Genomic DNA, 107,446 nt, shown 5'->3' with positions numbered 1-107,446 from the left:
TCATATACAAAAATTCAAATTCATTCAATAATATTTTTTATGTATAGAACTAAGACTAATTGGATAGCAGCTTGGGTAGCAGCTTCGACAGCCCCAAGCTCCTCAACCAAGTCAAAGTGAACATTCTCTTGTGCCATCTCCTAATGCATAAAGGTATATGTAAATAAAATCAATTAATCATCATAGCAACTTGTCCAATGCCTCATGTATTTGTAAATAAAAGCAATTAATCATCACAACAACTTGTCCAATGCCTCAGGTATATGTAAATAAAAGCAATTATTCATCACAGCAACTTATCCAATGCATGCATAGTCAAAGCAGGATACAAAGTTTAGAGCTGAATACAAAGTTCATTATCTAGAATACAAAGGGAAATAGCCTAGTACATGATTCTAGATGTAAGCATGACTTCTATTGGCCCACATGTGATTAGCCCATTCATCCCTCATTGTAGCCCATGTTGAGTTGTCATCCATGGGAACCCATGGCCATGAGAGCCATTATTGTTGGGCTCCCAAGATGACTCAGGAGGAATAACCTCATCTGTTCCATGCCCAAGTATCCAGTTGTGTAAAATGCAACATGCAAGTACCAATTTGACTTGTGTCTTGAATGGATGAAATGATTTGTTGTCAATAATGCGAAAATCAATTTTTCAAAGCCCCAAATGCCCTCTCAACTGTTACACGCAGACTTGAATGCCTCAAATTGAACAACTCTCTTGAATTGGTTGGATAGTTTCTACCACCAAACTCATTAAGATGGTATCTAGTGCCTCTGTAAGGAGGAAGGAATCCAGGACGACATGCATATCCAGCATCTACTAGGTAGAATTTCCCTAGAAAAAGTGTATACAAGTGCATTAGTCCTAAAGTTTTGTAGGTTGTAACTTTTTTTACCTGTGCTAAGTTAATTACCTTGTGGGATCCTCTATGATTTATTCATTACCTTAAAATATGGATACTATCTGTGGCAGTTTGTGATCTTAAGTGGTGTCTCATTAGATGGAGGCTTAATCATCTCATGCCTAAGTTCCCCAATAGCGTAGAGCACCTCCTTGAAATATCTAAGCACGGTTTCCATAGACCTCCTCCAATTTTAGTGTATAACTCTAAAACGTTGGTTGTGGCCAACAACATGAAAAAATATTGCAACTTGCTCTTCAACGCTGCTATGCATGCTATCTCTAAGCAAGTTTCTATCCCTAAGCAAATTGCATAAAGAAAGGGGCTCTTCTCATGCGAAGCATATTTACACACTCAACATCATTGCAGTTATAAATTTTATCCAAGTTTTTTTGCCTTTCTCATCCATAGCACTCATTGGGGCATAGGTAATCCGAGGTCGTGAAAGTTGACCCATTCTAATCCTACTCACGAAGAATGCATACATATCATTGACTAGAGAAGCTACCTAAATAATTAGCATGCGCCTCTTGTCTTCCCAAGCCATCTATATAAATGAAAACAAGTAGCATAGCCTAATTGTATGCACAAAAAATAATCTACTACTATGATTAACATGAAGCACCATCACATGCATGGACAAGTGCTCATTTCAACATAAAAAATATCATTGACATGGCCAAGTATGCTCAGATTAATAGGAGATGCATCATTGACATGGATAAGTATGCTCAAATTAAATAGTTAAGTCATCATTGATATGGACAAGTATGCTCAGAATTATAGGAAAGGCATCACTGACATGGACAAATGCTCAGATTAACAGAACAAACAAGGCATCACTGAATAAGCTTTTCCCATCAAGCATGAATATAGCAAATCCAACAGAGCACCGCACAATAATATAAGCGTGACCACAAAACTTGTGAGAGGAGATAGGAGGATGGGTTAATGCTTTATGTACCACAACAACAGCAGGGAGCCGGTCAACCAACAGATCAGATGGGAAGTGAGGGAGGAATAGCAGATCTGAAGCCCTGCACAAAAAAATAGACTCGATTTTAACCATGGTGCATATCAGAAACTATTATGGATCTATAGAAATCAAAATCCAAGGCCACAGAATTTAGATCTTTACCTTGAAACAACCAAAGAATGCAAATCCAGCGAGGATCTACACATTTGAGATGGTACAATTAGCGAATCGATGGTATTTTCACAGGATCTAGGGTTAGGTAAACAAGAACTCAAGAGAGGAGGGGGGAGGGGGGAATTACTTGCCTTGCAGCACAGATTTGCAAGAAATCTCCATTGCAAATCAAAGAATAGGAGGAGGAATGGTTAGCCGTGCTCGGGGATGAAGAGGAAAACAGAGCAAACATATCTGAGAGGAGAGGAAGAAGCTCACCTGCTTGGTGACAATGAAAATGGCGAGTGAGCGTGAGGGAGGGGGAGAGGTGAGGATATATAGCCGGCGAATGGTGTGAAATCGGGGCGGTAACCCAATCCTTTCCGCGCTCCTTCCCGCCTGCACGCGCGTGACCATTTTCGCCACCCGCGTGCCCACTGCCGTACCAAGCGAGCCTGGCTCTGGGGAAACGAGGATTTTTGCTACATCCCGGGAGCCAGGCTTAGGGTCCCCTTTTGCACGCCACGGGCTAGGCCCACTGCCAAGACCAGGCAACCAATCACCCCAAGGTTGTATGCCGGGAGCCTGGATAGGTGGTGATGCGCCCAACCAATCACGCCCTATATTGGGGCACCGATCGGGACGAACGCCACGAGGGCTCGACCTCGTCTCCATCTAGTCTCGATGGCCTTGGTCCGCTGAGCTTCTATGGCGCGGCATGGGACACGGTCAGACCTACAGTCTCACGAACGCCTTCTTCCATGCCAGTGAAGTTCAGCTTGAGAGAATCAACCACTCATATAGCGCGATCATCCCCAAGCGAGCGATAAGACGCAATCACATTCACATCAGAAACAAACCCCCCAATTTGCCTTCAAAACACTGCAGCCGTGACTTGATAAATTTTGATAGTGATTAGCATATACTCCCTCCATTCCAAATTATACATCATCTTTTGTTTTCTAAGTTCATATCTTTTACTGTACAGCATATATATAAGTAAAATTATGAATCTAGAAATATTGAAATGATTTATAATTTGAGAGGGATTGGTTAGGAGTATGTGTGGTGTGTGACACTTAGTGTGGTGCGTTCGTCTTCTTCGTGCTCTTTGGAAAGGAAAATTAGTTCTACAAGAGAAGAGGACATTTGACATCAAAATTGTGAGTGTTTATAATTTCTTTTTTTAGGATCCGCGTATTTTGCTAGGCGGGCGACGGGCCTAAATAAATTGGGCTTTCGAGAAACGAAGGCCTCTATTACCTTCGAGCCCACCAGAACCTCATGGGCGGGCATTCGCTAACGACACAGGTGCCAGCCACGTGTCGTGCCGTTCCCTTTGCCTGATGGACGTGGACTTGATGATCCTCCTCGGCAAGCCGCCGCCCGCCGCCTCGGACTCGTTTCCCCATCGGAGAGGGAAACCGACCTTCTTCCCCCGGCCAAACCTACATACATCTCCCATCAAATCCCGCGACCTCAGGCTTGGCACCCATCGAATCGAGAGGTGCTCTCGCACAAAGGGGAAAACAGGTGGGGGCTCAAGTGAACAGAAGATGGCACAGAAAAGCTATAGAAAGGAGAGGACTGGGCCTTCTCAGCAGTTGCGTCATCCATCGGGCACCCAAAGAGCTGGCTCCATCACAGAACTACCAACTGCAAGACAGGACCACCCTACGTGCTAATGAGAAGCTCAGAAGAACAAGCTCCAATGATGCTCGTGCTGGTCTTTCTTTGGGTGGCAACTCTGCTGCCCATCATAGCGAAGAACTTACTGATGACGAAAAAAAGACATCTTACAGAGGAAATGATGATAAAGGTTTCAAGAAGCGGACCTTTTAATCCAGCAACTGAATGAATTGGGTGTGGGAGAGGACATCGACCAAGAGGAGTTACAACGTTACTATGAACAGCTGCCCTGCGAACCTCCTCGTGTTGACACTTCTCTTCAACTGGACGATGAGCAGATAAAAAAGCTTCAAGTTCACCATGTTTTGTGCCGTATCAAATATTACAAGGTTCCATCCATATTCCTATCTACCATTACATGTTACGACTTGTTCTACATATCCACATTCATGTTGCTCGTCTGAATATCGCTTCACTTGTTCTATTAGACATACATGTTGGTTTGATTAACCCCTGCTTCCTATTTGATTTACCTCATTGCTCATCAGTGATCCCATCGTGTACAGGTGACACAACAAGGGCGAAAGGATGACCCGCATGATGCTGAATTGGAAGATGATTATCATCTATGCCGTCTCAAGGAAAAGCATAAGTGCTTTGTGGAAGATGAAACTAAACTGGATGGGGATCACATTCTGGACTATCTTGACAATGAGGGTTTACTTGTCTACATTGAAAAAGATTACACATTTGATTGGTCCTTCAAGTACCTCACAGTTGCTGCCTTGGATAACTACCAACGCTTGGTCCCTCAGAATTGCGTATGTATTATTATATTAACTCCTGAGTAACCCTGCAATTATTGATTCTGATCTGTTGTGTTAATATGGCTCGGAGCTGATTACAATGACTTAGGCCTCCAAAATTAGGATTTGATGACGATTCTAGCTACTAGCCTAGAACTTTATGACATGAACTAAACGGGAATCTCAGTGTGTGCTCTGGTTTTACAAAAAATTAAACTGTATGTAGGCTGAGCATTAATTAAAATGTGAAACACTTAAAGCACAATTCATGACGCGATACGCAAACAAGTGACTTTATGGCATTGCATGACATGTTCACCTTGTTGCTCTTCTAGCTGGTCATTACCTTCTTTCATGAAATTGGTTGTTCAGAATGGCAGACACCTATTATTGACCATAGGTGAATTAGTTTAAAGAGAAAGGAAATTGTTTTTGATGAATACTGGTACATTTTTTTTGTGTTGCTATTGAGCCGCATTTTATAATAAGATAATCGGCATACTTTTTATAGCTTTAAGGTCATAATTAAAATTACTTATTGCTTGTCCTTAAAAGAAGTTCTAAACTATATGTTCTTCATCCATTTTTATGTAGGGTGGCTGAGAGTATGTCCATTGGGATGATTACTGCAATTATTTTCATAAATATGAGATTGAACTAGAATATCTCGATTTCTGGGAAGAGTTATCGAAGCAGCTTAAGGTATGTGTTATAGAAAATGTTGAGCAAAGCTCAAAATTTTGTACAGTTCTCCTTTTGTTCTGGTCTAACAACCCTTTTACATTGTGCCAATGGATGGAAGACTATATACATACTGGGTGGCCAACTCTTAGTAAGTGTGACCATACAAAAACCATAGATTGACGTTGTTTCTCTATGTTTTGTATTTGTATTGCCATAATTACTCTTATCTTGTATAGTGGAGGAGGATATGCAGCAGAGGAGAATCCCAAGCAATCAACACCGCTACTGGCTTTTCCAATATAACCGTCAGATTAGCTCATGCCGCCTATTATGTAGGATCTCTGGCACAGCCTTCAGTTTGATTTTGCCAGTTTGTATCTAACAATTGCATCGACTACTTCTGTTTCAAAATTGATAGCATGAATGTGGAGTTCTGTTGGTATAAGGAGTTAGATGGTGTTTACTTTGAGATTTGGAAGCGGGTCACCAAGCTAAGGTTTGCAGTTTTTGCAGTGTTTTGCACAACTAAGCACCTATGGAATACTGGTTTATTATGCTAATAATCCATGCCTTCTCTTTTGCAACATGTTCAGAAGAGTTTTAGAGAGGCTTTGGATGATGTCTATAAATTGGACAAGTTTCCACTACGCCACCATCTAATGAAATATGCACTGGAGAGTAATTGCTTTGAGATGGAAATGGAGGTTGTTTTTTTTCCTGCACAGCTAATTTACAAATTAATGCAGTCTTCTCATTAATATTTCTGTTTGATGCTTATCCATTTCACATCTTTCCTTTTCAGTTCCGCAATTGCACGGAAGGCATTACTGAAGTAAGTATTTGTCTTTGTTTGACATTCAAAATGAGATCCACTGTTACGATATATTTCAGTATTTGAAACCTTTGTTCCTGCCTTTAGGTTACAGAGGAGAAAGCTCAGGAGTTGATTGCAGATGCCATTACAAAGCTGGTACTGTACTTTCTAAAATTTCATCTGCATGCTTCATAGTTTGCTGTTGTGAAAATCATTTCCCTGTTTTTTTTTTCAGAGGACCAGGCCAAAGTTCTATGCACAGTATATCAGGAAGAAGATGGAGATTGCCAGAGCTATTGGAATTATCCCCCCAGTGTCACATTGATTATTTTATAGATATGATCACATCCTTTTCATTTGTTGACAACCAAAACAGATGCGGCATAACAGGATGCGCTTTTCTTGTTGTACTCTTCATAAATCTATAATTATATCATGAAATTTGAGCTATCGACGGGCTGTTTTCTTCTTTTTGTTGTCCACTATTTGGACAAGTTATTTTTCCCATGCTTTTTAAGAGCTTGCTATACGATGCCGATATGCAGTACAATTGTACAAATGGAAAGGTTATCTGTCTGTTTGTACTACATAGTCAGCATTGTACTATACGAACCTTTTTCTTTTTCTTTTTAGCATAACAAACGCATGAATAGGACGCCCTGATAGTGCTGGCGCTGGTGGTCTAGTTTGTCGATCCAGTTTACTGTAATTCACACTAACTATATACCCCCGTGCTGCCGTGACACACCTAGAAAATTCACAGGTGCAACACAAGTGTGATCACACGGTAGGTAGGAACTGAGTTAAAAACACAGTGCATAAAATCTTGTACCAGCAACCCCTATGTATACCCCCGTTGCGCCATGCCACACCTGGAAAATTCATAGGTGCAGCACAAGTGTGATCATACAGTAGGCAGGTAGGAACCGAGTTAAAAACACAGTGCATAAATCTTGTACCAGCAAGCGCTAGTGCGGTTATCTTGAGTTAAACATCATTCAAGTTAAATCATACAGAAAATACATAAATAGGTATGTCAAACGCTTGCTAGACAACCTCCTGTCATCTCTTGTATCACAGCCAATCTTGATTGTCATATTGTAGAAGATTTCTCAGGAGTAAACATATACAAGGATGAATATTGCATTGGTTACTATTTCATCAACTTTCTTGCCACTTGTAAGAAGTGGAGGCTCATGCTCATGAGCGTACAGACCACAGATAAAGAGCACGAAATCACATCTACTAAAAACTATTGTAAGCATACTCCTTAATCTTTGCCCTGAACTAGTTCATGATCTGAAGAAGCCCGTTGTGACCATTAGCATACCATGGCAAGCTACACAGAGTTTAACAATTCTGGACTTTGGTCCTGAAGTTTTGGTATTTCATTTTTATTTTCACTGCCACACGGTAAATGAAGAACCTATTCTTTTCATGAACCTTCCAAAAGAAAGAGGGTTTCTTTATCACCTCATAAAATTTATCCAGATTTATTCTATGTTCCTAATACCCACTAATCTAAGGAACTAGACCTAGGACACCAACTCACTTTGGACTCGGTTAGCCTTTTTAATTTCTAGTTACTTAAGTGCGACGAGTCCTTTCAACGGTAGATCTGTCTTCTCACTTCTAGTGGCAGATCCGCCTCAGATGAGGCTTATTTCCGGGTGGCAGAGCCAACCTACGATGAAGTCTAGATGCTTGTGATCCCAAGTGACAGAGCTAACCTTCAATGGATCACAACTTATGCACTAAGTACTTAGAAACTATATAGCCCAACCGGGAGACTAACACTTGTAAGAAATAGAACTTTATTACAACACAACAATATTACACAAGAATGTACAATACCCTCTCTTTAGGGGATAGCCTAGCACTCACCCTTTAATTCTACCATACTTCGTTCATCTACCATGCTCATGGTTGAATGGCATGGCAAGGAAGGGGGCCTTTATTTATAGGCCAAAGGAGTTCATAGGATGATGACATGTGTCCCCTTCTAGAGTTTTCATTGGATAAATATCTATGTTCTACACTATTCTAATTTCTTCATGGCAACAACCTCTAGTGTCTTCATGAAAAATATCATGGATCATGAGTGTGGGGAAGACTCTAGAAGTTTGTATTGGTTCCCTTCAATATTCTACAAAAAGGTCAGAGATATGATATGTGCTTTCCTTCAATATTCTACTAGGTTGGTTTATCTTGAGCACTAAGTTCCCCACTTCCTGCATAATGCACTGTAAACATCGCATTTATCAGCTATCGTGTTTCCGTACTCTATAACATGGTATTGTGGTACAGTCATATGGGTTGGTCATTTTGGGGGATGCCACTCATACTCACCTGGCATCTTGGCAGAGCATGTTAATTCGGTTCTATGGAAAATGTGCGCCTATAAAAGCCATACTAAGTTATCAACTCGACAACTCTTGAGTCACAAGGGTTACCTGCCTTCTCATGTCATCACTCTCGGTTCTCACTTTAGGCTACTCAAAAGCTGTAGGAGAGATATACATAGGCTTGTGGGGCATCAGGAGACGATGTTGTTGAGCAACGCTTCGCACAGGCTCTGTTGCTGCACCACCTGGCTGGTGTGGATTCGGCTTGGCTAACGGAACGGGGCACGGACAATATGTGTCAAGGACGAACAGCACGAATCTGAGCAAACAAGCGATGAGCGGATAAACGGCAGGTGTTTTCCTCGGAAGCGATGATTCAGATAAGCGCCGCCATGGAGGTAGGTCGAGCTATTAACTTTACTCTAGGGTTTACGACTGTTTCTAATTCAACCACCCTTACAGAGGGTGACCAGGGCCGTCGGATGACAGCTGGACGACGATGACGACTCTGCTTCTACCTCGCTTACTGACGAAACTGAAGAATGGACACCGCAGGACTGATTGCATATTCAGAGATCCTCAGTCCGATTTTTCGATAAAAGAAACTTGAGGGGAACTGCAATAACTATTACTGTCAATCTGTCATCTCTGCTACACTTATCTTGATCTCAATTGTGAACTGATTTTTTTCATCTGACCTTCCACCTGGACTGGATGGCGGAGGAAGCACCGATGGAGCCGAGATCTTGGGCTCCATGCCACCCGACGAGGAGCATGGTGAAGATCTTGCTACCCCACCTAGGTGCAGCTCCGAGGCCGTGGCGGAGGGGAGCAACGGCAGGGCCGGGAGGGCCTTGGGCTCGACGGAGGAGTCCAGGGCGGCGCCATCACGTTTGGGTGGAGCCAAGGAGGAGCGGCGGCGCATTCGGGAGGAGCAGCGGTAGTCGTGGCGTGGAAAATAGAAGGGCAAAAGGGTAAAATCACTTTTTTCTTAATTTCGTCAAACTAATCGGGAACGACATCTAAATCGATACAGAGGGAGTATAATGCTATGTGCTTCTTTTAGATTGCATGTTTTCTTGAGCACGAGGTTCTTGCATAATGCACTATATAATAAGTGTCCGCGCGCGCGTAGTACAATAGGGGTAGTATATATGATGGCCCAGAACCATTATTTAAAAACCGAATCAAAACAAAATATGGGGATTGAATGAGCTGCAACGCCCAATCGATATACTACTCCAATGAATTGTGTGCGCTGGATGCATCATGCACTTGATGACTTGCAGCCTTGTGGATGGTGTTGGTGATTTTGGGGGATGCCACTCATGCTCCTCTGGCCTCCTGGCAGAGCATGTTTAATTCATCACTCTCATGGAAATTGTGGGCCTATATGTAGAAGTCATACCGAGTTTGCAACTCTTTGGGTCACGAGGGTTACCTTCTCATACCATGAACAATCGGTCCTCACTTTAGGCTACTCATCAAAAGCTGTATAGACATATACTGACTAGGTAGTATGTATTCTCCACGTGCACACGTTTACATACTTTAGAAATCTATAGATTTCATCATCAGTTCTCCACGGGAGATACACATAGGCCTGTGGGGCATCAGGGAGACGATGCTGTTCATAGATGTGCTACACACTTGTTATGTTACTGCATGGACCACCTGGCTTGTGTGGATTCAGCATGGCCAACGGAACGGGGCAGGAACATCTGTGTCCAGATCTACGCGCCGAGAGGTTGTGCTTGAGTTGAGCTTCTCCTAGTAGATGCTCTGCGGCAGCAAGCACATTGTCTCATGTTGATCTGGTTGATGCAGTTGAAGGACACGACCATGTGCCTACTGAAAAACAACATAAGAATGTACTTCTTGGCAGAGCATGTTAATATATAGGAGCATCTCCCATGGAAAATGCGCGCCTATAAAAGTCATACTTAAGCTTACTACTATTGAGTCATAAGGGCTACCTTCTCATGTCATCACACTCGGTTCTAGCTTTAGGCTTCCACTCAGAAGACGTACTCCATAGGAGAGATACACATAGGCCTGTGAGGCATCGGGAGACGATGCTGTTGAGAAATGTTGGACTCTGGTTTTGTTACAGCAATCATTTGTCCAAGGTGGATTCAGCATGGCCAACGGAACGAGGCACCAACTATATGTGTTCAGATTATACACACCGAGAGCTTCCAGTGTGGCTCTACCCCGATGTGCTGTGGTCGCCGCGGAAGACCTCTGGACAGCAGAGTCTCCTGCAATGCAACGCTGGACAGTTTGGTCGTCTGCCAATCCTTCCTTAGCCTCTGCAGGTTGACAATTAGTGTCTGACTAATAACTGATACAGTGTTTAACAAGGGTGACAATTAGCCTCTGCAGGGTGACTGTCGATAATTTATGTGCACTGGAGTTGTCCAATTATCTATTCCTGAACTTTTGCTGCTCAATGCTCATGACAAGAACGCGTCACAGAAATGACAAGAATTTTCTTACTCAACAAAACTCATACTAGATCTATTGTGCAAAAACATACAATTCAAGATCAAATTTAAGAGAGGAAATGGATTAAGGACATCACGGAGAACTACAGCTTCATTGCTAGTTAACAATCAGTAGGTAGTGGAAAGATACAACAAATATGAACTGTGAAAAAACATGCATAAACATAAAGTCAATTGAGTTATCTCCACTTCAAGTACAAGCTGAGAAACATAACAAACTTCACAGATCAATACAGCAGTTAAATATTTTTATTATAAAAAACTGAAACAATAACAAACTTGCGTTCGGAGGTCAATACAACATAAGATCTCACAGCAGACAGCACTCACAAGCATTCTCAAATACACTAGAACAAACACACCCAACCTTAAGACATTTCTGAGAAGTACACATAACCGAGGGTGCCTCTTCGTTATGATCTTGTCAACTTTGTTGGTTTCATTCTTAAGCAAATGCTCATGTACGTATAGTCCAATGATAACTTTACAAAAGATCATCTACTAAACTCATTGTACACCTTTTTGTTGATATTCCTACCATGCTTGTTCAGCTTGTTCATCTTTGACAAAAAGCCACCATAATCATCCTTAGCGTAACCCTTGTGACTTAAGGACTCATAAGCGTAACCCTGGCACCATCACAGAACTACCAACTGCCAGAGAGAAGCAGCAGCCAAAAGGCTATCCATCTTCTCCAACTCCAAGGGAGTCCACCCTGCGAGCTAGTCAGAATCTCAGAAGAACAGGCTCCAACAATGCCCGTGCTGGTCGTCGTTCCTTGAGCGGCAACTCTGCTGGCGAAGAACTCACCGCGGACGAGAAAAGACGTCTTACATAGGAGATGATGAAGAAGGTGCAAGAAGCGGACCTTCTAATCCAGCAGCTGAGTGAATTGGGTGTGGGAGAGGACATCAGCCATGAGGAGCTGCAACCTCGATTTCATTCTTGATAACATTTGATGCAAATCTATTTTCTTGTTCGATGGGGAATTTGATTTCTTTGATCTTAGAACATTTAGAGAGCAGAAGGAGATCTTGCCGGCGACAACCGCGGTCGCAAGGAGCGATGGTGATCGTCGCAAGCAGTTGGGTACACCAAATTTACATATGTTTTGCTCATTTTTAAAACACCATCCTACAATATATTATTAATTGTGCTCCAAAAGTCTTGCATAAGAAATATCTAGTTATATAATTAAATGCGATCCAGTTCTATTACGCATGTTTTAGTTCTTCATTACATTTTTCAGTAGTACATGACCAAAGGGAATACGCTTTTTAAAATTGGCAAATTTATCTTATAGATGGTTACCATAGTTCCAAATTATTCACATAACACTATGAAACCGTCACTTTTGTCTAAAGGATGATGGGGGAAGGTTGCAGAGCTATACAAAACTTCCGAGAATTTCGACAAAAAAAACCCCATATGAATGGAGAATGGAGCATTGCATCCTTCTACAAAACAGTCGGGATACACTTAAACATATATCATCTACGTCGTCTCAAGGAAAAGCTAAAGCGCTTTGTGGAACATGAAACCGAACTGGAAGGGGATCAAATTCTGGACTATCTTGACAAGGAGGGTTTGCTGGTGTACATTGAAAAAGACGACACATTTGATTGGTCCTTCCAGTACCGCACAGTTACCGCCTTGGATGACTACCAACGCTTGGTCCCTCAAAATGGCGTACGTATTTTTTATATTAATCCATGAGTAACCCTGCAATAATTTTATCCTGATCCAAGGTGATTAATAGTGTTTTGAGTTGTTTTACCTCCTCGATGTATGGGTTTCAGACCCGGTTTTCCCCTTAAAACTGGGTTGTTTCTTCTAACAAATCACGCGGCAAAGCTTTTGCTGCCCTTTCAGAAAAGAGAGAGAGAGAGAGAGAGTGCGGCTAGGTGCTGATTACAATGACTTAGGGTGTTTGGCACACAGGGCTAAAGCCCCTATCACATCGAATGTTTGACACTAATTAAGAGTATTAAACATTAGTTAATTACAAAACTAATTGTACAACCCCTAGGCTAAATCGCTAGACGAATCTATTAAGCCTAATTAGTCCATGATTTGACAATATGGTGCTACAGTAACTATTCACTAATGATGGATTAATTAGGCTTAATAGATTCGTCTTGCAATTTAGCCTAGGGGTTCTGCTATTAGTTTTGTAATTAGCTCATATTTAGTCATCCTAATTAGTATCCGAACATCCGATGTCACAGGGCTAAAGTTTAGCTCCTGTCTCCCAAACACCCCCTTAGGCCTCCAAAACTAAGATTTATGCCTAGAACTTTATGATACAAACTAAATGGAAATCTCAGTGTGTGCTCCAATTTCATGAAAAGTAAAAAGTTACTAAAGTGTGTGTATATGAGTTCATGTTATGTAGGCTAAGCATTAATTAAATTTTAAAACACTTCAAACGCAATGCATGCTGTGATATGCCAACAAGTGTGTTTATGGCACTGCAGGACATTTTCTTTCACCTAGTTGCCCTTCTAGCTGGTCATTATCTTCTTCATGAAATTGTTCAAGGCTTTTTTTCCCGCTGTTGAGAATGGCAGACACTTATGATCGGCCATAGATGAATCAGTTTAAACGGAGAAAGGATTTTCTATTGAAATACTGGTACATTTTTTCTGTATTGCTAATATAGAGCGGTTTTTATAATAAAATAATTGAGATATTTATTTTGTAGCTTTAAGGTCATAATTGAAGTTACCTATTGCTTGTCATAAAGAAGTTTGTAATTAAATTACATATTCTCCGTCCATTTTTATGTAGGGTGGCTGTGAGTATGTCCATTGGGATGATTACCGCGAGTATTTTCATAAATATGAGATTGAACTAGAATATCTCAATTTCTGGGAAGAGTTATCAAAGAAGCTTAAGGTAATGCATCGTAGAGTATGTTGAGCAAAGCTCAAAATTTTGTACATTGCTTCTTTTTGTTCTGTCTAACAACCCTTTCAATTTGAGCCAGTGGATGGAAGATTATATACATATTGGATGGCCAACTCTTAAGGTAAGTGTGACCATACAAAAACCATAGACTGGCATTCTTTATCTATGTTTTGTATTACCATAATTACTCTTATCTTGTTCAGTGGAGAAGGATAAACAGCAGAGGAGAATCCCAAGCAATCAAGATCGCTACTGGCTTTTCCAATATAACCATCACTTTAGCTCATGCTGCCTAATATGTAGGATCTCTGGCACAACCTTCAGTTTGGTTTTGGCGGTTTGTTCTAACAATTGCATCGACTTCTTTCGGTTCAGGAATGCACTGATAGCATGAACGTGGAATTTTGTTGGTATAAGGAGTTAGATGGTGTCTACTTTGAGATTTGGAAGCGGGTCTCCAAGCTCAAGGTTAGCAGTTTGCACTATTTTTCAGTCTTTTGCGCAACTAAGTAACTATGGAGTGTTGGTTTCTTGTGTTGATAAATGCTAGTAATCCGTGCATTTTCTTTTGAAACATGTTCAGAAGAGTTTTAGAGAGGCTCTGGATGAAGTCTATAAATTGGACGTTTCCACTTCGCCAACATGTAATGAAATATGCACTGGAGAGTGGTGGCTTTGAGTTGGAAAGGGAGGTTGGTTTTTTCCCCTGCGCACATAATTTGCTAACTAGTGCAATCTTCTCGTTAATCTTTCTGTTTGATGCTTATCCGTTTTACCTCTTTCCTTCTCAGTTCCGCAATTGCACAGAAGACGTTACTGAAGAAGTAAGTACTTGTCTTCCTCTGACATGCAAAATTGGATCAACTGTTATGTCATATTTGAGATCTTTGTTCCTGCCTTTAGGTTACAGAGGAGAAAGCTCAGGCCTTGATTGCAGATGGTATCACAAAGCTGGTGCGCTACTTTCTGAAATCTCCTCTGCATGCTTATCATAGTTGATGTGGTGAACATCATTTCCCTGTGTTTGTTTTTTCAGAGGACCAGGCCGAAGTTCTGTGCGCAGTATATCAAAAAGAAGATAGAGATTGCCAGAGTCACCTTAAGTACATTTATTAATATATGTCCATATCTTCCATTTGTGGACGATCAAAATAGTTGCAGCCTCAACATCCTTGTAAGATATGTTTAACCCATTGGATGTGCTTCTTCATATAAATCTTTTACTAGATCATGAATCTGAGCTATCAAAAGCATGTTTTCTACCTTGCTTGTCCAAATGTGGTTCTATTTGGACAAGTTATTTGTCTGTTGCTTTTAAGGAGCTAATTACACCATGCAGTACAAATAGGAAAGCTATCCGTCTCTTTGTACGACATTGTCGTCATGTGGCAAGCGTTTAAACTATGCTTCCGTTGGGAAGGGAGCAAGCTTGCCCTAAGCTCATGTATGATGCTAGTTCCAAGATAGCGTCCGTGTTAATGTGCTCTGCTGTATTGTAGTTTATGCTAATGAGCCTGTCCGTTTGGAAACCATTTCAAACGTGACAATGATTTGGACAGCCGTGGCCTTTAAGCACCGCTCGATGTTGCCAAAACTAATGCATGAATAGGACGCCCTGATAATGCCGGGGCTGCTGGTCCATTTGGTCAGTCCACTTTGAAGTAATTCACACAAATTATGTTCGAGAAAAGCATATCCGAAAGACAAACGTCTCCATTTTGGAATGAAGTTGATTAAAATTAGAATAATTTAGCTTATGATAAAACTAAAACGACTTGCATGTCAGAATTAAAATAGATGCAGCACAGTTTTACCTTAATGCTTTTCTTTTGGCTAATTAACCTTACAGCTACATTTTTTTCCCTTCGGTGGATAACTAAATAGAAACGCAGCTTAAGAATATACCATTGTAGGATGGTAGAATTTTCTGTCTTATACTATAGTATCGAAACCACTATATGAAAATTCTTAAAAAAATATTCTGTTAGATCAGGAATTCAATCCGTAATTACATATTTTCTGCCTGTGATATAGCAGCAGCATCTACGCAGGAATGTTAGGCATTATTCCGAGCTAGGAGCATTTTGCAACACGAAAATGACCACATACACCATCTGAAAAAACTGACGATGCAAATAATAATAATCTTCTGTTGCTCTTATTCCCAATCATGAGAATATACAAGGCGGATGTCTATTGTGTTCACTGTAGCTTCCTCTGTAAGAGGAAAAGAAGAGAACTTCACAAGCGTGATTTCGTTACCACAGCAGGTTTGAAGCTCGCGATCCCAGTAATCTCTCTGCCCGTCACCAGGCTGTTAATGTCATAGGTGCCCTCGTAAGAAAATATTGGCTCCAAATCACAGAATGCCTGCACAGATAAGGACCGTTACAGACACTTTCTTTCTTCATGAAAGATTGAAATTTGAATCACACTGTTTACACAGTGCAATGAGCCTATCACAAACAAGCAAGTAGTAGAAAAGCTTTGAGGTGATCTTAAATTTTCTAACAATTTCAACATGTCTGGAGAAGATCAAAAGATGAAATCTCAGTAAATGTTGGGTCCCTCTTACCTTGGCAACCAGAAAATCAGCCAAAATGCCATTGCCGCCCAATAGCTCTCGGCCAAGAGAAACTACCTCCCTGGCCTTCCTAGACGTCCACGCCTGCATCCAATTGGTCTCAGTAGATTGTACAAGATACAAATAATGATGCAAATTTCGTGGGACCCAAGAGGAGAAAACGATTGCTAGCTATATTGCAGTTTACCTACCTTTCCTAAACTAGCATGGCCTGGCGTCATTTTGCCTGACTCGTACAGCTTGCATAGTCGCCAGCCAATGAGAAGCATGGCCTGAATGTTGCCAAGCATTCGGACAAGCTTCTCTTGGTTGAGCTGAAAGGCCGCCAGCGGGGCTCCAAATTGTTTCCTTTCTTTCAAATACCTGTTCAGTAAAAGAATGTGATAAAGTGGAAATCTTAAACATATCAGGCTGAATAAACTGAATATAGATGTCGTAAGGTGATTCCCACCGATGGCAGATGTCAAAAACTCCCATTGATATGCCTATCGGTTGCCACGCCACCATAATGCGAGACATAGCGAGAACCTGTTTCAGAAGTTAAAACTTTAACCAAATCAAGTTCTGATTATCCGACAAAGCACAGAGTGTGAGAGGTTGTAAAAGATGTATCAAATACCTTGTTTATATCCTGAAATGAATTGATACCTGTTAATCTGTCTTCCTCAGGGACAAATACTTTATTTAGAATTATGTCTCCATTTTGAACCATTCTGAGTCCAATTTTGTTTTCAATTTTTGTGGCTTTTAGACCGGGAGCTCCTTTCTTCACAATAAATCTAAAATAGTGTATCACATTCATTGTCAGCAAGCAAGGTATTCCTTTCACTGATCAGCAATAGACATAGCTTCATACTGAGATGAACAAGAATAATATTAACAGTACCAGCAACACAAGGCTAGGGAGAGGGGGGGGGGTGCGGAAGATGATTACCCGTTTAGTTGGTTTGTATCTGCATTCCTAGCTAAAATGATGAGCACATCTGCAAAAGTGCTGTTACCTATCCAGCGCTTTTGGCCATCTAAATGCCAACCACCAGGAACCTTCCAAAATAAAAACCAACATGATAAGTTAGTGTGAAAAGGCCACACTGTTATCATCAATAGAAATATCCAAATTTATATTCAGAAAAAAAATCATGCTTCCAAATAAAATACACCTTGGTTGCTGCAGTCCTTAAGGAGCTTGCATCACTTCCATAATCTGGTTCTGTCAATGCCTGCAGGAAGCAGACAGTTGTCAGAGGAAGGTGAAATATCAAACAGCATGCTCAATACTGAGATGCCGAGTGGTGGGTGCTGACATTACAAAACAAATGGTTAAAAAGTAAATTGGACAGTGTAACTCACCCAACAACCAACAGTTTTGAACTGCGCAAGAGATGGTAAGTATTTCTGCTTTTGAGCCTCAGATCCACAAAGAGCTACACTTTCAAAGAAATGAAACACTGAGCTTTAGTGCACAAAGTTGTTTTCTTAGCCAAGATCAAATGGAACATAATGTATAAAATGTTCTGAAGCAATGCTAGATTTACCAATCGTGGACATAGCCAAAGAGGAGTGTACTAAAATAAATGTGGAGCAACTCGCATCAACCCGTGCAACTTCTGCTATCGAAATAGCGCTAGCTGTAAGCGACAATCCTGGGCAACCATACCCCTGTACATTTGAAGGGGAAATCAATGAAATGTTGTGTACGTAGGCCTGACATTCGAAAATAAAGCACAAATTGTTTGGTCTGTACCTTTATTGTACCTCCAGCTAAGCCAAGAGATGCAAGGTTGGGAATGGCATGAAATGGGAATTCTGCCTTCTCCCAATACTGCAGAGTGAAATGAAACCATGTAAATTTATGTCAAGATGAGGCAGTATCGCAGACTTGCAGTGCATCAGCAAGTCAAAATGTCATGGTAGAGAAGAAGCATGGCACCTACTACACCACCACAAGATTTCAGCACACAAGACATGTCTTACAAAGAAGCTACTCCATATTAAAAAATTTGTGAGAAAATCAGAACTATTGCATATGCTGCATATGTTGTTTATGAAGTCTTGCTAAGGGAAACTCTAGACAGATAATTATATTCTTAACAAGTCTGAGTCAAGCAGTTCTTCTCTAGCAGCATAAGACCTTTTTATTGATCTTATCTGGCTACTTCAGTAACCCAGTATGTACATGTGAACTATTTTTATCTTCTTCAGCTCGATGAAGAATATATCTCCTACCATTACTCGTTAAAAAAAAAGGTAAATGTATTTAGCAAGAACGTACTTCAGTCATAATGGGTGCGATTTCCTTTTCCATAATACCTCGGACCTTCTTCCTGAGTGCCTTCTCTTCATCAGTAAGCAAATCATCAAACTGATAGTAGTCCGACACTGCAACCAAAAACAGGTGAGCTCAAAAATAGATAAAAATGCCAAGTCATAATTCACCTGCTGCAAATTATGATACAGTAATCCAAGCTTGTAACACTATGCCATGCTAATGAACCTAACTGCCACCGGCATTTAGTTACAAAGTAAGCCTAGAGGAGATGGAGATTGAAAAAAAAAAATCTAGTTCTTTCTGACAATGACAGAACATAACAAAATAGGTCCACATCACTTGTGGTTTAATGCAAATTGTACGAGTGAGCCGCCCAATTATTATCGAATCAGAAGCACTCTTGTCACAAAGAAAAGAACAAGGAAAGTCAATTGTTATTGTCGAAAGCTACCCATCAGATCAGATGGACCATTAGTTGACGCTACTGTTTTTAATGCACACCAAAGACTTCTTTTAGTTCCTACATAACCACGCCACAAGAAATCCATATCCTTCTAAGAAGCATTTAGCCTTTGTAATTTAACTCTGAATCCAACCAAACTCCACTGAGCATAACCATGGATAAGAGGGAAAAATCATAAACACAATCCAACAATTTTTTGGTAAATGGAAATTCCAAAACATGGTTGCAGCCTCCGGATGCCCAACTAATACATCATATTCTCTGCCTATAGCATCTCTAAGAACCTAGGAAACACAGGAGCGCTGCCAATCTGCACCCAATCAAGCAACACAAGACTAGAGAGATTACTTAAAAAGGATGAACAGGAAAGTCAATCCTCCACTCTAAAAGCAATGAGAAAGACATTGCTCTCAATCCCTTTCTCCACGCAGAAGCAAGGAGAATTTGCAGCTTACGCAACTTTAATTGATTGAACCGAAACTACTCCGACCTCTCCAATCAGAACCAAAAACAACCAAACAACGGGCACGACAGAAACAGCGGGAGCGGAGGCAGCGAGGGGACATCTCACCGGCGGGCGGGAAGAGCGACGCCGGCGTTGCCTGAGGGAACGCGAGCGCCACGTCCAGCGCCGGCAGCCCGACCTTGCTGCCGGCCCCGGCGCCACCGCTACCTGCAGCAGCAGCAGCAGTGAAAGGAACTGGTCAGCCACGGCGAGATCAAAAAAAACAACCCACCACCCGATTCCCCCAACCGGATCCTGCCGTCGGGGAGCTCGGTCCGCCACCCACCTCCCAAGCTTCCCATCGCCGCCCCGCGCCGCGCTCGAGGGCCCCGCGAACTTCCCCTCGTGGATCCGGCGAGCTCCCGATCAAGACGGAGCAGTAGGTGGAAAGAGGAGGAAGAGGAAGAGGAAGAGCGGCACGACACGATACGAAACGATTTGGAGGGTCGGAGAGACTGGGCTGGAGAGCCTTTAACGTGCTGGAACGTCCGGGGGGCCACCTGTCATAGGAAGTGAGCTGCGCAGGCGGTGACATCGCCTGTGGATATGGATGGGATGGGCATGGGCTCCCACGTCCAATCATCAGCCGCTGATGATGACGGCAACAGGCTCGCAGGCCCACATGGCGGTGGAAGGGCCGGGCTGGGCTGGCGCCTTGCCTGGAGTTGACGGGTCGCGTTTGCGTTGCAGCCGTTGCGTGGCGTGTCCGTCGGCTTGGCAGCAATTGGCATGCGTTGCGTGCCCGTTGACACGTCACGGATAGTACGGATTATCTTTGGGTCCAAGGCCTTTTTTTCCCTTCCCCTAACAAGGTGTCAAAGGTTTCACGTCGATTTCCTGTTAAGGACTTGATCAGCACGAGATCGAGATGCCGATGAATGCCAATGGTCTAATACTCTAACGGAGCAGCACAACTTTGCGTAGGTGCTAATAGAAGGTAAAGGCTATATCTCACTCAAGTGAAATATGGTCTTCCCTCACTCGAATTTTTCTCACCGGAATTTAAGCTCTGGCAAGATGAGGAGGTTCGGGGGTTAGTGTTTTGGGGTTGCTGAGGTTGGGAACTCACCGGCAACCTTAGAGGGAGGACCAGCGGCGATAGGCCGGACCAGCGGAGGTGGCGGGCATGGGGCGGTGAGGCGCGGCGACGGGGGCGCCACCGGCCGGGCGGCGGTGGATGGCGGTTGGGCGGTGCCAGGGCGGGAGCAGCGTAGCCTACGGCGGTGGCGGTCGAGATGGCGGTGGTGTCTTTGGCGGCGCCAGCCGGCGGAGACGGAGAGGGTGGCGGCGGACAGCGAGGCGGAGGAGGGAGGAGGGAGCGGCGGCGGTGGGAGGGCGGACCTCGCCGGCGCCGATGAGGTATCAAGGAGGAGGAAGGAGGTGGGGGCGGATGAGGGAGGGACGGCGTTGGGGTTGGTGGGGGGGGGGAGTGGGGAGGGGGAGGGGGAGATAAAGGTAGAGAGAGGGAGTTGATCCGAGCCGTCAATTTTAAATCTAATATCTGAGAAATTCGAGTAAAAAAATCTTTCATTTCACTTGAGTGAGGGATAGACAATCCCACATGAAAATATAACGTGCGGTAACAAGCCGTACTTCCTGTCCTTTGGCCTGCACTCCTGCTGAGGGAGAGACATGAAAGACCAAGCTGGCTGAGTCGAACATGTTTGAAGTTGTAGGCAATTTTTTTTCAAATAGTAAAACTCACCCGAGCAACCGTTTCTCACTTAGTCTGATGACAACGTTCAAACTCTCATTAAGAATTCTTTTGGTGATAAACCCCCCCCCCCCCCCCAAAAAAAAAAAAAAAGTTGAGAATGTACTCGCAACATTTTGCAAGGTAAAAATGACTACTCCAATGAACGTTAGCTGAGAAACTGACACTTAAATATCAACATCACTCTTTTGCTTCTCGTATTCCTACACTTTGGGGCTACAAATCACAAATTGGGCATCGCAACGGACACAAATGACACAAACCGTTTACAGCACCAATTGGGCATTCAGCCAAAGTTTGCAGGCATTCAAGCACACAAACCATCCTATTGCAGTTCCAGCCACTACTTAACACATCAACTCAAGGGAAACGGGAAAATAACTTCAGAGGCGTGATTTCGCTAACATGGCAGGCTTGAAGCTCGCCACCCCAGTGATCTCTCTGCCGGTCACCAGGCTGTTTATGTCATAGGTGCCCTCGTACGAGAAAATCGGCTCAAGATCACAGAACGCCTGCAAAGACAAGGATTGTTACGGACATATCCATCAGGGAAGGACGATTTGACTCAGTTTTCAAGGTGCAATGAGCCCATGACAAACAAGCAGCTAGGAGAGAATCTTAAAGAAAATATTGGACTTTGCAATTATTTTCCCATGTTAGGTGAATATCAAAAGAAGTAGTCTCAGTAAGACAGTAATGTTGGCTTTTTGGGTCCCTTCTTACCTTTGCGACTAGAAAATCAGCCAAAATGCCGTTGCCACCCAATAGCTCTCGTCCAAGAGAAACTACCTCCCTGGCCTTCCTGGATGTCCATGCCTGCATTCAGTTGCTGTCAGTAGATTGCACATGAAAACAGTAATGATGAAATCATTAAGATGAGGGAACCGTTCAACCAATGCTGGCTATTGTGTATTGCAACTTACGAACCTTGCCTAAACTACTATGACCTGATGTCATTTTGCCTGACTCGTAGAGCTTGCACAGTCTCCAGCCAACGAGAACCATGGCCTGAATGTTGCCGAGCATTCGAACAAGCTTTTCTTGGTTGAGCTGAAAAGCAGCCAGCGGAGCTCCAAATTGCTTCCTTTCTTTCAAATACCTAGTTAGTGACAGATTGTGAGATAGTGGAAGTTTAATGCTATCAGATCGAATAAACTAAAGCCAGATGTGCTGATGTGATACACACCTATGGCACATGTCAAAAACTCCCATTGATATGCCTATTGGCTGCCATGCCACCATAACGCGAGACATGGCAAACACCTGCTTAGGAAGTTTAAAACTTAATAAAAATCTTCATCCAAAAAATGGGGCAGAGGAGGTGGTAAAAGATGTATCCAGCACCTTGTTTATATCCTTAAATGAATTGATGCCAGGTAATCTGTCTTCCTCAGGGACAAATACTTTATTTAGAACTATGTCTCCATTTTGTACCATTCTCAGTCCAATTTTGTTTTCAATTTTTGTGGCTTTCAGACCGGGAGCTCCTTTCTTTACAATAAATCTAGAGCAAGTGTCTCATATTCAGTATCAGCGAGCAGGATAATATTTTCATTGACAAACAAAAGATATAGCTTCATACTGACATTTAGGGGCAATAGAAACAGTGCCGGCAACATAAAGACAGGAAAAAAAAAGGAAAAGACGATTACCCATTTAGTTGGTTTGTATCTGCATTCCTCGCTAAAATGATGAGCATATCTGCAAAAGTGCTGTTACCTATCCACCGCTTTTGACCATCTAAATGCCAACCACCAGGTACCTTCCAAAATAAAAACCAACATTATAAGGTAGTGCGGAAAGGTCATGTTGTCATCTCACCTAATATTTGCAAATTGATCTTTCAGAAAAATGTTACGCTTCCAAACTAATTTAACCTTGGTTGCTGCAGTCCTTAAGGAGCTTGCATCACTTCCATAATCTGGTTCTGTCAATGCCTGCAGAAAGCAGACAATCCTCTCAGAGAGGTGAAGTGTCAAATAGCATGCTCAATACTGAAGTGCTGACAGTATAAGCACAAAGCGCTAAAATATAAATTGGACAATGGAACTCACCCAACAACCGAGAGTTTTAAACTCAGCAAGAGATGGTAAGTACTTCTGCTTTTGAACCTCTGACCCACAAAGATCTACGCTTGACCAAAAATAAGAATTGAAACACTTAGCTTGGGTGTACAAAGTTATTGTTCTTGGTATCCCATGGAACATAAAGTATAAATGGTAACGAAACAAAGCTAGATTACCAATCGTGGGCATTACAAGAGAGGCATGCACTAGAATAAACGTGGAGCAGCTTGCATCGACCCGTGCAACTTCTGCTGTTGAAATAGCACTAGCTGTAAGTGATAGTCCTGGGCACCCATATCCCTGAAATTCCCAAGCACAAATAACAACAATAAAATTTCAGTCACATGTTGAGCATATGGGTGAGAGCTGACAATCGAAGATGGAGCACAGATAGAACTAGTTTGGTTTGTACCTTTGTTGTACCTCCAGCTAGGCCAAGAGTTGCAAGTTTAGGAATGGCATGAAATGGGAATTCCGCCTTCTCCCAGTACTGCAGAAGTAAAATGACACCGTGACAAGATACGGCTTGCAGCACATCAGCAAGTCAGAACTATGGAGTAAACAACCGTATCTCACAGCAAAAAAACCAGAAGCGTAGTGCACTACTACAAGGTTTGCACAAATGATATGTTTCACAAAAAAGCTACTCCATGTCATGCATATTGTGACATGTGAGAAATCAGAAAGGCTTGTAACTGTCTTTAGCAAGAACTTACTTCAGGCATAATGGGTGCGATTTCCTTTTCCATAATACCTCGGACCTTCTTCCTGAGTGCCTTGTCTTCATCAGTCAGCAAATCATCAAACTGGTAGTAGTCCGACACTGCAACCAACAACAGGTCAGATCGAGGCTCGAGGGTAAGTAAATGGCAACTCATAATTGAAATGCTGCAAATTTGCAGTAATCCAAGTTTGTAGTTTGTAAGCAACACTGTGGAATGCTGAAGAACCTAACTGCCAAAGCAACCCATCTGATGGTATATCTGTTCAAGTGTTCAATTACAGATTGCAAAAAACAATCGAGTTCTTTTCTGAAAAACAACAGAACTACAGAACATAAGAAAACAGATCCACATCAATAGTGGTTTAATGTAAGTTGCCCAAGTGAACCGCCCAACTATTATCCAATCAGAAGACTCTATTGTCGCAAGGCAAACTATTTTTTTTTTGAGCGATTCGAGGGGGAGAGCATCCCCACCTACTTTGTATTACTTCAGAGCTTATCGCAAGCTCAACAAAACAATGAGTTTCAGCATTTTACAATTGATGGGGGAGGGGGATGCGTGTCGCATTTTACATATTGAAACTAAATGGTGCACACCAGGCTTCAGCTACCAATCGATCGGCCCTCGGTAGTCGGCAAGACCATAAGCGAGCTTCCTCTTTGCAGGAGAGCAGGAGGCGTGGCAGAGAGGGCTCCAATCCTCTGAACACAACATCATGCCTGTGCTTCCACAGCTGCCAAGAGCACAGGAGGAGGTACGTAGAGTAGAAAGCGTCTGGGACGGTGGGCGGCCGTTGAAGCTCCCACAGTGTTGATACAGAGGCTGTACCACTGATTTCCACCCCAATTGCTGCCCAGAACTGAGTGGCGAAGGAGCAGTGCAGGATCAAGTGGTCTGTGGATTCACTTCCAGAGTTGCAAACCTCACAAAGACATTGTCGACGATGTTCTTGTGCAGTAGGTTTGTTTTGCACTGTATCCTGTGCTGGACCAGCAGCCATGCGAAGAAACGTACCCGAGGCGGCGCATGGTTTAGCCACACAAACTTGTAGAAGGTGCAGTTCTCGTCAGGGCGGACCTGCATTGCCGTGGAGTACACAGGGCCAGCACGCAGCACGCCGTCCGTTGCTGCGAGAGAGCAGCGTCGTTGGTCAGGTGCATCAGAGAGGGCAACATCATCCAGGAGTCCGTCCAGAGCTGCAAGTTCGGCGGCCGCCGCTCTGGTCAGGCGTGACACAAAGTGCGTGCGGAGCGGCTGGGACAATGCTTCAGCAACAGAAGCAGTCTCCTTGGTTGCATGGCTGTGGAGGGCCGGGAAAGCCTCGACGAGTTGGCCTGTGGGCAGCCAGTTGTCAAACCAAAAGGAGGTTGATAAGCCGTCGCCAATAACAGAGACCGCGATGGCCCTGTAAACCGGCAGGAGTTCACGCAGGTCGTCCCAGTGCGAGCCCCTCACTTCCCCTTGCAGCGAGGCAAGAGTGATCTGATCTTGGATCCATTTTGCCCAGGACTAGTCACCAGGATGATGTAGGCGATGCAGGAGCTTCAGCACGAGGCACTGATTGAACGTCCGTAGGTCCTTGACGCCAAGTCCTCCTTGTTCCTTGGGAACACAGACACGCTCCCAAGCAATCAGGCATTGGGCACCGAGAAGTAGAGGATTCACCTGACCATAAGAAGGCACGTCTCCGTTTGTCAAGCTCATCGATGGTCCCTTGAGGAAGAAGCATTGCAGAGAGGATGTAAAACAGGGCGCTGTCGAGCACAGCATTTACCAACACAGTTGTACCCATTGCATTAAGCAGCGACGCTTGCCAACCTACCAGATACCTGTCTGCTCGGGCAATCAAGGGGGCAAAAGCATTCAGGTTAAGTTTCACATTGGATAATGGCATCCCCAGGTACTTCTGTGGGAACTGTTCTTGCCAGCAGCCAAGGATGGAAATAAGATGCGGCAGTTCCTCAGCATCCACGTTCCTGGGAACCACCGTGCTCTTATGAAAGTTGATCTGTAACCCAGTGGCCTCTGCAAACTGGTCCAGCAGTTGTTTCAGTCGGAGGACGTCAGTTGTAGCCGCTTTGAGGACGATCAACGTGCCGTCCGCGTACTGAAGAACCGGGCATGCAATGCTGTCTGCAGCCGGGTGGTGGACGCCGCCGTCGGACTTGATTAACATCTGCAGAACATCAGCAACCAGTAGGAAGAGGTAGGGCGAAAGGGGATCGCCTTGCCTTAGTCCACGTTTACAGGTGAACCATTTTCCAGGGCACCCATTCAGGAGAATTGCAGACTTGGAGGTGCTTAAGATATGTTGGATCCAGGAACACCAGGTTGAAGGGAAGCCTCTGTGGTCGAGGATGCGTAGTAAGCTGTCCGGAGTCAAAAGCTTTTGCGAAGCCCAGCTTAAGAACGAGAGCCGGCAGCTTACGTTTATGGCAACATTGGACAAGTTCCATGGCATAGATGAAGTTTTCCGATATTGAGCGTCCCTTGATGAAGCCCGTCTTGTCCAAATCAATGAGCTTGGCAATCTCTTGCTGGAGCCGGGTGGTAAGCATTTTTGCTAGGATTTTCATTGGGCAGTTCTGCAGACAAATCGGGCGGAAATCTCCTGGCTTGACTGCACCAGTCTTTTTAGGCAACAAGACAATGTATGCTCTGTTGATTCTGTCCAAGTCGACCTCCCCAGTGGCAAAGGCCTGCACGAGGTTCATGACCTTATCTTTGACAGTGTCCCAAGCCGCAGCATAGAAGCCTGGCCCAAATCCGTCAGGCCCCGGAGCACTGTGTCGATTCATTTGCTGGATTGCCAGTTTGGCTTCAAGACAGGTGAAGGGCGCCTATTTGTAATTATTGAAAGCAACCCATCTGATGGTCTATCAGTTCAAGTGTTCAACTACTGTTCAAGACTTGAAGGTACAGTTCCTAAACAAGAAGGCATCCAAGTCACAAGAAATCTGTATCTTTCTAATCGCTTATTAACCGTGGATAAAAGGAAGAAAAAATAATAGCAGTAAACTCAAATTTCAGAGCACGTTTGCAGCCTCCGTATGCCCAACAGATCCCTCGTATATATTCTCCTTCTGACAGATCTAGGGGACTAGGACACACCAGAGAGTTGCTGATTTGCGCCGAATCGAGGCAACGCGAGACGAGACATCACTGCAAGTCTGCAAAAGGATGGATAGGACGGCACATTCTCCATTCAAAACTCTAAAGGCGATGAGCATGGCATTGCTACAAATTCCTTTTCCAGATGGAAAGCAAGGAGCATTTGCAGTTTAAACCACCGTAATTGTTACCTTTCCAACTTGAACGGGGAGGGAGCTACACTAGCACGAGTGAAACAGCGGAGAGCGAGCCAGCCATGGCAGGGGCTCACCAGCGGGCGGGAAGAGGGACGCCGGCGTGGCCTGGGGGAACGCGAGCGTCACGTCTAGCGCCGGCAGCCCGACCTTGGCGCCAGCCCCGCCGCCGCCGCCACCGCCACCGCCTCCGCCTGCAAGCACGATGTGCGAAGCAGCAAATCAGCCACCTCGAAAATCGAAACCCAACCGGGAGGTTCGGTTTCCACGCCGGATCCCGGCCGCCGTTCCAGAGACCAGAGGTGCGTTCGCCACCCACCTCCCAAGCTGCCCATCGCCGTGCCGCACTCGAGAGCCCGCGTGGTCGTGGAGCCGCTGAGCTCCCGACCAAAGGAGTACGAGGAGAGGAGGAAGACGCGAACTCGAGACGAGGAAACGAAACGCTTCGGACGAACGAAGCCTTCACGTGTGCGGGAACAGGGGTCGTTGGGTCGTTCAGGGCCCACTTGTCATCGAGTGATGTCGCAGGAGCGGCGCGGCGCGGGTGATTACCTGGCAGAGGACAGAGGTGGATGGATCGGTGCGCACCAACTGCACGGTGGTCCCGCGGGCCGCGGCACATTATTCAACAGATCGGACCGGAGTGAACCACCAGACCCGCGGTACTCTATGTTTAAGGTTTAGCGGTCCAACAACACCAGTCTTAATGGAAGATTTCATGAAAGTTTCATATGCATTAAATTCTATATCACATCAGAAAATTTGTTAACAGCAAAGTCATTACGAGGAGAGAGAAGGAAGAGTTTCATCAAATGTCAGAGGAGTTTTATCCCCATGACACTCATCAGTCACCAAATTCTCAGTCTTGGTAAATGTGCAATAAGGGTCCCTTTGGTAGGGCTATTTCAACAGCTCCACCACCGGCTTCAGGAGGAGCTATACCAAACGCCTAAATCTAAAACGGCTTTGGGGGCGGAGCACTGAAGGAGCCGTTCGCACAAATGAACTAAGGCAACGGAGCCGAAAATAGCAGCTCTGCCCGACTCCTCCTCATCTCCACAAGCACGAGTACCCCTCAAGTTTCGTAGCTATTACAACAGAAATGGCACCGTGTCTCTCCATCCCTCGTCCCCCTCTCTTACCGGCAGCGTGGCGACATGCAGCCGGCCAAAGGACCACCAATGACTGGTCTAAGTGCTTCACGCCTCGTTCCTGCCCTAGCTGGCGCTAGCACGATTGTGCCGCCCGGCGGGGCCCGGGCACCTGGCTCTGCGGTCTAGCCTCGCCTGACAGCAACGGATGCCTTATGCAGCTCGGGCCAGCAGCTGCGGAGTGCCGGAGTAGCAGCACAAGCGCCCGAGCAGCACCAGATACGATGCGACAGCAACACGCCAGCACACATGGGGATGGACGGAGGAGCGACGCGATGTGTCGCAGAGCAAAAGAGGATGGAGCTAGAGTGCGCCACCGTGGAGAAAGGATAAGGAAGAGTCAAAGGACAAGGAGCAATAAAGAAAGGAGAAAAGGATAAAAAACGAAGGGAGAAAAATGGAGGAAAAAAGAGGGAAAGAGAAACTATTAGTTTAATCTATAATTATATATGTTAATCCTTTTCTATTTCATATGAAATTACAAATATAAATTGAAGAAAAGTACAAATTCATTTGTACAACAAGTGAAATAGCTAGGGGCACATTGGACATTTGACATCTTTCATTCATTTATGAAAAATAGGAGAAGTCGTTTTGCCAAACGGTTTACTAAAACGGTTTCAACTCCACCGTAGAAGCCACTTCACCAACGGAGCTAGAGCCGGAGCCGTTTGCGGAGGAGCTGAAGCCCTTCCAAAGGGACCCTCAAACTGTGCGTTGAGATTGGCCTTAGACCGTCGAACCATCAGCTCTATTGTTACTTCATAGCCGTTGACGTGTAATATGATTCTGTTAGGATTTCGTGACTTTAGGAGATACAAATCGCCAGCTCAATAGGACCGTACCTTGGTCCAATTGCGCGGATGAATTTATAATCAAACAAGATTGGATGTCCATATTTTCAATTTAGTTTGTTCTAATCTGGTTTTAACAACCACTGCTACAGCCCACGGCCGCTGAGGGGTAGGGGGTGCTTTTCAAGTGGAACAAGTCGGTTTCATATGTCAGAGATGCATTATGTTTTTGGGTGGTTGGTTGCCCGCTAGCGGAGAGAGTCGCCACGCATCCAGCTTCAGCTGTGTAGGAGAAGAGGGTTAGAGCGCAAGGATGCCTGGACGGTCATGTCATGTTTGCTTAACATACCGGGAAGCATAATTTTTTAGAAACTAGTTGTAAATTTTGCCAATTAGAGTTCACTCAGTTGTTGGAAGAAAAAAAGGGCTCTTTCAACATCTAGGAACCAAGCCCTAGGGACGGAGCTAGTTTTGTTGAGGCCAACATGGGCAATGGTACAGTACACTCAGGTTTTGTGAACTTCGTTAGATGTGTACACTATCAAAGATTTTGGATGAAGAGATTCGTCTCGGAATCAAAGACAATAATCGCACACATAACCTCCAATTTTCTGGTTCATCCCGTGACCCACCGTAAAGCCCAAACCTCCCAAGATTATTTAGGTCCTGTTTGGATACAAACTCCTAAAATTTAGTAGTGTACTAAAGTTTAGGACCCTCAAATTGCTAGTCCTAAAATTTAGAATAGAGCTATTTGGATGGACTACTAAAGAGACCTTAGAGGGAAAATATTATTTTTACCCCCCAATTACTCCTCTAAACTACCCCTGTACTGTTCACGACATTAATGCATGCGAGGGCAATAGGGGTAGAGGGGACTTGGGGACCACTTTTAGGAGAAATAGGATCCATTAGTATCCCCTGATCCTCCTAATGAAAATGACCCTTCTAAAGTTTAGGAGTGCACTTTTAGGATCCATGTTTAGATGCACAAATACTAAAAAAGTATCCTAAAAATGGACTCTTAATTTTTAGGAGGGTGTATCCAAACAAAACCTTAAGACTTTTTCAGTCGAAAAGGTAAGATTATTGAACATTAATTTCCGACACACAAGCAGCACTGTTCTCCCTTTGTTTTTGGGCGGCTGGTCTACACGAAGTCCCGATGCATGGACCGGGAAGAAAGAGTGCCAGTCCAAGGGCTGGCTCCGTCGTCCAGATCAAAGATGTCAGTGATAATAACTTAACACGTGTCGCTCCCTCGTTGGCCGGTCAAAGGAAACCCTCTCGTGCGCCGCATCCGCTGAGACGATATCTTCTCTGGATCCCAAGAGGATTTCCCTCCCCCTGCTTTTCTTCAACCCGATGCCTTTGTTTATTGTTTTTGCCAACCCCCCGCCACCCCCCCCCCCCCCCCCCCCCCCCAACAATATGCCGCAGGCTAAGCACGTGCGCGAACAAAAGCTTGCCGTACCTGTGGCGGCGGCGGACGGGTCCAAGACAAGAGGCGCCCTGTGTGAAGCCGCAAAGCGTGGCGTGATGTGAAAGCGGAGGGCGGCGGCACGCAGCTACGCGACACGCCCAAGCCGTCCTCCCGGCCGCACTCGCCGTTGGACGCACGCACCGTGTCCCACTCCCACCCGGCCACCCGAGCATGCTACGTCATATCGTTTGTGTTCTCACTTCTCAGCAAAACATAATCACTCCCACCGATAATAATGATCGTTCATGTTAAAATTTCTGGCGGCACGTACCCTACAAATGATGATCCGATAATAATTGAGCGAGTTGGGATATGTGATAGAGTATTCTTTTTCGAAACCAAATCTTTCATCAAATATGGCTCACTCCTACCTTTTGACCAATTGAGCCTACTGCCCATCCATCGTCTCACCCAAAAAAGAGGAGAATAATGAATAAAAAGAGGTGTGGTTCTAGTGCCCATGTCAGTCCCAAGATCACAAGCATCCATGCTGATCCAAAAGGACGGAGCGTTCCCTAGTAGGGAACAAATGTGGGAAAAAAAAGAGATTTTTGGGGTAGTTGGTCAACAGTGGCTCACATGCACAAAATCAAGTACTATATCATGATCGAGGTGACAATCCGGTTCGCAAGCACATCCATCTACCCTAGAAACGCTGTTGCTGTTCTTGTTGCATACTCCCCCCTGCTAGGTTTAAGTGGACCATAGCAGCTGGCCAGCTGCATACTGCAGTGGTTTAAGTAGCCTTTGGCCTCTTCACTTGCTTCACTCACACTCGCACTGACACACCAAGCTTCTCGAAGATATAGGTAAGGAGAATGTAATCCTTCTTCAATCTGACAGCATTTATGCATTCATCTGTCTCATCTTTTGATCTTCATGTTCCTGCTGTTTCGTGAGATTTTCGCTGTTTGTGGCATCATGATGAGATCTTCTGGCTTTTCTTTTCTTGCAGCTTTTGAGGTTTCACTAGTGAGAGAGGACTCGGTTGTTCAGAAGTCAGAACAGATGGCTACTGCATCTGCATGCCAACCGTTTCAAGAAGGGAAGCAGCGACGGCAGCATCCGCCACTGCACCATGGCGGTTCTGTTCTTCCTCCAGTGTACAAAGGCACGGCTCTGCCTCTGCGACAGGCCAGCTCGGTGCCGCATCCGGCCGCGCAGGAGCTGCCGCCGTCGTTGTCGGGGAGGAGCGCGACGGAGGCGCAGGCCATGAAGGTACACAGCGAGGCCGAGAGGCGGCGGCGGGAGAGGATCAACGCCCATCTCGCTGCCTTGAGGAGGATGATCCCTGATGCTCGGCAGGTCTGCATGAACTCTGCACTTCTTGCCATTTCAGAGTTTTGCCAAAAAATGATTAACAGAAATGTTACTGTCTGCTCATGAACAGATGGACAAGGCCACCTTGCTAGCCAGGGTGGTTTGCCAGCTGAAGGACCTGAAGAGGAAAGCGGCCGAAACCACACATCCACTGCCCATCCCTGCAGAGGCCAACGGCATCACCGTCAACTGCCACACGGGCGGCGGCGCCGCCGGCTACGGGAGGCCGGCAGCGTACATCAGGGCCTCCGTCAGCTGCGACGACCGGCCGGGCCTCCTCGCCGACCTCGCCGGAGCGCTCCGTGGTCTGAGGCTGAGGCCGCTGAGAGCAGACATGGCCTCCCTCGGAGGCAGGGCGCGGTGTGAGTTCGTGCTGTGCGGGGAGGAGGGCGGTGCGGCGATTGCCGGCCGCGTGAAGGCTCTGGAGGAGGGTGTCAGGCGGGCGCTGGTCAGTGCCGCGTTCCCGGAGACGGCGTATGGATGCAACTATAGGAGCAGGAGGCAGAGGGTTTTGGAATCTCATTGTGTGCTTGGACATGAGCTCGATCTCGGTGATCAGGGGTGGTGATTTTGGAGATCAAGGGATGAATGTAGTGACTTTTTATTTTTAATACATATCCGCCAAAGGGTTTGTCGTGTACTCCCTCCATTCCGCTATGTGTTCTTCCTTGTATTGGAAGAAAACGGTTCATAATATCTGTCCATTAAAAATATCAAAAGTGGAGTTATTGCAATATTTCCACTAGTTTGGGGGAAAAAAGAAATATCAAATACTTTGGGGGGAAAAAAGAAATTATGGTACATATACTCCTATCATATTACTCTACTTAATAGGGGTATGGATGGTCATTTTACATTGACTTTTTACTTGAGAATTGGAGGCTTTGATTGCAAAGTGTTAGTTTGGAAGGGAAAAAGACCGGTGCATGTAGAGCGCTCATCGGAAATGCACAACCACATTCCACTGTCACGTCACGGACGGTGAGGCCGCGAGTGTCGCGGCCTGGGACGACGTCCTGGTCGTGCACCCCGACCGCGCCGCCGCGATGCGGACGACGCGCACGCGGCACGCCGGACTTCCTGGGGCAGAGGGCGGCGCCGGGCGTGGGCGGGCACGGCCACGGCGCGTGCCGCGTGGGACGGGCCCGGGCGCATGGGCGAAGGCACGGGTATGGGCAGTCATCGATTCGACGTTGACTTGAGGCACGTCTCGTTCCGCGGAGACGGCTTGCCGGTCCCGCCGCCCTGGTGGCGCGGCAAGTGCGAGGAGCCGGCGGGCGGAGGTGACGCGCGCGTGCAACAGGAACGTTGTCCGCGTGGGGTACGACTCCACCGCGCTGCTGCCGAGGCCCGGCGAGGTCAGGGAGATCGGCCACGGGACGCACGCGGCGACCACGGCCGCCGGGAGCTCGGTGCGCGGCGCCAGCGTGCTTGGCGCCGACGACCAAGTGGAGTCCGTCATGCACAAGAGGAACACGTGCCGGAGCACGAGCAAGATCACCGGCGCCGAGCTGAACTACCCGTCCTTAGTGGCGCCGGCGGCGGCCGGCCCGATCACGGCCAACCGGACGCTGACGAACGCCGACGACACACGTCAGGTGCGCGGCGGGCGTCGGCTTGCCTGCCGGGGTCAGGGCCCAGGTCTTGCCGCCGGCGTTAGAGTTTGGCGGGCGGAACGACAAGAGGAGCTTCACGGTGAAGCTGAGTTGGGACGCTGGCGGCCTGGCAAGACAACGCATGCCGAAGGGAGCTTGAAATGGGTGTCAACGATAAGAAATAATTGCAACGTTTCAAGGGTGGAAAAACCTCTCATATTTCCATTGTGTTTACAGGCACAAGCAGATTCAGTAAACAAATCCTGATTCCCAGCTGGACAAAGCTGAAGATCCGACGTCCTACTTAAAATTCGTTGAGATCCTCACAAAACATATATTAAGAACCAGAAACGCATCCATCAAGTGATCCAGGACAGAAACAGCATCGATATGATGAAGCTTGTAGTCTTGTTGCAAATGGCGTTGTTCTGCAATCCTCTGCCGAACAGCAGAAGTGGGCACTTTGAGAACATTTGATTCAACCAGATCGATGATACATCATAAGGAAGAGGCAAATAGTACATTTACAAATCAAAATCCATGTAAAGAGAACTTACAGATAGTTGAGGTTCTTGAGATGTCCAAATGAACTTAGGATGGTCCCAGTGAGCCTGTTGTTTGACATGTCAAGGGTATCTAGCATCACAAGCCTTCCTACGCTATGAGGAATATGGCCGGAAATGACGTTGTTCTGCAATGCTCTACCAAACAGCAAAGCAGATCACTTTAGAACCTATGGTTCAATCGGATTGATTCTGCAGAATACAATAAAGAGTGCAGCTGCATATCAAAATTCAAGTAAAGGGAACTTACAGATTGTTGAGGTTTTTGAGATTTCCGAGCGAACTTGGGATAGTCCCATTGAGTTTGTTGCTTGACATGTCAAGGATTTCTAGCATCCTAAGCCTCCCTATGCTGTCAGGAATAGGCCCGGAAATGGTATTGGCCTGCAATACCCTGCCGAATAGCACGTTGATGATACATCTCAAAGAAGCCTAAACTTTGAAGTGGCATGCGCCGTCAGTAAACAGAGGGAGTGAATCGGAGCTTACAAGGTCTGCAGGCTGGTGAGGTCCCGATCCTGGGCGACAATGTCCCAGACAAGCGTTTGTTCCATAGCTCCCTGCAGATAGAGTTATGCATTGCGCGTAAGAAATAAGAAGATGATACATCGATCCGAACTTTCGAATCAGGCACGGTTGGAGCTAGTGCTGAACGGAAGCGGCATCAGCAAAGAAAGGTACATGGCGTACAGATGGGAGACGTGGGCGTCCTCGGTGCACACGACGCCCTTCCAGTGGCAGGGGCATGGGTTGTCGGCGTGGATGAACCAGTTATGGAGGACGTTGTCGGGGTCTTTGAGCTCCGCCTTGATGGCCAACAGCGCCGCCACTGCGGTACAACCACAAAAGATAGGCCCGCAGGCAGCTAATCAGCTTCAATTTACAGGAGCTTATTACAGCAACTTAGAATTGGGAACTCGTGCCCAAAAAAATTACCGTCTGGTGGAGCTGATCTTTCAGAGCAGCAGCAAGATTTTGAAAAAGAAGGAAGAGTGCGTGTTTCGTACTTTCATCTTCGACCCAAGACGGGTACGGCTCGGAGGCGTAGGTCCAGAGGTCGGGGAGATCGCCGCGGGACGACGACGGCTCGATCAGGCCGAGCAGGCCGGCAATTAACGCCACCCGCCACCACCGCGTGCACATCGCCCCATCCATATCCATAGACACTGCAGATTACAGACATGGAGTGAGAGAAAGTAGAGGAGACTACGAGGTTTCAGCATCACACGGCTAAACCCGATCGTCGTTAAGAGCAGAATGCTGGTCGGCTTCGCACGAAAACCCCAAACACACCACCCGTCAAAAACCCCAAAACGCCATAGACGCGTGGAGCGGCGCAAAGCTTTCGCCTTGGATCGCGATTTCTCGAGACTTGGAATTTGGAACCACTCCAGGTCAGGCATTAACGCGAGCAACCGAATCGTGACTGGGAACGAAGCTCCAACCTTTTTGCGCTGCGGAAGCAGGTTGGCGGAGGGAGCGAGGTGGCGGGCGAGCACGTACGGGCGGCCGCCGCAGGAGTGCGCGTGGAGAGGGCGAGCTGGCACGGCTGGAGTGGATCCGAAAGGTGCGGGCGCAGAGCAGCCTAGCTTGGATGGCGCAGGGAGAGCACGCCGGCGAGCAGAGGAATTGGCTCAGGGGAGGGCGAAAATGTTGGGGTTTTTTGGGCTCCGCTCGATCTTGGTCGGCCGTAGAGATGAGCAGCTGAGGATGGGTAAATCAGGGAATCTTTTTAGTAGACGTATTGTTGTTCTTTTTCTTAAATGAAGTAAAGTGTAGAGAATTTTGAATTTTCTCCCGTATGCGTGTATTGAAACTCCCTCCTGTCATAATTCAAAAATACAAAAGAATTAACAGGGCATGGATTATTTGTAAAATAATTTAGTGTTGAGATTACACAAAAAGACAACTATTATATTTTCAAGTCTAACTTAAATCACCATCATCTAGGACAAACCACCACAAGTGCGGACGGATAAAAAAAATACGTACAATAGACCTACCAAAATATAAGAAAAATAAATTTTCAAAATAAAATAAAATAAAAAGGCGAATTGAGCATAGCTCAGTTGATAAGATTACGTACAGTGGAACCTACCCACTTGGATTCGAGTTCTCAACTCGGCACGCGGCACGGTTACTCGCATTTTTCTTAACTTATTTTAGGATTTAACCGGCGCTATTCTCGAGGATTTGCCTCAATCTTTTGGAGATGCTTATAGAGGTAGGCCGGTTGCATACTTATGTTTATAGAAGTGAATGTACATACGTATATGTGAGTGTCTATATCTATACTGTGTAATTCGAAAAAGATAAAATAAAAAAGTTCAAAACCTTGGAACGCCGTGCCCATAACTCCATAGAGATGCATGCAGGGTGAGCGTAACTTCAACACTAACCTACTCCGACACCAGCAATGTGTTTGTGGAGAAGCATCGACTACCAATTTTGTTTAACTGAAAATGAGTAGGCTGTTGAAAAAAACTAGCGTTGACAATTAAAATATCGACAAACTAGACAAAAGAACACACAAAATCAAGAGAGTAGAAGTCCAAAAAACTACTCCCCCCGTTCCAAATTATAGGTCGTTTTGACTTTTATAGATACATAGATATTATTATGTATCTAGACATAAGGTATATCTAAGTTCATAATAAAGTTTATGAATCTAATAAAGTCAAAACGACCTATAATTTGGGACGGAGGGAGTAGTTCACAACAATGATGAAAAGCAAACCTTCCAGTGGAGAACTTGCACAAACCACCTTTTCTAGTAAATACATTCAAGGAACAAAACTCTTCGTGCACCCTCGTTGCTATGGAAAAGCAAAACCCTAATCATAGAAGAGATCTAAACAGCTAGAAAAGTTTCTTCGAGGATCAGACTGTCATAATACTTAGTGATTAGTGATTAGATATCTCATTCCTACTGTTTGTGGAAATGTCTTGTAGAGAACATGTTTGAAGAAAACTTTGAAAATTTTTGTTATGAATAAGTTTTCAAAGATTCATTTGAATAGTTTTTCAAAGAATTTTTAATAAATTTTATGCAAAACTTATTTGAATGAATATTTCATAAAAAAGTTATCTAAAAAATGGTTTCAAAAGTTATCTAGAAAGTTTTTCATTAAAGTTGAAATTTTTTTTGTGTGATCCGGATGGTAAAGTTTTTTCTTTAACTTCCCAATAATGTAAAGTCGTGATTCGTCATTTCTGATTGGATGCAATGCAATGCATACATCCTTACTGCTAAAGAAAAGTGAAGCCTCTAAGGCCTATGCACACTGTTGGCTAGTGACCGTTAGTTGCTAGGAATCACCGTGAAAACATTGACTACAGTAGGGTCTCATGTGTTTTGAAATTGGAACTGGAGCACCTCACTAACTGTGGGTCCCACGAGAATAGTCCATCTACCACAGAATATATTAATCAACATACTGAAAGTATTTCAATAAATTATTTTGCAAACTAATATTTTTGTACATGCTCCATAATTTTTCTCTTTCATTTAATCCGGATTGTTTCGTCGTGCGTATGTTACAAAAATTAGTTACTTTTAGACTTTTTCTTTTTGCTAATTTTCTTAATCTGAAAGCACATTTGATGTTTTTTCACCCACATTTTTTCAACGTTGCAGCGTTAGGTGCTATTCCTTTTCAAGTGGCTTAAACAATTACATGTCTCCTATAAACCACTTTAGTTATCTTCTTCCGTTTGTCCCACTTATATTTATTATAGAATAAATAATATATTTGATTAGCTATCATCATCAAATCTTATAGAATATCAGAATCTATTGATATGCCACATATATTCATTCCATAGCTAACATTTGTTTTCAAAATGTCTTTCTTAACAAAGGTTTTTTGAAATGTTTCTTCATTTTACAAAAGAGAAATCACATTTCTGTTCTTCCTTATAATTAAGAAGGATTACCACAGTAACAAACGATCATTTTGGGATAATGGAAAAAGTAGGCTATTTTAGGTTGAATATAACAAGTTGTTATATCTCGACGTGACCCTAGGTGTTTTCCTGTATCATCTGTCCTTTGTAGCAAATGCAAAGATATTCAAGTTGGTTAATCTTGTTAGGTTTTATTCAAATACATTTACAAGTAAATATCATTTTTTTCGAGAAAAATAAATATCATTCTAAACTACATGATTGGTGTTTAAAACACTGTATGGTACACGTATTGTGACATGGTATAGAGATTATGTTGGTAAAAGAAAAATCTTAGATGAAGGCCATTGTGAAGGAAAATGACCATAACAGATAACAAAATGAAAGGAGAAAGTGATCAAATAAATCCTAACACAACGCTGAGAAAAATTACAATACTACGCCTTTCTAAGATAATATATATTTGAAAAAGGAAAAGATAAATAAAGTATTTTACAAGACACACATCTTTCTTAGAAGAGCAACGTCAAAGCTCCACTGTCACTTTCTTAAGAAAAAAAATTCAAATTACTCCCCTCAAGTATAACCAAAGTCTGGACAATATTTCTATATCATATGGTTCAATTTACTCGTTAACACAATTTATCTTTTTTCTTTCTCCATGCACAAGTGGAGTCTTAAATTCAAATTTTACAAGATGATAGCAGACATCACAAGACATAAGACATGTTAGAAAATATATCATGTTTTTATCATTATTTTGATAAGGTAGGATATTTAATAATAAAATTTATCCTTGAGATACAAAATTATATAAAAAACAATGATGAAAAATTAATAAAATCTTTTTTAGTATAGATTATGATGCCTACTACAACCATGTAAAGTTTCAAATTAAAATTCAACTTGTGGAGAAATAAAAAGGATAAATTACATTATGGATTAGTTGAAAACAAAAACATAGTTCAGAAAGTTACGTAGACTTTCGCTATATTTGAAGGGAGTAATCAGAACTTTTTCCTTTTCTTTATAACGATAGTGATTTAAAACAGGAATTTTAAACCGGAGCATTAAAAAAACAGAGGAGTTAGGGCATTAGGCAAGCACGGGCATGCTTGGTTCGTGACCATGACGCGCCACGCCAAACGGCGACGCGTCAGACTAGATTCTCTCTGCTTTGGTTGCTTGCCACGCTACATAAAGCTACTAGGTAATTCACAAGTGTTTTTCCCACCGTAACTTAGTAAGGTGTTTGGATCCGGGATTAAATTTTAATGAATGTTTAGATACTAATTAGAAATATTAAATATAGACTATTTACAAAATCCATTGCATAGATGGAGGTTAAACGATGAGACGAATCTATTAAGCCTAATTAGTTCATGATTTGACACTGTACTGCTACAGTAACCATTTGTTAATGATGGATTAATCAGACTTAATAGATTCGTCTCGCCGTTTAGTTTCTATCTGTGTAATTAATTTTATAATTAATTCATATTTAATCCTCCTAATTAAACTTCAAATATTTGCAACTTCGAATATTCGATGTGATGCCTCGGATCAAACACCCCTTTAGACGTCGAATTCCTGCACCACATGTTGGTGGCGGCCGCACGCTTGGCGTGGGCGCCAGGCCACGAACCAAGCAGCCCGGGCCCCGCGCAGACGCGGCGGAGCCGCCGCCGCAGCAACGCGGAGGACGACGCTGCCACGCTGGCAGGCGGCCCCCCTTGCTTATCCCCTCCGGCGGGCCCCGCCCTCTCCGCTCCTTGCGGGTTCCAAGGCCTCCGGCTCCACAGCATCACTCCCATCGCTCTCCCGATTGCATTCGCCCCAATCCAAACGGCCTCCCTCCATTAAAACCCCCTCCGCCACCACCACGTCCACCACCACCGCCCCAATTCCACGCCCGCGCGCTTGTGCCGCTCCACTTGTGCTAGTAGCCATGGGGACGTCGGGGTCCAAGGGCATCGACGGCGTGGGTGGCCTCGGCTCTCAGGCGGCGGGGGTCGGGGCGGCGGGCGGCGACGGGGAGGCGGGCGAGGGCGGTGGCGCCGCGGAGGCGTGGCACGGCGGGGCGCAGCTCTACGTGTCGCTCAAGATGGAAAACGCGCGGATCAGCGGCGACCTCGTCCCGCACGTCTACGGCTCCGAGCCCATCATCGGCTCCTGGGACCCCGCCCGCGCAGTACGCACGCATGGCAGCCGAATTCTTCTGCTCTGTTTGCTCCCGCTTCTAGTTTTCCTGCCGCGGGGAATGATTCGCGTTGCTGCTGTTTGGTTTTATGCAGCTCGCCATGGAGAGGGAGCTCGCGTCCATGTGGGAGCTCAGCTTCGTCGTCCCGCCGGACCATGGTGCGTTGCCTCTCGTGGCTGTCCTGTTCCACTAAGTTAACATCATGGATTTCAATTGGGCGTTAAGTTTCCTGTTCCTGTTCCCTAATTGTTTCATTACACTTTTTTGTAGTTTTGTTTGACCTTTTGAGTTCTCCATGGGCTCCTAGTAGATTTTAAACAATGGGTTCTGCTAACGTTTTTCCTTTGTCTTTTGTACCATTCTGATTCCCATTTGTTCGTTCATTGGGACAGACTTGTTTGATTCGACTAGAAACTGAAATGTCGAGCTATGATGCATATTGCTGCATGCATTGCTCTGAATATTTGAACCTGTGGATGTTACCGTAGAAACACTGGACTTCAATCGAGCAGAGTTGTTTGGTTCAATTAGAATCAGAAATGTCAATCTCTGATGCAAATTTCTCCATGCACTGTTCTGAATATTTCAACCTGTGGGTGTTGCTGTAGAAACGGTGGAGTTCAAATTCTTGCTGAAGCCCAAAGACACAGCAACCCCGTGCATCATTGAGGAAGGGCCAACGCGGCTCCTTACTGGAGGCATGCTTGAGGGCGATGTGAGGGTTGCACTTTTCAAGCTTAATGGAGATGATGAGGTGCTCGAGTTCAGGGTGTTCAACAAGGCGGACATCGTGTCACCGCTCGAACTCGCTGCGAGCTGGAGGGTGTACAAGGAGAACTTTCAACCCTCCAGAGTCCGGGGAATCCCTGATATCAGTATCAATGTCGCACCCACTCATGCAACTGAGGTGAGAGCATTTAATCTTGATGCTTAATGCTTCCCTGTGATGCTCTGTAAGTTGCATTTGGTTGCATAGTTCCATGTGATCCTTGTAAAACATTCTTAAACTGCTTTATCAATATTCTAGATTCTCTACAGCCATACAGGTAGAAGGGGTTATCTGCTTTTCCAAATGGCATCTTATTTGATAGTAAGAATGCTAGCAGGTTTATTACTTGGTTTTTCCTCCCATGCCTTTTGCCAAACCCTCTTGGTATTGTCTGTAACCTGAGACCTACAAAAACAATATCTCCTTATCATTTCCTCATCCTTTTCTAGTAATTATCCACACGCTCATTGCTGTAATTGCACACAGATGCCAAGCTAATCTGTAATGTGGTTTCTCACAGGTTGCTGTTTCCTGTCTTTCTACAGGAAGGATCAGCGGCTACTTTGGAACTTGACTTGGAGCATTATGTTGTTCCAGCCCCAACTGCACCACCAAATGAATACGCTGCAAACCTTACTGCGACTCCTGCATCCTTGATTCAAACTGGAGCATCGTGGACAAATGATATGCTTCTTAGTGATGGGATTCAGAGTCCAAGTACTGTTTCTGCGGATTTTGAAGGCTGTAATAACCTCAAAAAGGTTGGCTGTTAGCTGGAGAAGTTGGTGTAAAATATTTGTCTGTTAATGCATTCTATTGATATATTTTCTTTAGAACGGAAGTCCATATATTTAAGTCTCGTACATCAATTACAGAGGACCATACATTTTTCTTGAATTTCTTCGTTTTCCTTTCTCTTATTGGGAAATTTTAAGTTCTATACCTGAAATTTATCCTCCTACCACCATGGAACCAGTCTGGTCTTGGTTATCGTTTCATACAACATTTGTTCATATGTTTGATTCCTTTATGGTTGTATCACACGTTTCTTTTTTTTAACATAATTATATTCTGCTTTTCTGTAAATCAAAACAGAATTGAAAATTGACATATTTCTTTTGTAGAATATTGAGGCCTGGGCAACAGATTCTTCTAAAAAATTACAAGGTTCTGGACTCATTGAGTCAAAATCAGTTGGTACCTTTACACCACTGCAAAAGCCAGATGGTCAAAAGGGGCTGTTCATTGACAGGGGCGTTGGCTCTCCTAAGCTTCCAAAATCAGCCAGTGCATACTCCCTGGCATCTGGGCTTAGTTCAAAGGTCAGTATTCCCTCCATCCCAGAATATAGCTGTGTTTAGACTTTTTCAGACAGATTATGGAGGGTGATGAAAAGACTAAATTGTCCCTGTTTACTTGGTGGCTATCTTGCGTGTTAATCGTGACTTTGCGGCTGATTTAAGCAGTGCTGCATGCTTGAATGTGCCAGATTTCCTGCCGCATTTTCCTTGTGTCATCCTAATCAACACTAGCTGTGCACTTCCTACCGATGAGGGCGTAAATGTAGGAAGGACATTTTGGTCAGTTGACATTTAAAAAATAGAGTTGGAAGTCCAGATGTAGCTATATTTTGGGACAAAATTTGAATGCTAAACGTAGCTATATTCTGGGATGGAGAGAGTATTATTTATCCTTTACTAACAGTATATGTAGAAGGGATAGATAGTAGGCATGAATCTGCATATGCATAATGATATTGTAGTATTGGACTAATAGAGATAATATTTAGATGTCAATACCCATAGTTGTCCAGTTGAATTGATTAAACGGTTCTAGATGTGGTGTGAGAAATGTTTAAGAATGAGGTTTGTATTTTTCATCTTGACTATTGTTGACAATCTACAGACCATGCCAGAAGCAGCAGGAGCTGTTGCAGCTGCAGCTGTAGCTGATCGCTTACATGGGTCAAAGGAGGACCGGAAGCTGGCCATTGTTTTGGTAAATAGTTGAAATTGTGTGATAATTTAAACATTTTCATCTTGTATATAATCCCAGTGTTTAGTGTTTATTTGTGATCCTTTCGTCAACAAGACAAGTAAACTTTGCCTGTTGCATTTTTGCTACCTACCTGTCCTTTTTAGTGTTTGGATGGATTTAAACCGATGGGTTCCTATGGAAAACTAAATTGAATCCTGAGTAGTATTGTTAGTAGTATTGCACTGGTGGGTGGTTGTCAATAAGACGATCAACATGCTTTTAATTTTATGCTTTTTGCTGTTGGGTACAGGACTGAAGCATTGCCCTTTTAAGCATATATAAGTGCTTTTAATTCAGAGAACTAACAATCTAAATCTCCTTCAGTTGCAATCCCGAAACAGAACTTGCCAGCCCCCTTGACAAAGTATATTTGTCTTCCTGCTGAGCATAATGTCACCTTTGTGTTCAAAAACCCTTATCTGCCTGAACACATCCCAATATGTATTGAATGCTTGTTCCAGAAGATGGATCTCCTTCTGAATATATTTACTCCTAAATCAGGTTGGCTTGCCAGCTCGTGGTAAAACCTTCACTGCAGTTAAGCTTACAAGGTACCTTCGTTGGTTGGGTCATGAAACTAGACATTTCAATGTTGGGAAGGTAATGTTATTCTTACTCTGATAGACTAGCTTGCATAGTTAATATGTATACTTTTGTTGCTTGCAAAATTAACTGACCTTCCTTTTGTCGAAAATGTATGTGCAGTATCGCCGTCTGAAGCATGGAGCAAACCAGGTAACAACTATGATTTGCTGCAAGTTCCATTAGTGGAGCATATGTGATCTATGCTTTGCTAAATGTTATCATGGCAAAGAAAATGCGAGTCAAGTTTTTTCGCTATATTACTATACTTAAGTGTATTAAAGCCAATCATATTGTGGCTATTTATTCTTAGGTTCACTTTATTTCATGATTTACATTATGCTTGGAACACATTTTAATGGAATAACTTTAGCATGGGTGCAGCATGGATCTGGGATGGTTATAGGGTGGAAGTCACCATGTTGATATTTACCGTTACCATGATTAATGATGTTCTCATATTGGTTGACCCAGTTAATGTGTAGACTTTTAATTTTATGGACTTTTTAGGGCATAGCCACTCCCCTAATCTGAGTTTCAGGACATGCCGCTTCTATCTCTTATGGATGTGTGGTTCCAAGACCCTCATGTCATTGGCACATGAATGGCCTATCTTTATTTCTTTATACTTGCTTAGGGGAGTGGCAAATCCTCAAAACTACCTTATTTTAGTTATAGTACTTTCTACAATTGTTACTGTATGTTCTTTACATCTTTGGCTCTGATTATTGTCCCTTCTTGTGATTTCTGATAAGGCTACTATGCTTGCGCATATTCTACTTGTACATCTTGCTGGATTTTTCAATGCCGTTATTTGAGCCTATGTCAATAAACCTAATATCCTGTTCTAGAGTGATCTAACAGGTTTGTATTTTTGTTGATTCAGGCTGCAGATTTTTTCCGTGATGATAATCCTGAAGGTATTGAGGCACGTAATGAGGTTAGCACGCTTATTGACTACTATGCATTTTCCTAATTAGTAGTTCAAAATACTATTACATCCATTCAAAATAGGTGTCATCATAGACCATCTTCTGATTCACCAGTATATGCTCTTCTATGTTTTCAAGAAAGATGTCTTGCAATCTTTTCACTGGCCCCCTTTGAACAGCACTTTGGTAATCATAACTGGAACACAGTAGTTTTTCAGATTCCTGCTGGAATTGAACTGTATTCTCTGAAGGTGACGTGAAATTTCTCAAAACCTTCTTTGTTCTAAACTGGATATTAGGTAGGATTACCCTGGTAATTTTGAGCCACAAATCAATGGGTTAGGAATAGAAGTAGAATTTTATTAATGGCTTCTATAAAAACTTCTTGTAGGGTTTGAGTGCTTCAAGTCTGTATTTTATATCCAGTACAATGTGTCCCCTGCCTCTTTTTCAATTTAGTCACACTTTGCCATTAACTATAGTTTTATGACTTAGGGTTAGCTCCTAGATTCTTCTCATGAAGGTTCTACCATGGTCAGAATATCAAATTAGCATCCTACATTTTTAGAAGTCTAATGTGATTTTATGACAACCACCTTTAGAAGGAGAATATTAAAGCATAACTGTGTCTTTGTTTCAGTATATTACTTGCAACTTGCTACATTATTCTTCTGGCGTAAATTTTGCCAGGTGGCTGCTTTAGCAATGGAGGACATGATAGATTGGATGCATGGTGGAGGTCAGGTAAGTTAGCTTTGCATACTTGCATAGCCTGCTTGAAATAATAAAATGTTATACTCGATCTGACTAGATCAAGTTGTCTATAGGTCGGTATATTTGATGCAACAAACAGCACAAGAAAACGAAGACATATGCTAATGAAAATGGCTGAAGGTAACTGTAAGGTAATTGATAGATTAGCACTTGTATTCACATCAGTTATAAATCTTTTATATTTTCTTACTTAAATCTTGAGCTAAAATTATCTCATATATATGAAAGTCACTAGAATATAATGCTGCAATGTGTAAGTTTATCAAATAATTTAATGTGCATTGGTGCATTTGGTACATTGCCACCTTGCATTTGTAATCTTGATCTTCTCTCTTCCTGATTGAAGTCATTTTCTGCAGATTATATTTTTGGAGACAATATGTAATGATCCCAGAATAATTGAAACAAATATACGGCTGAAGATACAACAAAGTCCTGACTATGCTGACCAGTGAGTTTCCCAAAATTTACCCTTTCCTAGATAGAAGTTAAAAAAAAACTTGTGTCATATCATTAAAGAAGAGGAAAGAAACACATTTACAACCATACACCCAGACTCACACAAACTCAACCCTAACACCCCCACAATTTAGGATGAATTTCAGCCTGAATACTGTTAAAATTTTTGCAGGCCAGATTATGAAGCTGGACTGCAGGACTTCAAGGAACGCTTGACGAATTATGAGAAGGTTTCAACCATTTATGCTCTGTTGAAATGCTGCCTAAGTAGAATTCTTGAGTTTTGTGAACTATTTGGTCTTAAATGAAGTAGCATTCCTTTGTAGGTCTATGAGCCAGTGGGGGAAGGTTCTTACATCAAAATGATTGACATGGTAAAGGGGCAGGGTGGTCAGTTACAGGTAAGCTCTTCCATACCTTTGCATATTGTACAACACATGACTCAACATTAGGAATTTTGCATCCCTAGGTGGCAGAAGGATCAATGGTATGGGTACAAGTTTTATGTAATTGAATATCTCTGGAAACACTTGAACATGCATGTTATGTAAAATGAGGACTTATTTAGATAAGTTATTTACACAAAACAAGTCAATTTTTTTCATTGTATGTTTTCATTTTTTGAAACTTGAGATGCTATGTTTTGTTCAGTGATACTTCATTTGAAAATTCTTCTTTTATGATCTTTTACCCAGGTAAATAATATCAGTGGTTATCTCCCTGGGCGGATTGTCTTTTTCTTGGTATGTACCTTTAAGCTCATATACAATATATGATTGCTTGCTCTTTCTGAGTAGGCGTAATATCTGCATGTTCTAACAATGCACATATTTACTTTCTGTTTCAAGTTTATTTCCATTGGTGTATTCAAAATTAATTGATGGCACATCTTCTCGCACTATGCAACTGCAGGTGAACTCTCATCTTACACCACGGCCTATTTTGCTTACCAGGCATGGTGAGAGTTTACATAATGTAAGAGGACGAGTTGGTGGTGATTCAGTCCTAAGGTATGCTTTCCCTAAATTTCAACCTGATTCCTTCATATGATACTTTCCACACTTAGTATGCCATTTTGAGTTTGGCAAGTAAAATATTAAAATCCATGGTAATTTTTCAATTAGAAGTTTAGTTATTGCACCATAAAAAAAGCAGCATGTAAATGTATTGATCTTACAGGAATTATCTTGCTGTATTGAACTAATAATTCCTCTTTTAAATGGCTGACAATGGCGCTCAGTGAAGCTGGAGAGCTGTATGCAAATAAACTAGCCAACTTTATAGAAAAGCGGCTCAAATCTGAGAAAACAGCAACTGTAAGTAATTTCCCATGATTGAATGGTGGATTTAATCATCAGAACGTGGGCTGACAGAGGGAAATGTTTTAAATTTGTACTATCCAATTATTTAGATATGGACTAGCACCCTTCAGAGAACAATTTTGACAGCAAGTCCAATTATTGGATTCCCAAAGGTATTTGGTTAGATATTCCAGGAATCGTCTTTCAGAACTCTTGCAAGCTAGGCACATTGACATTGCTTGACTTTGTTGTTCATAGATACAATGGCGTGCTCTTGATGAGATCAATTCTGGAGTTTGTGATGGGATGACATATGAAGAGATAAAGAAAATTATGCCCGAGGAGTATGAGTACGTACGATAATTCTTTTCATTGGCACCGTGTAAATCCCTCAGTAGTTGTTTGTTCATCTGAGGTGTCAGACCTATCTGTTAATTTTTATTCGTGTCTTGTGCAAATTAAGCTAAGCTAAAATAAAATAAACAGTATATTTTTTACACTTTTGAGTTGCAAAACTTGCACTGTGGTACAGTACCTAATATCTGGATCTGAAGTCACCACTATGAACCCTTGTTGCAACCAGGTCACGCAGGAAGGACAAGCTTAGATATCGCTACCCTCGTGGAGAGTCTTACCTCGACGTGATACAGAGGTTAAAATTATAATGCATAATCATTCAGCCAAACTATCTATATGTTTCCCTGACTTTTCTGTACATCAAACTACGAAATTTTCAGTATTTTTGTAACTAAAGCCTAACTGCTGATGTCGTGATAACCCTCAGGTTGGAACCCGTCATCATCGAGCTAGAACGCCAGCAGGCACCAGTGGTGGTCATATCTCACCAGGTAAATTGCTACGGTTGCTGAAAGTTGGTGTGCAGGGACAGTGATTTCTGAACTACCTTTCCAATTGATTGATAGGCTGTACTGCGAGCACTATACGCATATTTCGCAGACAGGCCTTTGAGAGAAGTTCCAAACATAGAGGTGACAACATCTGATGTATTAACAGTGTACTAAGAAACAATAAAAAATGCTGCTAATTTGAACTAATACCATTTGTTCGTCGGCAGATGCCACTACATACCATAATCGAGATACAGATGGGAGTCACTGGTGTCGAAGAGAAGAGGTACAAGCTCATGGACTGAATTGTGAATACACATAAAGGCAGCAGGCTGGCTGTTTTGTATAGTCATACACAGCAAATATAGATAACACAAATACTGGAGTACAGTTACCCGATTTTTAACTTTGCCCAGACGGTGTTAAACCAAGTCCGTTGTAAATTTTATTGAAAATACGTATTTGATCATTGTAAAGGCAAACATATTACTAATAAGGAACTGTAAAAATAACACGCTTACTGCCACAACTGGCAAGTGAAGAATGCAGACAAACTTGAAATAAACAACTCCAGACCCTGTTCATAAGATATATGAGCAGCCAAATCAGTTGGTCATGTACTCCTGTGGCTGATGTCCTGACCAGTAAACCATCAGTGCTTGTCAATGTTTTTTAGTGCTTGTCAATTTTCTTTGAAAGAACGATGCACAAGATAGTGTGTTTCATTGGTATAGTAGAAAATAAGGACTGTATTCCTGGGAGGTTATAGATAGGAAAAAGGAAGAGAAAAGAAGAAACAACGAATGAGGACTGTATTCCTGGGAGGTTATAGATAGGAAAAAGGAAGAGAAAAGAAGAAACAACGAATAGCAGAAAATACAAGACTACAACCCTGAGAGGTCATAAGGAAGAGAAAAGAAGAAACAAAGAAAGACTCACTCGGTTGGATTAGGACATCAACACGGGTGACCACTCAACTCAAAGCCGCCACACCCGACTGGTTGGATTGAGGCGTCAACGTGGCCTCCCCACTTCACTCTCCACGACGGCACCCACCAACTTACACGCTCGTTTATTTGCCGAAACCTCCAGGCGTGGCCCTGTGTCAACAGGAAACCGATAGAAGCAGACTGCACCGCACCGAAAAGGCCACCGCCATGCGAGACCATCCGTTGTAGTGCCGCTGCAACACTACCCTCCACCTGATGGAGTGAAACCACCAAATCCGGGCCTCTCGCAGGTTGCCTCGCAGTCGCCATCATGATAATACAACGCCCGGGGGCCTCGCCACATCCACCGTTGGACTCCACCTCGCTCTCGTCGCCTCGAAGAAACATCGTACGCGGGGCCTCACCTCTCCCGCCACGGTACTCCACGTCACGGATTCGTTTCTTTTGTCGTCGTCAGAGTGGTGAGCAAAGTTGCCCCGCTCGTCCAGATTTCCATCGATCAACCAAGCCGCCACCGCAGGTCGACTTCGCCTCATTGCTTCGCCCACACAAAAGCCTCCACTGCCAAGTCAGCAAACCAGAGAAGTTGCTTGCGTTGTCTTCTGACGATGTACCACACCGGGTAGCCTAGCCAAACTGAGGAACCCGCCACAATTCGCTGCAAGCCTAGTTGTCCCTCGATGCCGTTGCCGCAAGCGCCGTCCACCGATGCAGTCCCACGCCGCACTAGCCATTGCCAAGCAATGCTAGCCGCCACAGTCCGCTGCAAGTAGCCAAAACCGACACCATGCGAGAACCCCTAGCCGCCGTCATAATTGCGATCGCCTCCACATAGCCTCGACAACACCCATCAAGCTTGCCACGTGGCAGAAATGCCACCACCAGCTGCTACCGCCCATGACCAATGGACCAGCAATGCCACCAACCGAGATGGGTCTCTAAAGACGACCTCCAAGGAGGACATGACGCCAATAGCGCCGCCGTCGCTGTCCATGGACTGGACAGGGTTTTCACCTAAAGTACCCCGTGCAGTAGGGTTATAGCTCAGACATGACGCCCTCAATAGGAAGAACGACGCCTTAGGGCGCCGCCGTCATCTCCACCAGCAAACACCAGTGAGGGCTTTCGCCCAAAGCATCCCAACCCCTCGTTGCACGCTCACGGCTCGGCACTCCCGAACTGCAGTCACATCACCCCATCTGAGCAGCATCGCCGCCGCACCTCCACGCACCACGCCATCGTACCTTCGCCTCCGCTTGCTTACCACCGCGTCCACCGAACCCCCACTCCTCACGGCCTCCTCCACTCCGCGCGAGCACCCACCAGTGCTCAGCCGCCTTCCTCTCCTGTCGCCGCCTCCGAAACTCCTCAACCGAGGAGAGGTGGCCCGACGACGCCTGCAGCACCACCTTGGTGCCACCAGTGCGCCCCTGCGCCAGGTGTGCCTACCGCGCCTCCATGGCGTCGCTAACACACCTTGCACAGGCCACCCCGGCTACGACACCACGCCGCCGCCGTTGAAAGCACAAGAGCTACCATGCCCCGACCTGTCGTGCACCCTACTTGGCCGCCATCACGGTGACGTCGTGCAACCACGCACTAGATCGGCCGCCCTCCGTCCGCCGCCGCTGGCCGGTCCTCTCCTTCCCCCACTCGGCGCCACCTCCCTCTGCTCCATGGGCCAGCCTCTGCGGGCCGTGCCGCTCAACCTCCTTCGCGTTGACGCCGTGGAGCCACACGCCGACCTCCGTCCGTATGCCGCCGCCGGTCGGTCCTCTCCTTCCCCCGCACGGAGCCTCCTCACCTCCACGTTGTTGCTGCCCCCCACGCTGTCGCCGTCGGCCCCGGCCACCACGGCCTTGACCTCCGCCGCCGCTTGGGCTCGTCGGTCCCCCCACCGGGCAACGAGGCAGAACCACCGCCCACCACACCAACACGTCGGCCCCCACCAAGCCCATCCCCGCGACGCCTGCGGCCGCCCACGCCGCCCTTCCATCTCGCTCTGCCGCCCGCTCCCCTCCAACGCCACCGGCGAGGCATCATCCTTGGCATCCCGATCGTCATCGCCCTCCTCCTCGTCGGCGGGCTGTCGCCCCCGTCATCGGCAGATCCACCCTCAAGGCCACCGAATCCGCACCCGCCGGTGCTGGATTCGACCGCCCACGCCGGCACCGCCATGGCCATCCTCTCCATTGACCAGGCGGCCGTGTCCGCCTGGACCCGAAGAGGGGGGGAAGAGCCACCCCGCCGCCGCCGTCATTGCGGCCGCTCGGGCTTCCGACGGACGGCTCGGCCGGCGGCGCGGCGAAGGGAGGAGGGAGAGGAGTGGAAGGTGGCGGTGGCAGTTGCCCGCTATCGCCCACGCGGGGCGACGTGAGGGGAGCTGCTTGCTCTAAGGCTTGTCATGGTTGTACTCTAATTAGACTTGTGCAACGACCTGCCAAACTCTGAACTGTCGAATGTCAAAAAAAAAAAAAAACTCTGAACTGCCATGTTCCTCCTGTGCCCATGTGAGGACACACGGCAGGCAGTTTTCTTGCTCCAGAAACCCTGCTCAAATGATGGCACGGCCGTCAACACTTCAGCAGCGTGCCAAAACTTCCCTCGATTCCATGCGGCATCCATGAACACTCCCTCTTGTCCTCGTCTTCCTGCAAGTATATAGCTAATACTTCTCAGTCCTCGCTCGCTGGTGTGATCAACTGATCATCATGTGTGCATGATTGAAGTCGGAGATTTGCATCGCCTGCACCGGCCATGTCATCGTCGTCGTCGTCGCTTGCTCGTTACGACGCCAACGTCCTGCTGGCCGCGGTGGCCGCGCTCTCCGGGGCGGTGGCCTTCGTCGCCGCGCTCCACCTCTACGCGCGGTGCCTCCTGCAGCGGCGCGTCGCCCTCGCGGAGGGCAACCCCCGCGTGCTCGTGCTGCGGCGCCCGCCGCCGGACGACTACGAGCTGGAGGTCGTCGTCCGCGCCGGTGGTCACGGCGCGTGCGGCCAGGGCGCCGCCGGGCTGGACGCTAAGACGCTGCGCGCGCTGCCGGTGTTCATGTGGGAATCGTCCAACGTCACCGCGGCGGAGCACGACGGGCAGTGCGCGGTGTGCCTGGGGGAGATGGAGGACGGCGAGCTGGGGAGGCTGCTCCCGGCGTGCAGCCACATGTTCCACGTTGAGTGCATCGACGCGTGGCTCGGGGTGAGCTCGACGTGCCCGGTGTGCCGGACGGTCGCGGCGGCGGCGGCTCTGGCTGCCACCGTGCCCGTGGCACCCGATGACTAGTATATACGCATGGTAAAAAAAATGTTTAGAAGGATGGCTGAAATGCTTTATCTGCCTTTCATTGTTTTTTTGAAGCAAATTGGCAGGAGCTCTGCCTAGAAATAGAGTTTAGTACTACAACATCACATGCCAAAGATGTTGGCATGGATTCTCCACTTAATAGACCGCCCGATAAAAATTAATTAGCTAGGGAATTGCTATATCACACCCGAGTGTTTTATCTATATCCCATATTCCCACACTCGAATTTTTTCGAACCCTTCTCTTCCCCTTCGTTTTCAACTCCGGTGAGCTTTTAGGGTTGGGGGGTTTGGGGGAGGGGGCTTACCTTTGTCCGGCGGACCTAGAGGGCGCTCCGAGCGGCAGGGTAGCGGTCGGTGGTGGTGGGAGAGACGGCGGCGAGGGCGCCGCCCGCCGGGCAGCGGTGGACCCCCGGTTGGGAGGTGGAGGCGGCGGGGGTGTGGAGCTTCAAGCGGTTAGCGTCGGCGGCGTCGGTGGGAGGCGACGGAGGCGGCGTTGCGCTGCCGAAGCCGGGAGGGGAGCCGTCGGCGGCGGGGGAGCACGACCGGATTCGAAGAAGAAGAAGATGGTGGAGATAGGGGCAATGCCAAGAAAGAGTTTAGCGCGGGGCCGTGGTGGAGGGCGGCTCCGACGGCGGCAGGCGGTGCGGCGTGGGGGCGAGCCGGCGGCCTGCAGGAGACGAGCGTCTGGTCTCCTCCAGCGAGCGGACGAGGGAGATGCTAAAGAGACAAGGAGGAAAGAGAAGGATTGATCTGAGCCATCGGGATCCTACGGACACAAAAATCGAGTGCAGGGGAGAGGTTCCAGCACTTGAGCGTGCGGTAGACAGTCCCATCAAATATGCCATGAAAAAAAATCACAAGTCATTAGAAGTTATAGCTTACAGCTCGAAATTCGCAAATCAGATGCAAAAAGTGTGCTCCGATCTTGCGGTGCCGCGTCGCCAACTTGCCGCCGTCCGGCTACCGGCTGGCTGCAGCCACCGCAACCGCCCGCCACTGATGAGCAGTGGAACGCAGTGGTGATGAGATATTGGGCAACAGGTGGAAGCATGGGCTGGTCGTGCCTCCTGGATCGAAGCAGAAATGGGCCTGGGCCATTGGGCTGCTAACCACCTACTCCTATAACTTGGGCCTCCACAGTTTCCACCCAAAAAGTCAAAGCAGCTCATCGCCTCTTCAAGTCGTCTCGTTTCCGTTACTCAGAAAAAAAAAAAAGTCGTCTCGTTTCCCTCCTACTCCAGCGAACTTCAACTCCAGCGCCGGCCCCGGCGCTCGATCCCCGCTAACCATGACGGGCTGACGGCAGTGGCTTCTTGCAAGTCGCAACGAACCCAATCCAGTCTCTCTACCAAGACACCCAACGAACTCTCGGAACTAGACGATCGATCGCACAACGGATTGCGCCGGATCCAACAAATTATTACCTTCGACGTCAGTCGCGTCGACGTTGGCTTGGAAATCCTTGATCAGGAGCCTGCACATCTCCACCTTCCCCGCCGCCGCGCCCAGGTTTAGCGGCCCGTGACGCTTGCTCCCCAGGTCGCCGACGGCCGCCACCGCCTCGTCCACGCCCTTCCCCGCCTTAACCAGCTTCATCGCCGACTCTGCAATCCGAAATCACCCCACCACCACAGGGAAGAAGAAAAGATTGAGCAGCATCAGATGGTCGATCCGTCAAACAAAACGCTCGCGGATGTGTTGGAGGTTTTGCGACCAATTACTCCTCGCGCGAGGGATGTAGCCGTCGAACGCCGCGCCGAGGAGATCCGCCACCGCGCGATCGACGTCGTCGCTGTCGGAGTGATCCGGCACTTGTGGCGGCTGGAGGTCCAGTTGCGGCGCAGGGATGACTTGCCGAAGGTGGAGAGGTCGTCGGGGATGGCGGCGGGTGAGCCCATGGCGGTGAGCTCCAGGAGAGCACCAAGCGGAGGAGGGTGACCGCGCGTGGAAGAAGGAAGGAATGCAGGGATCAATATGTATAGATTGCTTCTCACTAATGATGATCGAGTTATATAAGGTTGGTGCTGCAATGCAAGGCATGTCCACGTCGATTAATTGGGATTAAGGGCATGACAACCAGTGTTCATCTCTGAGAGCCTCAAATTTATCATACAGACATGTATATAGACATGTCATACAACTCACATATAAGGGTATGTCTCTGAACTGTTTAATACTTTGCATGCAGTTAGGATCAACTATAAATAAATTTTTGTATACCATCATGTGGCTATTTTATAGAAAATGTATCAAGGATAAATAAGAGCAACATGATTACAATATTTTTAAAAACCATCAATATAATAATTATATTTCATATAGATGCAACATCTTTTATCTAATTTCCTTTGTTTCCATAGCGTTGCCATATGTGCTCGATTAGATCCTTCTTGAGTTTCCTATGTGTTGGTCGAGCTTTGATAGTGGAATTTCTACGAAGTACCTCTGCGAAGGTATGATTAGGGTTGTTCTTGCACTAATTTAGCAAACAAAAATTAAATGACTAATCAATCAAACAGTAAGTTGCAGTGACAATCCAAAAATGAACACAAGTACTGCCAAGACTCCATTTCAACAGCAGAAAACAACTAAACCATAGGCAACTCTGTGTTGCTAGCATAAATCATACCAAACTTGTAGTCACAGATCTGAGTTTTGAGTGATTACCATGATCCAGGAGAAGAGGGATCGTTGCCGGCCGCATCAAACCAAGCTTGAGACGGTGAATGAGGGAACGGAAATCCATCTATGCTGGGGAAGCCACCAACGTTGGATCCATTAATGGAGGATGGCGCCGTCGCCGCGCCCTTGTCGACACCACCGGTGGTTGGACGGGTGCCTGCTGCCGCCGAGCCGCCACCACGTCCCAGAGAGCGGGCTGTCACCACTGAGCCGCCGCCACGACCTAGAGAGAGAGACGTCGACGCCGAGAAGCCACCGCGACCGAGGGTACGGGCTGGGGCCGCCGCCGCCGCATCCAACGCCAATGGTGTGGTCCCCTTCTTCTTCCTAGCTGCGGCCGCCATGGAGTTCGGAGGTGGAGATGGGGGCGGAATGAGGGAGCTGGGAGATATGGCGGGGAAGATGGATTGGGCGGGAGTTTGGAGATGGGGGCGGAATGGGGGAGCTGGGAGATATGGTGGGGAAGATGGATTGGGTGTGGAAAACTCCCGCGTGCGCCCAAATCTCCTGCCACCGTGCGCCTCCCGCGCGGGATCCGAGCGTGCCGTCGACTCTCGAAGACGAGGCCGTACAACGGAGCCACCGCCGTCGGTTCCGCCTCGGAGCATGGGAGATGCCCGTCGCCTCTCGAGGCGACGGGGCACGCGTCGCTCAGCTCGACGGGGGGCTTCATGAAAAATAACCTCGCGAAGAGACGAGAAAAAGACACCGTTGTACATGCCCTAAGGATTCTATATGCTAGAATTGAGGCGCTAATTACCTCTGTACTAGATTTCTTTTAAGGCTTTGACTCAAATAGGCTACGGAGGAATGCCAAGCAGCGGGAAGACTCGTTTTGTCAGGTAGGCATTAAATCCTATGCCACATCAGCAGTTTTGTTGACTTGCCAATCTAATTACGAGGAGAGAGAAGAAGGGAGTTTCCTCCCCATGAAATCCAGCTGGCACGGTTACATAGTCCCATAAAATCCAATGAAAGTTGCACTGAGAATGTTATAGTTTCATCGCATGACACAATTGATCATAACTCTATGCAAAAATTAATTGCTACATGTTGTCTATGAAACTGTGCAATGAAATTGTACACTAAAAGTGACAGTTTTATTTCATTAAAAAGATGGCATCACAATTTTAGTAACATGCGACGAAACCGTGCACTAAGACTAACCCTCAAATCAATTTCCATAAATCTCAGTTTAGCGGCGACTCCAACAAACAATTGAGTAATTAAATATGAGTATGTAAAAAACAGGAATTGGATTTGAGCATTTACTAGGTTGCAATAGTGGCTGCTTACCCGAATATACTCTTAGCGTTTGGAATGGCTTGTCGTAAAACGGTTTCAGCTTGGCGGACTGCAGATGTTGAGTGTTGCCGCTGTGGGAGGCAGAGACATTATTATTCAGGCTGCGGATTGCACTTGCACTCATGCTCTGTCCTCCCTCCATTCTCTTCCGACAGAACTCCCTTCATTTATATTTATAAGATGCGGTATTTATAAGATGTGGTATGATATAGCACGATCTTTTAACTAAATTTTGATCATTTATTTATCTTATATTATATTGTTTATGGCTATAAAATTATGATCATTGGAGAGTATGTTTGATTATAAATCCAACCACATCAAATTTACATGGAAAAAATAAAAATAATGTTGGCTAAATTATTGGTCAAAGATTGTAAACTTTGAATCTTGGTACGTGTGCTCTTACGTGTGCTCTAGCACAATGATCAAGGAAAACAATTCTGCCTATCATCCTACTTAGGCTATTCCCAATAGGGGGTTTCATCTCGTGGTTTCCAAGCGTGACATGTCATAAAAAAAAAAGTTTAAGTAGATGAATGAAACATTGTCTCCCAACATAGAGTTTCATTTCGCAGTTTCATAGGGTGGACATATCATTTAATTGCAAGGCATATGATTGGACGTGATGAGATGAGATGAAACTCTCTAGCCCCAATGCTAGTTTCATCAGGTTTCATAGTCTTAGAAGCAGTGTATACAGACTTTCATCTTGATGAAACTCCTTCCCTCTCTCTCCTCTTAAATTTTCTATCATGTCACCATATTAGCTTATGTGTCAATGTATTTAATGTGCATAAAACTCCTATAAAACTACCACTGGGAATAACCTTATCATCCATTTAATCAGACCATTAACTAGTCTTCATAAACAAATGATTTATTAAGGTCTAACTTCTTGATACCCATGTAGTCAATCTCGATTAAAAGAATGAAGAGTCACGTATCATATCCGAGACAACCAAAGTGGATGGATAGTTGGACTGAAATAAAATTATCAAAAGAATTTTCAGATTTGGAAATATACCTATTAAAAGAGAATGGAAGGTGTAGTGGCGATGAAGGTGAGGAACAGGGGAGGAAAGAAATGCAGACGGGACTTGAGAAAATTGAACACAGTTTCTCTTTGCCCAGTCAAACAGGGAGGGCAAAACAATTTTTCCACAAAACTCGTGCTAACAAAACTGCCCCCCTCTATTCCAAATTATCAGCTTTATCTCAAATCTAGAAAGATGAAAAATGGGGCCACATAAGCTATAAAGTTAGATACAAAGATTCCAGATTATGAGAATTACATGTTAGGATCTCATACAAATTATAAAAATGCAGAATCTAATTATAAAATTATTAGTACAAATGCGAGAAGAAAAGGTATCACCGTGGAAGACTCATCCAATTACTGTCTTGTCTTGCCTCACCTGATTTCGTTGGATAAGGCTAGCCTCGCCAATGGAGGCGAGCCAAATTAGCTCTCACTGGAACAAGGGAAAATCTCGAAAGCCTAGTTAACGAGGCAGCCAACAGAGGACCCAAACGTTACGAGGCTAAGTTACGAGCCTTGTTTAGCCAGGCCACGCGAGCGCTGGTAAGGGTACTAAAATGGACCCTAAGAATAAACCATATCTGTTGGCTTTGCTCTAAATTCATTGAGTAATTTTGGAGGAGAGCATAATTTGTTTTTGCCGCTAGTGAATCGAGAGAGTATTCGAAGAGGTCGCCAGCAGCCCAGCACCACGATCCATGGGCTGAGAGGACACAGAAGAAAGAGATGGACGAGGATGTCCTCCTTGTTGAAACTGCACAAAGCACATCAATTATTGCTTTAGAGTCATACTTTTTTTTTCTTCGCTACAAGTTTATATGACTATAAATGCATTCTGGAGGGAAGTTACACGTTTGATCCGAAGCATCAAATTTTGTTGAATTGATCTAGTACTTGTACATGGAAGAAGATTTGGATGTATAGCAAAAATATACCACGGCATGCAATGCGTGTGCAATGGCAGCGACGCAGTGGGTCAAACCTTGAAGACAGAGAAAAACGTGAAAGAAGTAGAGCCACCGAGCCAGGACACGAGAGAACGTGCCGCGCCGTGGTCATCCGTTCACCGGGACCGCCGCCGAGGCCACGTTGGCCGTGTCCATTGCGGCACGATTCCACTTTCCACACACGACCCATCTCACTGGTGGTCTAGCCGTGCCCGAGCCAGCTCGCGGGCCCCACCCGTACCATCCTGACACGTGGGCCCGCCGCTCCGGGCCCAAAGTCCACCGAAAATGCACCCACGTGCCACAGATCGGCGGGCCCAGCCGCCTTTCCCACCTCCCGCTCCGACTTATAAATAGCCCCGCCTCCCTCCCCCACCCCCTTTCCCCCGGAACGAGATCCTCTGCTTTGATCCCTCTGCCTGGAAGAAGCCACAGCAACAATTCCTCCGCTCTCTGGAGAGGCAAACAGGGGCGGTTGCGTGCTCGCGAGAAGAAGGCCAGGGAGGCGGTGCGGGGAGCGCCCCCCCCCCCCCCCCTCCCCCCTCCGTCCCGCCGGGGAGGGAGGCGCCGATTCGACCAGCCGATCGGCCGTCCGCGAAGGTATACCCCTCCGATTCGGCCCCCTCATCCCCCCTTAGTCCGTCTGGTACTGGTGTGCATTCGATTTGGTCGGGGGCACTGTGCGGTTTGATCAGGGGTTTTTTTGGGGGGCACAGTGACCCTCGCTGGTGGGTTGATGCTCGTGGATTTGGGAGGAATCGGAGGATCGGTGCGCGAGGTTTGGTGTTCTTTCGCTGCTGCGTCGCGGTCAAAGTAATCGTAATGGGGGATTTGGGTCGCTGATCGTTCGGCGCCGTCTTAATTACCTGGATTAGTGCGATTTGAGCGGCATGGTGCAACGATTCTGCGCGGGGAAGCGTGGTGGTTGCTGGGGTCTGCAAGTGCCCCGAATCTCCTAATTCACGGTGGTCTCTTCACCTCATTTTTTTTTATAAAAAAATTGCAGTCCTGACTCCCGTTTCCTCTGCCTGCAATGGTTCCCGAAAAAAGGCGTGCTGCAATCACAGTTGATTGCTCAGTGATCGGTCTGCAGAGCTGTTTGCTTCCTCTCCATCATCTAATCCCACCGGCTTTTTTATGGAATAATTCAAATCCCAGCGATGCGCCCCTTGTACCTCTTCAGTGAATTGATACAATCCCAAATCCATTGCTAACTTCAGCTTCTGCAGATAGGTCGTGAATATGACTTGGTATGGTTGGTCTTTGATTAGACTGAGCTATTAAGGTCATGTTGTTTACGTGGAAACACATTCTCTGCAAATGGGGAATGCTCCTGATCCTGCTGATCTCAGTTTCGAAGCTTGTTTTGTCTTATGGTCATGTTTAGTTGATATCAATCAAACAATCCTTAGTGTCAGATGGTACTTGCATCACTATGTCTCAGCTATCTACATGTTATCAATCTGTTTTAACCCATTGCTTCTTTTACCCCATCTGTGAATGGCCATTCTCCACTTGCAACAATATGTCACTATGGTTCAGCTTATACCTGGATCTTCCTTTCCAACTGAAGCTCTCTGACTGTATGGATGGCTAGTTGGCGTCTAACTGTTTAAGGAATCGGTTTCCCTGTCCCAGTTTTACTTACTATTAGTTTAGGGACTCCACACACATATTTGACATACCAGTGAAAGTGTTTGAGACTTACTTTCAATCCACCTTGAAGCACATTCATGGGCGGTGCTTTTGACCTCTAGAGTTAATAGTTTGGAAATTCTTTTCTGCATCTCCCTTTCTGTTTATTAGCAACGCATCTTTGGTAACAGAAGCCAGCAAATATATTTACTCTCAATCTGAACGTCATGTATCTCCACTTATCTATCTGTGATGTGAGGATTTATGATTATGTTGATATTTTTTGTCACAGTTCCTTGTAAACAACATGAATACTCATAATTTAGATTTTAGAAGCTATCCACTAGGAATATAGTTCATGCACCTCTTAACATATATTGGATCACAAGATAAAAATCATATGTATGACTCGCGCTATGTCTCAGACTTCAAATGTACCTTCTTCCTGTGACTCTTCTACAGCCATTAAATTATTGAAGACACCCTTTGATGGTTCAATCCATGTTGGGACTCTATAAGTTCCATCAGGCAAAGAACATATAAGTTCTACATTCAGTTTTTCTTTAGAAGTGGAAGTGTTGAATCTGTTAAAGGTACAACACTGTTTGTCCTTTGCTTTGATGGTAATGCATGAAATTCGAAGTTACTAGCACCAACATGTCTTCCGCATCTTCAGGTATTCTTTATTGGTATTTATAAGACCATATGTCTACAATATTGAATATTCTATTTGTCAGAAATGGCACAAAAACCGTTCTGTCTTATGGGAATGCAGGTTAGTGAGATCTGGCCTCCACAATAGTCCACCTTGAAAGCAGAGAGGCTTATTAGAGTTGGAGTTCAATCTTTGGGGACATATTGATTCTGTTATTTGTTTTGACTTCAATTTGGGGGCATATGCGGGCTTTAGATTGGGAGGAACTTCCGTTTCAACGATAAATATGATGGTGAGGTACTCAGGTTAGTGAATAGTTTCAGAATATTGCAGCTACATATTTGTGCTGGTGAATAAGGTATCAAGTCCTGGTGAGATTTTCTCTCCCCTGGAGTCCATGCCTGATGTGAGCATTTCCTTCTCTCTAGCTCCTCCAGTTTGTTTCTCTTCCATGGTCCAAATAAATCTTGAACCAAGGTTATTCCAAAAAAAAACTTGAAACAAGGAAAGTGTGCTTCTTTTGGAGAATCATCTAGCTATCAGTTCAGGTATTTGTAGTGTATTATTACTTCGATAATTTGAATTGTGCTACTAATGACATTGCAGGTACTAGTTGAACGCTGCACTAAAAATGGAGTTTCTTTTCTTGTTTGACATCTTGATTTCAAGCTCTCATTAAATGTCAAACAAATGGGCAAAATTTTGGGCTGCTTGATTAGTGTGTTGCAGTGTTAAGTGATGGATACTGATGCGGCAAATGAGATCCAGTTGGTCTAGGCCTTCTGAGGACCAATGTTTTGTCCGCAGTAAGAGCATATGTTCAACATCGCTGTTGGACTTGTGTTACCCTTAGGGTGAGAGATGGTGACTTCTCTTACGAGATTGTAACAGCTTTTTAACTGCAGAAGAGAGGCCCTCTAATGTGATTTTTTGAAGACCCATTGCTGCTAACTAAACATCATTCTGAGGACTGGAAAAGGTGGACCAGTGCCACTCTTAGCACCTACCGCCTCTTTAGCCCATTGGTGGTTTGTATGGTGAAATACATTGCTCAAGTATAAAGACGAGAAGCGTAGTCGCATGGCACACTGTTAACTTATGCGAGAGCTGGAGAGGGATATCGTGATTCGTGGAAGTATTGGCCAGAGCAGCATGATCACCCACTAGTCCTGATTTGGGTGATCGACTTACGGATAGATTGGTGTAAATTTTGGAAAAGAACCTTAAACGGTTGTGTTTCATATCAAATTAGTTGATCTGAAGATCCTTTCCAAGTAAAAAAAAAACAGCTTATCACGTAGAACGGGCTGGTGCAAGGGTAGCTGGGCCCATGAAGTACCAGTTTATTTTGATCACTGGGAGAACACCATTTGCAGATAGCCATTCAATGTCATTGAAAGGAAAAGGAGGCTAGTTGAAATAGGTCAATTGATGGTGTTGGAAACAAGGTGCATTTATTCTAAGCAGAACAAAAAGGCACCACAATATCAAGGCGGAACCTTAGCAATCTTGTGCATCTGGCATTTATTTACATGGCATTTGTGCACCTGACATGCTAATGCAATGTCTACCTGTCTTCATGAATACTGGGGCTTCTGGAGCTGATAGCTAGCACTATAACTTTCTGCCTTACATATCCATTTTCCTTCTCATTTTAGAGTTGTATAATTTATTAATTTCTCTCCCTGTGACTTAGCTCATTCTGATGGGCCTTTTTCATGGCATGTAAAGATCGAAGATCTGACTGGATTTTTATCCTTAATAGAATGTAATATGAACTGTATTGTTTGAGAAGTGCTGCCATATAATTTAGTTGTACATTTTTTTTACTTCTTTGCCTAGCTGTATTACCACTGGTACAGATGCTTTCAGTAGGGTTTTGCCATTTAAGATTGGTCCTTTCACTTGGTCAGAGTCCTGATGTATGTTTGTACTGCTTTGCTTAAAAATGTTGCAAGGCTAGTATCTTTATAGGTTAGGTATTAGGATTTTCGTAGTTCATACTGAACCATTGCAATATCATCTGTAATTTGACCCTAATATCAATAAATCATATAGCTGTTTATCTAGTGTTTGTTCTATCGTTTGGAGATAAAATGGTTGCAGTCTTGATATGCTCCTTATAACTATTTTGTCTAAAACCTGTCTAACTTTGAAATAGTGAGGTATCAATTCATCTCTTTGTTATCTTCAAACAACCATACTTTTGTTTATAAAATAATCATGAACAACCATAATAGCAACAGTTACTAGTCAATTATTTCACTAAATTTATGTTGCTACATTTCTGATTGGCCTTTTAGTTTCTTTTTTCTTCCATTATTTGAATGCAAATAAACTTTTACAAAAGATGAAATTTAAGTGTGGCTTTAGCTGAAGTATAATATTTTAGGTAGACTTCAGATGATACACAGAGTTTCTCTTCAACTTACATATACATTATTAGCATAACATAAGTATCCAACAAATCAGTTGCAGAACTTGGTAATCTAAAAGTTAATAGATTATTTTGTTGTATTAAAAGGTAGAAATTTCAACTATTCATATGGCCTATCATTACCTACCAGGCTCAGATATTGCCATTCCTAAAGCTCTAGGAAAACATTTCTGCTACTTGTATTGAGGGCTAATGTCGGGTTTCCATTGGGCTTTTGACATCTAAAATGTGTGACTAATATCACATCTTGCGGTTCTAAGGTTTGAATTATCCTTAATCTATTCCATGAGCTTAAGCATTTGTAATTATATGTATAATTTATTTTCTTTTTTATTAGCAGCTACATCATCATATGCCCCCTGCAATTTATTTCACTGGAACACTAATACTGTATCTATGTAATTTTCCAGGTTAAAGGAAATCTAATCCTGCTGTTCATGTGCTATGGCGGGACATCATCATAACAACACACATATGCCCAGGATGGATCAGGTGAACCGGTTTCAGAATGAACCACCGCCTTTTGGTATATGGACTTCACCGATAATACCACCTTATTACTTATTATACATCTCAATTATCGTGAACTCATTTAATTATACCCTGCTGCCTCAGGTCCAAAGCTATTTATGCACCCTAGAAGTGATGCAGCAAATGCATCAAGTTATGGGGGTGCAACAATAAGATCAAATGAGCTTCCATCCTCAAGTCACATTGGGCAACCTCATACCCAGCCGATTGAAGCCCCTGGAACCATGCTTGCATCCTATGCTGGCTATCCTCATGCTGGAAGCTCCAGTAGCACCTATGCACCACATAATACTCATCACCCGCCTGCTTTGAGCTATCCACATAGGTCTGAGGATTGCTTCATTCCAAGTTCCCATATGGATGACAGAAGGGTTGCACAGAAGCGGAGAAACCCAATTATTCATCCAATGGATGGAGCCAGTGTTGGGAGCTGTTATGCTGCTAGTTCATCCAATCCTCAGTTCCCTCGCTACATGCCTCCAAATCCTATTCCTGTTCCTGAACCCTGCCCTCCTCGAATACCCCCAAATATGGGTTCAAGCTATTGGAGTGATCATTGCTTTGGTAATCATGGAGGATCTCAGAGGAATGTAAGAGGGCGACATGATCACAATTCTATTCATTTGGGATACAGTCCTGCTGCAGCTTGCTCATCAAGCAGCACTCATGGACCACCACGCCATGCTAATGCAATTGGTCCTTCTCTAAGTACAGCAGCGCCTCATGATAGAGCTCCTTTTTCTGTACCTCCAAGAGTTGTTCCCCCAGGTTAATTTTGTTCCCTGCTCTACTAACTTTAGTTTTGTGAGTTTATATTATATTCAGGTCTTTTTGCTATACACAGTAACAATAATATTGTACCATTAATTGCAGTATAGTTTTTGAGTTAATTTCGGTCTAGTACTATTCAAAATGAAGTAATGGATTGCATATAATACCAATTTTCTCCACTTTTTTTATGTTCTCCAAGAAGTCACTAACTTTATTGTGGCTCTGCAGGGACTGATGGTAACTCTAGCATGGCATTCAGAGAGAGGCCATACTATCCTGCTCCACAGAGGACCAACGTAAATGTCCCCCCTGTTCCGACACTTCCCGGTTCTTCTGATAGCATACCCTTTTCGCATGGGGGATATGCCCCCAGGGCAGTTCCTCGTAACACCATCCGCTCTTATCCCGCCCCAGCATTTGGGTCTTCCTCCAACTCTGCTGCGGTCTCTCATGAGCCTGCTATCCCTAGCTACCCACCTGCTGTCACTAGCTACCCACCTGCTACCTCAGCAGCAACATCAAGTGCCCCTCCATTTCATGCTGAAGTTGCTGCATCTTCGAGACATCTGGGGCATGTGGCTCTAGGCCCCAGTGGTAGTGCTAGAAGTAGAAGGCTGAGGGATTCCTACCATGCTTTCCATCCGTTGATCATCGAGGAAAATAATTTGAGAGGATCAGCAGCCGAGGTAGATGTTAATTCTTTTCTCATGATTATGCTAATGACATCAATTTGGAGCACGTAACTAATTTAGTTGCACTCTGTGTAGCGGTTTATGATGCTGGACCAGTTAGTTATCCATGAATCAAGAGAAGATTCTGATCCTCACTGGGACATGAGATTGGACATTGATGACATGAGTTACGAGGTTAGGAAGAATCTAGATATATGTTATCGCAAACCAGCATGAAAATGTCCTGTCAGGAATGTAACTTTCTATGTTGTCATATGCAGGAACTGCTGGCTCTGGAAGAACGAATAGGCAATGTCAACACTGGTTTGGCTGACGAAAAAATTTCAAGCTGTGTGATGGAGTTATCCTGCTGCAGCTCTGCTCTTGCCCAGGATGCTAAGGAGAACGAAAGATGCGTAATTTGCCTGGTAAGATTTTATACCCATGTAGAATAACAGAGTTCACAGTACATCTACAAATCGCTGGCATCAGTAATTTCGATGATCCTTAACTGGCGGACATTGCAGGAGGAATACGAATTCAAGGACTCCATGGGGAAGCTGAAATGCGGTCATGACTATCACGCCGACTGCATCAAGAAGTGGCTGCAGGTGAAGAACATCTGCCCAATCTGCAAAGCTTCTGCGGCTGATGACAGCGGAGGGACTGAATGAAACGTCCCTTTTGCGCCATTTATCCTAGCTCAGGCCCAACTGTATCTATTCACTGATCCACTTTGTCTGTGTAAATAAATGGTCCCTAAACGGAATTATTTGTGAGCCGGATTTGAACTCGACATTGTGCCCAGATGTAAATCTTAATCCTCAAGCTAGTTGTTTATCCATGGCTGCGTTGCATTGTTCAGAGATTCACATCCCTGTATCGTTCCTGGAGATTCTGAGGGGTTTGTTCTGCTGGAGGGCGCGGCCGTTAAGAGGTTGTTCTCTTGGCAGCTTGGCCTCTGCTCCATGGATGGTTCGTTGTTCAAATCAGTGACAAGACGTGCGATCTCGTAAGTTGGTTGCCTCGAATTCGAATCGTCCCATGCTGGATGGCCAGTTTTATTTGCTGCCGATGGATGCACCACCCTCCTGATCCAGATGGTTGGGTCTAATGTTAGCATCTGCATCTTGCTCGATAGTAACTACAGCTGAGAAGAATCTACGCATGTTAATCGCAAACTTTTTGTATCGGAAAACACTTCTTTTCACCTGAAAGTAGACCTGACGGCCACAAGACAGGCAGGTAGCAAACACATTTTCTTCAGCACGTTTAGATGCAGAACTATGTCTTAAGTCGTTTAGGACAAAGGTAATGCTTTACGTACAACGATTTGAGCACAACTGTTTTTTAGACCGTGCCTCAGCACGTTTTTCATTAAGAGGAAGAGAATTACAGCGACGCAACTACGAGAGAATCCTCGTAGCGCAGAGTTACAAAACACCATCAAAGAAGGTGGTAAGCAACCCAACACAACACGAGCCGGAGCAGCAAGAAAAAGGATAGGAAATCACCAACCCGGCAGATCCAAAAACAACCTAAACATCTTGACCTGCAAAAGATAGATCGTCTATAGGGTTGCCTAAATGCGCCCGTCTACATAGTTGTGTTGAGCACAACTATGTCTAATACATATATGAGCTCAGCTTTCAACTGAAATGGTTGTACGCGTAACAGAAGTGCAGAACTCGGGTAAGGGGATACTTCATTGTCTGTTATCGATTCGACTCATTTTGAGAAATTGTTCATTGCCTTTCTTTATTCCTTCGGGATTCGGTCTCAAGTCGTGCTCGAGAATTGTCCCATCGTGATCGAGATCACGGCGAGGGCATCATCACGTACGCGAGGCACCATACACACAGTGACAGGAAATCTTCCTGTGTAGGCTCCATTGCTCATCTTGCCTTGCATGTCTCACTGAATCCAGGCATGCAAACCTCATCTCGATTCACCATACACACAGCTCCAGCTCGGACGGAAAGCTCCACACCGATGCGATGCGATGCGAGCTGTTATCGTTAGCAACTCTTTACCCGATCACGCTGCCCCGGTTTAATTAGTTAAGCCATCTTTTACGACGTCCATCGCCACCTAATTAAGTTATCACACAACTCTCTCAGAGCAGGAAATGGAGATCCGACCCCAATCCCTCAACCCAAACCCCACGCCAGTGGAATTGCTGCTCCGCGAAGCAAACCGCGCACCTGCTAATCAACGTGCCATCTATTTCCCAGCTCGACGTCTCGCCCATGGCGGCAGCAGCTAGGCACCCCCGGCCCCACCATCTCTCTTCATCCCTCTCACTCCTCAGCAGCTTCCTTCTTCCTTCCTTATATAACCCACTCACCCTCCATTGATCAAGAATACCCAACCAGAAGAAGCTACAAGCTACCACTAGCAGCTAGCGCCGTCAGGCCACGCAGACACAATACAGCTAACCCATGGCGGCGTCGCACCTCGCAGCGCTTCTGATGCTCGCCGCCGCCGTCCTGTCCGCCGCCCCGGCGGTGCGCGGCCAGGCGGCGTCGGCGCCGGCGCCGGCACCGGCGGCGCCGAAGACGATCACGGCCATCCTGACCAAGGCCGGGCAGTTCACCAAGTTCCTCCAGCTCCTCCAGTCGACGCGCGAGGCCGAGCAGATCACCAACCAGCTCAAGGGCAAGTCCTCCAACGGCGGGCTCACGGTGTTCGCGCCGCCCGACAACGCCTTCACGGCGCTCCCCGTCGGCACCCTCAACTCCCTCTCCGACCAGCAGAAGACGTCGCTGGTGCAGTTCCACGTCGTGTCCATGGTGATGCCGGCGTCGCAGCTCGAGACCGTCAGCAACCCGCTGCGGACGCAGGCGGGCGACACGGGCCCCGGGAAGTACCCGCTCAACATCACGGCGGACGGCACCAACGTCAACGTCTCCACGGGGGTCGTCAACGCCACGCTCGACGGCACGCCGCTCTACGCCGGCGACAGGCTCGTCGTGTACCAGGTCAACAAGGTGCTGCTGCCGTGGGCGCTCTACGGGCCGGCGCTTCCGCCGGCGCCGGCGCCCGCGCCGACGCCGAGCAAGAAGAAGAAGGCCGCGACGGACGCCGCGGCGGATGCGCCGGCGGCGGACACCGCGGCGGGGACGACGGCGTCGGAGGCCGCGGCCCGGGGGATCCGGGGCGTCGGGGCTGGATCCTGCGTGGCGGTCGCCGTGGCAGCGGCTCTGTGGTGGGGCATGTGACCACAGTAAGAATGCATGCGTGTCTTGTCGTGGATGGCGTTTCTAAATTTCCCTGAGAGGTGGTTCTAATTCATCAGTTCCTTTTTTTTGTTTTAATTTGTATTTCGGATGTACTTGGCTTCATTTCGTAATGTTTATGTTGTACTTTCAAATTGTACATGATATTGTGAGCACGCGTATTGTTATCCCAATTGTTTTGAACATTATTTACCTTCAAATTTACTAGGTTACCAACTTTGCAGTGAACGCATGGGATTGTTTTTATTAGTCATCTATCATCACTAAGGCTCAATTTAAAGGGTCATAGTTAAACTCAAGAAAACAAATCTAAAAGGACTCATATAGAAATAAACTATTTTTAGGGAAAATTATCTGTGAGACTAAAAAATTCAGAAGACACGGTGCTAATCTCTCTTTGTTGGTTATATTATGTGTATAATACTGAATTTGGTTTTCCATCCGAGAGATCTTTTCCAAAAGAAAACATCTATCTATTTTGCCTTAATATATTCCCACTTTTAAATTGTCATATGGTAGCCTTTCCATTGTTAGTCTGATTGGGCTATTCTTATATATTAAGTTAAAGGAAATAAATTCCTTTCCTCTAACTCTAATATCTACTTTCTAGAGTACTGCATCAGTTATTTTTTACTTTCATGATCTCCATGGTGTGAATATATGTCTCTCAAGTATCTATATTGACAATATACTCCCTCCGTCTCAGAATATAGCTACGTTTAGACTTTTTGAAAGTCAAATATTTTCAACTTTGACTGCGAATATCTCTATAATCATAGAGACTAGTAACATAAAAAATAATGTTAGTAGACTATTATTAACTTTTTCTATTTGAAATGAATTATTTTTGGAGTTGACTTTTAAAAATGCCAAATGTAACTATATTTTGGGACAGAGGGAGTAGTAAATGTGTAGATTACAGGAATAAACTATATGACCCACCAAGTAGAGGCTACCCAAAAGATTTCTTTTGTTAGGCATGCCAAAAAATTTCATTCCGCACGGTACAAAATTCTTCCTACAAAGATTTGCTATTATTGAATGTTACTTAGATGATCCAACACCTTGAAAATCAAATCTTCCGTATTTACTTTTCGACATGTTGCTCAAAATTAAAACTTCATTTAGAGCGATGTTTACATTAAATCTGTACATAATTCACCATTTACATATCTGCTACTCTTACTTGAGAAAATAAATAATAAAACACAGATTATAATAGCGACCTACCCATTTCGAATCAAGAATTTGAACCGTTTCATGTAAAATTTGCATGAAATTTGAGTCCACGCTGCAAGACGGGTTTATTTCGCAAATAATCACCTTTGCAGGGACCCACACGAAAAACCGCAAGATCTTACACGTCTCCCCCTTTTACCCCGCATCACTCGTGTCCTCGTGTACTACTCGTCGCTCCGCTCCCGACCGCATCGCGATCAGTCACCTCCTCTCCGCCTCGCCGGAGATCAGACGAGGCGCCGACCGGAGATGGACGCATCCTACCGCCGCGCCGGCGCCGGGGGCGGCTCCGCGCCGCGCACCGTCGAGGACATCTTCAAGGACTACCGCGCCCGCCGCTCCGCCATCCTCCGCGCCCTCACCCACGGTACGCGCCCGCGCCCCTCGCAGTTCCTGCTTCCCGCCATGCCCCGAGCATCGAGACCTAACCCTAACCCCCTTCATCTCGCTTCGCAGAAGTGGAGGACTTCTACGCGCAGTGCGATCCAGGTGAGCCCCTTCCCTCCCTTCCTCGCGCGATCTCTCCGCGTTGTGGATGTCGCATGCGATTTCGATTTGGGTACGGCGAGCTGATGCGGCCTGGGATTCGACTTGGGTAGAGAAGGAGAACCTGTGCCTGTACGGGTACGCGAACGAGGTGTGGGAGGTGGCGCTGCCGGCGGAGGAGGTGCCCACGGAGCTGCCAGAGCCGGCGCTCGGGATCAACTTCGCTCGCGACGGGATGAACCGCCGCGACTGGCTCGCGCTCGTCGCCGTCCACTCCGACTCGTGGCTCGTCTCCGTCGCATTCTACTACGCCGCGCGGCTCAACCGCAACGAACGGTACGATTTGCGATCTCCACCCAATTTCGCCTCTGTTTTGCGATCTCCACCCAATTTTGCCTCTGTTTCTCGAGGTCCGATGCTTTTGTTGTTGCTGCTACTTGTTCCTAGTTAGTGTGCTGTCTCTGTTGATTGAGACATAGATGTGTCAGGCCCTTTTCAGGAGTATTCTGTGAGTTGAAGTGGATGTCTGAGGATACACATGATGTCCTGTGTCCTCTGTTTGCATGTCATTGGTGTGTCTGGATTCAGCACTTGCTTTGATAAGTACAGGTTCAGATTTGGGCCTTTTGCAAAAGTCTGTGGAATAGAAATAATTTTCTGATTAAGTTTATTCCCGTATAGCAATATGAGTCGTACATGTTTGCCTGTGTTGTTCAATTGTTTGCTTGTGTGAATTAATTTATAGTTGCTTACAGAGTGACATTTTAGTGAAAAGCATGGAGCATCTGTGTTTATAACTTTATATGTGCTTATATGTGCTGTAGTAAGCATGATGGGAACTGACCTTGCATGTGTGTTTTGAAGTTCTATTCTTCCCTAAGCTGATTATAGCTATAATGTCCTAATGAAAAGTAGTGTTCTCTGTTCCTATGGAAAGCTGAGGGGCAGCACTTCATTGTTATCAGAACGTTTGTATTCTGCGGAACTACGGATCCCTCCAAAGTGTGCAGATGCTTAAAGCATGCTTTTTGGTTCTAAGTTGGTTCTGTTTTGGAAATGAATTTCTCCCGTGCCGTATTTCATTTATTGCAGCGTAAAGATATGATCGCACCTCCATGTGAGGAATTTCCAGTTTTATGATTCTTGATAGACTTTTTACTCTGATCTCGATTTCATGATTTTTGGGATTGAAACTTGTCCGTGATGGATATACAAACTTTTTAGTTGGAAAATGTAAGCGTAAATTTATGATCACTTTTGACATTCACGTTTCATTAGTACTTATATTGCATACACACAGTCACCACATTTAAGCTCACTATGCCTCCTCCTGCTTTCAATAGCCAGTTTTCACTAAGATAGCAGCTATGTTTGGATTTGGTGGATGGTTTTCTGATTATGGAGTTTGCTTAACATTTACTAACCTTACTGCATAAGTATCTAGTGATGACCATGGCCAAATCTGTACTAACAACAACAACAAACCTTTTAGTTGCAAGCAAGTTGGGTTAGGCTAGAGATGAAACCCAGCAATATCCACATGAAAAAACATAAAAAAGAGGTAGTGGCAGGGTAGTAGTAAGAGCCACAGGTCAAATATGTACTAACTGCTAACTAATTTGATTTGACAAAATTATTCTTTATGGTTTGAAACTGTGCAGTCCTGCAGTATCTCACATGCAAGAATGCTGTCTTTATTGCTGGTTTGTTAAGATCATTTGTTGGTCTTTCAACAGTGGATAGAAAGAACAATGATGAATAGAGGAGATAGGGTGGGTATAATTGTGTGAAATCCAACTAATAATATGTATTTTCCCATAGGCAGTAATCACTTCTGCTTTAAGATCTGCATTTTTTTCCTCAAAGAGTAACATGCCCTCCTAATTATGTGTTGCAATGATACATAATAATGTTTACTTAAGAGTTGCAACTGTTAGATACCTACGTTTTACTTCTTGTAGCCAACACATTACTGTGTAATCAGCACCTTTCTGTACAGCCTGAATCTACTCTGCATTTGGCATAAACAACAAGGATACTGACTTCTGGACAACGCTTTGTGCACTACAGCAGTGACAACGCTTTGTGCACTACAGCAGTGCTTTTACAAATAGCATGTTCTGCTCAACTCCCATGCAATTTTGCGAAATTAAATTTATGTTTTAGCTAAACTTCATGATTTGTTAAATGTAGAGTATCTTTTGATATTTCCAGTACTTGATTTGGTGGAGCCTTTATGGACCAAGGGTATCTTTTAAGACTTACAGAGTAATCAGTGACTAATTGAATTCTTATTTCTTTGATACAATAATGAGTATTGGAATCTTAGTCAGCAAGTAAGTTCACTTGTAGGTAGTAAGCCACTAAAACAGGCTTGTATCCTATGGCTCTTGTTTTGTAACGATAAATGTGCCACTGTCTTTATAAAATATTGATACAGTTAACTTTGTCTGGTCAATCATACTAAGCAGTTCTGACTTAGCTTACATAGAAGCTAAGCATTTCATATTCCACTCTATGCAACATTTTACATGGTTAAAGTTGCAGTAATCCAGCGTGGCACAAGTATAAAGGAAGTTACTGTAGTATAATAGCATTTTGTTAACTAAACAGAGAAAGAAATACTATTTTTGTAATAGTTTTGTGTTTTCTTTAATCGCTCTCTCTAAAATCCAACAGGAAGCGTTTGTTTAGCATGATGAACGATCTGCCGACTGTTTTTGAAGTTGTCTCTGGTGGGGTGAAACAATCCAGAGAGAGGGACAGATCCGCTTCCGACAACAGTGGTAGAAATAAACTGTCAGTGAAGGTAAGAAGAATTTGTCACTTTTTTTACCACCTCTTGTCTCATGTTATGATACTGAACTTCCTCCTATCTCTCCAGCAAACAAGCGAGCCACGCATAGAAAATAACACCAGGGAGCCCGACGAGGGCTATGACGAAGACGACGGCGACCACAGCGAAACCCTATGCGGGACTTGCGGCGGGATATACAGCGCGGACGAGTTCTGGATTGGGTGCGACATGTGCGAGAAGTGGTACCACGGCAAGTGCGTGAAGATCACCCCCGCGAAGGCGGAGAGCATAAAGCAGTACAAGTGCCCAAGCTGCTCAAAGAGACCTAGGCCGATGTAGCACCTCGTCCTCCGCGCTAGAGGAGGAGGGGCTGGGCGGGAGCGCCCGCCATAGATGGAAACCTGAACAAGCAGGAGGGTCCGGAGTTACTCCTTGTGCAAGAGTCAATACCGGTCTTGCGACGTTTACTGTATCTTTTCGATTTAGCTTACGTGTGACGACGATGGTGATGCTAATGTGATCACACATATTGATTATAGTCTTTCTTGTGGTTTCTCCATGCCCTGGAGAGAGTTAACGGTAGTCTGTATGTTGCCGGAGAAGAAAATAGGGGCAGTAAGGAAGCCTTTGTAATGTGCCTAAAGTGAATTGACCACCTTATGCGACAATAATCCGAGAGGTTTATGTTCATATTTACTCAAGCATGGTGTTTTGTTTCGCGAGCCATGTGAGATTGCTACAGTAAGCTACCAAGTTTGTGATAATCCGTGTCATGATATCATCGGCCGCTCTGAACGCATATTCAAAAGGTGAATACGCCACCAAACACGTAGCTCGTAGCCAATCCATCTACCACCAAAACGGAAGCACCGCAGCTCCTAAACACGCTTGATCATACAGCATCAGTGATGTCTGAGGAGCTGCGCACGCGAGACAAACAAAAAACAAATGCAAGAGATCAATTCTCTGCAAGCATATTTTGCTACAACCTTGAATCCCTTCGGCTTTCAAACCGGGCAGTGGATTAGAGTATGTTAGCTGCCTGGACTAGGTTACAAGACCAAAACTGCAACCATGATGAATAAGGTTTCTACGTGAACTGATTTTCGAAGATAAACTGAACACAGGGCCGGTCACAGCTTGTAGACCGGTGTAATTCCGAGCAGCTGGAAGCACTGACGCATGACAACGGCAGTCGCTTGGCAAAGCAGCAGCCGGCTTGTCTCCTCCGGTGACCCGACCACCTGTTAGGTTCAACGTAAAATAAGACAGCAGTTTGAAAGCATCAGATTTTCAGTGGGGCATTGCTACCCTATGAAAATAGTGGCAGTTTCTGTAATTTGTATGAGTTGTTGCCAATCTAAATACCCAAGAAATGATGTGAGATTCATTTTAAGGGGGGAAGAGTGATGCAAATGGAAAGAAATATACCTGACAGTTGGTATAGAATTTTGTGAACATTTCGGATAGATTGTACAAGTATTCACAAACAACATTTGGAAGGAGATTTGTGCAAGCCTCTTCAACAACCTGAAACAGATTAGAGCCATTAAAAAAAAAGCAAACTGATGCACCTTGCTTAGTTTTTACAAGTTAGACCGCCCCCCCAAGAAAAACATTATTGGAGTATCCAGCAAGGCCAAAACACATACAGCTAAAGATCCAAACACACCCAAAATGCCCCTCTAATTAACTGATAATTCATCATTCGTGTGGGGTTTCTGACTCCCGGAACCTTACAAAATAAAATTCACTAATTAGTTACCTCTGCAAATCGGATCAGATACAGCCCCAAGACACGCTCATCTGGATGGTCAAGACAAATGGCTCCACTCTGAGAAGAAAGCAGAAAACAAAAATTCAGCTCATGTCTGAGACATGAAAAGTGGGGCTAAACCTTCACAAAACCAAAGAGAGCTAAACCTGCACCAAACCGATGAAAAAAAAACTGCACGAGTTAAAGACAAGGCTTACCATTTTCAGCTCTTCCACATCCTTGTTGGATTTCCGAATAATGGAACAAATGCGAGCATGAGCATACTGAAGGTACACAGCAGTATTTCCCTGTTCACAGAGAGATTGAATATCTAAGCAGAATGACAATTAATAAAAGTTGCGAGAAGATGAACTGAGCTTGAAATATGTGCAAAGCCAAGACTAGATAAAATAATAGACTTAAGTAAGAGTTTGCATGAAGATGAACTGAGCTCAAAATACGTGCAAAGCCAAGATCAGATAAAAGAATAGTGACAGTAACAGGATCACTAGGAGCAACGTTTTCACTCAAAAGGACCATAATTGATAGTAAAATATGAAACATACTATAGAAACTAGATAAATCATCAGGATAACAAGATTCCTACACAACCAACCACATGAATATTGGAGTCTGATTTTACCTTATCGCTTAGCATCTGTTCAAAACTAAATGTGTAATTGGTAAGCCGATTGTTCTTCAGATCAGCATACCTGAAGCAAAAGTTTTACAAACACATTACAATAAAGATTGTCAATTAAATAATGAGTTATTCATATTTCAATTCAAGACATGATGTATCTTTCAGAATTAAGATATTTCAGTACATACTTCACGGCGCCATATCCAACTGCCTCTGAAGTTTGTTCTAATTCCTCATCAGTCCAGTCAACAATTTTACCTTAATAAAATAAGGATCATATTTAGCTGAAGTATTAATAAAGAAAGCAACGTTCCAAAGTAGTGCAATTTACCATTTTCGGTAAGCCGCTGTAGTAGTTCTGATTTACTCCGAGATTTAGCCTCATCAAGCAGCTCTACCAATCGAACAACCTCAGTACTACGAGTGCGGAAGCGCTTGCCGTCTGACCCAAGAACGAGACCAAATCCAACATGACTCGTTTTTGGAAACTTCTTTTCATTTGGATCTGGGAGCCAACCAGCCATCCTTGCAGCCTATAGAAGACAACGAAAGATTCAATAAAAGCACGGTAAAGGGAAAACCTCTCTTTTGGTGCTACTCTGTGCTTACTTTGAAAAACATTTCAAAGTGCTGCTGCTGGCCAACATCTGTTACATATATTATCCATTCTGCCTTCTCAACATTGAGCCGATACCTCCATAAAACCAGACAAAAAAATGTTAAATCTCACTAAGTATATTACAGTGAAATGCATCAACTACAAAAATGTGTTCAGTTTGCTTCCATAGAGGAAGCTGAATGAGACCTCAAAAGCACAACATATAGAACACATATCAATTATTATTTAGCACTTACCAAAGAGCAGATAAATCTGTTGAGGCATAGTTGAACCCACCATCCCTTTTAACCACAATCAAAGGGATCTGATAACCTTCAATAAATATTACTTGAGCACCCTCACTCTCCTGGATCAATCCTTTGCTACTCAATTCCGCCAGCACTTTGGGTATATAAGGATTATAGAAACTCTCCCCCTGAAAGGATACATAATTGGCTTCCTCAGCGTGTCAAAGCATAAATCAGTGGCATGGTCGGGTGCTCCAGTACAGTGGCAGACAACATGAACTTAAGCATTTAACACTACTAATAGACCATGTACATTCTTTGTGAATAAATTGAACATGGCAGAAGTTAATGCAGCAAATATCGTAGACATTTTCGATTATAAAAGATGCATAGAAACCAAAATGTTGATGTTAATCTGAAGTCCAGAATATTCTCACAGTAATTTCAGCTTGCACCTAAATTCTGTTCACGATCAACCTTCTCAAAAATGAGTTTCACCTACTAGGAAGTGGTGTACCTTTTCTTCAAGCTCCACATTTAGGCGCTTGTACACCAAGTCAAATTCGCTCCTGCTGATGTCACAAATCTTTTTCCATGCTTCTCGATATTTCTCCTCCCCTCCCTACAGATTAATACATTGGTTGGATGAGAATATGCCAACCTACCCAGACTCGACATCCAAGATGATCACTCACCTGTAGCCGAACAACTCCTTGTTGAGCCCTCTCTTTAAACTCAGGATCATTGTCAAACCTATTCTTGGATGCTTTATAGAAAATCTGTCATATAACCAAATTGAAATATGTCAGTCCAAATGGTAGGCACAAGACGCGTTGTCACATGCCAAAAGCGCAAAATGTCCAGAAGGGTCCATTGATTTTGAAACTCACTGGCATTCTTCGATGGACTATGAAGAAGGAAAACAGACAACCAACTAGGAAGCAGGATACTGCTCGATTTGGAACATGAAGGTACCAACGAAAAGCAAAATTATTGTACTGACCCTCACGAATACACGCATTGAAGACAGATAAGGCAATGTAGTGGAATTCAGCACAACACCGCAATACCATCACATGCTTCACTAATTTATGCAAAAACAGACAAGGCACAAACCACTATAGCAATAATAGTGTGCACAGGTTAACAGCTTAAGACACTGAATTAGTGATAGAATCATTTGAATAGGATCAAACCATATTTATATTGATCAAAGATTATTGTTTGGTCTTTGGATGTATGGTTTGAGTTCATATTTCATGGAAATTATTGATATTATCTAAAATACTATTTTAAATATATGATCACAAAACATAACGGTCAATTTGGCATCATAATTGACTTAGGAAAGTAAAAATTTTCCGTTTCTTAACTGGAGGAAGTATTTCAATATTCTTCCAGGCAAGTAGCTCTTACATGAACATCTAGGATCAAATTCAACCATCTCAAATCATGCTTGTATATGTTTGCATGTTTCCTATGCAGGAGAGGTAGGTTACAAAAATTTGCGTCATTGCATTGAACAACACCTTACCTGGAGGTCACCAATGGCCTGGCTACCTATTTCCTGCCAATTTGGGAATTTTTCAAACAGATACTCTATGAGCATCCCAAACTGCATGAACAAACAGAAACACAGTAGTTAGTACGTGCAGCTGTAAATGGTCTCAATCTTTCAGGCATCCTACATGGAAGCAGTAGATATATTTCTGCTAATAGTAAGATACCGAGGCATAACTCCAGCAGTCCAGCCACACACAAAATCATTTGATTTAAGCATAATTTTAATTACGAGACGGAAAATGTGTAGACAGGAAAGCCTAGATACAGAAAGTTGCACATATATAACAGAAGTCATACAGTTAAGGCAAACAAGGTCCATAAAAAGAATCACATATAACAATCAGATCGCCTCAAAAGGTGGAAACAAATTCAAGGTATCAGGCTACAAAACCGAATGCACAGTGCAGGAAATGATAATGCAGGTTGTTTAAGGTAGTAGGCATATAGCTCGTATGAAATGACACCATCCGAACCTGCCCATTTGGTGGCACAAAGAACAGCACCACCTGAACCTTTTGCCCAAGGAAGACATACAAAATTGCAGGTTTATGAAGAAACAATAGGCTAGCATAGAAAAGGGTGAGCCCGAGAGAGAGTACTTTTCACCTAAACTAAGTAAAAAAGCAGTTCAACCATAAGTATGTAAATTCATTTCATTTCACACAAGGCAAGTAATAAATGTTTAGATTACAGTGCAAGGCTTGCTACCTGTGTACCCCAATCTCCCACATGGTTTCGCCGCAGAACATCAACATTTGAGAACTCAAACATGCGTGCTAATGTATCTCCAATAATTGTAGACCTTAAATGCCCAACATGCATTTCTTTTGCGATATTAGGTGATGAAAAATCAATCACTGCCCTCTTTACTGGTAGAATAGGTGCCCAAGTATTGATACCATTGACAAGCATGTCTTGTATTCTCTGTAATAATGTATATAATTAATACGCAGGCATAAATAGTACCATGGGTAGTACAAGCATATTTTATAGATTAAAAGTATCAGACCTTTGCAACCCAGCTGTTTGATAAGGTAATATTCACAAAACCAGGTCCAGCAACAGATGTGGACTCAATAATGTCAGAGGAAGGCAAGTTCTTTGCAATGGCCTGGGAAAATGTGAAGAGAGCACAGAGCAGTATGTCAATAGTGTAAAAGTGCTTGAGCACGAATGATAAAGGTGAAGTGGATGAGCAAGTAAATAAATAATTCCAGATCACATGGAAAAGTCTCCTACTCCCAATTCTATAAAGAGAAAAGGTAGACACATATACACATACCTGTCCAATAGCATTAGGGTTTTTGAAACTTGTTCCAGATCCTTTAATCTTTGACCATAATCCCATAGCATTGTTGCTGCAGATGGTTTAGGAGGAATCAATTGACGAGCACGTTGAAGCAGCATTGACAGCTAAAGGAGCTAAGAGTGTATGTATAATGTAAAGTAAAATGCGAACAACATACCACTGGTAGTCAGCAAACTTTGCTGAAACTTCAACCATTGGTTCTACCTCCACTTCAGGGACCGTAGCCCGGAGGGACGAAATGACCAGCCTGGAAAGCTGTTGCTTGACACTCCCAGCACCCTGCACAGTCGAACCAAAATCAAGCAGGGAAAGCAGAAAAGGTAAGGAATGCGATCGTCTGCAGAGTCAGCAGATCAACACTCACAACAGCAGGTTCCTGCCCCTGGGCGGGAACCGATGTCGATGTCTCATCTCCCATGGTGGTGGCGCTGCAGGGTAACCGCAGAAGCCTGGAGGAAGAAGCTGCTCTACAGTGACCTGGCTAGGTAGACAACACCAGAGCAACAATACAAATCCAAATTAAGCAATGAAATAAGCATAAGTAATCGATTTGAAAACATGACAAGTGCAGTGTTCCTGACAGGGTATCCCAATCCACCGACACAATCCAAACCTAGTGTGCCCCTTGGTTAATTCGAAGCAAAATTGGTGATAAACCCTCAACCATTTCTTTTTGCACCGAAAATCAGACGTGAGCACTCGCGTAACGGTATAAGTGCAAACGAAACGGATTATAGAGCGCGAGCCCCAATTTACCTGAGCAAATCTATGAACATTCAAACCCCGAGCCTCACTAAAAAAACCAAAGGGAACCCACCCGCCGCTCCTACCAGATTCTAACATCACTCGGACTACCAAACCCTAAACCCAACGTCGCGTCACACCCAGACCGACCCTAAAATTCCCCCGTTTTCCCGGGGCAAAATTGGGAGTAGCGACCGTGGGAGGCGGTCGGAGCAGGGGATTCGGGGAGGAGAGGCGAGATGAAATGGAGGGCGGGCTCACCGGAGCGCGGGGGGCGGGGGGCGAGCGGGAGGCGGAGACGGAGGCGCGCGGGGGTAGGCGCCGCCACTGCAGTTGCTGCTGCCGCGAGAGCTCGCATCCTCGCCTCGCCTCGCCCCGTCAGTTAAATACTCTACCCCTCTCACGGTCAGGTGCGACCGCAGGGTAGCGTGGCGAGCGCGAGGGTTTTGCCTTTTCCTTTCCTTACTTATCGGGCCGCCCCGGTCCCGGCTCTGTGCGGGACGGGCGGGTTTTGGATTGGGCCCGGAGCGCGCTCCACCGTCGATTCCCTCCCGGCCACCCTCATTCTTAGGGGTGTTTGTCACATTGGATGTTTGAATGCTAATTAGGAGAACTAAATATGAGCTAATTATAAAAATAATTGCAGAACCCTATGCTAATTCACGAGACGAATCTATTAAACCTAATTAATCCATCATTAGCAAATGGTTATTGTAGCACCACGTTGTCAAATCATGGACTAATTAGGCTTAATAGATTCGTCTCGTGAATTACACTCCATCTGTGCAATTAGTTTTGTAATTAACCTATATTTAATACTCGTAATTAGTATCCAAACATCCGATGTGACGGGTGTTAAATTTTAACACCCTATTACCAAACAGCCCCTTACTGATCGTAAAGTTTGCACTTGCAGAATAGGTGTCGCGACGCGCTAGTTGAAGGTGTACATAACCCTTTATAAAAAAAAGTGTACATAACGACATACGGATTATGTAGTTGGGATCGATTTCTTGCTATATAGTCTTAGATAATAGTTCTTTTTTCTTTTAAAACATGGATACATTATACTACATGGTTTTAAAATGTAAGTCGAACTTTCATAAAATAGCTAAAACGATCTACATTTTAAAATAGAGGTAATACTTAACTCTTAACTTGATGTAGACATCCGATAACCCACATGTTTGAAATAAGAAAAATGTTCATTTTTGACCATCCAGCTATTGTCTTCGTTTAAGTTTGACCATACAATTTCAAAATCAAGAATCTTCAACCACTCGACTGTCAAAACCGTTTGCAATTGATCATCTAATTATTTTGATAGATGGTTTTGCTGATGTGGACCACACATGACAGTGGGTCCATATGGCCGAGGCGACGGGTGGCAGCGGCATTAGGAAGACAAGAAAAAAGAGTAGAATAGTTTTGACAGTTGGGTGGCCAAAGATTCCTAAATTTGAAATTAAATAGCCAAATACAAACGGAGGAAAAAGAATAAATAGGTGATATTTGATCCAATGGCTCGGACTCCGGAGCCATCACCCATCAGCAGTGTCACCGAGCTAGTACGACCTACCACTACCAGTACAGCAGCGCAAGCGTTGGCCGTTTCGGAAACGCCATCGTTTTCCCCCGGCCCCGGCCGCTCTCCTCCCTGCAGGCCTGCTGTGTCTGGAGACCGTCTGTTCCCATAGCGGAGAGCGCCCGTCTTCGTCTTCCCCACGATGGAAGCGATATGGACCGGTGTTCTATGCCGAGATGTGTGCCCTTCTATCTCTAGTTAATATATTTTACCTCTAGTTAATATATTTTACCTTGTATTTTGATTTTTTCCAACGTGTATCTACAACACGTCTGCATTCACTGTGGATGAGACATAAAGATGCTTTATGCCATATTCAGTATGACCTAAAGCGTCTTGAGAACAGCTAAAGCTGTGTTATATGTGCTAAAGCTGTACTCAAGGCACCCCAACGGCTCTCTCTGCCATATGTGCTAAAGCTGTACTCAAGGCACCCCAACGCCTCTCTCTGCCATATGTGCTAAAGCTGTACTCAAGTCACCCCAACGGCTCTCTCTGCCATATGTGCTGCAGCTTTTCTAGCCCCATTAATTTTTGGTGATATTCACCCTCCAACGGCTCTATCTCCCATGCAACTTTTCCTCTCCCATTAATTTTTTGTGACATTTTTTTACAACAATCACGTGTAACAATAATATTTTTTTACAACAATCACGTGTAACAAGATCATACACTACCTGACTACCTGACTACCATACGATCTCATACCGATCACCGTTACATCACCATTGCACCATATGCACATCTTTACACATCCTATGTATCATCACCAGTACATCACCATTACACCATATGCATAGCTTTGCACACCCTATGACCATTGCTGGAATATCAATGTCCAGTCAAGGTATAACACCATTTCACCAAATGTATTGCACACCCTATGTACTCTAACTTCTATGTTATCACTTTGGCCTCAGCTAGTACATCACAAATCTAAATTACAAAAAATTAAATTGTTGCATATAAGAAATAAGAAAACATTCACTTCGGAAGAAAACAACCAGCTAACAGAGAACCGAGCCAACAACTATGAACTTTTCTTTTTCTAGTTTTGTTCTGATCAACTTATGTGTTCCACCAAGCCAATAATTACGAATATATTTCATAAAACAACTTATCAAGAGCTTTCGTACAAATGTGCTAAAACCTATTGTACACCATTGCCATTCACCTTCACAAAAAAGTAAGAAGATGGAAGGAAGGAAAATAAATAGTTTGCAATAAGCATAAATGTCGGGGCACAATCCAACAACAGAGGGAGGAGCTGGGGGAAAAAAACAAGAAAGGTTAATTGGTAATGAGAAAAAGTGAGAAAGAAATAAGAAACCCATGAAATAAGAAACCCATTTCACGGCTGCCTAGAGAGTAGCTTTCTTGCGTGCACTTTCCTTCTCCTCGACGCTTCTTGCTCCTGGTGTTGGAGTAGTCTTCCAGGCTTATCCACGCATGCTTGGCGTGATATTGTAAAAGCATGGGACTTCTATTGTAACCACCAGTAGGCAGTTGCTTGTAGTCATTGTTGTGCACTTTTGTTGTACGCTTGACATTCCAACTTCTTGAGACGGAAGTATTTGGTGTATTCTGCAAGATTCGTTAACACAAAAAATGCATGTGTGAGATAAATAGTCGAAACAAGCAGTTTGTGTACTTTTCTTGTCGACTTGTTGGCCTTTTACGCCGTTGGTTGGCTCGTGGTAGCTGCTGACCCATCTTTGCGAGTCATTGGGTGAGTTGAATAACTCAAGATGACTTGTTTCTACAAGTCGGTACTGGGACGCTAAGGCCCTAAGAACTGAATAGCTCATAGTTTGCAGCTAACCTGCCTTTACGAGCCACTTGGTGAGTTGACTAACTCAGGTAGACTTGTGAATACAAATCGAAACTGGGGCACTGAGGTCCAGAGAGCTGAATAGCTCGTGATTGCAGCTGACCCGCCTTTGCGAGCCGCTAATGGAGGCGAGGACAAGTAGTTGACTACCGCCGAAAAGTAATTGTATATAAAAGAAAAGTTGAGGCCAGTGGCCTGTGTACAATGTCCCGTAGTCTGCTGATTAGAGGTAGAAACGACAGAGATGCTCGATGTTCCACGCGTTCTCAACGTCTTCGCTAGAGAAATGCTACAGCCTATAGGATCCTGGGCCTGTGACCTTGGATACGATGTAAGGCCCATCCATGGCGAATTGAGTTTGTGCAGCCCTGTGGTGTCTTGGATACGCTTGAGGATCATGTCACCGATGTTGAAGGAACATCCTTTGACGTTGCGAACATGATAACGGTGGAGTCCTTTAAGGTACCTTGCTGACTGGACGAGTGCCGCATAGCGGGCTTCTTCTACACTGTCTATGTCTAGGCGCCTTGTTTCTTCTGCCACGCCTTCATCGTATTTGTTCGACTGTGGGAGATTTTCACATGACGTCGGCAGGAAGTATGGCTTCTGATCCATGTACTAGGAAGTAGGGTGACTGCCCCGTAGGTTTGCAAGGCTGAGTACGTAGCCACCAAAGTACATTGGGTAGTTATTTGAGCTACTTACCTCCCTTGGTGTTGCCAATGTCGTGCAGCCCTGAGTCACCGATCAGGAGAAAGACACAAGTTTGAATCAGGTGTGATACTGCGTTTGCATGATTTCTTCTAGATGGTCCATTGGTTTTTTTTTTTTGAAAGGTCGATTGGTTTGTTGGCTCCCGCCGCTTCCTCCATCCGTCCATCGGCCTAAACACCACCCCTCGCGGCGGCTGCCACTTCGCAGATAGCGACGTGAGCTTAGCTAGCTCTCCAGGTACAAAGCCGCCGCACAACAGGCACGTGCGCATTCTGACACGTGCGGCCTAGCTAATCCCTCACGTGGAGCACGCCGGCCGTGTGTTCTTCATGCCAAACGCGCGCGGCCTCGATCGACCTCGGCTCGATCTGTCGCGCGTTGCCACCGGCACCATATATGTTTACTACACAGTACACACTCGCAAGAACTAGCAGTTCAATCAGTGTGCGTGCTCGATCCATCTGCTCTCCAAAAGAGGAGGATAGAGAAGGTTAGGTGACGATGGTGGCGGCGAGGAACAGCTCGGCCGGGATGCCGGCGGCGGGGAAGAAGCCCCGGAAGCCGTACAAGATCACGCGGCCGCGGGAGAGAAGAGGGCCGCCGACGAGCACGACCGCTTCCTCCACGCCCTCTTGCTGTGACCGGCCCCATTATTCTCCCCAACTCACTCTCGATCACCATACCTGACGGGCTGACATGCTCCATGTATCTCTTCCAGAGTTGAGACAGATCACTGACGGAGCAACCATGTCTCTTGTGGCTTGCAGATTCGGCCGCGACTGGAAACGCATCGAGCAGTTCGTTGCCACCAAGACGGCCACTCAGGTACCTGAGATTATTTGCATTTTTATATATAATATAATAATATAAATATGCAACCCAGAGCTTGACGATTAATCGATCGTCTGTCCATGGCTCAATTCAACTAGCTTGTTGCGTGTTCCAGATCCGCAGCCACGCGCAGAAGTACTTCCTCAAGGCTCAGAAGCTGGGCTTCGAGGCGGCGCTGCCGCCGCGCCGTCCTTCTTGCCGCTTACGCTCCCTGCAGCAGTCAGAGCCACCCTGACGGCAATGCCGCGGCGGCCATGGCGGCACAGCAGGTGTGGCCGACGGCCACCACTCCGTCGATGATGAGCTCCATGGATTTCGCGTCTCCGTCCGGCGCCGCGCAGCAGAGCGCCGACTGGGCGCGCGCCTCAGCCGGAGTCGTGACTGCTGGCCGAGCCGCAGCGGCGGCGAACCGGGCGGCGCCAGCTGGGCTGCCGCTGCCACGCTGGCGCAGGAGGACGAGATGATCCAGCTGCCGTTGCCGCCAGGTACTAGACGCTGCTGAACAATTCACCTGCTTTGCTTAGTTGGTGTGATCGTGCAACAGGCCAAGGAATAACAATTCGTAGCTGAAAATACAATCTGTTCCCGTGCCGCAGGCCATCCGCGCTTCGCCCTGGTGTACAGGTTCGTCGGCGACGTCTTCGCTCCGGCGCGGCGGCGCGGCCGATCGAGGCGCAGCTGCGGCGGCTGCAGGGCATCGTGGATCCTGTCGTCGTGGACACGGTGAGCCCGCGCTGCATGCCCTTCTTCTCAGTCGTCAGCAGATAATCAGTTTGGTCTCGTTTACATTTACACATTGCAATTCCATCTGCAGCTACTTGCGCTCGCACGTTCTCTGTTTTGTTCTGATGAGCAGATCTTGCTGGTGCTGAGGAACCTCCAGGACAACCTATTTGCTTAGCCTTAGGACTTGAGATTAGGTGGTATATGCTGACAGGTTAGCTGAACAAAGAACACAGGAAAGAGATCCTTTCACAATTTTTTTTTTGAGATGGGTTAGGACCCCTACTGTGCTTTTTTTTTTTGAAAAAACTCTACTGTGCATTATTTTTCACTCTTTTTTACATCTGGATACTTTTGAAAGATGTACAGAGGATTCTCGGGCTGAATTTCTTGGCTGCTTTTGAAAGATGTAGATGAATATCCATAGGGTCCTTTGGCACACGGCTGACCGGCAGTGGCTGATTAGTCAGTTGGCAGTGTGGAAGCGGATTATGCGTGACGCGAGAAATAGGATATTACGATAATTGGTTTTATTAAAAATCGACGTTGCTGGAACTCAGTTTTTCGATTTTACGGGTAATTGTTTTACTTATACCGTTATACGGAAATTTGTTACACTACCCAAACATCGATATGAAAATACGTACTGGGACGATTGGCTTGACGATGTCGCTAGATGGCGTGAGTGCAAGAGTACAATGATGTGGTAACAATAAGTAAACCGGGAGGTGTACTGAATACTCCATCCTCATGGGCGGAGGCACGTTGATGCATCCCGGGAATACTCAAGATTTTTAAGTAAAAATCAAGTATGTACGTGCTATATATACATGTGTATATTTATTAATTGGAAGACACTCAGCAATTCTTATTAGCCCGATACATACAGCTTGAACCAACCAGCATCATCCGTGCTAAGACCTAATTTGTTCCACCCAAAAGTCCCAACTACCATAAACACGAAGGATTCTTTCACAATAGCTGGCATCGCATCCCGCTCAAGCTTAGGCTCTCACCTCTTCCTCTTTGATTTCTCTCAAAATCCATTCTCCTTTATCAAATCCCTAACCCTGGCTACAATTTCCCAACTTCATGCATCTTTAGACGGAGTTGTAGCGCACTCGTACGTAGTGGTATCCTCAGGCAACCTCACAGCGATGGACCAAATAGAGGTGCACCTTCGGTGAGCTGTGGAAGCGCATTAGTGAGTAGTGAAACCAAAGATTCCAATCTTATTCCATGCTGACCCTTTTACCTTAACTTAGTAATTAACCAGCCCTGCATTGTAAGATGAATGTTTCTCAATTGCTAATTCTAGCCATGTTCCGGCGACAGCGATACACACGATGATTAAGTTGTGAAAGACATATACCCGGGATGAAGTTGGGCAAAAGGTTACCTCTAAACTATACCATTTGGTTCAGTTTACCCCCTAAACTATGCTATTTGGTTCAATTTACCCCTTAACATAATTTATCTTTTTTTTCTCCGTGCACAAGTGGAGTCTTAAGTTCAAATTTCGCAAGATGATAGCAGCCATCATAAGCCATGCTAAAAAAATATATCATGGAATTTCTATCATTATTTGATAGGGTACAATATTTAATAATACAATTTATCCTTCAGCTACAAAATTATATAAACACTAATGATGAAAAATTAATAAAATATTTTTAAATGTAGATTATGATGTCCACTACCACCATGGAAAATCTCAAATTAAAATTCAACTTCTGTATGGAGGAAAAAAATGACAAATTGCACTATGGGTAAGTTGAACCAAATAGCATAGTTTAGGGGATAAATTGAAACAAAACATAGTTTGGGGAGTAATTTGAATTTTTTCCTTATTTATTTACACTTTCCTATCACGACATCACCAATGCCAAAGTTAAAGATCTGGTGGTGGCCGTAGAAACAAGCATACCTAGCATGAAAAAAGGAATATCCTGCAACATAATATGTGTAGGTGTCCTATGTCGTGTGCAATTGCAATGATGCATATTCTATTTTACCCACTGTATTTAAGCTCTCTGTTTTCGTTGTTGATGTGTATGTAACTACGTGTTGGTTTATTTAATTACACGCATTGCAAGTTTGGTGTCCAAGCCTTTGCTATCTGCCTGCCGTGCTATTATGGCAGTTGCACACTTGCACATCCCATGCAGTGCAGGTTGTTATTCTATCTATATAATAAGATCATTAGTAAAAAAACTTTTTCAATAGACACGTGCATGTCACATACGTACATGTCTGGTTTACTTGTGTTCACAATTCACACACGTGAATCTGTGTACATGCCGAGCGCGAGAACTTCGTTCGGAAAAAATCTCGAGAAAATAAATAGATGAATGGGAAGAAGAATCTGAAACCGTGTCGGCCATTCGGCCCATGTCAATCGCGGGCCCATCAACCCCCACCCAGTCCCGGCGGCCGTGCCACGGCTGTCGGCCGTCGCATAAACCCGGGACGCGGGCGCATCGCCAATCAGTGTATCACTCTCTCTTTTCATCTTTTGCCTCGCCGTCGCCGGGGCCGCCGCCTCCTCGCCGGCTAGGGTTCCCGCGGCACCGCTCCGCTCGCATCCTCGGGGGGTGCGTGCTCTCCGCCGACCCGAACCTTCCGCCTTCGATGATTACTCCCGTTTGTATATACCGCCCGCGTAACATTCACGGGGAGCCAGCGGGTTGGTGCGTGGGTTCTTCTCGCTTTTTTTTAGCTGTCGCGTGTTGTTCGTGGCTTGATTTGCCTCATGATCATCGTTTGCCTGTTCGTTCGTGTGATCCTAACGGTCGTACCGTCGTAGCACAGGCTCGCGTTGGAATGCGCGATCTTTTTTGGCGTGGTTTGGTTGCAAAATGCTGCATTTTTTTTTCTTTTTCCGTTGTCTGTCAGACCGTATTAGGATGGAGGGAAATTTGCCGCTGGTAGGAGGCCTAGGTGTGGGAGGGGTTATGCAAATTAGGGTTTTGATTTGCATTTTTTTATATATTGTCTTAGCGTTCTGTGAAATTTGTAGTGGCCTGATTATTGTCCCAGTAATTCTAGTCTACGGCACGTTTAGTCTCTGTTGTTTCCAGAACCATTTGAAATGCGATAGTTGATTAGTTGCTGTGGTGTATGAGAATTTTTGTGTGCGCGATCATCTAAAGTTGACAGATTTTGGCATGATTTGTTGGGGGTCTTTATGCTGCATTTTCTTTTCCTTTTTCTTTGCCAATGCCAAGGAGCCTCGGTGTGAAAGGGGCCTTTCTAACTAGAGTTTCAAATGCATCATCCGGTAGGTCTAATCTTAGGGGTTTTGGGATGTTTGATTGATGGAAGTATGATCTTTGGCTCGCTAGTCTCTAGTTCAAGTTTTTCCCCCCTCGAAAGAGAGCTGCATATCATTATATTAAGGCATTTGTGTGGCCTTGTTCTTACGGGGATCATCTGAAATGATAAGAGTTCAAGAGTTTTCCTGGTTCTGTGTGAGATTATCTTGATCTTTGAATTACCTTTTGCTGCGAAGCTTGGCACAATCTTTGTAACTTGTCTTGTGCCATCCATAGCATGTATCCGACCACTACACTGTTGTACTGCTGAAATGGTGTGCAGTAAATAGAAAAATAATATTTACAGAAGTAATTACTCTACTGCATAGGAGTGGCCTGATTAGGGGAAGGTAGGATAATTAATTGAGTTCTGCTGCACCAGGTCCATGCAAGTTTATTTGCATCTCTGTCGCACAAATGTTCTCTGTATAGTTATTGTATCCTGACATTTTCTTGTCCTGCAGTGCAAAATGCCTCGATATGATGACCGCTATGATTACGATGATCGATACGACCACTATGGTCGACATGGTGGTAACACTAAGTTGTACGTGGGTCAGATTTCTCCACATACTCGGATACATGATCTTGAAGACCTTTTCAGCAAATATGGGAGGTGAGCAAATCAGTTCTGAACTTTGACTTTCTATATTTGTGTTTGGAGTTGCTCCTGAAATGAAATTGTGCTGCTTGGTTTAACTTGCTTTCTGGAAATATGTTATATACAAGTGATCCCCATTCCCAACTGCAATTGGTTCTCTAAATGTTGGCTAAAAGTGAGCCATGCCATTATAAAATATAAATATACTGCAAGCTTCAAGGCAATTTTCTCAAGCTGTTCATTCAGTGACTTGCAATCTGCAGATTAGTTAAAGTACACCAAATTCGTTCTTGATTATCAAAATATTAGGGTTCTTTATCATTGGTGAAATTGTAAGCTTAGTTCTATTGATGATCTTTATTTGGCTCATTAATAGATATAAATGATGTTTTCTGTAGCTACATCAGTGCTTCACAATTTGGATCCCATCTGGTCTTCTGGATATGTTCTTCATAATAGAAGTTATTTCTTTGTAGGCTGATGCCCCTTACATTCTCTGCATTGTGACATAATGCAAATCATTGTGTACAGTGTATAATGGGAGTTGATTCTGGTTTGTCTCTCTTTGCTAACACAAGTGGAGACCAAAAGTTCAGGTTTTGTTTTTCTTTTTCCTGAGGATTCTGGCTTTCAAACTTTTTACATTGTGCTGTCTGATCGAGTATGTTGCGCTCCTCCTTGGCCTTTCGTTTCCCTTTCTCTGTTGCCAATTTTCCATCACATGCCACAGTCCCTTATGAGTTTTATTAACTAATAATTTTGTTGAAGGTTTTATGGATTGTCACCCTAACTCGGTGTCCATGGTGGGAGTGTGCCATTGGCGGAATTGGTGTCTGTTGCACCAAAGTTTTGAGCAGATTTTAGAAACCCTTTTGAAAAGTTCTGCCCTTTTTTTGTCGAAAAATTACACTTATGGCAAAGTAATGTTCAATTTGACTACTGGCTGGGGATACATTTTCATTACTTGGGTCTTGACGGAGTTACTGTTACTGTCAACCATTCTCGCAGACTGAGGAAAGTGGATCTGAAGAGGGACTTTGGCTTTGTTGTAAGTAGATCTCGTCACTCCTTTGATGTGCAAGATGTGCTCCTGTAATCTTTATAGTTGATAATCAGTACTTCATTATCCTCTTCACATTTAAGGCCAGCCATGTGTTTTGGTTTGCTGGATGTACTGCAGGAATTTAGTGATCCCCGGGATGCAGATGATGCAAGGTATGACCTTGATGGCCGAAAATTTGATGGGAGTCGCATCATTGTTGAGTTTGCAAGAGGGGTAAGCTTTTGCTGTTATCATCGTTACTTACTTCATGTGAGCTTTTCTATACGCTTCGTTTGTTGTATGTTGTGGACAATAGAGCTTTGTTGAACTACTGCCCCAGATGATAGTGTTAATTGGCTGTATTTGTTGGTTGCTCGTTAATTCGCTGTAATTGTTGGTTGCTCTATTCATTTATACTTCAGCGCCCTTTTATTGTTCTCTTCCCTATTGACATGTTTGTTGATTTCCCTAGGTGCCACGTGGTCCAGGAGGTGTCCGTCAATATGACAAAGGACCTCCTCCTGGCCGCTGCTATAACTGTGGGATGGATGGCCACTGGGTTCGTGATTGCAAAGCTGGTGACTGGAGAGATAGATGCTACCGCTGTGGAGAAATGGGCCATACAGAAAGAAACTGCCAGAACAGTCCAAAGGATCTAAAGTATTTCCTTGAATTCTCTAGGTACCTTGCATGTGCCCTTATTTTTTAGTATACATTTGATTTGGAAGTTCACAAATACAGGCGAGGGAGAGGCAACTCAAGGTCTCCATCTCCTCACCCTGGAAAGGGCCGAGGGAGAAGCTACTCAAGGTCTCCGTCTGCTCGTCATGGAAGGGACCAAAACTGGAGTTACAGGTATTGCATTAAACCTTGGTTGGTTATATGCTGCAGTTGTACCATCTGCAATGCTAGTTGCTTCTGCTTCTTAAGGATGAAAATGAAGTGTGGTCATATAATGTTATTGTAACCTGCAAGAGGTTGCAATTGTTATGTTCCACTCATGCTGTATATGTTGATGTGATAAGGAAATATGTTGATTTGACCAATCTTTACGGTATTCTAATTGGTAATCGGTGCTCCTAAGAAATGTTCTAAATTGCTTTGTTATACTTGTAGCCTGTTAGAAACAGCTACATTACCTCTAGAGGAGTTTCCATTTAAAAATATGTCTTGCAAGAAAATGACTGCTGAATTATTTTATGCAATGCTAAGCATGTGAAAGTCAGTGCTTTCCAACCCTTCCCTTGACATTTGCTTACGTAACAAAGTTATTAACTGTGTTCTCTCTAACAGTCGGCCTCCATCGCCAAGGAGGGATTACTATCACGCTGGTGGTGAAGAGTTGCCACCAAGAAGCCCCCATCACAGCCCCATCCCCAGGAGGAACCTCCCACCAAGGGAACAAGCTGAACGCAATGGCTCATATCATGGTGGGAGCCCCAGGAAAGGTGAAGCTCGGGGGAAGCGCCAGTGACCCGGAACTTGATTCTGGGGTTGTGAATTCTCAAACTTTCTCTCCTGAACCTTGATGGCTATGGACTTGAGATTCTGGGGTTGTGAATTCTCAAACTCTCTCCTGAACCTTGATGACTATGCGTAGGCATTGTCTTAAGAATCTTAGCTTTAGTGAAGATTGGGTCCCTGGATCCTCAAAAAGCTCACCTCAATGCTGCAAATTTTGCCGAGGCATTGGGACCTCATATCTGAAGGATCTTTATGGGAGATGGTGCTCTGTTTCGAATATTGCCTGCACTGAATTATGTTTCTGTGACCTTGATGATCGTGTTGCCTTAGCTTACAATTTGTTTTTATGAGGAGATGCCATCTGCAGAATGCATCCGTTTATTCTTATGCTTAACCTCAGTACTTAGCGAACATGACACATCAAATGTGAGGTTTTGGTATGTAAATTGCAACTTCAGATTCTAGTGAACCAGGGTGCATAGCCTGCAACTTGCACCTTCAGATACACACATACATGCACGACCGTACCGTATTTTATCCATCACGTGAATGTGTTGAGCATGTTGCTGAACTATCGCAGCAAATCAGGGCCCTCGGCAGTTTGCACTTTAAAAACTGGCCTGCAACTGTCTTTTTATCTTCTACTCCCTCCGTCCCGTCCCAAATTAGGTATAGTTTTAAATGTCTATATGTACATAGCAAAAAGCTATGTACTTTAAATTTGGGATGGATGGAAGCGGCAAAATCAGGGCAAAGAGGTACAGCAATATCCAGCAAAAACAAACAGGGTACACGAGTAAAATTATTTAACGAACAGCCTGTAATTCCAGCAGAATTATACTTCCAAGAATACTAGTAATTACATGGGCAAGCAAAATTTCAATTCAATTCAGAACTCGGTGTTGTATGTCAGGGGATGAAGGGATAGACAGTATAGTCAACCAAGAGGCATCTGTTCCCCTCTGAAAAAAAGAAAAGAAATGAGAGGCACCTGCTTCTAGTTCTTGTAACATTTTTCAGCGACTCTGGAACAATTGAGTCCAGCTCACCTTCCCTCAGCATTGATCAGCTGCGAGAAGGCATTACTCGTCGACATGTCGGAGTAATCGATCCCTGTGTTGCTTTCATCTGCAGTGCTGAGCTCTAGGGAGCTTACTACTCTCTTGGTGTTTGAAGGGAGTTCAGAGATCTGATTCATGCTGTCGATGTTGGACATGTCTGGGCCAGCCTCCTGCAGCTGCAGCACAAACTCCAGGTTCCACAGCACATCGCCCATCGTGGGACGCTCGACGCCATACTCTGCAAGGCATTTCTCCACTGTCTCCCCGAATTTTCTTAGTGCTTCAGGCCTGACTGTTTCGGCAATGTGCTGGTCCACTATCTGATCAAGCTCTCCCCTCTTTTGCCACTTGATAGCCCACTCAGCAAGGTTAATCATGTCCCTTGGAAGAGTTGGGTCGATAACCGGTCTTGCACAGATTACCTCAAGCAGAACCACACCAAATGAGTACACATCTGATTTGTCTGTCAGCTTCTGTCTCCGGAAGTACTCAGGATCAAGGTACCCAAAGCTCCCTTTTACTGCCGTGCTGACATGCGTTTGATCGAATTCAGGCCCGACCTTTGAGAGGCCAAAATCAGAAACCTTGGCCAGGAGATTTTCATCGAGGAGGATGTTTGCTGACTTGACGTCACGGTGTATGATTGATTTGGCAAAACCAGTGTGAAGGTAGTGGAGCCCTCTTGCTGCTCCTATGCAGATTTCCAGCCTTTTCTTCCAGCTGAGAGGCGGCATATCACCACCATACAGATGGCTCTTCAGAGTGCCTTTCTCCATGTACTCGTACACCAAGATCATCTCATTGTGTTCATCGCAGTAACCAATGAGTGACACGAGATGACGGTGGCGTAGCCCTGACAGCAGTTCAATCTCCGTCCGGAACTCCCTCAACCCTTGGTGAGACTTCTGGTTGCCCCGCTTTACTGCAAGTTTGCTGCCATCCTGCATCACTGCTTTGTAGACCTTGCCAAAGCCTCCAATTCCAATGACCATCTGCTCATCAAAGTGGTTTGTCGCATCTTGCAGCACGACAAAAGGAATCCTGTAGCTTGTATCACCGCTAGTTCCAGATGTAAGAGTGGTCCGGCTGGTTGTTCGGCTACCTGTGGTAAGGAAGCTAAGACCATTCAGGGGTGTCCAAGAACTTGAGGGCCGGCTTGTCAGTGGTGCACGTGGCTTCTTCTTTCTTCTGCAGCAGATGCAGAGAACAGTACCAATTATGACAGCAGCAAGGCCTCCAAGAACAGAGCCCAATATGACGGCAAGATGGCTCTTTGCCCCTGGTGGTGGTGCCACGACGACAACAGACCCGGTACTAATGTTCATCTTCATGATCTCCAGGCCATTCAAGATGCCATCTGGTGCACTATTCTTTAAGCTAGAAGGCCCAATGCTGATGCTGAGCTTACCAGATGGGTCACTTGATGGCAAGACAATATCCATGTAAAATGGCACTGCCAGGATACCGGAACTCTTAGCGGAGAGATCAAGATCTTTTGACGCTGGCAAGCTATCCACATATACATCAAAATAGAGCTGATACTCAGCCTTGCTCACTATGTCACAGAAATGGAACCGGATGAGATAGCTCGACCGACCGTCGACATCGAATTGCCATGTCATATTGGACATGGTGCTTGTGTTTTTCTGCACAAGCAATTGCCTTGCAGTATTGTATATGCTGTCTGGTGCATCCTCTTGTCTCGCTAATCCGTCTTGGTAATTCAGCTTTCCTGGGAAATTAACAACTTTAGTGGCAGTCGAATTCAAGAAGGAACTCTGATCGGTAACCCATGTTCGCCAGAGCGTGTCATTGTCAGGAGTCACCTTCGGCCCCCCCACATTGATCCTGTAGAATGTCTGCAATGGCTGCACCGACAGGCCGAGATACTGACCAGGGTTCAGAGTTTGCGCCGAATTAGTAATTAAATCATCAGGAACTGAGATGACTTCGATAGCATTGATGAAGGCCTGTGTGTTGTTGCCAAGAGGCACAAATGTCAGGATGAGCATGTCCCTAGTGATGTTGAGAGAATACTCCTTGAACACAGGCGCAGAACTGCTCGGCGCAGTGAAATTGTCGAGGAGCACAATGTCTTGCGTCGACACCTTGAAGTTCGCCGTGGTAAGATCATACTTCTGGTATTTGAAGGGGAACAAGTGAAGCCGGACAAAATGCCGGCCGCGGCTCTTGAGCTTGAAGGCGTAGGACGATGGCTCGTTGAATATTCTGGCACTCTGATACAGCATAGCACTGTCGAAACCCGAGACCAAATTCGGCGAGGTGGTTGCTGCGGTGCTTTGGGAGGATGTCAATATGGCCGGCCCGGAGTTGTCTGCCTGGAAGACCCTCTGGTCGACGTTTGCATCGATCGTGGAACCACAGTTGATGAGGTAGTTGTCTGCAGGGGTGAAATCGGCGCTGCAGGTGCCGAGAACCCAGATGGCTGCAGTGAAGGCTAGGACCAGTTTGAGGTTGACAGTCCTGCTATCCATGACGAGTTCTGGTGCAGATGGAGGCTAGAAGGATGGAAGGGTCATGAATCGCAGAGAGGTGTATAAAGGCTGGAACTGGAAGTGCTATATGAGATAGGTGCAAGGACTGAAGAGAGCAGGAATGCTTAATTTCTTTCAGAGCCGCAGGCACACCGCTGAACCAACGAGACCATTCCCAGTTGCAATTTGCAAGGACAATCAGAAATTGGAGAGGAGGAGAGGAGGAATGGAGAAACTGGAATTTGGCTGGGGGCAGGAGTGGGGAAACAAAATCACGGCCAGAAGCAGAAGAAACCTCCGTTGTCAGGGCTAGTGGCAGCGTTCACCAACCAAGAATTCGATCTGCGCAACAGTTGGGCACTAAATTGTCAGTTTCTTCTCCAGCATAGAGGGATTCAAACACTTTAGAACACAGCAGACAGCACAAGCCCTGAATCGCGGTAATCAACATGAAGCAGAAAGCTGAGGGCAAGGATAAATCTGCACAAGCGTCGGTGGCGGAATTTTACCTCTGCTGAGCCTGAGCGCAGGCCCCAAGAAGCGGCGCTCCGGTCCCTCTCCCCGAAGAAATAACGGCGCCGGCACGGAAAACCGAAGCTTTCGCGGAGCGGAATCCAAGCGGCGCCCCAGGACGGGAGAGAATCCGGCCGGAGAACCGAGGGGCAAATTGGTGGTAGTGGCAGGGGAGAAGCGGAAGGGAAAAGCGGCGGGCCACCCCCGAGCGCAGGCGTGTTGCTGCTGTGCTGGCCAGCGGGCGGTTTCTTGAAGCCGGGAGCACGCAACAGGTGGAAGGGAAGGAAGCGGGGCGAGGCGAGGCGACGGGCACCGCCTGCCTGCCTGCCTTTTTGTTTAACAGCGCAGCAAAAACAAAGCAGACCCCGCGTCCGCGTGGAACGGGGCAATGGAAGGGGAGAGGAGGGGGATTGGAATTAGCCCCCGCTCGCGCGCTAATCCGAGGCAAGCGTCACGATGATGACGACGGCGGCGGCGGTGGTGGTTGAGGGTTGGCGAGAAGGTTCCCACTGGAGGAACGAGTCTCACTCTCTCCTTCTTCCTACTCCTACAGCCGGCGCATGGCGGCGGTGGAGACGACGAGCGAGCGAATTGCGAAGGTGGCGTGCCGGGCCGTGCCGCGTGCAGGTGGGTAGCGGAAGACGGAGAGCAGGAGAGGAGAAACGGCAGGGTCATTAATTAATCTGCTGTATGGGCCCACCTGATAGAGAGAGAAACGGGGTTGTAGAAGAAACAAGAAAGTTGGTGGGCAGTATACCAGTACACAGTATTCGTATGAAGCAGGATTAATGGAAAGATAGAGGGGGGTGATCTGTGCCTGTGCGTGGGCTCGGCAAGATCGGGATGGCGCGAGCATTTCGCTACGCGCACGCGCGAGGAGAGCTTCGTCAGGCCGCTGCCCCGTGGGCCCACGCGGAAGAGGAAGAATGATCGAGCATGAACCGGTACGCGAGATACGATAGGCAAAGCCATAGCACGCATTCAGGCTTATCGTCTTCTTTCAAAAATCACATGCTACGATCGTTTTTTTTTTTTTGCGGAGAAAGAGATGCTTCGGACGTGCCATGCCTGCGTCGTAGTGCTTGTGTACGTGCGCGCGCGCGTGCATGGTCTTATCGACGCCGTCGTGGTCGCAGCTAGCAGCCAGCCAGGCGATGATGCCGTGGCCGTCGCGTACAGGCACGCGCTATAACACGCGTGCTGGCCTGGCTACAGCCATGCAGCGACGCGATGCGGATACGAATACGATAGCTTGTACGACTCCATCCAGTAGTGCAGTACAGCCCAGCGTTGGCCTGTGCCGAAAGCGGCGTGTCTGCCCCTCGCTGGACTCGACCGACCTCCAGTGGCATGTGTATGTTGTGGACCGACGGACCGACCGAGTCTGCAGCAGGCAAAGCCACACCTGCGCGTTGGTGGTTGTCTTCGTGAGAAAGCTTCAATAGGGCACGCGATTTTCAGTTCACACGTGACCTGGAACACGCACGAGCCACCGATCCAGGGAGAGACGACAGAGAAACGGGGACAACCAACAGGTCGTGTTAGTGTAGGCTATGCCACGGTGGATGGAAATGGAACCCACCTTCTACATCCTTTTTGGTAAGCCTGGCCGGCTGGCCTGTGGATCATGGAAATTGGAAAGTATCTCTCGTTTTCCTTCCTTCTTTCTTTTTTTATACCCCCATTTTCTGACTGAATAAAAGGGACGGGCGGGCAGCCGGCAGGGGCCCACGGTGACGTGGCGGTGATGGGCGGACGCGTGCCTTGGTCTCTGCTGACGACAGGTGTGGCAGTTGCAGTTGATGGGGGTGGTGGCGACGGCGAGGCTAATCAATTCAGGTGCGCGGTGCAGGCCACCGAGACCGATCCGGGGCCTGCCTCCCCAACGCATTCAGCGGCGGCTTAATTCAGTCGCACCCTTTTCTTTCCTTTTCTCCGCCCTTTCTTTCCTTTTCGATTAAATAATAGACGCTTGTATATACTCCTTCCATCCCAAATTATTATTTATTTTAACTTTTCTAAATACATAATATTTGCTACTTATCTAGACATAATATATATATATATATATATATGCATGTCAAATGTTATGTATATAGAAAAGTTAAAAAAATAGTAATCTAGGACGGAAGGAGTATTTATTTATTTGTTATTGTCTCGCTTTGCCTGGCTTGTACCACAAGGGTCCGTACCCAGATGTCGCCAGCAGGCAGCAGCTCTCAATTGGTTAATCGATTGACGATTGCTCAACCGCCTAGCTGATCCATTCTTTGCTTGAGACCGACGACACACAGAAGCTGGCAGAAAATACGGCGGGCATTCGGCCCAACACGGCCTTATTATGCTCGTGGTTTTGTTTAGGAAAGTGGCCCAGTATATGGTCCGCATGGGCTTCTAAACGGTTCGAAAGTGGCCGTGCTTGATCTGATTGGGCCCATGACGAGCCCAGCCATCTCCCTCCAACGCGGTTGAGAAGTCAGGCCCACGAGCGGGTTCCGGTTTCTCTCGTCTTCCGCAATCCTACCCAGTCGCCGCCGCCGGCGGCGGCTTGTGCGCCGCGAACCGAGCTGAGGACAACCATTCCGCCGCCACCGGCCTCCGCGCGAATCAACCGAGGATAACCACGCCGCCTCCGCCGGCTTCCAGGTAAATCCCATCCCTTGATCTGCTAAATTGATCCCGAAGCCGCGTAGATGCCGTCACATCGGCCACAAATAACCAAAGCCATTGCCGGTCTCCCAGCTAGTCTCCTCATCTGGGTTCCATCTGACTCGCTGGACAACAGAGACTCCGGCGGTTGCGGGAATGCGTAGACGGCAGCCGCCGCCACGCTAGTCGTTACTGCCGCCGCCGGCCCTGGCCTCCCTAAATGCTGCTTCGATTAGTTCAACCCGTTCTCTAGGTTGTTGCCTAGTTTGATGTTCTACCTCTTCTCAGATCTCTTATCTTCTTGTCCAGATCTGTCTGTGCTCATGCGGTTCCCTCCTATGCTTATTTTCCCCAATTTTCCTACTGGAGATGTGGAGTGGCTGATGGAATCAGCCTTTACTTCAGCTGTAGCTCGGCCACAACCTAGCCAGATGATAGCTAGGGCAGCTATTAAAAATCAAGACAGTTCAATTCGACATTTTAAAACTGATTGGGTATATTTTGCACATAGTGCCAAATAGTGTTGATACAATTTAATTACATAGGCCGAGTAATAATGCTGCATCTTATTTTCAGCTGGATCATCGTTGCTGCCTTCTTGCCTGTCAATATGTACTCCCTTCGTTCCAACTTTCTTGAGAGTCAAACCATTTTATGCGTGACCAAAATTATAGAGAGAATTACAAAGACTTATGATAACGGATGGATATACTATGAAAACATATTTAATGAAGAATGTAATGGTACTTATTTGATATCATAAACATTAGTACTTTATTGTTCAATAAAGTTGGAATGGGAACAGAGAGAGTAGCATTTTACGGGCAGTGTGAACCAGGAAACACTCAAATTTTCTCATGCACTGCAGCTGTTTAGTGCATTCCATAGTTCCTCAAGTTAAAGGGTTTCACACATAGTGAAATCAATCGAAGCTTGATATGCCATTCTGAATAAGACTTCAGATTCAGTTTGGCAGTGGGTCATGCCTTCACTTTCTTTTGTGCCATACTATGCTACATGGATACGTCGGCAAGGTGACGTATCCCATATCGGATATGTATCTGTATCGGATATGCGGTGAATATGCAGTAGATACGTATCGAGTAGTATCCGGAATAAAAATAAATACAATAAATGTAGATACGTGGGCTGATACGTATCAGGCCAACTTTGCGATACGGCCCAGTCCAACAACACACCTTTCCCCACAGAGAAGGCAATAGCAATTCTCTGAAAATTAACTATTATTTCTTGCCTGACACAGAAAACTTCTATGTTGCAGAAATTCGATCCTTCTGTGATTTGTGAACACAGTTTTGGGAAGCCAATGCAGGCCGCCTCCACCACCACCACCACCATCCGCACGCACACGCACACGAATCTTCCGTCGGCCTCCTTCCTCCGGCTGCCTCCTCCTCGCCGCGTCAGCTTCCGCGCTTCTCCGCGCATGAGCCTGAGGGCGACTGCCATGGCAGCCACGTCGCAGCAGCAGGAGGAGCAGCTGATCATCACGCGCCCCGACGACTGGCACCTCCACGTCCGTGAAGGCAGCGTCCTCGAGGCTGTGCTGCCACACAGGTTCGTCTGATCGTCGTTGCTGCTTGGTTCTTTGGTGGGCGCATGCCGAGTGTTCGACGCAATGTCTCTGAGAGGTAGTTGTTTGGCTGTGTTCTCTGTGGCAGCGCGAGGCATTTTGGGAGGGCCATCATCATGCCCAACTTGAAGCCTCCGGTGACCACGACGGCGCGCGCGCTGGAGTACAGGGAGGAGATCATGAAGGCGCTGCCACCTGGGAGTAGCTTTGAGCCACTCATGACCCTTTACCTCACGGACAACACTAGCCCAGAGGAGATCAAACTCGGAAGTATGAATTATCTCCATGCAGTTACATGTTCTTCAGACCTTTTTCATCTTTAGATCTTAAGCTGCATCTTTACCTGTGGCATGTAGATCAACTTCACGTGTCATTTGTCTGGTTGTTTTGCGTTGCATCCATGTGCTCCTAATGAGTAAAAATCCAACAAGTAGTCAGTGCTATTGTTGGATTCACTGTCTATTTGTGGTAGACTCACACACAATGCAATGCAGATGTACATATGTGCTAATGTGCTTAAAATACCAAGGTTGTGTGCATTTATCCATCTATGGATTATCTGGATGGTGATGTTTATGTTGAATGCTATGTGGTTTTAGGAAAGAGTGGTGTAGTCTTTGCTGTGAAGCTGTATCCTGCCGGAGCAACTACCAATTCCCAAGATGGTGTCACTGATATTGGGAAATGCATGCCTGTCTTCGAGGAGATGGTCAGACAGGAAATGCCCTTGCTTGTAAGTAGCTTTGGTGCATTGCATCCTTGATGCACTACTGACCTTTTGGTTGGAGTTGTGATACACGTGACTAGCCTTTAATGGACATAATCTGTTGAATGGTTCTTGCTTCTACTATTCGGTAATTTATTTTTTGTTGCACTTCCTTATGCAGTGGCTTTTATGGGTACTTGTGATTTTTCTTCAGGTTCATGGAGAAGTCACGGATCCGCATGTTGACACATTTGACCGTGAGAAGGTTTTCATTGATAGAATATTGGCACCACTTGTACAAAAACTTCCACAGCTGAAAATAGTCATGGAACATATCACAACTATGGATGCAGTGAACTTCATAGAATCATGTGAAGAAGGTGCTGCATTACTGCTAGAATGGCATTATACTTCTACCATTTTCTATGATTATAACACTTTCATGTTCCCAGGTCATGTTGCTGCGACAGTGACTCCCCAGCATCTCCTCCTCAACAGGAACGCTTTATTTCAGGGTGGCTTGCAGCCACACAATTACTGCTTGCCAGTACTGAAAAGAGAGACTCATAGTATGTTGCAATCACCCTCCAATAAGAAATGCTACCAGTTGTTACAAATGCACAATGATATTTCTTTTGGTTCATGAAATGACTAGACATTTCCTAAGCAATTATGAAAATCACCTCCTGTTGTTTCTGTAATTTTGAACAGTAGTTAACTGTTTCTCAACCTTCTACCCAGGACAAGCTATTCTATCTGCTGTAACAAGTGGGAGTAGACGGTACTTTCTTGGCACTGACAGTGCTCCCCATGATAAACGGAACAAAGAACGTTACTGTGGATGTGCAGGAATATACAGTGCTCCTGTTGCCTTGTCCCTTTACGCGAAGGTATTTGAAGAGGTAATCTCTATATCTAACACGTCCATCCTTATCACTAATCTTTGCTTCTAAGAGAATACATGATCATTTACCACCACCACTACTAGATTTCAAGAAAATTATCTTGGTGTAGATTTGTGTCAATTTCACAATACTGAAGTTGCGAAGTATAACAATCCATGTGGATGTTGAAAATTCTCTTTCTGATTTGGTTTTTGGACATGTTTCCACTATTTCAGGCTGGTGCCCTAGATAAGTTAGAAGCATTTACGAGCTTCAATGGCCCTGATTTTTATGGCCTCCCAAGGAACACTTCAAAGATTGTCCTGAAAAAGAGTGCCTGGAAGGTTCCTGCAACCTATACATACAGTTCAGGGGAGATTGTGCCCATGTTTACCGGCTGCACCCTTGAATGGCTTCCATCTGATCAGACCGAAGAATAAACAATATTGTTTACTTGGGGAAATCAATTCCATTTGTTTCCCCCTTTCTGTTAGAATCAGCATAGCAAACTACGTGGAAATTCTTCAAGGCTAGTTTAGCGAGAATAACATATTGAAAGCAACGGCGAAATGTTTGCTTGTTGAGCTGTTATATTATATCCTTTTGGGATTGCAGACTTCGTAAGGAATCGGTACTCGTAGCCTAAGAGGGGGAGAGGATAAATTAGGCAACTTACTTGATCTATAGCTTTCATTACTTTACATTAAAACATAAACTAGATTATGCCATCTAGATGTGCAATCTATGGTTGATCTAGTGTGAAACCATCATCAAAAATAAGTTTTACAATGCCAATCTTATCAAAATACGGTACTCGTAGCCTAAGAGGGGGAGAGGATAAATTAGGCAACTTACTTGATCTATAGCTTTCATTACTTTACATTAAAACATAAACTAGATTATGCCATCTAGATGTGCAATCTATGGTTGATCTAGTGTGAAACCATCATCAAAAATAAGTTTTACAATGCCAATCTTATCAAAATACTAAAATACTATTTTAGGAAAGTAATGGCACGTAAGTTATCAAAATACTAAAATACTACTTTAGGAAAGTATGGTACTCCCTACGTCCCAAATTGTAAGCCATTCTAAGAATCTTGGAGAATCAAAGCATCTCAAGTTTGACCAAAATTATAGAGAAAAGTATAAAGATTTATGGCATCAAATAGGTATACTATGAAAATATAATTGATAAAGAATCTAATGATACTCAGTTGACATTATAAATATTATTATATTATCATATAAATTTGGTCAAATTTGAGATACTTTAACTCTCCAAGATTCTTGGATTACAATTTGGAATGGATGAAGTACATAAGTTGCAAGTATAAAATGCGGAAACGTAAGAGAGGATGAAGGAAGCAAACTCTTGACACATTCCTGTCGATGTGTCCTTCCCTGTGAAGCCGCGAGCCTCTCCAATTTCAGCATTTTTCCTTTGGCTGAGCTAAATTGCATCACACAAGTATCACATCGAGCTGCAGCAGCCCGCAAGCCACACGTCAGCTCTGGTAACAAATCTAGCACCCATCCTCCCTGCTCAATCCTGGCGCGGTGGGGGACCTTGGCGCCAAGACGTTATAGCTTGGCGCCAGCCATCCTGGCGTCAAGCTAAGGGTTCATTTTCAGAATTGGTTTCGCCAAAGGCTTATTTGTGAAATTTTTTCGCGAAAAAGTCAAAATACAAAAAAGTCGGACCCTACCTCCCCATCCCAACCAAACCATGATGCCTACACGCAAAGCGCCGCCGCCCCCTTTCAGCAGCCACACGAGCGCCGCCGCCCGCCGGAGGACGCATCAGTGCCGCTCCCACCGGTGAAGGACCTCCGCCCGAGGATCCTCTCCAGCTTCGACGTGCCCACGAAGAAGATCTGCGACTCTGCTACACTCAAGGTGGAGATTCAGCAGTAGGCTGGTGAGCTACGGTGAGCTTTTTTGCTTCGTCAGTTCTTGTTCGACACTTCCCTTTTCTCAAATCCTCCATTCCTCCGTCAAGTTCATTTAATACCTGCACGTTCTTATTTGATTTTTGGGTGCAAGGTTTGACATTGAGAACTCGTGATGGAGATGCTTGACTTTCCTATGCCCGTGCTTGTTTGCTGATTGGAAACGAAAGGAGCAATACAGCAATTGCAATATAATTTCAATGTTGGCTGATAATGCTTTCAGAATTCTAATATGTATTATTACTTATTTATTAAAAAAATATTAAAATGTATCCACGTATCATGTTGTTTAAGAAAATGCCGTATCCACGTATCTGTATCAGGGTAGCATAGGTGCCATATAGTCACTATGGTGCTTGATCAAGGCATAATATTTCTATGTTGAAATTCATACATTTTTTCTGCTACCCTGTATTAAATTGAGAAAAACTGCCGCAATATCTCATTGTAACCACATCATACAAGAAAAGTTGCATGTTTTGAGATTAATAATTTAGGATATGTTTATTTGAGGTCCGTAGCAACGCACGGGTACAACAGCTAGTTAGGTGTAAATGTTTGAATGTTTCTAAATTTGGTGCTACTGTTCATTGCTTAAATTTGGTGATGGCTTCAGTTCAGACTTCAGAATGTTATTACTTTGCCTATTTGTTTGCCAAATGAACTCAGTGTCAAATTACTTTATGTTTGCAGTCTCCAATCAAACACTTTCCTATTTCTGATGCTCCAGTTTATTTTGATTGGACAACAACTACGAAACACGGATACTCCACCTATCCGATACGGATACCACGTATCCCCGATTAAATGGGCCGAAAACTTCGGATCGGAAACGTTTCCGCGCCTGGATTCGGCCCAGCCGGCCCAACATCACAGCACATCCCACCTCCTGCCCTGCTCCCGTGACCCGTCGGGCGTCGGCTCTCCCACGCGCAGCCGCCTCACGCAGCGCATCGCCGCATCCTCCCGCTCGACCTGACGGCTGACGCAGCGCCTCCGCCTCTCGTCGGCCGCCGTCCGCTGGCCGCCGTCCGTGAGGCCGCCTTCTGCCAGCCGCCGTCCGCCTCCCGCGGCCACGGGCCGCGAGGCCGCCTCCGCCGGCCGCAGGCTGCCTCCCGTCGGCCTCCGTCCGCCCGTGATTACTCCCGTCGGCCTCCGGCGTAAGGAGCCCCAGCCCCTGTTCAGGTGCGTGACTTCCTCTGATAGTGGTAGTGCAGGCCTCCCGTGAACCGTGAGTTCCTCCCAGTAATGGTAGCATAGCATCCGTAAAGTGCATAGAGATTTACATTTTCTGTGTAGTGTATCCAGGCAATTTGGAAGTATAATCCATAGTCTACAGAATAAGGTCCCATGCAAGCATGGATGGTGGATTAAGTTCAGGGGCAGTGTGATCTTTATAATGTTGGCTATTGCACAGTTGTTGATTATCCTTTCTTTTCAATACTTAACTGGTTCAAATACAATTGCTTGGAGAATAGTAGCATATAGATTGCAAGTAGGAGGTAACGCGATGATAATTGGCCAATCTCCAGAATCTGGATATGAGTTTATATTGATTGATTGCAGTCCCAGGCTCCCATCCTCTCCTAAATTAGAACCTGCTATCATGTTATTCTCAGTGTAATAGACCTTAAATGTCTCTATGTTGAATTTGAACATCTATTTTGCAATTTAATATGCATTGTTATTTATTTATTAAAAAAATAGTTAAAACGTATCCGCGTATCGGGTTGTTTAAGAAATTGCCGTATCCGCGTATCCGTATCCTTCGGATACCGATACACGTATCCGTATCCGATGCTGCATAGGACAACAAACAGATCACATTTTCTTTCTTTTCTATGTCAGTCACTTAACTTTGCTCATTATATGAATTAATTAGCACCGAAAGGCAATAGAGTCTCTGATGTGCTTCCTGTAGCGTTTTCAGCTCTGTACATTGCTATGTGGCCTGTGCATTCTTGATGCCCACAAAAACTTATGAGCTCTTTGCCACTTTGTGATCAGATGCATATCCACTAGCAGTAGTAATACTATTTGAACCCAATATATATAATTCTTACAATTTTTTGGATTCTTATTGTGCAGATAGGATTATGGATGCGAAAGAGAAGCCACAGATGACCAGCAGCATGCCGCAGCGGCGTCCGGACTGCATAAAGTGCTTTGATGCTCTGTGGTTTTGCTACTCGCCATTCCACCAGATGCAGAACTACTACCGGTATGGGGAGTTTGACAACTGCTTTGGCAAGTGGGGTGACCTTGTGGACTGCCTCGCTCTCAAGACGAAGCGGGCTGCAGAGGCGGAGGAGATCCTCATCGCGCGGGAGAAGGCCAAGCCACACATCTGGACCTTCCGGACAGTCGATGAAGCGTCAGAGAACTGGTGGAGGATGTATAAGCATCTTGTGTTGATGTCACCACCACTGCCAGGTGCTGCGCAGCCTCCTCCCAAGTCTGATAAATCTTGAGAGTTGAGGATGTTTCTGCAAGTGTTCTGTTTGTGTTTATGTTGCATTTTGATATTAGCGGTGAGTTCTGTTGAAATCTGGTTGTAAGTTACACACCTATAAAGTGGAATCATTGAGTTAGAAAGACAACTATCTGATGAATTCTGAATAACTGGGACTTGGATTCTTATTGGATTCGGATCAGAACACAATAAAGCTGCTTATGTAGCGGCGTTTCCAATTACGAATATGTAACACATCTATACTGTCATGATCAAGTTTTGTGGTAAGGTATTGAACCAACGTAATGGAATCATGAAGGATCTGTAAACCTGAGTCGTCTTCTTTGAGATCAGAGAAAAAAAACTGAGGTTGCAGCGTGTCAGTCTTATGGTCGCAGAGCAAATGATGTCGAATCTGTGTAAAGCTACAAAATTGAGTTATTTTTTTAAACGAAGAGGAATGCAATATTTGCTCAGCGAAGCCTAGAGGAATGCATTACTGGCGATTTGTTGATCGTTTCTCATGGTGTTTTCAGTCAAACCAAAAGCAGCTTTCTACCTCTGTAATCTGTTCTGAAGAGGATGCAGTCGAAGTTTGCTGGTTGTTTTTAAGCAAGCAAAAGCAAAACCATTTTCTGTATCCTCTGAAGATTGCCATATCTGCTGAATTGCTGATATGACTTTGAAGCTCCGTTTCTGTCTAATGCTGAACAGCTGAAGACGGCAGAAATTCTCCTGATCTGAGCAGCGACTTTTCAAAACTTCAGATGGAGCAACGATGGAGCCGGAGCTGCAGGCGACGCTGGTGAAGGTACCGGGCGTGTTCGTGCTGGTGCAGGCGCTGGTGTACTCATCCTGTCGCAGTCCTCCACCGTGTTCTCGCGCACCAAGAGCCTCGGCCTCCGCCCCGCGCGCTCCCTCAGCGCGCGCCGCATGGTCGCGATGCTCTCCGACCTGCCGCTCGCCGGGGAGCCCCCGCCCGTCGCCGCCTTCGCCAGGACGCGGTCGTCGTCGTTGTCGTCGCCCCTGCTCGCCGCCGACCACCTGAAGGAGGACTGATGAGAGGCCGCCGGCCGGCCGTGCGGGCGTGCCGCGTAGCTAGCTTAGCTAGCGAGCTCCTCATCACCATTCATTCATTCTTTCGATCGATTGAGGCGTGTGGGTTTGAGTACTTTGGTTGTAAGTTGCTTGGTTGTCCAAATTTCATGGAACTTCGTTTTGCGCATGTGAATACTACTTCGTCGCAGTTCAGTAAAATTGTGCTTGTGTAATTCTGTTTTGTGAAGATTTTGGAAGGGGATCATCCCATCTGTCATCTGTGGATTGAAATGGGGGATGAACTGATGATTAGACCTTCTCATGCAAAGGATCCGGTCGCTGTGATTTATCTTCTCATGCGAATCATCTT

The 107,446-nt window shown here is 45.1% G+C and overlaps 15 protein-coding genes and 2 pseudogenes across 16 annotated transcripts; 11 read left to right on the top strand and 6 right to left on the bottom strand.

Moving 5' to 3' along the window:
• The first annotated feature begins 3,383 nt into the window (after nucleotides 1-3,383).
• On the top strand, nucleotides 3,384-6,295 carry LOC117862682 (uncharacterized). Its single transcript, XM_072295364.1, has 11 exons — nucleotides 3,384-3,439; nucleotides 3,857-4,055; nucleotides 4,233-4,487; nucleotides 5,079-5,172; nucleotides 5,263-5,304; nucleotides 5,391-5,505; nucleotides 5,575-5,659; nucleotides 5,750-5,860; nucleotides 5,959-5,988; nucleotides 6,076-6,126; nucleotides 6,206-6,295. The coding sequence occupies exons 1-11, from the start codon at nucleotides 3,384-3,386 to the stop codon at nucleotides 6,293-6,295; spliced, it is 1,128 nt and encodes a 375-aa protein (XP_072151465.1).
• Nucleotides 6,296-15,691: 9,396 nt separating this feature from the next.
• LOC117865474 (acyl-coenzyme A oxidase 4, peroxisomal) lies at nucleotides 15,692-19,995 on the bottom strand. Its single transcript, XM_034749686.2, has 13 exons — nucleotides 19,840-19,995; nucleotides 19,620-19,721; nucleotides 18,589-18,695; nucleotides 18,061-18,138; nucleotides 17,852-17,975; nucleotides 17,667-17,740; nucleotides 17,477-17,536; nucleotides 17,251-17,360; nucleotides 16,936-17,095; nucleotides 16,768-16,844; nucleotides 16,508-16,679; nucleotides 16,308-16,400; nucleotides 15,692-16,102 (listed from the first exon to the last, which is right to left on the bottom strand). Exons 1-13 carry the CDS (start codon nucleotides 19,853-19,855, stop codon nucleotides 15,974-15,976), a joined length of 1,302 nt encoding a protein of 433 aa, XP_034605577.1. The 5' UTR covers nucleotides 19,856-19,995; the 3' UTR covers nucleotides 15,692-15,973.
• A 1,439-nt stretch (nucleotides 19,996-21,434) lies between these two features.
• Nucleotides 21,435-27,834, bottom strand: LOC117862635 (acyl-coenzyme A oxidase 4, peroxisomal). The gene is made up of 13 exons (XM_034746137.2): nucleotides 27,683-27,834; nucleotides 27,441-27,557; nucleotides 24,050-24,156; nucleotides 23,746-23,823; nucleotides 23,510-23,633; nucleotides 23,322-23,395; nucleotides 23,145-23,204; nucleotides 22,920-23,029; nucleotides 22,612-22,771; nucleotides 22,454-22,530; nucleotides 22,195-22,366; nucleotides 21,991-22,083; nucleotides 21,435-21,779 (listed from the first exon to the last, which is right to left on the bottom strand). The coding sequence occupies exons 1-13, from the start codon at nucleotides 27,696-27,698 to the stop codon at nucleotides 21,651-21,653; spliced, it is 1,317 nt and encodes a 438-aa protein (XP_034602028.1). The 5' UTR covers nucleotides 27,699-27,834; the 3' UTR covers nucleotides 21,435-21,650.
• LOC140223304 (uncharacterized) lies at nucleotides 24,475-26,772 on the bottom strand (annotated as a pseudogene).
• A 3,228-nt stretch (nucleotides 27,835-31,062) lies between the features above and the next one.
• Nucleotides 31,063-32,847, top strand: LOC117865290 (transcription factor bHLH51). Its single transcript, XM_034749446.2, has 3 exons — nucleotides 31,063-31,600; nucleotides 31,747-32,096; nucleotides 32,182-32,847. Exons 2-3 carry the CDS (start codon nucleotides 31,800-31,802, stop codon nucleotides 32,677-32,679), a joined length of 795 nt encoding a protein of 264 aa, XP_034605337.1. The 5' UTR covers nucleotides 31,063-31,600; nucleotides 31,747-31,799; the 3' UTR covers nucleotides 32,680-32,847.
• A 623-nt stretch (nucleotides 32,848-33,470) lies between these two features.
• LOC117865686 (uncharacterized) lies at nucleotides 33,471-34,960 on the bottom strand. The gene is made up of 4 exons (XM_072295086.1): nucleotides 34,759-34,960; nucleotides 34,520-34,663; nucleotides 34,264-34,407; nucleotides 33,471-34,144 (listed from the first exon to the last, which is right to left on the bottom strand). The coding sequence occupies exons 1-4, from the start codon at nucleotides 34,821-34,823 to the stop codon at nucleotides 34,066-34,068; spliced, it is 432 nt and encodes a 143-aa protein (XP_072151187.1). The 5' UTR covers nucleotides 34,824-34,960; the 3' UTR covers nucleotides 33,471-34,065.
• A 5,069-nt stretch (nucleotides 34,961-40,029) lies between these two features.
• LOC117863861 (6-phosphofructo-2-kinase/fructose-2,6-bisphosphatase) lies at nucleotides 40,030-48,668 on the top strand. The gene is made up of 23 exons (XM_034747732.2): nucleotides 40,030-40,366; nucleotides 40,470-40,533; nucleotides 40,984-41,282; nucleotides 41,690-41,905; nucleotides 42,269-42,466; nucleotides 43,050-43,142; nucleotides 43,683-43,781; nucleotides 43,887-43,916; nucleotides 44,650-44,703; nucleotides 45,386-45,439; nucleotides 45,523-45,600; nucleotides 45,829-45,920; nucleotides 46,101-46,158; nucleotides 46,255-46,329; nucleotides 46,624-46,671; nucleotides 46,841-46,938; nucleotides 47,169-47,244; nucleotides 47,340-47,402; nucleotides 47,488-47,579; nucleotides 47,813-47,881; nucleotides 48,014-48,077; nucleotides 48,153-48,218; nucleotides 48,305-48,668. The coding sequence occupies exons 1-23, from the start codon at nucleotides 40,124-40,126 to the stop codon at nucleotides 48,380-48,382; spliced, it is 2,307 nt and encodes a 768-aa protein (XP_034603623.1). The 5' UTR covers nucleotides 40,030-40,123; the 3' UTR covers nucleotides 48,383-48,668.
• A 2,844-nt stretch (nucleotides 48,669-51,512) lies between these two features.
• LOC117863862 (E3 ubiquitin-protein ligase ATL41) lies at nucleotides 51,513-52,572 on the top strand. The gene has a single exon (XM_034747733.2). The coding sequence runs from the start codon at nucleotides 51,785-51,787 to the stop codon at nucleotides 52,304-52,306; it is 522 nt and encodes a 173-aa protein (XP_034603624.1). The 5' UTR covers nucleotides 51,513-51,784; the 3' UTR covers nucleotides 52,307-52,572.
• A 6,350-nt stretch (nucleotides 52,573-58,922) lies between these two features.
• Nucleotides 58,923-65,849, top strand: LOC117862421 (uncharacterized). The gene is made up of 7 exons (XM_034745890.2): nucleotides 58,923-60,616; nucleotides 60,716-63,558; nucleotides 63,648-64,331; nucleotides 64,563-65,020; nucleotides 65,102-65,200; nucleotides 65,287-65,433; nucleotides 65,533-65,849. Exons 2-7 carry the CDS (start codon nucleotides 63,477-63,479, stop codon nucleotides 65,677-65,679), a joined length of 1,617 nt encoding a protein of 538 aa, XP_034601781.1. The 5' UTR covers nucleotides 58,923-60,616; nucleotides 60,716-63,476; the 3' UTR covers nucleotides 65,680-65,849.
• A 1,499-nt stretch (nucleotides 65,850-67,348) lies between these two features.
• LOC117863178 (fasciclin-like arabinogalactan protein 11) lies at nucleotides 67,349-68,417 on the top strand. The gene has a single exon (XM_034746786.2). It carries the CDS (start codon nucleotides 67,447-67,449, stop codon nucleotides 68,224-68,226), a length of 780 nt encoding a protein of 259 aa, XP_034602677.1. The 5' UTR covers nucleotides 67,349-67,446; the 3' UTR covers nucleotides 68,227-68,417.
• Nucleotides 68,418-69,638: 1,221 nt separating this feature from the next.
• LOC117863517 (PHD finger protein ALFIN-LIKE 1) lies at nucleotides 69,639-73,467 on the top strand. Its single transcript, XM_034747276.2, has 5 exons — nucleotides 69,639-69,850; nucleotides 69,940-69,972; nucleotides 70,083-70,305; nucleotides 72,649-72,778; nucleotides 72,854-73,467. Exons 1-5 carry the CDS (start codon nucleotides 69,733-69,735, stop codon nucleotides 73,103-73,105), a joined length of 756 nt encoding a protein of 251 aa, XP_034603167.1. The 5' UTR covers nucleotides 69,639-69,732; the 3' UTR covers nucleotides 73,106-73,467.
• A 235-nt stretch (nucleotides 73,468-73,702) lies between these two features.
• LOC117863516 (arginine--tRNA ligase, chloroplastic/mitochondrial) lies at nucleotides 73,703-80,045 on the bottom strand. 2 transcript variants are annotated; one of them, XM_034747274.2, is made up of 18 exons: nucleotides 79,889-80,045; nucleotides 79,248-79,360; nucleotides 79,041-79,162; nucleotides 78,857-78,932; nucleotides 78,584-78,685; nucleotides 78,283-78,498; nucleotides 77,546-77,626; nucleotides 76,707-76,790; nucleotides 76,529-76,633; nucleotides 76,021-76,199; nucleotides 75,775-75,859; nucleotides 75,497-75,698; nucleotides 75,354-75,423; nucleotides 75,166-75,235; nucleotides 74,741-74,830; nucleotides 74,532-74,600; nucleotides 74,198-74,296; nucleotides 73,703-74,010 (listed from the first exon to the last, which is right to left on the bottom strand). In XM_034747274.2, exons 1-18 carry the CDS (start codon nucleotides 79,983-79,985, stop codon nucleotides 73,900-73,902), a joined length of 1,971 nt encoding a protein of 656 aa, XP_034603165.1. In that variant the 5' UTR covers nucleotides 79,986-80,045; the 3' UTR covers nucleotides 73,703-73,899. The 2 variants fall into 2 exon arrangements, with proteins under 2 accessions (XP_034603165.1, XP_034603166.1); XM_034747275.2 differs by having other exon boundaries at nucleotides 79,248-79,364; nucleotides 79,889-80,010.
• Nucleotides 80,046-83,857: 3,812 nt separating this feature from the next.
• LOC117864880 (protein REVEILLE 8-like) lies at nucleotides 83,858-85,884 on the top strand (annotated as a pseudogene).
• Nucleotides 85,885-86,468: 584 nt separating this feature from the next.
• Nucleotides 86,469-92,048, top strand: LOC117863668 (serine/arginine-rich splicing factor RS2Z33). Its single transcript, XM_072295363.1, has 7 exons — nucleotides 86,469-86,483; nucleotides 89,090-89,180; nucleotides 90,084-90,274; nucleotides 90,407-90,502; nucleotides 90,741-90,928; nucleotides 91,010-91,123; nucleotides 91,562-92,048. The coding sequence occupies exons 1-7, from the start codon at nucleotides 86,469-86,471 to the stop codon at nucleotides 91,740-91,742; spliced, it is 876 nt and encodes a 291-aa protein (XP_072151464.1). The 3' UTR covers nucleotides 91,743-92,048.
• A 473-nt stretch (nucleotides 92,049-92,521) lies between these two features.
• Nucleotides 92,522-96,465, bottom strand: LOC117863667 (receptor-like protein kinase HERK 1). Its single transcript, XM_034747473.2, has 2 exons — nucleotides 95,798-96,465; nucleotides 92,522-95,630 (listed from the first exon to the last, which is right to left on the bottom strand). The coding sequence occupies exon 2, from the start codon at nucleotides 95,286-95,288 to the stop codon at nucleotides 92,778-92,780; it is 2,511 nt and encodes an 836-aa protein (XP_034603364.1). The 5' UTR covers nucleotides 95,289-95,630; nucleotides 95,798-96,465; the 3' UTR covers nucleotides 92,522-92,777.
• A 1,822-nt stretch (nucleotides 96,466-98,287) lies between these two features.
• LOC117864229 (dihydroorotase, mitochondrial) lies at nucleotides 98,288-102,248 on the top strand. Its single transcript, XM_034748259.2, has 8 exons — nucleotides 98,288-98,447; nucleotides 99,733-100,028; nucleotides 100,133-100,314; nucleotides 100,644-100,777; nucleotides 100,965-101,130; nucleotides 101,203-101,319; nucleotides 101,492-101,652; nucleotides 101,871-102,248. Exons 2-8 carry the CDS (start codon nucleotides 99,778-99,780, stop codon nucleotides 102,072-102,074), a joined length of 1,215 nt encoding a protein of 404 aa, XP_034604150.1. The 5' UTR covers nucleotides 98,288-98,447; nucleotides 99,733-99,777; the 3' UTR covers nucleotides 102,075-102,248.
• A 3,458-nt stretch (nucleotides 102,249-105,706) lies between these two features.
• Nucleotides 105,707-106,057, top strand: LOC117864230 (uncharacterized protein C227.17c). Its single transcript, XM_034748260.2, has one exon. The coding sequence runs from the start codon at nucleotides 105,707-105,709 to the stop codon at nucleotides 106,055-106,057; it is 351 nt and encodes a 116-aa protein (XP_034604151.2).
• Nucleotides 106,058-107,446: the final 1,389 nt, after the last annotated feature.

Source organism: Setaria viridis, chromosome 7, assembly GCF_005286985.2.
Source record: "Setaria viridis chromosome 7, Setaria_viridis_v4.0, whole genome shotgun sequence".
Classification (NCBI taxonomy): Eukaryota; Viridiplantae; Streptophyta; class Magnoliopsida; order Poales; family Poaceae; genus Setaria; species Setaria viridis.
Note: the sequence above shows the minus strand (reverse complement) of the source record. Positions and strands in the feature narration are given on the sequence as shown.

Bases quoted from the DNA above. Each gene is read 5' to 3' on its own strand.
- LOC117863861 (XM_034747732.2), top strand. From the start codon at position 40,124: ATGGGGACGTCGGGGTCCAAGGGCATCGACGGCGTGGGTGGCCTCGGC. The intron at 40,367-40,469 runs GTACGCACGCAT...GGTTTTATGCAG, and splicing joins CCTGGGACCCCGCCCGCGCA to CTCGCCATGGAGAGGGAGCT. The intron at 46,159-46,254 runs GTTTCAACCATT...ATTCCTTTGTAG, and splicing joins GCTTGACGAATTATGAGAAG to GTCTATGAGCCAGTGGGGGA.
- LOC117863862 (XM_034747733.2), top strand. From the start codon at position 51,785: ATGTCATCGTCGTCGTCGTCGCTTGCTCGTTACGACGCCAACGTCCTG.
- LOC117864230 (XM_034748260.2), top strand. From the start codon at position 105,707: ATGACCAGCAGCATGCCGCAGCGGCGTCCGGACTGCATAAAGTGCTTT.
- LOC117865686 (XM_072295086.1), bottom strand. From the start codon at position 34,823: ATGGAACAAACGCTTGTCTGGGACATTGTCGCCCAGGATCGGGACCTC. The intron at 34,408-34,519 runs GTAAGTTCCCTT...GCTGTTTGGTAG, and splicing joins CTCAAAAACCTCAACAATCT to AGCATTGCAGAACAACGTCA. The intron at 34,145-34,263 runs GTAAGTTCTCTT...GCTGTTCGGCAG, and splicing joins CTCAAGAACCTCAACTATCT to AGGATTGCAGAACAACGCCA.
- LOC117864229 (XM_034748259.2), top strand. From the start codon at position 99,778: ATGCAGGCCGCCTCCACCACCACCACCACCATCCGCACGCACACGCAC. The intron at 100,315-100,643 runs GTATGAATTATC...ATGTGGTTTTAG, and splicing joins AGAGGAGATCAAACTCGGAA to GAAAGAGTGGTGTAGTCTTT. The intron at 101,653-101,870 runs GTAATCTCTATA...CCACTATTTCAG, and splicing joins ACGCGAAGGTATTTGAAGAG to GCTGGTGCCCTAGATAAGTT.
- LOC117863668 (XM_072295363.1), top strand. The intron at 90,503-90,740 runs GTAAGCTTTTGC...TGATTTCCCTAG, and splicing joins TTGTTGAGTTTGCAAGAGGG to GTGCCACGTGGTCCAGGAGG. The intron at 91,124-91,561 runs GTATTGCATTAA...TCTCTCTAACAG, and splicing joins GACCAAAACTGGAGTTACAG to TCGGCCTCCATCGCCAAGGA.
- LOC117862421 (XM_034745890.2), top strand. From the start codon at position 63,477: ATGGCGGGACATCATCATAACAACACACATATGCCCAGGATGGATCAG. The intron at 64,332-64,562 runs GTTAATTTTGTT...GTGGCTCTGCAG, and splicing joins TCCAAGAGTTGTTCCCCCAG to GGACTGATGGTAACTCTAGC. The intron at 65,201-65,286 runs GTTAGGAAGAAT...TGTCATATGCAG, and splicing joins TTGATGACATGAGTTACGAG to GAACTGCTGGCTCTGGAAGA.
- LOC117862682 (XM_072295364.1), top strand. From the start codon at position 3,384: ATGGACGTGGACTTGATGATCCTCCTCGGCAAGCCGCCGCCCGCCGCC. The intron at 4,056-4,232 runs GTTCCATCCATA...CATCGTGTACAG, and splicing joins GCCGTATCAAATATTACAAG to GTGACACAACAAGGGCGAAA. The intron at 6,127-6,205 runs GTACTGTACTTT...TTTTTTTTTCAG, and splicing joins CAGATGCCATTACAAAGCTG to AGGACCAGGCCAAAGTTCTA.
- LOC117863667 (XM_034747473.2), bottom strand. From the start codon at position 95,288: ATGGATAGCAGGACTGTCAACCTCAAACTGGTCCTAGCCTTCACTGCA.
- LOC117863516 (XM_034747274.2), bottom strand. From the start codon at position 79,985: ATGCGAGCTCTCGCGGCAGCAGCAACTGCAGTGGCGGCGCCTACCCCC. The intron at 78,499-78,583 runs GTCTGATACTTT...ACATTATTACAG, and splicing joins CAAACAGCTGGGTTGCAAAG to AGAATACAAGACATGCTTGT. The intron at 76,634-76,706 runs GTGAGTGATCAT...ATTAATCTGTAG, and splicing joins AAGGAGTTGTTCGGCTACAG to GGAGGGGAGGAGAAATATCG.
- LOC117865474 (XM_034749686.2), bottom strand. The intron at 18,696-19,619 runs GTGAGATGTCCC...TTTTGGTTGCAG, and splicing joins GTCGCTCTTCCCGCCCGCCG to TGTCGGACTACTATCAGTTT. The intron at 16,845-16,935 runs GTATTTGATACA...CTTCTGAAACAG, and splicing joins CATTTCAGGATATAAACAAG to GTTCTCGCTATGTCTCGCAT.
- LOC117863517 (XM_034747276.2), top strand. From the start codon at position 69,733: ATGGACGCATCCTACCGCCGCGCCGGCGCCGGGGGCGGCTCCGCGCCG. The intron at 69,973-70,082 runs GTGAGCCCCTTC...CGACTTGGGTAG, and splicing joins CTACGCGCAGTGCGATCCAG to AGAAGGAGAACCTGTGCCTG. The intron at 70,306-72,648 runs GTACGATTTGCG...AAAATCCAACAG, and splicing joins CGGCTCAACCGCAACGAACG to GAAGCGTTTGTTTAGCATGA.
- LOC117865290 (XM_034749446.2), top strand. From the start codon at position 31,800: ATGGCTACTGCATCTGCATGCCAACCGTTTCAAGAAGGGAAGCAGCGA. The intron at 32,097-32,181 runs GTCTGCATGAAC...GCTCATGAACAG, and splicing joins TGATCCCTGATGCTCGGCAG to ATGGACAAGGCCACCTTGCT.
- LOC117862635 (XM_034746137.2), bottom strand. The intron at 23,824-24,049 runs GTAAGTTCTTGC...TTACTTCTGCAG, and splicing joins TCGCACCCATTATGCCTGAA to TACTGGGAGAAGGCGGAATT. The intron at 22,084-22,194 runs GTTCGTAAGTTG...AACTGAATGCAG, and splicing joins GTCATAGTAGTTTAGGCAAG to GCATGGACATCCAGGAAGGC.
- LOC117863178 (XM_034746786.2), top strand. From the start codon at position 67,447: ATGGCGGCGTCGCACCTCGCAGCGCTTCTGATGCTCGCCGCCGCCGTC.